Raw genomic sequence first — 144,179 nt, 5'->3', positions numbered from 1 at the left:
GCAACCTACTAAATGGAAGAAGATATTCACCAATAATACATCCCATAAGGGGTTAATATCCAAACTATATAAGGAATGCATACAACTTAACACCAAAAAAAAAATCTACTAAAAAATGGGCCAAGGACCTGAATAGACATCTCTCCAAAGAGGACATACAGATGGCCAATAGATATATGAAAAGATGCTGAACATCACTAAGCATTAGGGAAATGCAAGTTAAAACCACAATAAGATATCACCTCACACCTGTCAGAGAGGCTATCATCAATAAATTCACAAACAAGTGTTGGCAAAGATGGGGAGAAAAGGGAACTCTCTCGCATTGATGGTGAGATTGTAAGTTGGTGCAGGTACTGTAGAAACCAGTATGAAGGTTCCTCAAATAATTAAAAAATAAAACTAGCATATGATCCAGCAATTCCACTTCTGGGTATTTATCCTAATAAATCTAAAATACTAATTTGAAAAGATATATGCACCTCTATGTTCATCGCAGCATTATTTAGCCAAGATATGAAAGCAACCTGAGTGCCCATCGTTATATGAATGGACAAAGATGTGGTACATATATACAATGAAATATTATTCACCCATTAAAAAAAATAAATCTTGTTACATGCAATAAAATAGATGAACTTAGAGGATATTATGCTAAATGAAAGACAAAACACCATATGATTGCACGAATATGTGGAACAAAGTTGGATGTATCACACAACCTGATATCAAACTATGCTACAAGGCTGTAGTAATCAAAATGGCATGGTACTGGCATAAAACCAGACGTGTAGCTGAATGGAGCAGAACAGAGAGCCCAGAAATAAACCCATGCGTACGTGGTCAATTAACCTATGACAAAAGAGGCAAGAATATACAGAGAAAGACAAACACCATATGATTTCACTTATATGTGGAACCTAAAAAACAAAATAAATGAACAAGCAAAACAGAAACTCATAGATACAGAGTACAAACTGATGGTCACCAGATGGGAAGGGGGTCTTGGGGTTGGGTAAAAAAGGTGAAGGGATTAAGAAGTACAAATTGCCAGTTATAAAAACAATCACAGGCCTGACTGGGTGGGTCAGTTGGTTGACCATTGTCCCATACAGCAAAAAGGTTTGGTGTTCAATTTTCTGTGTTAGGGCACATACCTAGGTTGCAGGTTCAATCCCTGGTCGGGACTCATGAAGGATGCAACCAATCGATGTTTCCTTTTCTCCCTGTCTCCCTCTCTCTCCCCTCTCTCTTTTCTCTCTAAAATAAATTTAAAAAATAAAAAAACATATCCTTTAGGTGAAGATTTTTAAAAAGTATGGGGATATAAAGTACAGCATAAGGAATATAGACAATAATATTGTAATAACTATGTATGGTGTTTGATGGGTACTAGACTAACTGGGGTGATCACTTCATAAGTAATATAAATGTCTAACACTATGTTGTACACCTGAAATTAATATAATACTGCACATCAATTATAACTGGAAAAAATTATTTATTTTCTTCTTACAAACTGCAGTTTAAGGCTCCAGAGTGAGAATTGGCACTTGGTTCTGATAGAGGCAGGGGTGTCAGTGGAACCCAAAGAAACTGGGCCCAAACAAGTTGGAGGACCTCCCCCAGACCTCCTAACAACTAGTCTCAGTTCCATTTCAGGGCGCTGGTGCAGGGCAGGAAGCCCTCCCTGCGGAGAACCCAGGACAGCTGCCTCCTTCCTGTTTCTCCCCGCACTGGACCTGGCCCAGGTCAGTGCCCACAGGCCCTCTGCGCTCTGACGGGACCCGAGAGACATGTGACCTGCCCTTACTGGGTAGAAAGAAAAAAAAATTTTTAAGAAAAAAAACAGTAATACTTGTTCATTGTAAAAAAATTAATATTACAAAGTCTATATGATAAAAGGGCCAAAGTCCCACAAATTCCTAATCCATGTAGAAAACTACTGTCAGTGGTTTGAGCTATGTCCTTCCAGTTGTTTTCAAAAATGCAAATATGACTTTTAAAAAACATAATGGAATCATATTATACTGCTTTGCATTCTGCCCTTTTGCACTTATTATATCATCCTTCTGGTTTCAAGTGTTCTCTCCTTGCCTTGGGACTCCAGCCCTTGGTCCTAGCTGGGGAGAAAGCAGTCGTACCCAAGGTGCTGTGAATGACTTAATAAAGAGTACCTTGATGAACTGCTTTATGCAATGCGCATACTTTTCAATAAGCTAAGAAGAGAAAGCTCTTAGGCATTGGAGTAATTGTCCCCATTCTAAAGGCTGCTTCTGTCAAAGATACTAACTACATACAAAGTAATTTCACCCAGAGGCTAACTGCATTAAAGAGAGCACTCAATGCCCTGACTGGTGTGACTCAGTAGTTGAGCATCGACCCATGCACCAAGAGGATGCTGGTTTGATTCCCGGTCAGGGCACATGCCCAGGTTGTGGGCCAAATCCCCAGTGGGGGGCATGCAGGAGGCGGCTAATCCATGTTCTGTCTCATTGATGTTTCCATCTCTCTCTCCCTCTCCCTTCCTCTTGCTCTAAAGTCAATGAAGAAGAAAAAAAATTTTTTTTAATCTTTAAAAAAAAAGAGAGAGCATGTAATAACCAATGGACATAGATAACAATATTGATGGGGGGGCATCAGGAGGAGGGTGTCAATGGGGGAAAAGGGAGAAACATCTGTAACAAAATTAATTAATTAATTAAAAACAGAGCATGCAGCCCTGGCCGGTTTGGCTCAGCGGTTAGAGCGTCAGCCTGCGGTCCGGAGAGACCCGGGTTCGGTTCCCGCTAAGGGCATGTACCTCGGTTGCAGTTTGTCCCCGGCCCTGGTTGGTTGTGCGGGTGGCGACCACTCGATGTGTCCCTTTCACATTGATGTTTCTCTCTCTCTCTGTTCCTCTCTCTCCCTTCCACTCTACCTGAACAAAGAATGGAAAAATGTCCTCGGGTGAGGATGATAAAACAAAAAACAAAAAAAACAGAGCATGCAAAATAAAACTTGAATAACAAGAGGGTACCATTTTTCACTTACCAACTTAACCAAAACCTTTTGTTTTAATTATATACCTGGTAGTGGCCAGGATTGCAGAAGGCTCTCCTGCATACTCCTGATGGGTGTATTAACTGGAATACACTTTCTAGAAAGTAACTTGGCAGTTTCTATTAAACACCTGATAAATGTTCATATCCTTTAATCCACTGTTAGGAATCTACCCCAAAAAGAGTGATTCAAGATGCTGGCAAAGAGCTAGGCACAAAGATGTTCATTATAAATATTTCACAATAAGGGGAAAATGTGAACAGCCTAAATATCCAGCATTAGGAGAATAATCAAATACATTAAGATCCAGCCCTGGCCGGTGTGACTCAGTGGTTGGGCGTCGACCCATGCACCAACAGGTCGTTGGCTTGATTCCCGGTCAGGGCACATGCCCAGGTTGTGGGCCTGATCCCCAGTGGGGTGCATGCAGGAGGTGGCCAGTCGATGTTCTCTCTCATTGATGTTTCTACCTCTCTCTCCCTAAAATCAATAAACCATATTTAACTAAAATAAAACATTGTTCTACAAATCAGTATGTAGAAATTTGGGGAAGTACAGGGAGAAAAGGCAGAAAAATGTCACAAAGCCCACAGGGCTACATCGTCTGGTTAAGGGTGGACCAGCAGCAAAGCAGCTCTTCCAAAAAACTACCACCTGCTCCGAGGTATTTGAGGAGCCCAGAAATCTCAAGTCCCAAACTTGAGATCAAGGTTATCTCAGATTCTAGAGCCCTGGAGTCCCTCCACAAGAAATCGAAATCCTCATAAGAGGAAGACAGCATCATCCCAGGCCTCAAATTATTTCTACAAATAATTTTTCAAACACAGTATCCTACACTCACAGGTAACCAAGTACACAGGAGCCAAGACACCACGAGTGACAACTGGTAGAAAAAAATAAACAAGAGATCCAATCAACAGGGACTCCGGATCCTGGCAGTATCAGGCAGGACCGTAAACAACCATACGTACTGCGTTCAGAGAGGTCAAGGCTGAACTTGAAACACTTGGCAAAAAGCTAAACAGTGACATAGCCACTGTGGAAAAGAGCCACATAGAATAACAAAAGTTACTAGAATGTAATAACCAAAATGACTAAAGAAGCTGCCAGTCCCACAGATCGTCCCTCTCTGGTCCAAGTAGGAATGCTGAGACCCAGCAGAGCTGAAATGTATCTCTATCCCTGGGGATGCACATGAGGCAGCCCCGCCCGCCCCGCCTGCAGGGAGGTCGGGAGAATCTGCTTGCTCCTCGGCCCTCAGCCCTGGCTCCAGAAGCAGCTTTGACATCCAAGACACCAGCAACCACAGCCCCATAGGACAGTAACTGAGGGCTCTCACACTGATCCTGATGGGTGAGCAAGGGTCTCATCAGTACACTCTGCTTGCTAAGGCAGGGAAGCGTGGGATATCTTTTAGGAAGACTTCTTTTCCAAACGTTTTCAAATTTGCTTCAAATTGCTCAACTTTTATTCTCAGGCAACTTCATCTGTAGAGCAAGGACAGCCTCTCTCTCCGCTAACTTCCCTGCGGGGTTACTTGGGCCTGTTGCTGTGTGCATCACAACATTATTTATAGTGGAAGCCACCTGGGTGTCCAGCCACAGTGAAATGGCTGCATTAACAAGAACGTGCACTGATGGATCATTGGCTTCGCTGACCTGCCAATGCTGGCAGGGTAAGAGGAGAGGACAGAGCTTCAACCCCTGGCCCTCCAAACAGCCTGCAGACCATCCACGGCTCCCAGTTGCAAGCTTGAGAGGAAATGAAGATAAAGAGCTCAAAGATAACCCTGGCCGGTTGCTCAGTGGTTAGAGCATTGGCCTGCTGTCCAGAGAGACCCGGGTTCTGTTCCCTCCAAGAGCATGTACGTACCTCGGTTGCAGTTTGTCCCTGGCCCTGGCTGGGTTGTGCGGGTGGCAACCACTAGATGTGTCCCTTTCGCATTGATGTTTCTCTCTCTCTCTCTAGCTCTCCCTCCCACTCTCTCTGAACCAAAAAAAAAAAGAAAAAATATCCTCAGATGAGAATTTAAAAAAAATTAAAAAACAATAAAAAAAGAAAAGAGCTCAAAGATAGGATACAAGCCCAGGACAAACCCACCAGGGAGGTCAGCCAGGCAGCTGACTTTGATCTTTAGGGCTTCTGACCTTTTTTCTACTGATTGAGAAAGGTCAAAACTTGAGCCCAGCTGCCAACAGAAGGGAAACAGAAGGGAACGTGGTTGTTCTGACTCTGCAGCCAAAGGTTTGGACTTTACTTCCAGAAGCCCAAAGGAAAATCACCTGTTCTCTACCAAGGGGGCTGGCTTCCCATCCTGGCCAGCACACATGCTTTAAACCCATTTTAACCCAGCCTCCAAGAGCACAGGGAAGACCTCAAGACCCTCCAAAGGACTCAGACAGAAGCCCAAACAGGCAAAGCTAAAATAGCCATTGAGCTCCCAGGAGATTCCAGTATCAACTCTCACCGAGGCCACATGAAACCCTTGCCAAGTATAGCCGGTCATTCACCTGTTACTGGTGACGATGACTGTGGCAGCCAGAACATGGCAGAGCTGGGATTTAAAACTAGGTCACATGCCATTGACCCTGCTCTGTTCACTGTAGCAGCTTCGCCACTTAGTGTTGGACTCCACCTCTCCCTCCCACACCCCAGAGCTGATCTATGAAAACTTCCTAAAAGTTTTAAGTGAGAAAGAAGTGACAATAGTCCAGCCAGCGTGGTTCAGTGGCTGAGCATCGACTTGTGCACCAAGAGGTCACCAGTTGGATTCCCCGGTCAGGACACATGCCCAGGTTGTAGGCCAAATCCCCAGTGGGGGGCATGCAGGAGGCGGCCCATTGATGTTCTCTCTCATTGATACTTCTATCTCTCTCCCCCTCTCCCTTCCTCTCTCTCTAAAATCAATGAAGGGAAAAAAATAAGTGATAATATGGTTGCTTTGCCCAAGAATTCAATAAGAGTTGTGGTAATCCACTCAAACATAACCAGTCCCCAAGGAAAAAAACTGCATGATTTTATAAAACCCATCCTCAAATACACCATTTGTACTTCTTCCACACGCTTGAAATTTTAAAAAGGAAAAACATTTCTTACACCCAGAAAAAGAGATAAATATGTGAGGTGATGGGTGTGTTAATTACTGGTGGGAATACTTTTACAATGTATATCAAATCACCAAAATGTACACTTTAAATATCTTACAATGTTGTCAATTATACCTCAATAAAGCTGAAAAAATGATAACCAAGGAGAAAAAAAAACTGAGATTTTTTTTCTCATGGAAGTAGGAAACTACATTCCCGGGTGATTACTCTGTGCCAGTTATTAAAGTGCTTTACATACACCCCCTCCCCCCCAATCCTCACATCCTCACCCATGGGTACGTTTTTATTGATTTTTCATTTTTTTTTGAGAAAGCAAAATGGGAGGAGAAAGAGAGAAACATCAATGTCAGTTGACTCCCATAGGCACCTGAACTGGGATCGAACTCACAATCTAGGTATGTGTGCTGACCAGCAATCAAACCCACAGCCTTTTGGTGTATGAAATGACACTCCAACCAACTGAACCAACCAGCCAGCGCTAAGTAGGCCTTTAGAATTACCTCATTTAAACCCAATTCCCAGATGAGCACACCGAGGCTTGGAGGGCTTGGCCCTCTCAAAGCTTCATGACATAAGTGGAAGAGCCCGTCCTCGAACCAGCCAAAGCCCCTGTACTCGAAAGCCTTTCTCTGGTTCACTAGCCAGACAGCAGGTTGACCAATTCACCCTGATCTGCCTGGGACTGACCAAGTTTTAGTATTGGAAGTCCCACATCTCAGAAACCCGTCAGTCCCGGACAAACGAGAACGGTTGGTCACACTATAGGCAGTTATCAGAGATGGGGGAAATGTCCTGAGGTCTGCTAGTTTTTTGTTTGTTTGTTTGTTTTTATTTTTTTCTTTATTGATGTTAGAGAGAGAGGAAGGGAGAGGGAGAGAGAAATAGAAACATCAATGAGAGAGAACATCGATTGGCCGCCTCCTGCATGCCCCCCACTGGGGATTGGGCCCACAACCCAGGCATGTGCCCAGACCGGGAAGTGAACCGGTGACCTCTTGGTGCATGGTTTAACGCTCAACCACTGAGACACACTGGCCAGGCCTGCTAGTTTTCACATGGTTTTGGCTTAAATAAAATGTTCTAATCTAATAATGAAGCAAGAATAGTGTCAACACATCCCAGTTTCCCCATTTCTGGATTTCCTTTCTTCTTTTTTAATATCCCTGAAAACATAAACCTCATCCTGAAGTCTACTGAACTCTACCCATGAAGGAAGAGGGCTTGAAAATTCGGCAGAATTTGTTGATGGCCCCATATTTGTTTCTCAGAGAAAACGGGGTTTCTAGGGAAATGGGGGGCTCTCCTAGAAATCAGGACCCCTGAGTTAGTTCTGCCCATTAAATGGCTGTGTGCCCTTTGGTAAGTCTCTTTCCCTCTCTGAGCCTTCATTTGAAATGTGAGAGTTTTAAATTGTCACTTTACCTCAGGAGTTTATCTAGATATTGATGGGCAGCCTCCTCATTCGACATGAAGGCAGGAAGGCCAGAGAAGTAAGGAGGCTTGGCCAAGGTCACTCAGCAACCTAAAGTAGGACAAGACATGTATCAACCTCTAGAAGTTTGTGCCCTCCTCCTTGTACCCCAGAGGGAAAACACAGTGTGCTAAGAAACAGGATCTCTCCAATGTTGCTTTCTAAGCCTATAAGGACAATGAGCCAAATGCTAGAAGATGAAAAATTCTGATCTTTAAAACAAATCAGGGTTTAATTTGGGTTTTCTTAAAGCCTCATAAAACGGGGGAGCTGAATCCTTGACCAAACATTCAGCATTCCAAACCGAGATGAGACAGATTTTAATCCCCTGCGTGAGGAGCGGGCGGGCTGGAGGGTGCGTGCTGCCATTGGCTGCATATTTCCCAGATGTGTAAATGGCAGGCAGCCTGGAGGCCAGGCCCCAGAGGGTCCTGCAGGGAAGGTGCGGGCTCAGAGAACAGCTGCCTTGGAGCAAAGCCATAATGAGGGCTAATTGGGTGGCATGCTGGTGGCTCAGTGAGATCAAAGCTAGTAGGTGGCAGTCAGGAACTGAACCCAGATCTAAATTCTTGCCCTAGTGCTCACTGGCTATGCTATATAACCTCAGGAGCCAGAATTTGAATGAAGAAATCAGGGTGCCCTTTGATTATCCAGGAGTCTGCTATGGAGTCTCCGGGCTCCCTTCTGTGTCTTTCTCCTGCTACAGTCTTCCAGGCTGTTTCTTTAGCCTCCCTGCATTGGATCAAAAGTTATTCCCTGGCCCTGGCTGGTTTGGCTCAGCGGTTAGAGTGTCAGCCCGCAGACCACAGAGTCCCGGGTTTGGTTCCCACTAAGGGCACGTACCTTGGTTGCAGTTTGTCCTCGGCCCCAGTTAGGGTCATATGGGTGGCAACCATTCAATGTGTCTCTCTCACATAGAAGTTTCTCTCTCTCTCTCTCCCTCCTGCTCTATCTGAAGATACATACAAAAATGTCCTCAGGTGAGGATAAAAAAAAAAAAGGCACTCCCTGCCTGTTTTGGCTCAGCGGTTAGAGCATCAGCCTGCAGACCAAAGAGTCGCAGGTTCGATTCTGGTCTAGGGCACGTACCTCGGTTGTAGTTCTGTCCCCGGCTCTGGTCGGGGTCATGCGGGAGGCAACCAGTTGATGTGTCTCTCACATTGATGTTTCTCTCTCTCTCCCTCCCATCTATCTGAAGATAAATGGGAAAATATCCTTGGGTAAGGATTTTTTTAAAAGTTACTCTTTCAGTCATTCAGTCATTCAACATATATTTAATAAGAACCTACTGTGTGCTGACCTCAACACACAAAAGTGTGGTGGCTGATACTCCCCATTGAGGGACTAGGCCAAACATGTGAACATAGACATGTGTCCAAGTGCTGTGGGGTTAAGGGAGGCTTCCTGGAGGAGGCAATGTTTACAGTGGAACTTGAATTGGATTTGGACCCGTCAACTGTCACGTCAAGATAAAGCTCAGCTAAACTATTTAGTCATTCAGTAGCAGTTTGGGTCCCCTTTGGTGGGGAGGAGTCTGGGTCAGTACCACTGACGGAAACAAACTTGGGGATTGTCTAGGAATGTCAGTTATCCCCAACTATTCCAACACCCAATGTATCAGTCTCTTGATTATCTCTGTATCTCACGTGTGTGGCACCTGCCTCCACCAGCACAGGGAAAGCAGCTGAAGGGAACCCCCACATCCCTAGCAGCTCTGCACCCGTCACTGCAGTTAGTACACAGGCCTGCGTGGGAAGCAATGCGGCCTCATGCTACAGCTGGAGAAGCAGAGGCGGAGAACCCAGGCAACTTGCCCAAGGTCACAGTATATCCAGGGCAGCGCTAGGATTGCAATCTAAAGCCCATACTATTTGGACGGCCCTACCTGCTTCTGTGTGTTCAATGCTTCAAAAACCAAAAACTCTGCCCCCAAGAAAAGTCCCATTAAGACAAAAAACAGGAAATGATTCTGCACCTCCGGGTGCTTAGCCCCACGCTCAACACCAGTTTCACAGAGGCCGAACCTCGAGGAAACCCTCACCCTGCTCGGAAACACCTCAAGTCTACTTGCAACCACCAGGGACCCTATGGAACAGAAGTGGAGTTGTGCAGCATCCCTGGCATTCTGGGTGGTGGGTGCCAATGAGGGCTGGAGAGACCAGTGATCAGTGTCCCGGAGGAGGTGATTTAAGGCTGCCTAACAGGTCAGGACGGGTAAGGGCAAGGATATGGGGAAATTGGAACCCTTCTGTATTGACAGTGGGAATGTATGGAAATAGGACAGTTCTTCCTATGCTCCAGCAATTCCACTTCTGGGTGGACATCCAAGAGAATTCAAAGCGGGGCCTCAAAGGGGTATTGGCACAGCCGTATGTGTAGTGGCTTATTATTCACAGGAGCTAAAAGGTGGAAACAACCCAAATGTCCATTGATGGATGAGTGGATAAACAAAATGTGGTCTATACATGCAATAGAATATTAGTCAGCCTTAAAAAGGGGAATTCTGACACAACATGGACGAACCTTAAAGACATTATACTAAATGAAATAAGCCAGACACAAAAGGACAAATATAGTGTGATTCCACTTTTATGAGGTAGTATATACTAGAGTAGCCAAGCTCACAGAGATAGAAAGTAGAAAGGTGGTTGCCAGGGGCTGGGGACTGGGGAAATGGGGAGCTCTTTAATGAGTATAGAGTTTCAGATTTGCAATCAAGTTTTGGAGGTCGGCTGTACAACAGTGTAAGTGCGTTTAACACTTCTGAACTGTATCTTTAAAATGGTTAAGATGGGTCCGGCCGATATGGCTCAGTGGTTGAGCATCGACCCATGCACCAAGAGGTCGCCAGTTTGATTCCCAGTCAGGACACATGCCCAGGTTGTGGGCCTGATCCCCAGTGGAGGGCATGCAGGAGGCAGCCAATTGATGTTTCTTTCTCCCTCTCCCTTCCTCTCTCTGAAAAGAAAAAAAAAAAAATTCAATAAAGAAAAAAAATTTTTTTAATAGTTAAGATGGAATGTTTTATGTTATAATGTATTTTAGCACTTTCTTTTTTTAATAGAAAGAGAGGGAGGAAAAGACCAGGCAGGATTTGGACAAAGCGAAGGGAGAAGGAAGCCAACCAGTGGTCATTCCAGGTAGGGGAACCGATCCTCCACCACTGACTGGGATCAAGTTCCTTTCTCCAAACTCAGCTCTAGTCCCTTGAACTGGTTCATTTTCAGGCCTGATCCTCATGCTCAGACTTCTGCAATCACATCCTTCCAGATTCAAACTCAGCTGAAAAGAGCAAGTGTCTGAGTTCCAACATTCCTAGAAAAAGTCCTGAGATTCACTCTGGTTGAACCAGCTTAGCCCCGCCCCCTTCCCCAGGAACCATCAAGGGGCATGAGGGCTTGGGGCGCACTGATTAACTGCATTCCAGGTTCTACTCCTAAAGCAAGGAGCAGAACTAACTCCACCCAGAGGTCCGTGGAGCAAAAGTGGAGCAGGAATGTTCCCAGGAGAAAACTGGGGTATGGCTACCAAAGGGGCCGTGTGGGAGACACGGATGCAGAGCTTCAGGAGCTCAGTGTCTCCCAGTTCCCTTTGTCTAAAGAGAACCCGAGGTTCAGAGATGCTGTAGGACTTGCCCAAAGGCATGCAGCGTAGGCAGCAGACCGAGGACTTCAGTTCAGACCTTCTGTTTACATCCAGTCAAGTAAACTGTGTGTCTGGGAGGGGGAAAGGAGACCGAAAGCTGAGTGGTGCTGGGTGGTGATGGTGATGCAGGTATTCTCGGTAGGACGCACCTAGACGATGGAGAGTTTCACAAGTCAGGAATAGGAGGTTGAGCTTAACGAAGGAGGAAATAGGAAACTTCTGTGGATCTGAGTAGAGAAAGTGATGGATGGAAGCTAAGACCCAGTCAAGGCTGCAGTCAGGGGGCCTGGACTCCTATCAGTTCAGATGGCCACTCCCGTGGACGCCTTGAGGATACTGTCATGGGGTGGGCTCTGCAGGGCATGCCCACTCCCCACCCCCCGGCCTGGCTCCAGCCTGTCCTTGGAGATTCTGAGTGCCCCTCCTCCCCCACAATGCTGTGGCTTTGGCAGCCACTTTGGAAACTGCAAGTTTTAAATGAATTTCCACCCCAGAGGAAGTTGAGAAGCAGGCATGTTCCACCAGCCACTTCTGAGCTCCCAACATTTATCTTACCCCTTCCGAAAAAGGATGAAACGCTCTTTCACAATGGAAGGAGAAGAGGGAGGGCGGGAGGCGGGAAGAAGACAGAACGGGGAGCAAAGAGAAAAAAGAATAAATAAGAGAACCTCATTTGATCTTAATCAGACAAAGTTTATGCCTGAATTACACATTTTTCTCTTCCACACTGAGAAAGCCAATACATAAGGGAAAACAAATCACATGTTATTTATTTACTTCCCCTTGAATTTTCTCTGATTGATTCCAAAAAGACTTAGGAGGCTTTCAAGACTAAACACAATGGTGACTGGGATCATTAGAGACCAAAAGGAAAGGAAGGCCCTAAAGGTAGTGGAGAGCAGATACAGGCAGGCCCCTGAGGGACGACCATGTACAACCTGGGTACTCAGCCCCGTGTGGGGAAAAAAAACACTAGCTTTATATTAGTGTTGTCTTCTGATTCAAATGTGTCTATGGCCACAGATTTTTTTTCTGGGACTAAACTCAAGCTGAAATATGTCACATGAGCACACAAGTTTTATTTGAGTTACAGAGAATAACAAGGGCAGGAAGCCCAAAGGAGCTTTGAAGGAGGCATTGTCCTGACTGGCAATGAATGTTCTACACAGCATTTTCATTGCCAAAGGAACAAGCACACGGGTTGACTGGATCATGTGTTCTTTGAGTAGGAAGATGCCAACCCCAGCACAGGCCTGTAAGAGTTAATCGCAACAGGATGGCAGCCGGGGAGGCACACAGCCATGGAACTGGCCACCCTAAAACTAAGCCGGAGCAGACACAGGAGAGGACCACAGCCAAGTGGTCCTGTTCCCAGCCCTTTCAGCCAGCCTGACCCAGTCACACATCACATCCCTGGAGGGCAAACACCCCCTTCTTGTCCATCCTGATTCTTGGATGTTTTCTCCCAATTTGAAGATCCTGGCATCACCTGAAGTCTCCAGCTATAACCTCCAATTTAACTTCCAATGAAAGTGAACATCTGTGGGTTGCCTTCCACTCCTACTCCCCTTTCCTCCCACCAGCGGTGCCCCTAAATGCCCTCTGAGAGCACTCCTGCCCATTTTCAGCCATGTGGTTTAGATGGAATTGACTCTACCACAAATTCTAGGGTTGAGTCCTGTGACCCAACCCTTAACCAATCAGCACATCACACTTCCCTGACTCTGGTGGTTGGTCTTGGGGAAGTACAATGACCCAAATTGCTGTTGGTCGAAATTAGGCTTTTCCACGGGATCACGAGAAAAGCATCTCAAGGATCCACGCACTGGAGATGGTGGTATGGCTGGGTTTATTCGTGATGCAAAACCAAAGGAGATCCCTCCTGGGTTTTCAGTTTCCCATCTCCCCGATCCTGCCATGGAAGAAGTCCAGCCATGTCTTCAACAGGCCAATACAAAGGCCAGTGTCCAGAGGTTCTGCTTCATATTAAAGCTCAGTCCTGTGGAGTCCCTGCAGTCTGCCATGGCCACAGTAGATGCTACCTATATGGTCGGGTGCTCCAGGGTGAGAGAGTATCAAGGAGCAAATGCCGGTGCGTTACAGGGTGGGATAGGGACTGGGGAAGAAAACACATGGGGGCTTTTTATTCCCCTGGGATTTTAACCAGGAGCTTTTTCAAAATAACCAATCAACTTCCCAAGTTTTCCTGGGCTTGCACCAGCTCCACCCCCTAGCCAATGATCTTTTTCCCATGTTAGATTGACAGGCCTTTATGGTCAAGCACCTCCCCCTGTGCCATCTTGACTTCTGTTGCACATGTGCTGACCTCCCCCTGCTTCCCACCCCCCACAGTCCAGTACCAGAGGTGGGTGATGTTAATCCTTGGAGAGGCAAGAAAACAGGTTCATGCTCCTAGCCCATCAGGCTCAAGAGTATCTGACTTCCTTTGCATTTCTTTTATTAATATTTATCTAACAAGCCCTGCCATTTTGGCTCAGAGGATAGAGTGTTGGCCTGCGGTCCAGAGAGACACGGGTTCAGTTCCCACTAAGGGCACGTACCTCGGTTGCAGTTTGTCCCCGGCCCTGGATGGGTCATGCAGGTGGCAGCCATTCAATGTGTCCCTTTCACATCAATGTTTCTCTCTCTCTCTTTCTTCTTCTCTCACCCTCCCACTCTATCTGAACAAAAAATGGGGAAAAAAATGTCCTCCAGTGAGGATAAAAAATAAATAAATAAAAATATTTATCTAACAAGATCAGGCCAGTCAGGGCTTACAAAGCTCAGTTCTGGGATATGTGTCTGTACTCTCAGGGAAGTGGGTTTTCTCTTTCTCCTCTGGAAAGAAAGTGGGAAGGATATAACCCCCCAAGCTGCTGGCAGCCATCCTGTGACCACGAGGGCAGAGCCAGCCGGAGAAAGAAGTGAACCCAGAGGAAGCAGAACTGTAGGACGGGAACGACTGGATTTAAGCAATAACATTTGAACCCATGGAATGAGCCATGCCCGGAGCCAGCCTTACCCTGGACATCCCGATTAGCTTTCTCGTTTAAGCCAGTTTGGGTCCTAACAGATAAGCCACGTTTGATCCCTTTGGATTAGGGTCCACTATGACCTTGGCACTTTTTTACAGACACTGCCTTAGCCCACCCCCCTGAGCCTTTGGTATTTATTCCCTATTGTCTGAGGTCCAAAGTGCCTCCTCTCAGTTCCCACTTCAGATGGTGCTGGTTGAGCCACCCTGTTCCTCCGAGGCAACTGGAAATAATTCAAATACCAGCTATAGACGATAAGAGAAAATTGGATGAACAGGTAAAATGCAGCAGCTAATGGATCCAAGCAAGCCTTCGGAGCTTGGGTCCACTGATCTCAGGGCCTTGGACAGCCAGGCTGAGGGGTGTCTCTGCGAATCCAGGCAGGTGCCACTGGGGACGCCTGTCAATAAGCAGCGAGGCTTCATGGCACCAGGCTGGAATTTGGGGAGGATTCCTGACTAGAAGAACTGGCAGGAGCAAGCAAGGTTCCCCGCTTTGAGAGATGCAGGCTAGTTATTTAGCAAGGAATTCAAGCAAGAAATCATCCAAGTGTCACAACAGGGGACCAGTCCAGCCTTTGTATCAGAAACAGGCAGAAGTCCAACTACTTCAGTGAAGCCAAGAGCAGAACAAGCCTGGAGGCCAAGGTGACCTGACTCTTGGTCCTCCTAGGCATCCTGACAGAGCACAGGTCCCTGGGCCTGCAGTTGAGGGATAAGGGCCTGAACTATTCCCCTTTCTACTCCATGCAGGAAAGCTCCTAAAACAGAGACGATCTCCTACCCCACCCCACCCTCTCTTCTTTCTGGATGTTGGCTTACGAGCTTTGGTCAAAGAGGCAATGTGCCCGGCACTTAAAAGGGAAGCTTTTTTCCATCGTCCCCTTTCTTCCTGCTTGGAATGCTGGTGTAAGTATAAATGCCTGGAGCAATGGCAGCCATCTTGCAATCCTGAGAAAAAGGCCAATAGAAAGTAAAGATATGGCACAGAACCTGATACCTTTGAGCTGTTGAACGAACCCTGGTACCACCCTCTTCTGGACTTTTTGTTCTATAAGATAATTAAAGTCTCCATTGTTTAAGTGGCTCTGCTCAGGGGTTCTTCAAGCAAGAATCAGATTTTGTACTTTAAAGGAGCGTGTTCAGGTTGGAGAAGCACTGGCTAGTCTATGGTAATCCTCCTGCAGCCACACACCCCCCACTTTCAATCTTTTTCAGTCATATTTGCTACATTTAAAATGCTTTCCAAGAGAGAGCGGTGTCTCCCTCGCAGAGGAAAAGGGAAGCTTAAAAGGAGAAACAGAGAAATGGGCAAGCCACTGCTTCTGCACACACCCGCCTGGGCATCGGACCTGGTGAACCCCTGAAGGGCAGCAGCGGGGCCCGGGAGAGGCCTGTGCGGCTGCCACACAGAAGCTGTTCCACTGCGTCCACTCTGAGAGCCTGTGCTGCAATGCAGAATGTGCTCCAAGGGCAATGCATCTGCCAATTTCCCAGAAGAGACTTTATTCCCAGAAGAGCCACTTCAGAGCTTGAAAGATCAGATACAGGATGAGAAGGGCAGAGAGACAGAGCCGTGAACAGAACTTGGCCAGGGGTCATTGGCCTGAATCAGTCCTTGCCAGCCTTTGAGCTTGTCACCAAGGAGGGCAACCTTGGTGCGGGGCCAAGCGTGGTATGTGCATCATAGTTCTGTATGTGCACGACAACCCACTGAGGCGGGACCTGCTGCTAGTTCCTTTCCATAGGTATGGAAACTGAGGCTCAGAGAGGTTGAACAGTTTGCTGAGAGAGGGCACAAGGAAGAGGCAGAACACAGATCCAACGTGAGGTATCTGGCTGCCAAGGCCAAATTTCTTCCTAGACATCAGGCTGTCTCATGGAAGAATCAGCTTTGAGTCTAACTGGTGGGTGGAGGCGGCGGCTGCTGAGTGAACGTGTCAGTGTGAGCGGCTCTGCTCAGAGATGCTTGCTGTCTCCAGCTGGCCCTGAGTCACAGTGAGCACACTTAGTCATGGAGAAGTCCTACTTCCTCCACCCTCAGCACAAAGCCTCTCTGGTGCCCACGGAGCTGCTCTGACAGCCACTGGCTCACTAGTCCCAAACAGGTGGGCTCCAGGTCCTACAGTAGCTGACCAGCTCTGGCCCAAGGACAGGCCTGGCAAGAGCGAGGCAGGTCTTGGCTGCTAGCTTCCCAAGTTGCCACCTACCAAAGCCAACCAGGTCAAGAAGAAATAACACACCTAAGGTCAAAGCTAAGAGTTCGGCGGGCTTGGGTATGGGTGGGTGGGTGAGGTGTGTGTGTGTGTGTGTGTATGTGTGTGTTTGTTTAAGAAAGGAGAGGCATCAAAAAAAATTTGAGGTACCATTTGATCCAGCATTTCCTCTTCTAGGTATATATGTGAAGAATTGAGCCCGGCTGGTGTGGCTCAGTGGTTGAGCATTGACCCATGCACCAAGAGGTCGCGGTTTGAATCCCAGTTAGGGCACATGCCCAGGTTGTGGGCCAAATTCCCAGTGGGGGGCATGCAGGAGGTGGTCAATCGATGTTTCTATCTCTCTCTCCCTCTCCCTTCCCGTTTCTCTAAAAATCAATAAAGAAAAAAATTTTTTTTTTTTAAAAAAGAATTGAAAGCAGGGACTAGAACTGGTGTGTGCACACCCATGTTCATTGCAGCATTACTCACAATAGCCAAGAGGTAGAAGCAACCCATGTGCCCCCCAATGAACAAATAGATAAGCAAAATGTGGTATATACATACAATGGAATATTATTCAGCCTTTAAAAGGGAGGAAAGTCTGATACATGCTACAATGTAGATAAAATTGGAAGACATGCTAAGGGATAAGCCAGATACCAAAGGATAAATATTGTATAATTCCAATTACGTGAGGTACCTAATATCACAAATTCATCGAGAGAAAGTAGAACTGTGGTGACCAAGGGCTGGGGGATTGGGGGACGGGGAGTTACTGTTAAAAGGTACGTTTTCCATTTCAGATGGATGGGTTGTGGTGGTTGTACCCATTCCATTCTGTGGATGGGTAGTTGTGGTTATACTCCATGTACTTAATGTCAATGACCTAAATGTTTTAAAATTCTTAAAATGGTATGTGCATATTACCATGTTTTTTCCCTGGCTTGTTTGGCTCAGCAGTTAGAGTGTCAACCTGCGAACCAAAGAGTCATAGGTTTGATTCCGATCAGAGGCACATACCTGGATTTCAGTCCATCCCAGGCCAGGTCAGGTTCTTGCGGGAGGCAACCAATCGATATGTTCCTCTCACATCGACGTTTCTCTCTCTCCCCACCCCCAACTCCCACTCTATCTGAAGATAAATGAAAAAATATCCTCGGGTGAGGATTTTTTAAAGAGAAGAAGAGGACTTCCGGTCAAGATGGCGGGTAGGTAAACGCGGTATCGCGTCCTCCCACAACCACATCAAAGTTACAACTAAACTACAGAACAACCATCATTCAAAACCGCCTGACATCGAGCTGAATGGAAGTCCTACAACTACGAAATTAAAGCAGCAGCTGCATCCAGACTGGTAGGAGGGGCGGAGGCAGATGGGCTGGGCCCACACCCACGTGTGGTGGATAAAAATCAGGAGGACACCTCGGCTGGGAAGGTCCTTCCTGAGGACTGAGGGGTCCCCATTCCCACACCAGGCACCCAACTCAGGGTTCCAGTGCCAGGAAGAGAGTCCCCATAACTTCTGGCTGGAAAAACCAGCGGGAACTGAGGCTCAGGGAAGCTGAAGCGGCTGGAGCCCCAGGCAGCTCCTTAAAGGGCCCGCACACAGACTTATCAGACTCTCTCCCTCTAAGCTTGAAGGGAAGGCAGCTCGAGGGGCGCCAGAGACATACAGGGAAGAGCTGAGTTTTTTAGCACTGGAGCGAGGGCTGGAGAGGAGGCTTTCTCCGGGACAAACGTGCTGTCAGAGGCCTTTGTTCCCTTGCTGAACCCTGCCCTGGGGTAGCAGACAGAAGCCATATCTGGGATTCCAGCAACCTGGCTCACACTGGTGGCCCCCCCCCCACCCAACTTTCAGGCCCACCCAAGCTGTTGCCAGTTGCTTTACCATAGGATTGGCCTGTCTTGGATCCTGCTTCAGGTTTTCCTAAATTCTTTCAAACAAGCAGCATCGGGTCTCAGCTAGCCCCATACCTCTCGTTAAGTAATACACAGAAACAAACATAAGGAGGCAACCAAAATGAGGAGACAAAGAAACAGGTCCCAAATGAAAGAACAGAACAAAACCCCAGGAAAAGAACTAAGCGAAATGGAGATAAGCAACCTAACAGATGCTGAGTTCAAAATACTGCTTATAAGGATGCTCAATGAACTTAGTGAGAACCTCAGTGAACTTAGTGAGGGCCTCGAGACCATAAAAAAGGACCAGTCAGAAATGAAGGAGGCACTAACTGAAATAAAGAGTAATTTACACAGATTCAATAGTAGAACAGGTAAAACCAAGAAGCAAATCATTGATTTGGAATATAAGGAAGCAAAAAACACCCAATCAAAACAGCCAAAAAAAAAAAAAGAATCCAAAAAAATGAGGATAGTGTAAGGAGCCTCTGGGACAATTTCAAGTGTGCCAACATTCGCATCTTGGGGGTGCCAGAAGGAGAAGAGACAGAACAAGAAATTGAAAACCTCTTTGAAACAATAATGGCAGAAAACTTCCCTTACTTGGGGAAGGAAACAGATATACAAGTCCAGGAAGCACAGAGAGTCCCAAACAAGATAAACCCCAAGAGGCCCACACAAGACACATCATCATCAAAATGCAATAGGTGCAAGACAAAGAGAGAATCTTAAAAGCAGCAAGAGAAAAGCAGTTAGTTACCTACAAGGGAGTTCCCATAAGGCTGTCAGCTGATTTCTCAAAAGAAACTTGGCAGGCCAGAAGGGAGTGGCAAGAAATATTCAGAGTGATGAAAAGCAAAAACCTACAACCAAGATTACTCAATCCTGCAAAGCTGTCATTTAGAATCGATGGCCATCTTAAGAGTTTCGCAGACAAGAAAAAGTTAAAGGAGTTCATCACTACCAAACTGTTATTTTATGAAATGTAGAAGGGTCTTTTTGAAGAAAGAGATAAAATATATGAACAAACAAAATGGCAATGAATACATATCTATCGACAGTTGAATCTACAAACAAAAGGAACAGTCAGAACAGAAACATTCTCATAAATACAGAGAATATTTTGTTGGTTGCCAGGTGGGAGGGGGGTTGGGGGAATGGGTGAAAAAGGTGAAGGGATTAAGAAGAACAAATTGGTTGCTAGATTGACAAACCTCAAAGGGAAGAGGGGTTGGGGGGGTGGAAAGAAATAAACCAAAGAACTTATATGCATAACCAATGGACACAGACAACAGTGTGGGAAAAGGCAGGAGTGGGGCGGGAGTGGGGAGGAGGGGGTCAATAGGGGAAAATGAGGAACATCTGTAATACATTCAACAATAAAGATAAGTTAAAAAAATAAAAATAAAAAGAAGAAGAAAAAAGGGAAAGATAGAGGGAAGGAAAGGTGAGCCCCCTGGGCCTGGAAAGAGAAGAGGGGATGTACATTAAGTACCTACGAGATGCTAAGCCCTGTATGAGGCTCTTCACATGTGTCGTTTCATTTAATCCTCAAAACAACCATTTCACGTGGGAACTGTTATCAAACTGGAGTCCAGAGAATTCCTTGTGCAGTGCCACCAATAGATAGGGACTCGTACCCAGCTCTGCAGACTCCAGGCACCAGCCATTCAAACACCTTCACAGAGAGGACGCCTGGGAAAGGCCTGGGCCCCATCACTTGCTCACTAGCATCACCAAGCACCTTCCAGACTGGACAGAGGAGATGGCAGCAGAGGGGACACAGCCTCTGACAGACAGGACAGCTAGAGGCTGTGGGACCTCAGCAGCCATTCCCCATCTTATTTCTCACCCTCAGAATTTTTTATTTTTTTTTGCAATTTTTATTAATTTATTTTTGTTACAGATGTTTCTCCTTTTTACCCAGTCGACACTTTTTTCCCCAACTGCCACCGCCCCCCAGCATTGTTGTCTTTGGCCATTGGTTACACATACATGCATATAAATTCTTTGGTTTATCTTATTCCCACCTCCCTCCTCTGAGGTTTGTCAGTCTGAATCGTACTCCTTTCTATGCCTCTGGGTCTGTTTTGTTCATCAGCTTATTTTGTTCATTATATTCCACAAATAAGTGAGATCATGTGGTATTTTTCTTTCTCTTATTGGCTTATCTCATTGGCTTATCTCCAGGTCCCTCTATGTTGTCTCAGAGGATAAGAGATCTTTCTTTCTTACAGCTGCATAGTATTCCATTGTGTATATGCACCACAGCTTTTCTATCCACTCATCTATTGATGAACACTTGGGCTGTTTCCAGATCTTAGCAACTGTAAATAGTGCTGCTATGAACATAGGATCATATATATTCTTTCTGATTGGTGTTCCAGCCTTCTTAGGATATATTCCTAGAAGTGTCACCCTCAGAATCTTAACACTGACATGGCCCGAGGGACATTTTGTCGCTGACATAACCTGGCCTCCTTTCTACTAAGTCGGGAGCAGCAGCAAGCTAGGGTGAAGGTAGTTAAGACTAAGGTCGAGGTGAGACTAGAATTTAACTTTGAGCCTCTCAGGAAATGGCTCCCAGACATCCCATGAGAGCAGAGGGACACAGGCCCCAACCCTGCCCTGGGAGGCCGCTTGGTGGAATAGGAAACACCTGAGCTTTGGGGTCAGCTGGCCCTGGGTTTGGATTCAGACCCTGATACTTACTGTGTGATCTAAGCTTGGCCTTAGCCAAGCCTCGCGCCTGCTTTACAAGGGTCAGCCATAAATCCCCATCATTTACTAGGTGCATAAACTTGAATAAATTAATCTCTCTGTGACTCAGTTTTCCTCATCTATAAATAGTGACAGTTCTTAGCACATTGCGCTGTTGTAAGGATTAAATGAGTTAATACAGATAACATGCTGAGCACGGTGCCCGGCCCATACACACAACTATTTTATACGTATAATGTTTTTTATAACAATTCTTACGAGACGAGGCAGGGGTCTCACAAATGAGAGCTCACCCTCCCGTCCCCCTCCAGTTCTTTTCTGTATGAGATTCAAAGAAGCTGTGAATGGTATCTGTCCTGGGCTTCTCTCCAAATGGCTAAGTTGAACACAGCCAGCATTTCCTATGTTTCTCTTCTCCTTTCAACCAACAGGGGCTTGTAGGAGCCGGGGGGAGCAAGCCCATTGGGTCACACCCTCCAGAAAGGGGACAAAAGCAGAGGCATTCCAAAAAGGTGCCGCTTTTCAACTGCCTGTGTCAGTCCCACCCCATCTGTGCTCAGCGTGGGTTCCCAGGTCCTGAAGCGGCCGAGAGAGACGCCTTCCCTCGGTGGGGCCGATGACTGCGAGCAAGGAGAGAGCCTTACCCAAATGCGCTCCAACTGATCAGCTGCAGCCTCCCAACAGGGAGGGCATTGCCTTCTCCATTTTACTGATGAGGACACAAAGGCACAGAGAGGTTAAGACACTTGGCCTAAGTTACCCAGCAAGTAAACGCAAGCATGAAATTTAAACCCAGGACTTTTCTTAATGCAAAGCACAGGGGCTTTCCACTGCCACCTTCTCTCCCTATTGAACCACATCACCGTCAGCTCTGCTACTTGCTGGTTGTATACACTTGGGTAAGTCCCTTCTCTCCTCTGAACGTCAATAACCACAGTTGTAAATGGGGAAAATACCTCGCAAGGTCGCTTGCTCACTCAACTAAGCCGAGAGCCGTATTTACAGGGGAGCCACGGAAGCTTGTTTCTCTGCCCGTGTCCTGCACAGGCTCCTAAGACCTGGGAAGGACCTAGGAATGTTCCCTGCTTTACTCAGAGTCCCCCGCCCCACAGAACCTGGACCCAGCCTGCTAACCACACCAGCGTGACACGCCAAGCCCTAGATGTCAGATAGGACAGACGTGGAAGGGACACTAGAGGAACCCTCCCCAGCACAGGGCCTGACCCACAGGTGGTACTGAGCAAATGGTAGCTGCACATTACTACTTACTTATCATCTGTCTCTGCCCTATTACAATGTTAGCTCTTGGGAGAACTCGGTCAGTTTTGTCCATCGATATAGCCCAAGAGCCCTGGACGATTTGCTCAGCAGTCAAGCATCAGCCAGTGGACCAACGAGTCACGGGTTCAATTCCGGTCAAGGGCAAGTACCTCGATTGCAGTTTGTTCCCAGCCCTGGTTGGGGTCGTGCAGGAAGCAACCAGTCTATGTGTCCCTCTTCATGTCGATATTTCTCTCTCTCTCTCCCTCTCTCTCTGAACAAAGATGGAAAAATATCCTCGGTGAGGATTTAAAAATATTTATATATATAGCCCAAGAGCCCAGGACAGTGCCTGGCACTTGGTCAGAGCACAGTTCATATTCTCTGACCTTTGAGATGGTTTAGTTCAACTCCAATTCACAGATGACAAGCTGTGACCCAGCTGTCTCTCTCCCATGATCAGGGCCAGGCCCCAGGGCCTCACGACCCTCATGAGGCTCTGTCACTTCTTGCTGCCTCCCCTGGTGACTCACACTGGGGCCCAAGAGACATTTTTTAGAATAAAAATCTATGGATCAATGTTCTGAGTAAGAAAAGCAAGAGAACTAGCAGAGCAGAGGGAGGTAAAGAGTATAGATGTTGGAGTAAGCTTGATAGACTTAGCAGTAATAATAATAATACAAAACGACCAGTTAATTTTGAAACTTAGATAAACAACAAACCTATTTTAGTATAAATATGTCCCATGCAACATTTGGGGCACACTTATACGATTGCATTAAGATGTACTGCTTATCTGAAATTCAAATTTACCTGGGCACCTCGTATTTTATCTGGCCACTCTGCCTCGTTTTTCCATAGAAGTTAGTTCAAAGGGATTCTCTGCTGTTTACTCTGTCATCATGGGCAAGTATCCTAAGCACTCTAAGCCTCAGTTCCCTCCCAGAGTTGCTGTGAGGATTAGAGAAAACGATGTCTCTTCCATCTGAGTGCATGGCAGCTAGACGCTCCCAATGTTGGTTTTGCTCCCGTTTTTACACCAAGTTAAAGAACTCAGTGGGGACATGGACTTGCCAATAGTAAAATAACATGGTGACTACAGTATCAAAGTTCTTGGCACTCTTATATAGAATAGGGTGGTATGGTCCTGCCCTAAGAAGGCAAAGCATTGAACCTGGTATCTCTCAGCCCTATCAGACCCAACACTCACTCCCTTTACGCAAACTTTTTTTTTAATTTTTTTTTCTTTATTGATTTTGAGAGAGAGAGAGAGAGAAACATCAATGAATGAGAACATCAATTGGCCGCCTCCTGCATGCCCCCCTGGGGATCAGGCCCACAACCTGGGCATGTGCCCTAACCGGGGATCGAACTGGCGACCTCTTGGTGCATGGGTGGACACTCAACCGCTGAGCCACACCGGCCAAGCTCACAAACCTTTTTTTGTTTGTTTTAAATATGTTTTCAGTGACTTTTTTTTTTTAGAGAAAAAGGAAGGGAGAGAGAGAAAAATCAATGTGAGAGAGAAACATCTATCGGCTGCCTCCTGCACACCCCCTACTCAGGATCAAGCCCACAACCCAGGCATGTGCCATGACCAGGAATCAAACCAGGACCTCTCTGTCCATGGGCCGGCGATCAATCACTGAGCCACACCAGCCGGGCTCACAAACCTTTTTAATGCTTCCTTGACCCTTCTTAAATAAAACTCGGTGATAAAATGGTCCCTTTACATGCAAATTCAAAAACACATAATGTTCTACCTGTAATTTAAATGAAAATAAAAGGAATGTGATAAAAAAAAAATACTTCAACATGTGAATGCTTGGCCCTGCAGTTGTGAGAGGCTTGCATAGATTAAGCAGGAATAAATTTGGAAGTTAGACATTTTTCAGTATTAAGTGGCATTAAATGAAACCGCTGATACAAACTGTTTTTGATAGATGAAAATAGGAATTTCATGTGATTCAACTTAATAGTTGACATTCAAAATACAAGCAAACTAAATCTACCTACAGAGAGAGAGAGAGAGAGAGAGAGAGAGAGAGCACACGCATGAAAACAGCTACGAATGCAGGCAGATGCAGATCAGATGTGTTGGCGACTCAGAAACCACAAGCATCATCATTATTCAGGTTATTTTCCAAAATAATGGCCCATTTCTGTTAAATCTGCAAAGAATAATCTTTGTTTGGCCCAGCTGTTGCACTTCTAAAAAAATTAAATTTGTGTATTACCAGAGGGGAAGGAGATTGGGGGGAGGTAGAAGGGGGATCAATGGTGATGGAAGGAGACTTGACTTGGGTGGAGAACACACAATACAGTATACAGATGATGTATTATAGAATTATACACTGCAAACCTATATAATTTTATTAACCATTGTCACCCCAATAAATCCAATTTAAAAAATGAAAGTGCAAAACCAAACATCGTACTTGTATGTAAAATAGCACTGGGTTCTAGGCTCAGAAAATTATAAGCAAGGTGTGTTCTTCTCTGTCCATGAATTTCGTGTAGGACATTGGAAAGTTGGAAAGAAGCAAGAAAGTTTCTTTTTGCAGAAACAACTTCATCCACTGTAAGACCCACCTTCTAAATGGAAGTAGTTCAGCCCCCAAATCAATACGACAACCCAAAATTATCCCCAACATTGCCCAAATGACCAGTCAAGGGATAGTGGTGCCCTCACGGAGGACCGTCAGTCTCACCATGTGCGTGAACACTTTCGATGGAAAGAAACTTACTCCATCCACGGGATACATTCACAGGACCTGGGGTCACCATCTCATTGACCCATCTGTCGGGGACTCTGCTTCCATTTGGTCCAGGGCTTCAAGAACCTTGGCCCTGCCCTGGCCGGTTTGGCTCAGCGGTTGGAGCGTCTGCCTGCGGTCCGGAGAGACCCGGGTTCGGATCCCGCTAAGGGCATGTACCTCGGTTGCAGTTTGTCCCTGGCCCTGGTTGGTCATGCGGGTGTCAGCTACTCGATGTGTCCCTTTCACATTGATGTTTCCCTCTCTCTCTCTCTTCCTCTCTCTCCCTCCCACTCTATCTGTGCAAAAAATGGAAAAATGTCCTCGGGTGAGGATTAAAAAAAAAAAAGAAGAACCTTGGCCCTACTTATAAGAAGAATCTTCTAAGAATTCCACTTCTGCCCAGCCGGTGTGGCTCAGTGGACTGAGCGTCCTCCCACGGTCTGAGAGGTCTCGGTTTGATTCCCAGTCAGGGCACATACCGGGGTTGTGGGCTCGATCCCCAATAGGGGGCGTGCAGGAGGTGGCCTCTCTCATCTATGTTTCTATCTCTCACACCCTTTCTCTCTCTAAGAAAAATCAATAAAAACACTTTTAAAAAAGAATTCCACTTCTAAGAATATGTAAAGGAAACAATCCATTAAAATCCCCGTGCACAGAAAGCCTCGGATCTAGCGGAGGAACTCACCAATCCGACGGCAACGGTAGGGGACCGGTGCGGTGACTATGGGACAACCGCTCTGCAGACCCGGCAACCGTCAAACAAAATGCTGGCCGCTGCTGTGGGGCATGGGCGCTTCGGGCTTTTCCCTTTGCTTTTCTCATTTTCTATAATAATTTTCATTCCTGTGATAATTGAAGGAAAATAAACTCCATGGAAAGGAAAACAAAGAAACCCTGAAGCCCTTCCTGCGGAAATGAAGATGCAGAGGAGAAGGAGACTCTGGTCAAAAGCCCTGGGGAGGGCGGTTCACTCTGCCACCGCTGGAACCTTAATCACTGGGTCCCCAGTGCCACTCCAGGGGCTCCAGCAGCAAAATCTGGGGGCACACACAGGCCAGCCTGTGGCTTGCAGAGTCCCCACGAAGCCCATCTGAGGAAGTTGCTCTCGAGACTTTCCCACTGTGACTCATGTTCTAGGCTCTGCTGGGGGAAAGAGGCCTGGGAGGCTCTGCCCCATGGGGTTGGGTCGGGAGACCACCTGTTTTCCTCTTCTTGCCCCTTCTTAAAGTGAGTTAATGGGAAAAAAGCAGATTACAAACCAACATATATATGATATTAATTCTAGTATGATTTTTAAAATACATATGGTCCAGCTGGTATAGCTCAGTGGTTGAGTGTCGACCCATGCACCAAGAGGTCACTGGTTTGATTCCCGGTCAGGGCACATGCCCAGGTTGTGGGCCAAATCCCCAGTGGGGGACATGCAGGAGGCGGCCAGTCGATGTTCTCTCTCATCGATGTTTCTATCTCTCCCTTTCCCTTCCTCTCTCTCTAAAATCAATAAAGGAAAAAAAATTTTAATAGATTTTTAATAAATAAATAAAAATTAAAAATGCACATGACGGGGGTTGGGGGCACGTATGGGGGTGGTGACGGCATAGGGGCCAACTGAAAAGACACACGCCGAAATGCTGCCATTGGACAGCTGCAGGGAGAAGGGCCACCTCCTAGCTCAGGGGTTAGCAGTGCAGATACAAGTCCCAGCTCTGCCACTTATTAAAGCATCACATTGGGGAAATCAACCACCCAGAGACTCAGTTTCCCTGTCTAGAATATGGGAATAATAATAGCATCTACCTCATGGGAATAATTGAATCATGCCTCTGAGCACTTAGAAGAATGCTTGGCACTCAAAAAATATTGGTTTGTGTTACGTTTCACTACTAGTGGATAGAAAAATACGTTTTTCTGAGCCAAAACCCACACATACAAAATGAGCTCAGGGATCCCACTGGCCCCACCGGGATGGCTGAGCCCAAGTCCCTGCAGTGACTTTGGGCAGTGGCAGTCAGACTGACCCCTTCGATCTGGAGGCAACCACGCTGAGGAGGTCTGCGGAGGAAGACCCTGCAGGCAGAGCACAGCCCAGGCTCAGCCCACACGCGTGCAGAAGACCCAGAGCTGATTCGCAGGTGTCGTAGTGGAAGCAAGTGAGATGCGAGGAGTCAGAAGGCAGGTTCCTGGAGGCGATGAAACAAAACACAACAGGAAGGCAACAGTCCACAGAAACCCTTCCCAGCCGCCGTCGCGCATTGAGAGCATGCAGAGCCCATAGTGGGAGCCCCGTAAATAGTATGCGTTGGAATTATGACATTAGAGAGGATTCCTCCCTGCATGGAGCTTACAGCTTAGTGGGGAAAGACAGACACTGAATATATAATGAGATATGTCATGAGTGATTAAAAAAAAAAAAAAAAAGACTAGAATTCAATGAACCAAAGGGTAAGATTGATCAGATGCCCCATTCTTCAGATGAAGAAACTGGAGCCCCAAAATATTAAGTGCCCTTTTCTAGGCGACAGTCTTAGCTAAGTGGTGGAGTTGGGGTAAGTCTGATCTGTGTCACTCCAGGCCCTGGTGCTCAGGGCCACGTGCTGATATTGCTAGGGAGATGACAGTCAAGACAGAAACACTGGCCCAGCCGATGTGGCTCAGTGATTGAGGGTTGACCCATGCACCAAGAGGTCACTGGTTCGATTCCCAGTCAGGACACATGCCTAGGCTGTGGGCCAAATCCCCAGTGGGGGGGCATGCAGAAGGAGGCTGATCCATGTTCTCTCTCATCGATGTTTCAATCTCTCTCTCCCTCTCCCTTCCTCTCTCTCTAAGTCAATAAAAAGAGGGAAAAAAAAAAACACTGGAAAATGCAGGGGACAGAAAATCAAATGAAGCAGGGACTTTATCAAATGGACTTGAGCAGGTCTGAAACGCAGCTATAAAAGATGCCTGCTCCCCCTTCACTGTACCAGGCGCCAGGAGCAAACCGGCCCCCAGAGGGTAGCTTCACTGAAGTACACCTGGGAAAGGTTATTAATTATCTTCACACAAGGGATGACACAAAAAACCTTCTAGCAATGTTTCGTGGAATAGTTCAGCATTGCACTAGCATTCATTGATCTTTAACTTTTGATAAATATATCCATTATACCCTATTTCAAGATCTAATAAATATTTTGGCATTAATTTTAATCAATACTACATATCTACTTTCTCAAGTTATTTTATGTTTTTTTTTCATTCTCCAGTTTCTTCTACGCTTTCATGCCTCTGTTTCTGTTTTATTCATCAGTTTATTTTTCATAAGAGCAGGTTAAAATTATTACCTGAATTTCTCTAAAACCCCAAGCTTCCATGTGTGCTCAAAATGACTGCATTTCTTTAAGGTAATATTCATTTGGATTTCAGTTCTTGTGTTTGGAAGACCCAGCCATCCAAAGCCTGAACACACAGAACACGTACCCTCGTCGATGTCTTTTCTAGGCAGCATTACAAGTTATGGACAGGACTCCCAGTCTCGGTCAAAAGTCACATCCTTGGTACTGGACATTAGGCTAACTTCCTAAAGGGCTGAGGCTGCTCCACTTTCTTTTTCCATCTGACTGACTTTAACTCCACTCTGAGAAAACATTCTTACCAGTTACAATTTGTAGTACTTCAAATAATCACCCACTTACTTAAGTACAGATCTCAGCCTGTACTGAGAGGAAGAGTCTCATTGTCCTTGGTCAACAGTTGATTCATTGCTACAGTTTCCTGTCACAGACTGACTTTAAGAGACAGCATGTGGCCCTGGCTGCTTTGCTCAGCAGTGAGAGCTTCAGCCCAGGGACCAAAATGTCCCAGGTTTGATTCCCAGCCAAGGGCATGTACCTGGGTTGCAGATTCGATCCCCAGCCCTGGTCAGTGTTGTGTGGGAGGCAACCAACTGATGCTTCTCTGTCTCTCACATGGATGCTTCTCTCTCTCTCTCCCCTCCCTATCTAAAAAAATCAATGAGAAAATATCCTCAGGTGAGGATTAACAAAAAAAAGAGAAAGAGAGAGAGATTGTGTGACCTGTGGATCCATTTGTCAGCTGAAATGCTGCTTCTTTTCAACTCAAATTCATAATCTCGAGCAAATTGAAAAGCCTATCCATCGCGATTGAACATGATGCCATGTTAAAATTAATCAAAACTTACAATTACAGTAAAAATAATAATTTACACCCCTGGTTGGTGTGGCTTAGCAGTTAAAACATCAGCCTGCGGTCCAGAGAGACCCAGGTTCGGTTCCCGCTAACGGCACGTACCTCGGTTGCAGTTTGTCCCCAGCCCAGGTTGGGGTAGTGTGGGTGGCAGCCAGTCAATGTGTCTCTCTCACATCAATGTTTTTCTCTCTCTCTCTCTTTCTCCCTCTCTCCCTCTCTATCTGAAGAAGGATGCAAAAATGTCCTTGGGTGAGGATAATAATAATAATAATAATTTGCAAATGGAAAGGATAATTCAAGCCATACGCAAATGCTTCATTAAGTGAATAGACTGGTAATCAACCAGGCCTGGTGGTGACTGGAGGTGGATCCTTCAAGGTTTTAAGGACTAGATAGAAACAGAAGTTTTTGCCCTGGCCGGTTTGGCTCAGCGGTTAGAGCGTCGGCCTGCGGTCCTGAGAGACCCGGGTTCGGTTCCCGCTAAGGGCGCACACCTCGGTTGCAGTTTGTCCCCGGCCCTGGTTGGTTGTGCGGGTGGCAGCCACTCGATGTGTCCCTTTCACATCGATGTTTCTCTCTCTCTCTCCCTCCCACTCTATCTGAACAAAAAATGGGAAAATGTCCTCGGGTGAGGAAAAAAAAAAAAGAAACAGAAGTTTTCTTTTTTTTTTTTTTTTGGTACGTGCCCTTAGCAGGAACAGAACCTGGGACTCTCTGGTAAGCAGGCCGACGCTCCAACCGCTGAGCCAAACCGGCCAGGGCAGAAACAGTTTACCCTACAACTTTCTTACCTTTCAGACCACATCTATTGTCTGTTAAGCAATGCTTTCTTAAACGTGCACTCGCGTTTCTACAATGGTTCAGAAATGCTGTGCATTAAGAATAGAAATTTGTTTTTAACACGAAGTGAAATGAGATTGACACCTGGCCATGTTAATGGTTGTTACCCCAAAAAGTACTAAAAGCAAACTATATATGTAAATCTGAGATCCACTGCCAACTTTTTTCTTCCATCTTTATTGTAACGAGTTTTACAGATGTTCCCCACTTTTTCCCCTTTGCCCCCTTCCTCTAGGCTCCTGTCCCGCCCCAGGCCTTCACCACCCTGCAGTCTGTGTCCACGGCAAAGCATATATGCATGTAGGTTCTTTGGTTAATGTCGTCCTCCCCCCTCCCCCTTCCCTCTGAGGTTCATCAGTCTGTGGCATGCTTCCATGCTTCTTGTTTATTTTATTCATCAGTTTACTTTGTTCATTTGATTCCACATATAAGTGAGATCATGTGGTATTTGTCTTTCTCTAACTGGCTTACTTCACTCAACATAATGCTCTCCAGGTCCCTCCATGTCGTCTCAAAGGGTAAGAGATCTTTCTTTCTTACAGCTGCACAGTGTTCCATTGTGTATATGTACCACAGCTTTTTTATCCACTCATCTACTGATGGACACCTGGGTTATTTCCAGATCTTAGCTATTGTGAATAGCGCTACTGGGAACATAGACGTGCATATATTCTGATTGGTGATTCAGGATCCTTAGGACATACGCCTAGAGGTGAGATCACTGGGTCAAACAGCAGGTGCCAACTTTTAAAAATGAAAATTTAAGATTTTTAATCAAATGTTTACAAGTGAACCCTTTGTGTAAAAACGTATACCTATATACAAAGAAAAATCTGGAAGACTCCAAATACTCCCAGATAGTTGTATTATATGACTGGACAATGTTGTCTTTTTTCATATCTTTCTGTAATATCTGAATTTTTATAGTGATTATATATTGCTTTTAAAATCAGGGGTAGGGTCAATAATCCTTTTATTTATTTATTTCAATGATAAAGGAGGGGAAAAGTCTAATAAAATGAAGTGGGTGAGAGTTGCTCCCAGTCAAGGGGTCTGGGACAAACCAGAAGGACCAGCTGGGAAATGGCCCAGGCCAGGGCAGACGCTCCAACAGTCCCTGATGAGAAGTCAGTGGGCACATGAGCAACTTCGGGGTCACATGGTTCCAGAAAGAGCTAGATACGGGCACCAGGGGCTGGTGGTCCCAGGAGGAGGGCTTTCCACTAGACACAGAGGTCACCTGGCCCCGGTCCTTGGAGAAGCATCCAGTCCAGATGAGCCACAGAAAAACATGATGACAGCAGTGAAGAACCACTACTCATTTAACAAACCACTTGTAACATTTTCGACCTCTCTAGAAACCACAGGACTACACAATGAAACAATAAGTCATCGCTCTTCACCTAGCAAGAGGGGAGCTTTCCAAGGCTGGGGCGGTGTGCGGAGACTAGCGCTCCCTCACCGCTGCGGGAAACTCTTTTATTACTAAACTGCTTTGGAAAGGCGATACGGCAGTAGGTACCGATTATTTTACAAGGTTCATATCCTTTCATAATTCCATTTCTAGAAATCTACCCTAAGACAAATAAACATGAAATTCTTTATTATCAAAAATATTCATTGCAATGTGATGTATAATTTTTTTAAAGGAAAAATCTGAATGCTAACAATAGTTAGAATGGTAAGTTTTGCTCAGTGGGGCATTATGTGGCCATTAAAAACAATGTTTATGGAATGTTTATAATAACACATGGAGAAATGTTTATGTTACCATGTTAAATGATACAGTGGGATATAAAGTTGTATATAGAACACCATTTTAACTACATGAAAATTCACATAAAAAACTGGAAAGATGCTCTAACATGTTATACAGTTCTCTGCAGATTAGTCAAGCTGAGTGGGTTTCTGTATCTTTTAAAAAATAATTCTGAAATAATTTCAGATTTATAGAAAAGTTGTAAGAAAACTATTACCAGGGTTCCCTGGCTGTTAATACTTTTCCACAATTGCTTCATTGTATGCACGCACACTTTCTTTACAAACACCTGGTATATATATCCTCAGTCTTTTCCTGAACCATTGGAGATGCAAGCAGCAGATATGATATCCCATTACCCCTGAATACTCCAGAGTATATTCCCTAAACACATGGACACTCTCCAACTTAACCTTCCAAGATCAGGAGGCCAACATGGCACAGCATCACCATCCAATCCACACCCTTCGAATTTCATCAACTACCCCAACAATATCTCTTCTTCCTCTCTGGTCCAGAATCCAGTCTGGGAATACACCTTGATTTAGTTGTCATGTCTCTCCAATCTCCCTCAAACTACAACATCCCCCCTCTTTTATGTCTTTCCTCAACAGTAGGGTAACCCTCAACATGAGGCTGTTTCCTTACGAGGAGAACCGGGCCAAACACTCTTGGGCAGAAATAGCATAGAAATTAAGCTTCATTCCCCTCCGGAGGCCCGTGACGTTAACCTGCCGTAGCTGAAGAGGTTAATTTTGATCACCTGCTCAAGTCAGTGTCTGCCAGGTTTTTCCTACCAGAAAGTCACCATTTTTCCCTTTGTAATTGAAAAATATTTTCTGGAGATACATCCCAGTATTCCACCAGTATCCCACTCTTCATATATTCACCTGCCAGTTTAAGCATCATTGACAACTCCAGCCTGAATCAACCATCACTAGGATGGTTGCCTAATGTTGATTTTTCTTATATTTCCATCATTCCTTCTACATTTAATTGTCAACCTCTTGCAAGAAAGAGCTGCCCCATCTCTCCTATTAATGTGTTCATTCACTTAATTATGTCTATATGGACTCATGGACTCCAATTTTATTCAGTGCATTTTATCCAGTATGATCGTTATTTATGTAGATGCTCAAATTGCCCAGATTCGGTCAATAAGGGCCCCTTCTAGCTGATCCCCTATCTTTCTTATGTGTCTTCATCCTTCTTTGAGCATTTTCTTACTTTCTGACACAAGAGGGTCCCGACTCACCGTGTCCTCGCCCTGCTCCCTCTCTGGAAGCAGCCACTTCTCCAAGGAGCCCCGGTTCACTTTAGTGGAGAATGGTGTTTAGAAACCAAGATCTGGGAGCTTGGTGTGCTCATCACTACTAGAATTATATTGCTTCGAGGCCCTCTAGAAACTAAGAAATGTGTGTGTGTGTATAAGTATATGTACACACACCCTCAGCTGTACATGTTTACATATATCTTCACATATGTACTTAAATTCATGGTTTTGATGTGTGTGTAAATATATATATCAATGAGGTCATACTATCTAGCACCTCCGGGTTCTTGCTTGCTTTCCATGTTTGCAAATTACTTCTCTAGCAGTAGGAAACTGGCTCCCATTAGCCTCCATTTATTAATTTATTAGCTCATTGGAGTTCATCTCCCAACCACAGCAGCCTTCTCTGCCCACCGTGCCTGGACATGTTCCACCCAGCTCAGTGCCTCTGCAAAGCCCCCAGCACCCCACTGCCTCAGACGCCAGGCACGCCAATCCCTCTGCAAAGTGCTGTCTTTCTGTATTATCACTTCCCATATTTTTCCTTCCTTTTAATTGTTTAAAAACTGTTTAAGGCATAACACCTATTCTCCTGAGAAGGCTACACACCAATGTCTCACATGGCTATCGCACGACTCCCCAACGGGTATGGGAATGCTACCAAGTGTAGGGGTTAGAACGACCCCTCCCTGTGGGGCTCCTTGTCTAACCCCTTCTTCCCTCTGCACCTACCCCCACCCCAGGCTGCAGCTTCCAGGGACATGGCTTTTGCAAGGGCCATTCTGCCTCTTTCGAGGGTCTCTCTAGAAGCCAGCCAGCCCCCTCCCAGGGACCCCGAGGCTCTCATAGCTCACCCCCTTGGGGCCTAATCCTCAGCCACAGGAGCACCTCCTATCTGAAGGGGGAGCCCCACAGCCCAATCCTCCTCCTCATCCTCACAGACCCAGCACTAAACTTTGTCAAAGCCAGAGAGAGGCAGGATGGGAGCAAACACGAGAGACACACAGGACCACTTTGACAAAAGGGACTTTTTCTTAGGAAGCTTGGATGTCAAAGCAGCGCTAACAAATGAACTGAAAAGCCACAGAAAGACGGTAGAGGCAAGAATGGCAGGTTCTAGAGTCAGAACTAAGGACCCTACACAGAAGGGTGGTCCTTAGTGCCCACCCCAGACAGCAGAGGTCACCCAGCACTGGGCCTAGTCCACAGCTGAAGCTCAGGGGATTCTCTCCCCTGCTATTTTTTTTAAAACCCTCACCTGAAGATACTTTTCTATTTATCTTCAGATAGAGTGGGAGGGAGGGAGAGAGAGAGAAACATCAGTGTGAGAAAGACCCATCGACTGGTTGCCTCCCACACGACCCCAACCAGGGCCAGGGACAAACTGCAACCAAGGTGCCTGCCCACGAGCCAACACTCTAACCACTGGGCCAACCTGGCCAGGGCTCTCTCCCTTCCTCTTAACTTCTCTGCCTCCAGTGGAAAACTGGTCCGGGGAGCTGCGCCCCACTCAGCCACAGGTCTCGGGAACATCCATCCACCCCGCCTTCCTTCTTCTCGAAAGCACCCGAAGAACTAGCAGGGCTTGTCTGGTCCCCTCCTCGGTGCCCACTGGCCTACGGCCCAGCCTGGCCCATCTCAGAAGGCACCAAGGCCGGTGCCCCTTCCCCTCTCCTCAAACCACTCCAGCTCCTCGCATTTTACCAAAATTAAAATGTTTGCGGGCCACAGACTCACCAAGAGTCCCAGAGCTTAAGAAGCACTTCAGAGAAAATGTTGTCCAAGGTGTAGAGAAGGATGTGACCAGTCCAGGGTTGGATCAGATGACGGCTGAGCTGGAACCAGAAGCTGGCTCCACAAGTCCAAGATCCGAAGCTGGGAGACCCAAAACCAGGACTCCCTCGAACTAGCCTGGACGGTGACTTGGGCCAAGCCGGTGCTTCTCTGCAGTGCGCAGGGGCACCAGCGGCGGAAGCAGATGAGTGCTTTTAGAAATGCAAATTCTGCCCTGGCCAGTTTGGCTCAGTGGTTAGAGCGTCGGCCTGCGGTCCAAAGAGACCCGGGTTCGGTTCCCGCTAAGGGCACGTACCTTGGTTGCAGTTTGTCCCCAGCCCTGGTTGGGTCGTGTGGGTGGCAACCACTCGATGTGTCGCTTTCACGTCGATGTTTCTCTCTCTCTCTCTCTCCCACTCACTCTATCTGAACAAAAAATGAAAAAATTGTCCTTGGGTGAGGATAAAAAAAAAAAAAGAAATACAAATTCTCAGACCCATGGAATCCAAGTGTGGGCCGATCAAAGTGCAGTTTATGAAGCCCACGAGGCAACTGAAACCCGCTGCCCCGGGCCAATGGCTCCTAACCCTGATGTCCATTAACACCACCTAAACAGGTTTTGAAACATACCAGTGTTAAGGCCCATAACACCAATGTAATTGGTCTGTCCTGGCCCAGGCACCTGTCATTTCAAAAGCATCCCAGGTGATTCTAAGATGCAGCCAGATGGAGAACCCTGGAACAGACTGCTCCAGGCTGGTCCCTCCTCAGCTGGTCTCTAAAGCTGGGGAGTAGCTGCCTCCCATCAGAAGCAAAGCAGAACTCATTTCCCAGTGAAGTTCCCTAGTGCTCGGAAAGCAGCCATTCCCCGGAGCCTTCTCATCTTAATAATAATAACTAGGATTCATCAGCACATCCTCTGTGCCAGCGATTGTGTGGAGAGCACGTTACAAGCATCATCTCATGTAATCCTCACAGCAGTCCTATGAAGTTGGGGTTATTATTACCCCCATTTTCTTTCAGAAAGGCGAAGAAAATTGCCCAACATCACCCAGCTGCTAAATTTGAAGACCTTGAGATCTTAACCATTAAATTAAACTGTCTCTCTCTTTAAATACAACCTACTTCCCCTTCCAGCCAGCCTCCTGACTCCCCACCAGGCAGAGAAAAGCCTGATGTTCCATTACTAGGCACTAGGGTTAGTCAGGGGTGAGGGGTGTGGAGCACAATTGAAAAGGCTGGGTTCTGACCTTCCTGAGGAGGTCTGTCTTTCTGTGGGAAAGTTTGGGGATGAATTAGGGTGATTAAAAGAATATTAAGCAAACTGGAGAACAATAAAGCATTGCTGAAAGCATTAGATATTAATGGTAGCTGCCACAACAAACACATCTTGAAATCTCAGTGGCTTAGCACAGAAAGGTTTGTAGCTCATCCGCATCCAAGGCTTGGCTCTCCTCCAAGCGGTGACTCAGGAACCCAGGCTGCTCCCATTGTGCAACTCCATCATCTCGAGTCCCTCGCTCCACCTGCCCGGAGAGGAGAGCTAGAGTGTGGAGCAGGCCTCCCACAGCCTTGGCCTGGAAGGTCTGAAAGGGCCATCACTTTGACTTTCATTTCCATTGGCCAGAATGTAGTCACGTGGTCCTGGTGGAACTGCAAAGGAGGCTGGGAAGTGTCATCTCCTATGTTCCCAGGAATAGACAATTGGGGAATGAACACATAGCATTTTTTTCTACCATATTGTATAAGAAGTAAAATGTGCCCTGGCCGGTTTGGCTCAGCAGTTGGAGCGTCGGCCTGCGGTCTGGAGAGACCTGGGTTCGGTTCCCGCTGAGGGCGTGTACCTCGGTTGCAGTTTGTCCCCGGCCCTGGTTGGTCGTGCGGGTGGCAGCCACTCGATGTGTTCCTTTCACATCGATGTTTCTCTCTCTCTCTGTTCCTCTCTCACCCTCCCACTCTACCTGAACAGAAGGTGGAAAAATGTCCTCGGGTGAGGATAAAAAAAAAAAAAGTAAAATGTAATCATTGTACCTCATGTGATTCAGCCTAGGACAAGACTTACCTACTCATAACAAGGCAAACACTGGATATTGGTTCAACCAAAAGTCACAATGTAACTGTATTAGGAGGATGAAGAGAGCAGAAGTAAATGCAGGCATTGCCAATGTTGAGTAAAAAAACCTAATTTTCTTTTTGCTAGCAGGAGGTCAGTAGATAATTTTTTATTCAAGAATATATTTCATATACATAGATTTCACAATGTATGTAAGTCAAACCACTATGCTGTACACCTTAAATTTATAGTGATGTATGTCAATTATATCTCAATAAAACTGGGTAGGGGATTGGTGGGGAATAGCATTATAGACTATTAAGAAATATGGTAGAAAATGCCAAAAGGAAGTCATACAGAGTTTAACTCTAGGGAGTTGGAATCAGAGATAGGGTAGAATACTGTGCTATTGTAATTTTATAACCAGTATTCATTTTAATTTGATAAAAATTAACAATTTATCTTTAAAAGGGAAAAACAAAGAAAGATAACCTTATTGTGTCCCTAGTGAGCAAAGGGCAGGGACAAACACCAAACCTGACACGTGGTAGAGGCACAAAGCAGAAGCCCAGAGGCACGGGGCCTAGCAAAATGCACGCCATCTCCAGACTCCTGGCACCCTTGGAGAGGAGGGCTCGGGCGGGCACAGCTGGACACGCCTCAGGTCGGCTCCAGGGGAGGGGCCCTAGAGTGGTTAGGTTGGCTGGGCTCTGCTGTGGGAACAACCCCAAAATCTCGGTGGCTGTACACACCCACATTTCCCTCTCACGCGGGCTCCTGTCCCACGAGGGCTGGGGGAGTGGCAAGGCTCAGTCCCACCAGGGCACACGGGGACCAGGCTGAGGGAGGTGGCTCTGTCCTGGAGCTGCTCCAGGGACACACAGACAGCTCAGCTGCTGCAGCTGGAACAGAGGCGGCTGGAGGGCAGTGAGCTGCTCCTGTCCCTTCCACTCACAGCTCATTGGCCAGAACCGCACAGCTTGTCCTGCTGGGCGCCCAGAGGGAGGACGACTGGACACTGGTGCACACTTGCAGTGTCTACGCAGGTCCTGATTTCCCGTCACCAGGGACATTCTGGAAGACTTCTCTTCAGCTAGTCTTCAGTTGGTTATTTAGGACACCTGTTCTATAATTTACTTGTAAATCCAATTTGGTCCTGGGAGAAGGTGAGTGTAACTTCCACCTACTCCACCACCTCGAATTCTCTCACCAGGAACATTTTAGAGGCGCTGGAGGCAGCAAGGACCCCCTGCCTGGGTTGGAAGACTCCGAACTTGGCGTCAAGGTTACAGCCTCCCACCGCAGTCAAACCATGGAAACACTGATTGGTCCCTCCAAACACCTGGGCTGTGACCTGCCCTCTGAACCCACTAGAACAGGAAACGGGTGATTATTTCAAAACACTGGGGAAAAGGAGAAAGGTCGCCAGGCACAAACATCCAATCCATTCCCACGCCTCTAAGTAGGACTTCATCAAACCAACCAGAGAGACCACAAGCCAGAGGATAAATGAACATTGAACACAATTATTAAACCTCAAGCCCCATTCTCTCTCAAGACCCACCAAGTCCTTTCGAGTCCGGCTTCCCATTTATCTCTCTCAGCGATGACATGAGACCTCTGTGACCCAGTCAGCTCGTCAGCGAGCACCCTCGGCTCACCTCTGCTCTGCTCCAGAAGTCACCACCAGCCTGGGTGAACAGAGTCCCCGCTGTCCTGTGTGGGGCTGCAGCGGAGATATTTCTCCACGTTGAAAATAAGCAAAGGCTGTTGTCACCAAAGTGGCCCAAGGCTTCTCAACGAGCAAGCGTTCACTCCTGGTCGGTCTCCATCACTATGAAGACATCCCAGAGCCCTGTGTGTTAGTGGTAACAGTGATGAGAGTAACAACAGCCAGCACTTTCTGAGGGTGCCAAGCACCTAGTGTTTTACTCGTTTTAACTCCTTTGGTCCTCCCAACAGCCCAGAGAGGCAGGAATTATTATCACCCCCGTTTTACTGAGGATGAAAGAGATTTAGCGATTTCCCCAGGTTCATACAACCAGGAAGCAGAGGAGCCAGGGTATGAACCCATGCAGTCTGGCACCGGAGCCCAGGACTCCCGAGTTTCACAAAACTGACATTCAAATCCTGCCTCTGCCACTTCATACATGATCCTTAAGAATATCATTTTTAGCCCTGGCAAGTGTGGCTCAGTTGGTTGGAGTGTCATCCCGTGCACCTAAAGGTTTGATTCCTGGTCGGGCACACACCTAGGTTGCAGGTTGGGTCCCCCGGCTGGGGCACATACAAGAAGCAACCAATCGATGTTTCTCTCTCAAATCAGTGTCTCTCTCTCTCTCTCTCTTTCTCTCTCTCAAGTCAATAAACATACCCTCCAGTGAGGATTAAAAATAATAATTATTATTACATATATATACATATATGTATGTATAAAACTTCTATAACAGAATTAACACACACAAAGAAAATCATTTCTTATCTTTGAGCCTCACTTTCCCCTTAAAAAATAAGCTTTGAGCCCTGGCCGGTTTGGTTTAGTGGTTGGAGCATCAGCCTGCGGACCAGAGAGTCCCAGGTTCAGTTCCCACTAAGGGCATGTACCAAAAAAATAAATAAATAAATAAGCTTTGGTTATTTTCTCCTAAAATGTTTAGTTAAAAGTTTAGTTCCTCCTAAAATGAGGGCATTAATATCTACTACTCTAGGGTTGTTATCGATCAATGGAACCGTCCCTGTAAGGGTCTCGGCGCAGGCCTGGCACAGAAAAGCAGCAGAGCGAGCCCCTCTCGGTGTGTTGTTCCGGCCAAAGCTGCCCTGGGCAGGAGTTCTTGATCTCCCTGTGCAGAGCTCCCTGCCACCCACCCCCAACTATGTTTTCCATCCATAAACGAGAGGTCAAGGCCATTGTGATCACACACGACGAAGCACAGAGGAGGTGCTAAAACGCTTGCATCCTCCCTCTCCCCTCTGAACCCTGGGCATTTGGGTCATTTCCAGTTTCTCACTGTTAGAAACTCCTGGCCGCACACATTTTGCCTGGGCCTGTGCCTGGCTCTGCTTTTGGCTTTTCTTCCCACTTTCTGAGTCGGACAGGGGTGGGGAAAGGTTCCTCAGCCTGAGGGGGGCTGGTCAAGAAGCACCTCCTGGCACAGCCCTCACCCTGGGACTGGAAAGAGCAGAGAAGACAGAGCTGGCTGCCACCACCCAGCCCCGGCTGGGGCCCAGTCGGCCTGCATCTGTGGAACATCACCTGGCACGGAAAACCACCTGATAAAAATGGGCCCAAGCAAAATTCATTTTTACTTACCCACATCCACTTCACTATTAGTCATCACTCAGCTTTTATAACCCACAGCTATCACCCATCCCCACGGTCACCAGCCATCACCCTCCCGGAGGCCGGGGCCAGAGGAAAGGTTCACTCCCGCCAGCCACCCAAGTACGCCGCATGGAGGGGTACGCCTAGAGGCTCCTAGGGCCGGGGATTCAGGCTAAATTTGGAACCCCAAATGAGAGAGAACCAAGTTGATTCTCTGGACCCTGAAATGAAAACCCAAAGACAATATTTTCCTCCATCCATGAATTGGAGCCAAGTTTTCCCAAGAAACGTCTAATGAGCTAGATTGACCTAGATCATGGATTTTGGAGCCAGTAAAACTTAGCTTCAGTTTCCCTATCTGTAGAATAAGGATAAAAATCACTGTCTTAGTCTGTTTGAGCTGCTATAGCAAGAATACCATACACTGGGTGACCTTAGACAACAGAAGTTTATTTATTTTTATTCTCACCTGAGGACATCCTTGCACCTATCTTCAGATAGAGCAGGAAGAGAGAGAGAGAGAAACATCGATGTGAGAGAGACACATCGAGTGGTTGCCACCCACACGACCCCAACCAGGGCCAGGGACAAACCGCAACCGAGGTACGTGCCCTTAGTGGGAACCGAACCCGGGGCTCTCTGGTCTGCGGGCCAACACTCTAACCCCTGAGCCAAACCGGCCAGGGCAGAAGTTTATTTTTTACAGTCCAGGAGGCTCACCAGCGAGGGTCTGGTAGATCGCTGTCTGATGATCTTCCCGGCTCAGAGCGGTCACCTTCTCAGTGTCCTCATTAGGTGGAGGGGTCTCTTTTATAAGGGCACTAATTCCATTCAAGAGGGCTCCACCCTCGTGACCTAATCACCTTCCAAAGGTTCCACCTCCTAATACCATCACATTGCAGTTAGGATAGCAACATATGAATTGGGATGGGACACAAACACTCAGTCCAAAGCAGCACTTTACAGGGTGGTTGTGACCGTCAAGATGAGTGACACCTGCACAGTCCCCAGCAGGTCCCTGGTGCAGATTCAACCTTCCGCCCCCAGTGCGTCCCCCTCTGTGTGGGAGGCAGTGTCAGAGAGAGGAAGGCAGCTTTGCACGAAAGAAGCCTCATTCCCTGACTCTTCCCTGTGTTTGAACTCCGTTCTCTGGCGCGGAAGGTGGGTAATAATAACTCACTCACAGGGTGCGTGTGAGCATTAAGCAAATTAGGTTCTGTACTCCTCTGTCCTCATCAAGCAGCTTGCCATTCCCAGGGGCTGTCTCGGATGTGAGGGGTCAGGGTATGAGTGGTGTTTGAGGACGTCTCCCCTCCTTAGGCTCTGGGGATCCCTGGTGACAACACTGCACATTGCAGAAACCTTGCAGAAAGTCGTCCCCTCCCCTGTCCTGCTCACCCAGCCTCTGGCCGAGATGCAGGCAGGAAACACTACACCACTCACCACTCCAGGTTATACTCCGTTAAGGGCATGCCAACTCTAGTCAGCCTGTGCCCCCACTGTTTGGGGGGAATCTGCCCTCCCAGTTATCACTGAAAAAAGCCAGGAGATGACAGTAGTCACCCAGGGCTCAAAATCGCTCCTCACTCCACTGCTAAGAGGCATCATGGCCCCATCCAGCTGTCCAGGCTGGTCCCTGATGCTTCCCTCCACTGGGTTCTCTACCGGACACCTCTCCTCCAGCTCACCAGACACATCTGAACCCAACCTCCCTGCAACATGGGACCGACCAGCACTACAAGTGGTTCCCTTCACTGTCACCGTGAAACTTCCACACAAAGTGAACCGAAGCGCAACTGGAACATTCAGATGTTCTCTAAGCTGACAGCCTGGCCCCTAGATGGAAGGAGAAATTCTTTAAATGTTTTAAAACAAATGTTTTATTAAAAAATCATTAAAGGTATGAGACTGTTAGAAATATGAATAGCCAATAGAGATGCGATGATACAAAAGAATTATGTTCATTTCATCTAGGGGCAATAATGGTATTGTGATTATGTTTTGTTTTGTTTTTTTAAACCCATCCTCTTGCCCTGGCTGGTTTGGCTCAGCGGTCAGAGCATCAGCCGCTGCTTGATCCCAGTCCAGGGCACATACCTTGGTTGCGGTTCGGTCCCCAGCCCCTGTTGGCGTCATGTGGGAGGCAGCCAAATGATGTCTTTCTCACGTCAATGTTTCTCTCTCCCCCGCCCCCCATCCCCCATCTGAAGATAAATGGAAAAATGTCCTCTGGTGAGGATTTTTTTTTTTTTAAATCACATACTCTTTTGGAGAAATATACTGAAATATTTACAGATAACGTGGTAGGAGTCTCATATTTATGTCAAAGTAAAACAGGATGGGCAGTAAGTGGGTGGGAGTTTAGATGTAACAAGACTGGCCATGAAGAGGAGGTAAGTATTGAAACAGGGAGATGGATACATGGAAATTCACTATACAAGTCTAATTTTGTATATGCTAGAAATTTTCTATAATAAAACAATTTGATGCCAGTTGTTTTAAGGTATCTACTATCTCTCAATGGCTTAAGCCAGGCTTAAAACTGGACCTTTGAGGTATACAAGACTGGCTCTGACTTCTCTCAAACTCTCTGTCTGACAGGCAAAATAGTAGGTCATTCTCCTGCTCAAGAACCTTCCATGGCTCCCCATTGCCTCTGCTCACCCAGCCTCTGGCTGAGATACAGGCAGAAGGCAGTCTCCTTTACCTCTCCTTCAAAACCTCCCATGGTCTATCACAGTTCAGCTTTCCACCTTCCTCTGTATGGCCCCACCAAGAATGCCAACCTCAGCAATACTAGGCTTCCCTGAAAAAATCCCATCTCTGTTTTTTCCATCTCTCAACCTTTGCATACTCTCCTCCTACCACCCAGAACGTCTTTCTCCTCGTTTCTGCTAGTCAAACATCCCACCTGCTATTCAAAGCCCAGTTCAAATGATACTTACTCCATGAAATCTTCCATATTTATTAGTGTAAATGTAACTCTTCTCGATCCTGAACTGTCTGGCTTATCATACTAGTTTATTTTTCCCTCACATAACAGACCGACGGAGGTGTTCCTGGTTGGGGTGATTTCAGCAACCCAGGCTCCTGCTGCTGGTGGCTCTGCCTCAGGACCCTCTGCGTCCAGCCAACAACGGACAAAAGGAAGAAGCCACACTCACTTGTTAAAAGCTCCAGCCCAGCCCTGGCCAGTTTGGCTCAGCGGTTAGAGCATCGGCCTGCGGACCCATGAGTCGCAGGTTCGATTCCGGCCAAGGGCACGTATCTTGGCTGCAGTTTGTCCCTGGCCCCGGTTGGGGTCCTGCAGGTGGCAACCACTGGATGTGTCTCTCTGACGTCAATGTTTCTCTCTTTCTCTCTGCCTTCCGCTCTGTCTGAAGATAAATGTAAGAATATCCTCAGGTGAGGATTAAAAGACAAAAAGCTCCAGCCTGAAAGTACTTCCCATTTCACTGGCCAAAGCCATCATGTGGCCATTTCTGGATGCAGAGGGGAAAAGCCATCCCTGGCTCTGCCCTATGGAATGCGGAGAACTCATTGCTCATGGACAGTTAGCCATCTCTGCCAACCCTAACTTGAAACACCCTGCCCAACCCCACCCTCCATCCACTCATCCCTCCCTTTTCTGGGTCCGTTTCATTTGCTCCTAGGCAGTGACGCACACCGGAACATGTATGATGGCCGGTTCTATATGTGCACATCTCCTTGCCCTGAGGACGCTGTGCCTTTCATTGTCACAGCCTCACAACATGCAGGACGGTGCCTGGCCCACAGCAGGCACGTGGCTGGCACTTGTTACAGTGACTCACTCTGTCTTCCTTCTGCATCCCAGGGTCAGTCCTACCGAGATGACCACTACTAACCATCGGTATCTAATTTCCCTCTGCCTTGCACAGGGCTGAAAGCACCAATTTGCTTTGATCTATGTCTATGATAGGAAGTGGGGTGGGACTTTCCTGTTGTCTCAGATGTTCAGTTAAAGACTCAAAGCTGAAAGTGACAGTTAACATACACCCCCCACATTCTAAACAACAATTCTAAATATATCTGTGCAGAACTTGCTAAAAGATACCAACACCAACGCAGCAACCATCACCCCCATGATGCTCTATCCACTGAAGACTAGAGATGTTAGGGTGTTCACTGCAGTAAGGGAAAATGTAGGGGAGAAGTGCAAAAGGGAAGGGTGGCTACCACCCACCAAGTGTGAAGTTAGGGCGAGCTTTTGTTGTTGGCAATCCTCTCCTGAGGATATTTTCACATTGTTTGGTTTGTTTTTTTTTTTGTTTGTTTGTTTGTTTTTTAGATAGAATGGAAGAGAGAGAGAGAAAAACATTGATGTGAGAGAGCTACATCAATTGGTTGCCTCCCACACGGCCCTGCTCAAGGATCAAACCTGCAACCAAGGTATGTGCCTTTGACCAGGAATCAAACCTGAGACCCTTTGGTCCACAGGTCGACGCTCTAACTGCAGAGCCAAACTGGCCAGGGCTAGGTTGAGCTTTTTAATATCTGAAAGAGAATCACAAGGATCAAAATTCAAGACTATGGTTAAACTGAAAGTAACGAGAAAGTAAAGATTACTAGGCATATGCAAAGGAGAAAGTAGGAATCAAGATCCTAACATCAAACAAGTTGGATTTAGGGTAAAGCAAAGAAATGGATGAAATAAGGAAGGCTATCTTATCACGTTAAAGGGTACAGTCACAAAAAAAGATATTTATGCATCAAATAAAGTATCATAAACATAAATCAAAAAAACACAAGGAGAAATATAGGAATATTTGCAGTGAAATTTAAATGACCTCTCTCGGTCCTTGACAGATCAAGTGTAGAAAAGGTAAGGACTGAGAAGACCCAAATCACAAAAGTACCAAAGCACACCTACGATATCTCAAACCCCCACCCCCTAAAAATAAAGCATGTCTTTTCAAAATTCAAATCGCAAAAATTGACCACATAGTAGACTTGAGTCTTTCTTTTCAAAGCTCAAAAAGTAGAAATAGAATAGAAGACATTCTCTAGTTACAGAAATGCTAATATAGAAACAATTAAATAAAAATTAGCAAGAGAAAACAAAATGACCTGGTCAAAAATAAATTTTAAAACTCTCTTAAATAAGTCTTGGACTAAAAAATGAAACAGGACTTTCGCTTCCCGTCCAGACACCTTTACAGAGACCAGATTTACCTCCTGCCTAAAGCAACCAAATAAACAAGAGCTTTCAAGACACTGGACAGTGACCCCTGAGTAGTAGTTTTCAGGCTGCAGTGCAGGGGGCCGGATTCAGGCAGAACCAGGTGGACTCCCTCAATGAGGAAACCAAGGCAGCTAGATTTCACAGGACAGAGTACCAGAGAGGAGAGAGCTATACACAGAAAGAACTTGACTTCATCTACTTCTCTCCATCCTCACTGCCATCCTGAGCTCAGACCACTGTCATCTCTCACCAATATTTCTCCAACACTCCTGCGATCTCATCACACTGCACAAACAAACACACGTCTGATAGGCAAACACTTCCATAGCTCCCCTCCAAACCTCTGCTGACACAGCCTTTTATCATCTGATCCTGACTAGTCTGTCAGCTTCTCTTTATTGTTCTCCCAGATCACATTGCAGACCCCAGCCAGAATGAACACTCCCTAAACGCACCATACTCTCTTGCCTCTGGCCTTTTGCCCACGCTGCTTCCTCTACCTATGTTTTCATCTCTTCCCTACTCCCCTTTGCCTGGCCAATTCATTCAGCTATCTCCTTGAGACCACTTCCTCAGGGAAAATCTCCCTAACCTCACAAGACGACACTAGGCACCCCTCCTGCAGGTTCTCCCAGCCCCACGCCCCTTCCTAACACCGTATTAGGCATGTGTCTGTCTGTCTGCTAGGCAGTGAGCTCCCGGAGAGCAAGGACTTGAGCTTCTTCACTGCTGGCTTCCAGCACCTAGCACAGAGTAGGCACTCAGTAGATGCTTGTTGAATATTAACCACCTTAATATATGAACAACAATCACACAGCTAACACAACAGTCATCTGTCTGTCTCCAAAGTCCCCATCCTTTCATTTCTCTGGGACACTTGAGAAGGACTAGAGAGAAGTTTATGGACTGACAATGTGTGGAAGGTTGCCTTTGAGGCTTTGTTTTTTGGGGGCGTTGGTTTTTTTTTAAATATTTAGATGACTTCCACTTTCATTCTCCTAATTCATGGTTTCTAACCTTGGCTGCATTTTGGAATCACCTTGGGAGCTTGAAAAATGACGGATGCCCAGGTCTCACCCCAGGGAGGTTGTATTTGAGGGTCTGGAGTCTAGCCTGGCTCCCCTGGTGATTCTATTCACCTGGCAAGGTTGGTGGCTGCCCGAGGCGACTGCTCCCTATTCAGTGTAGCTCCTTTTTTTTAAATCCTCACCTGAGGACATTTTCACATTCATCTTCAGGTAGAGCAGGAGGGAGAGAGGGAGGAAGAGAGAGACATCGATGTGAGACAAATCAACTGGTTGCCACCCACACGACCCCAACCGGGCTGGGGACAAACTGCAACCGAGGTACCTGCCCTTAACGGGAACCGAACACAGGACTCTCTGGTCCACGGGCCGACACTCTAGCCACTGAGCCACACCGGCCAGGGTTCAGTGTAGCTCCTATTTACTCTTCAAAACCCAAGGCAGCTGTCATCTCCTTGGAGAAGACTTCCCAACTCACCACACACACACACACACACACACACACACACACACACCCAGAACTAACTGCTCACTTCTCAGTTCTTTAGTGTTGTATACATATCTCCAAAGTGGCACCTGTCAGACTTTATCTCCAACCGCAGCACAGGGGTGCTCCACAGAGGTTCGTTGAACACACGAATGCACGGATGAGCAAATTCCTAAACTGGACATCCTACCTGAGGTCCCAAATCCCAGGCAGATGCTGGACATTAGCATGCAGTGGGCCACGATGCTGGAGAATGATGGTCCCTCTAAACCAGCCGGCAGGGCGCTGCACTCAGAGGAAACACGGCGGGATGCAAAAATTATGTTTCAAAAGCCAAAGGGATGCATGATCATTAAACCAAGTTTTCTCTTTGGCACTTTTATAGCCGGTCTGATCAATCAGTTATGAAAAATACCGAGTAACTAATGAAAGGACAGCCTCGGGAGGCCTCTGACAAGGGCTCACGCAGCCGTTTCTAACGCAGAAGCGCAGGCTGACGGATCTGGCAGGTGTGCCGAGTCCTGACTCTCAGCGCTGCGGCTGTGAAGCAGCCTGTGCTTCCGCGAGTGTGGAGGCTCAGGAACGCTCCCGCCACGGCCGCTTGGGCGCTGCTCAGCCTCCCAGCCCGCATGCAGCGTGTGCCAGGGCCTCCCCCCTGGCTGCCTACTAGAAACACCTAGGAAGACTTTTGAAAATGACCAGCCCATCCTCTCCGCTCCATGCGGGTTCTGATTAATTGATCTCAGTGGTGGTTTGGGTACTGGGAGTTTAAAAGCCCCCAACCCCACCCAGGTGACTTTTTTTTTCTTTATTGATTTTAGAGAGAGGGGAAGGGGGAAGGAGAGAGATAGAAACATGGATGAGAGAGAACATCGATTGGCCGCCTCCTGCATGCCCCCTACTGGGGATGGGGCACACAACCTGGGCATGTGTCCTGACCGGGAATCGAACTGGCGACCCCTTGGTGCGTGGGTCTACGCTCAGCCACTGAGCCGCGCCGGCTGGGCCCACCCAGGTGACTTTAATGGACAGCTAGACGTGAGAAACACCGATGTACAGGTTGTGACTTGAGGGATGCTAAAATCCCACCTGGCCTAACACAGCCATTGGGGCCAGGGGGGCCCTAATCGGATCTCACAGCAGTTCTCAACCAGAAGGCCACACCGGAACCATCTGGGGAGCTTTTAAGAAAAACGGATGATGCAGCCCAACACCAGACTAGTTTGAAGCCCCGAGTGATTCTAATGAGCAGCCAGGGTTGAGACCCACTGGGCTAAAGCAGCGTGTCTCCCAGCTTGCGTGAGAGCAGGACTCAACTGGGGGCTTGTTACACATACAAACTCTGCCCTGAAGATTGCACAAGAGGTCCGGGTGGGTTCAAAGAAGATATTTTTCAAATAAGCACCTTTTGGCCCTGGCCGGTTTGGCTCAGCAGTTAGAGCATCAGCCCGCGGACCAAAAAGTCACAGGTTTGATTCCAGTCAAGGGCACGTACCTGGGTTGTGGTTTGTCCTGTGCTCGGGAGGCAACCAGTCAATGTGTCTCTCTCACATCAATGTTTCTCTCTCTCTCTCCCCTCCTCTTTCCACTCTATCTGAAGATAAATGGAAAAAATATCCTCAGGTGAGGAATAAATAATAATAATAAATTAATAAGTAACAAGCACCTTTCGGTTCTTCCTGTGCTGCTCCCCACCTTGCCTGATCATAAGGGTTTCCTAGGACGTTTATAAAACAGAGATTCCGCAACCCGTACCAGACCAATTGAATATGACTCTAGGAGAGGGACCCAAGAACCTGGAGTACAACAAGAACCCCGGGTGACTCCGGGACCAGGCATATGTGGGAAAATCAAGCTCAGGCATTGTAAACTGTCGGGGGTCATCTGCAATTAGTGAAGAAAGAAATGAGTCACTTTGTTTCCTCGCCCTCAAAGAACTCAGAGTTCATTCAGCAAGTCAGTGAGACAGTCAACAAACCTCGTCCCCGTCTGCTCCGCAGCAGGGAGTGCTGCAGTTAGGAAACAGGTCAGTGAGATACAAGCCCCACCTTTTCTCCAACGACACGGCTGGTCTGCCTCACCTGGCAGTTCCTCCCCAAGAATCCAACCCGCCCATGACTCTCACCCTTCGGGACCTGCTCTGAGCTAATTCTGCTGAGGAGCAGAACTGCCCTCTGCCCTCTGTTGTACCCCCATCCCTGGACACACATCTGCCAGCCCTTTGACAACAGTAATGCCAGTTATTAGCCTGTGCCTCTAGTCTGAGCTCTCCACAGGGACTGTGTGGCTGGTTATCTTTGTGACCCCAGTAGCTTGCACCTGGGAGGCACACAATGGAGGCTGACAGTTTATCAGGGCAGAGAGACACGCAGGCAGATACAGAGCAAGACGTGCTATGAGAGAGGTAAATATTTACAGCGAAAACATCGGCACCAGGGCCAGACACGGTGCTTGTCTCCTGTGGGCGACAGAGAGAGGAATTAAGCACAGTCCCCGACGAGCCCCCTCGGCCAGGAGAAGAAGTCGGAAGGGACACTAGGTGAGTAGAAACAAGGTGTCCCCAAAAGGGATACATCATTCCTGGTTATTAATCAGGGGATGCTTCGAGGAGAACTAGTTGTTGTTGTTGTTTATTTTTCAATTACAGTTGACATTCAATATTATTTTGTATTTGTTTCAGGTACACAGCATAACGGTTAGACAAGCATGTACTTTACAAAGTGTTACCCCCAGAATTTCCACCTGGCACCGTACATGAGAAGCAGTATTTGACCTTGGACTGAAGGGGGCGGATTGTGTGTTTGAAAGAGCAGACGGGGGAGGGCAAGGCACCCAGGAAGAAGGAACAGTGTGAGCAAAGGGACAGCGGCAGGGACCGGAAGGCATGTCTAGGAGGGTCTTGAGAGAGATACCACCCAGAGCCCAAGAGCGGAGGGTCTGGGAACTGGAAAGTCATAGGCAGGAGTCTGAAGGGACCCACGCCTCTCTTGTCTTCATGGCTCCCCCTTTGTTGTTTCCACATTTGCTAGATTTATACTTCTTAATTAAGTCTATTCCCTCAATTCCCACTTTCTCAGTATTTGCAGCATTTCCCCTGGGCCTCAGAAGGGCACCCCGCGGAGCTGACTCGCCCGTGTCGAACGGCAGCACCACAGGGCTGCCTGTGCAGGTCGGGGCCAACGAGAGGCTAGTGGAGGAGGCTGGACCGTGCATTGGTTTTGTTCACAGGATAAGTTTAAAATAGAGCACAGTTTCCTCGAAGGAAGGGCCTGCTTCTTTTCCTGGCCTTCTCTCCTGATCCCAAGGGCTGAGGCCAACGCAGGGTCCCCGGGATCAGAGCTCTGTGAGCACCAGGAGACTGGGGCCCAGACCCCCGGGTCCTGAGTGACTCTAGTGGAGAGCCATGAGCGTGTTGGAGCCCTGGGCCCAGGAGAGGCTGGGGAGAAGGAACCAGAAGTCTGTTCTTGAAATCCCTGCCCTGAGAGAGAAAGAGGCAAAAGCACTAATCAGGATGGAGCAGGGGTCAGAGGTCTGAGTAGCTAATGATCGCAGCCACACAAGAGGACAAAAGTACGAAGGGCAGAGGTCTGAGGTCGTCATTAAGTGAGGATAAGATATAAACCGTGTTGCCCGGCCAGTGTGGCTCAGCAGCTGAGCATCCGCCCATGCACCAAGAGGCTGCCAGTTCAATTCCCCATCAGGGCACATGCCCAGGTTGTGGGCCAAATCCCCAGTGGGGGGCATGCAGGAGGCGGCCAATCGATGTTCTCTCTCATCAATGTTTCTATCTCTATCTCCTTCTCTCTTTCTCTCTAAAAATCAATTTAAAAAATAAAGATATAAGCTGTATCTTCAGAAGGATATCCCCCCTCATCTTTAGCCTGTGCCCTGAGTATGTGTGGCTGCCTATGTCACATGGAAGAACTGGCCAGTAGCTGGGTGGCTGGGCCTGTGCCCTCTTTACAGCAGTACTGGCCGCTAGAGATACAATGCAAGCCACCTATGCAATTTTCAATTGTCTAGTAGTCACAGTAAAAAGGAAAAAGAGCTGACCGGTGTTGCTCAGTGGTTAGAGCTCCGGCCCTTGGACCGAAGAGTCTTGGGTTCAATTCCCAGTCAAGGGCATGTACCTGAGTTGCAGTTTTGAAACCCTGTTGGGGTTCGTGCGAAAGGCAACCAATTGATGTCTCTCTCTCTCTCCCTTTCTCTCTCTCTGTTCCCCTTCCCTCCCTTCCACTCGCTCTAAAGATATCAATGGAAAAAAAGATCCTTGGGTGAGGATTAACAACAACAAAAAGAAAAAAAAAACATAAAAAGAAGTGGAATTAATTTTACAGATATATTTTATTTAACCCAATCTATCCAAAAAATGTCAATATGCAATCTATATTAAAATGTATTGCCCTGGCCAGTTTGGCTCAGCGGTTAGAGCGTCGGCCTGCTGTCCAGAGAGACCCGGGTTCGGTTCCCGCTAAGGGCACATACCTCGGTTGCAGTTTGTCCCTGGCCCTGATTGGGTCATGAGGGTGGCAACCACTTAATGTATCCCTTTCACATCGATGTTTCTCTCTCTCTCTCTCTCTCTCTCTCTCTCTCTCTCTCTCTATCTGAACAGAATATCGGGGGGAAAAAATGTCCTCAGGTGAGGATTAAAAAAAAATGTATTAACAAGATTTTTGCTCTTTTAACCAATAAAGTCTGTGTGTATTTTACACTTCCAGCACATCTCGGTTCAGACAAGCCGCACTTCAAGTGCCCGAGGGCACCATGTGGCTGGTGGCTCCCACGGTGGACAGGGCAGCTTTAGCGTGTCGACTCGGCAGTGGGTCTTGCAGATGTGAAAGAGACAAATATCCTCGCTCGTCCAGGACCAAGTAGAAGCTGTTTCTATGGCTGGCTACAATGGTGTCCCCTTCTGTCCTCACTGACCCTTCATGTCCCTCCTGGAAAGGGTGTAGTTGGCTCCGTGGATTTCCTTATCAAAGTCCCACAGTCTGGGGGCTTAAACAACAGAAATGTGTTTTCTCTGAGCCGTGGGCCGACGCTATAACCGCTGAGCCCAACTGGCCAGGGCGAAATGTGTTTTCTCACAATTCTGGAGGCTGGAGGTCCAAGCTCCAGGTGTTGGCAGGGTTGGTTCCTCCTGAGGCCTTTCTCCTTGACTTGGAGATGCCGTCTTCTCCCTGCGTCTCCACATGCTCTTCCCTGGGTTGTGTCTGCGTGCGACCTTCTCTTCTCATGAGGACAACCATCTAATGGGGCAGGGGCCACCCTAATGACCTCATTCTAACTTCGTCACTTCTTTTTTTTTTTTTTTAATCCTCACCAGAGGATATTTTTCTATTTATCTTCAGACAGAGTGGGAGGGAGGGGGGAGAGAGAGAGAGAAAGAGAGAAACATCGACGTGAGAGAGACACATCAACTGGTCGCCTCCCGCATGACCCCGACCAGAGCCAGGGACAAACCGCAACTGAGGTACGTGCCCTTGGCTGGAACTGAACTCTATACTCATTGGTCCACGGGCTGACGCTCTAACCGCTGAGTCAAACCGGCCAGGGCTTTAATCACCTCTTTAAAGACCCTATCGCCAAATACTACTACTGTCATATTCTGAGGTGTTAGGAGTGGGAAGTTCAACATATAAATTTGGGGGGACATTTCAACCCATAACAAAGGGGAAGCACAGGACACTCTGAGATTAAATGCTGACCAAACTTCCCAAGGTCCCTGACATCTCTACGGGAGAGGCAGAAGCTGGAGGGGTGGAGGAGAATCTATATTTTAAAAGCTTCAAGCAGGTCTCTACTTCGCTACCTCTGGCAAAGATAGCCTTTTACTTGACAAATCCACTCCACGTGTTTTGCAGTTGTTAAGAGGTAAAGCAAATGCTCCCGTCGCTATGGTGACAGTGAGACAGCTGTGGCTCCGGGGAACCAAAGGAGTCCCTGAGGTGCTGGGGAAGGTTATTTGCGGAGCAGAGCAGTACCCTGCAGACTGCGTGTCCGGTAGAGAAATGCTTCTTGCACTAGGCATGCCTTTGGCCTGGCCTGGCCCATAGAAACACTCCTTACGCCAAGGAAGCTGTGTAGTCATACGCAGGCAACGCTCAGAGGAGATGAGAAACTGCGGTAGGTCTGGTCTTCACTGGAACTGGAGAAGAGACTGTAGAGAGAACCTGGGCCAGGCTGCTCATGTCTCCCTCCTGGTGCCACTCATGGCTGAGGCTGGGCTGGGTCACTGGGTTTTCAGGTGTAAGACATGTTGTGCTCCCAACGCAGAAGCACGCCCAGAAGGGAGTGGAGTGATTCCCCTACCAGGAGTAGACATCCCCCCCGTCAGTCATCCTGGGAAGAGGTCATCCTGCAATATAAAGACTGTGGCTGGCTGGTGTGGCTCAGTGGTTGAGCATCGACCCATGCACCAAGAGGTCGCCGGTTCGATTCTGGTCAGGGCACATGCCCAGGTTGTGGGCCAGATCCCCAGTGGGGGGCATGCAGGAGGCGGCCAGCCGATGTTCTCTCTCATTGATGTTTCTATCTCTCTCTCCCTTTCCCTTCCTTTTTCTTTAAAAATCAATGAAAGAAAAAAAATTTTTTTTAAAAAGACTGCAGCTGAAAGGGAAACTCATATTTTCTGTGAATCCGCAAGAGTATAGGACAAAAGCCCTGGCCGGTTTGGCTCAGTGATTAGAGCGTCGGCCTGCAGACTGAAGAGTCATGGGTTCAATTCTGGTCAAGGGCTCTTACCTTGGTTGCGGTTCGGTCCCCGGCCCTGGTCAGGGTCGTGCAGGAGGCAACAAGTGGATATGTCTCTCTCACATCAGTGTTTCTCTCTCCTCCTCCTCCCACTCTGTCTGAAGATAAATGGAAAAATATCCTCGAGTGAGGATTTAAAAAAAAAAAGTATAGGACAAAAGCTGGGCAGAAGACTGCCAGTCTCTGTGACATGCCCACTGACCATGTCCTGTCCAGGATGGCTGAGGTGGTAAATGACAATGAAGATAGAACAGTTGAACACAAAAGCATTCCCTGGAGAGTCACACACACACACACACACACACACACACACTCAGAGAGACGATAACCAAGACCAGGCTGAGGTGACCATATGGATATTAAGTGATCTTTTCTGTACCTACTTTAACTGATAAAGTGATATTTTCTGTACCTACTTTAACTGATAAAGTGATCTTTTCTGGAACCTGTTTGCTCACTTCCGCTGGGCTGCAAGTTCCCGAAGGCCACACCTCCTACTCATCTTTGTGACTCCAGAATGATCCTGGCACAGAGAAGGGCCTCGGTGATAACATGCTGCAGACATCGGAAGCCAAGCCCAGTCTGCAGCGGGGAAAGCTGAGGCTCGAGGGTGTCAGGCCATCAGGGGTCAGAGGGGAGCCCTGGGGAGTGGTGGATGATGGTTTGTCTCCATGCTTCCCAACAGAAACAGGAGCCTGCCTCCCATCCCCGAACATGCCTTTCGACACAAGGCGCCTCCCAGAGAAACCATGTGAAAAGCCGGCAGAAAATTTTAACAGAGAAGAAAGGGGAATGGTTAGCAGTAAGCCTGAGTACAGGCAGACATTCTTTGGATAGAGAAGAAAATAATCAGGAACAAACCCCTGGACAGGACCAGACCACCAGGGCCTCCCTTTCCTGGCAGAGACCAATTTCTGAAGATAGTTTCTCTCCCAGGCACCCCAACAAAAAGGAGGAGCTATTGCCTCCCAAGCCCATCCTGCCTGGACTAAAGTCAAGAAGAGACAATGAAAGAGCTGAGGCCTGACCAGTTCATTGGAAAAGGAATTCAGGAGTGAGGCTTTGCCAACAGTGTCCAAAAACAAGATGGTAAGGCGACCTTGGTCTCACCTTCTCTGCGGCCCTTCCAGTGAAAATGACTGGCATAGTTCTAACACCCAAGTAGCTAAACAAAACACAAGAAATTTATTCAAGAGTAGACTTGAGACAAAAATCCAGAAGTGCCCTGGCTGGTGTGGCTAAGTGGTTAGCACATCAGCCAGAGGATCAAAGGGTCACAGGTTGGATTCCCGGTCAAGGGTACATATCTGGGTTGCAGATCTGACCCGGCCTGGTTGGGGCACATGCAGGAAGCAACCGATCAATGTGTCTCTCTCACACCAATGTTTCTCTTGCTCTCCCCCTCCATTCCACCCTCTCTAAAATAACCAGTATAAAATATCCTCAGGTCAGGAGTAACAAAAAAATAATAATAATAATAAAATCCAGAAGTAACGCCCAATGGCCTGATAGGAATCGATCGCCAATGCCAAGTTCTAAGGCCAAAAACCCGTCCTTTGTTCAAAAACCAGAGCAGCCAGCACTGTGTGCACTTCTGCATCAGAAACCTGACCTTGCTGCCTCTGGAACCAGGAGCTGGACACCTCGGCTGCCGTCCACGCCAGCAAACACGGCGGCTTCCCCCACAGCCCGTGGCTCCCGTTCGGACCAAGGTCTGCACGGTCCTACCTGATTGCTGATGGGTGGAGGGAGAGGGAGAGCGAGAGAAACATTAATGTGAGAGAAACACACTGATTGGTTGCTTCCTGCATGTGTCCCAGGGCAGGGAGGAATGTGAATTCTGACTTACTCATTAGGAAGGCAGATGAGGAATTTCCCCAGAAACAGGACAATAAAAATTTAAAGAAACATGAGCACTGCAAGATGAGAAGGATTCCGGAGATGGATGGTGATGACGGCAGCACAGCAACGTGAATGTACTTAACGCCCCTGCACTGACCACTTAAAAATGATTAAGGTGCTAAATACTATGTTATGCGTATTTTACCATAATTTTTTTTTTAATGTTTCAAGTTAACAACTGAAAAAAAAGGAAACACAGGGCAGCTGTGACTATGACAAGTGGCCACCGCTAATCTCAATAATATTTGATGAACAGTAAATAAAGGGATCAGGTAGGGCTCCCGGCACCACGTGGCGTGCGGCCCATCGTGCTGAACAGTTCTCAGTTCACTGAGCATTTTTAGTGTACTTTGTACTTCCTGCGAAGCACAGCTCATGCCACCAGGATGACTGTTGTTTATACAATTATAGCTCATTTGTGTAAGCATTCACAATGTGCCGGTGCTTGCACACGTTATCTCAATTACTCCCACCATAACCTGGGAGGGAGGTATTGGATGACTATTGCTCAGAGGTGATAATTTATTATACTGGAGGGGGGGCAGTATGAGAATAAGTAAACAGAAATAAAAGTCAATGAATTCAGAAGAAGGTAAAGATTCAGAAGAACCGGGAGAAAAATCCGAGGAAAAAAAAGAAGAGAGAAACTCCAACATGTTTATGTTTTTGTGACCACGTATGTGAGGAGCCTAGAAGAGTCTGGAACCCGGGGGCAGTGTGACCCCATGGAGCCAGGACTCAGCAAAGGCTAACCAGTGGGCATGCCCTACATCCGGTAACCTTGGCAACAGGCCCCTCACCTTATGGCATGATGTTTTAATGAGAAAAAGCCACATGCAAATAAACCGTCACTCCAGACGGGTTGCACAGAGTCCAGCTGGCTCCACCTCGGGGGAAGTTCTGGGGAGGAGTTTGAGAGCAGTCTGTGCCACATTAGAAATTGAGGCTGTGGGCGATACCATCTGAATTAGGCATAACAAAGGAATAGCTTGAACCTGCGCACCCCAAGTAACAGGTGCATTCAGCCCATACCTGCTGCCTCTCCCACCGAGGTTGGTCTAAGTCAGCTGTGTGCTCCTTTATCCAGGTGGTCTCACGTGGTCTTCTCCCCGGCCCCTCTGCCTGGAGGAAGCCCAGACTAGAGAAGGGGAGGAGTTCATTCCCCCAGTTTGGGTTGGGCAGCTGTAGCAACCTGCCGTCTACACTGCTCTCTTGACCCCTACTACTGCCCAGCCAGAGCCTGCCCCAGAGAGATTTGGGAGTAGAACAGATCATTCTTAGGGTTCCCACTGGAATGGAAGATTAGATTGGTCAATTACCATGCCCAAGATTCCCCAGCTAGCGAGAGGTGAGGCAGGGATTTGAGCCTAGTTGGTCTAATTCCAAAGCCCACCCCCTTAGTCCCAGGAGCTGTGGCAGAACTCAGCTCAGGCGGTAACTAGCTGTGTGACCCTCACAGGTTCTCTGAGCTGAGTCTACTTTCCATCCGTAAGAAGGTAACAGAGATTAACCTAACGGGGTGTTGAGAGGCTTGGAAACGATGTATGTCAAGCCTTAGCTCTTTGCCAGGCTTCCAGTAAAGGGGCGCCAGTGAGCAAAAGTACCATTCTCATTTCCGGATGTAAAAAGCTCAGCCGCATAAGGGTCAAAGAACATGACCAGGGCTACATGTCCATTTGCCGTCAAAGACAGAGCTTGACCTTGGGTTTTTACCCCCAATTCCACACCCATCTGGCTCATGTGAGGCTTGGGGTGGGAGTGTGGGGAGGGCTAAATCGAAGGGCCCTCCGTCAGAAATCCAGTGTTGTTTCCTCGAGGACAAGGCTGTGTGTATCTCCCGCTGCAGAATGGGACACGGTGCGGGTGACCCGGCTCTGTCCTCAAGGGCAGTGGTGTGGCCAGTGAAACGGGCCTGGTACAAAAGCTGTAACGGAGTTGCCTTTCCCTTCTCCTTCCATGGGGGAAGCGGGTGTAGCTCAGCCAGTTACTCTTAGCTACACATTGTTATCACCTGGGACGCTTTAACTGCTGCTGCCTGGTCCCAGAGGTTCCGAGTGAAGCAGTTGGGAGCGCAGCCCGGGCATCGAGAACGGGCAGCCTGGCTGGGAACCCTCAAGCTAGGCAAAGATGAAGTCTAGAGGCCAGCTGGGACATGGGGGGAGGAGGGGGCGTGAGGGCCTGGGTTTTGTGTCAGGGAAATAACTGGAGCAAAGAGGAAAATGCACAGGGTTGTGACCTCTAAGGCTCAGACCCAAGGCCCAGGCACTCCAAGCAGGAGCAGGATGGACCCACTGCCTCCCAGTGGTCAGCTGTGGAAATCACAGGCAAAACCTTAGACCTGCAGTCAGGATGAAAATCCTGAGACTCTGCCTTCGTACAGGAGCTGCTCACTAGGCACACAGAAAGGAAAGGTGTGACCACAGGGAGGGGCACAGGCTGGCGTTCCGGACTGTGGGAGAGGAGATGCATGGCCGCCTGGAAACGGTCTGTCACATCCCCAAACACAAAGTCAGATAAATAAAATGCATTACTATTTTATTAGCAACTCGTAATAGCTCTTGCAGTGGTGTGAGTTACAGCAGATACAACTCGTTTTATGTATTTATTTTATGTGTTTAACACTTAATTCCACTAGCTTGCATTACGAGACACTCGGCTGTAACACATTTTTACTACAGTACGTTCTTCCACATTCATCAGACTTTATTGATTAGTCACAACCGGGACTAGTAGAGAGCCGTTGTCCTGTTTCCCACAATTCCCCTCATTTTTCAGTGTTATCTGTCCGTCTTGTGAGGTTTGGTTTCCACGTTACATTCTCTTTCATTTCCAGTCATTCATTCGTGTTTCTTCTACAGTTTCTCGGAGTTCTTACATATTATTCTACTGTTAAGTCAAGGTTTATGTGCCTGATGCTTAAAAAAAAAAAAAAAGGCCAATATCCAAAATGTCATAGTTTGGAGTAAGGAAAGGTTTATTGATCAAGAAGGTGCCAGCTCGAGAAAATGGGGGGGCAGGGGGGTGCATAAATCCTCAGTAAATTCGTCTTAATAGAGGCCAGAATTCAGGCGTCTCTAGTGTTAAGGGCAGGGAGGACACAGGCCAAAAATATGTGACATCCAGGCACCAAGAGGGATCCAAGGAAGCGTGGGGAATCTCTAAAATCTCTTTGTCCCTAGTTTGCTGACCCCTGCCGATTTGATCTGGTCTGGATGCTCCAGCAAGAATTTTTACGCAAGCTCCAGCCTCAAGCAGAATTCCTCTGGTAATTATCATATCTGTCGCAGGAGCTATCCGCCTGAAGGCCCCAGAGAAACAGGCTAGAATTTAGATGGAGACAGAGAGGGAGCAATTCACCCAGTGACTCCGCCATGCTATACTTCTTCAAATATTAGAACCTAAGGTTGAGTCAGGGAAATAGAAAACACAATATTTATAAATACATACTTGTATGCTCTGAATTAAGTCCCAAATTGGCGGTATGTTGCACATTACTTGATGTAGAAATCCTAAGCTTAGCTTTTCAAAGACTAAACCAAAACTCAGAAACATGCTCAGATCTTCTCATTAATAGGCGCCATCCAAGTGGATCTGGGCGCTGCAGGTAGATTCAGAGCTGGAGGCAGGAGTGAGACGTTTACTGGGGGACAGTAACTATGAAAAATAAAGGGGGAGGAGGCAGGACTGGGCAGGGAGAGGCCTCAGAGTGCAGCGCAGATCCAATCCTGTGAAGAGAAAGAGAGGAGGAAGAAATATAGCGCTGGGAACTCTCAGACCACAGTGCAAAGTATGCGAAGTCTGGGGCAACCCCATGGGGAGTGCAGCAAAGTGGGCTCTTCAAGAAGTGCCCCACTGTGCCCGGCCAGTGGCTCAGTGGATTGATCGTCATCCCATGGACTGAGAGGTCCGGGTTTGATTCCGGGCCAGGGCACATGCCCAGGTTGTGGGCTCCATCCCCAGTAGGGGGCGTGCAGGAGGCGGCCCATCGATGTTTCTCTCACATCAATACTTCTGTCACTCTCTCCCTTCCGACCTCTCTCTAAAATACAATAAAAACATATTAAACATAAAAAAAAAAAAAAGAAGTCCCCGATCGGGCAGAAATGGTGGGTGCTGGTGCCTCCACCACCTGCAGTCGCGGGCTAGGCAGCTGCCCAGGGAAAAGCGTGAAGTCGGCACACATGGGGCAGCTGGAGGCTCTCAACCAGGAGCATGGTCTCCGCGGAAAGCACAGGTTCTTTCTTGCTGTCTGCAGCAGCTGCACCCTGACATCTCCTGACAACGTAAACCTCCATAAAAGAAAAGGCACCGCTTCATTAAGGTGACTAAACGCTTCTCTCCTTGGCCTGGGGTGACCAGAGGATCGCCGTGCCCGGCTGAACAGGGGAGGAAACGCAATTAAACTTTGACACGAGGATACAAATGGTGGACAGAGGTAGAAGCACGGGTAACTTTTTTCTTTCTGCTTTTCTCTATATTCCAAATTTTAGATAAATCATAATTTATTTTCCTTGTGATTGGAAAAGAAAATGTAAATGGTATTCCCCAATCTGATAGCTCAACAATTGCTTCAAAGTAGGAGAACATGGTAACAGACCAAGCATAGGCTTTGAGCTCAAACAGATCTGAGCTGGAACCCTGGCCCTGTAACTCTGTACACTGGGCAGGCTCTTACCACAGCCTCAGATCCCTCATCTGGGAAGGAAGATACCTGTCCTTACTTCTCAGCATTGCTTTATGAGAAGATGTGTGTGGACGAACAGGGGCCACACGCTGATCTGACAAGCTCAGGGAAGGCCTGCATGGTGACCTTGCAAACTCAAAGACTTAAAATAAATACAAAAGATCAGAAATGAAAACTTTTTCAACCAAAAGCAGTTTATGGTGGGTAGTCCTGTCCAAGGCAAAGATCAACTTTCACCTTAATTGAGCCTATTGTCTTTTTGCATCTATGATAACATATCTTTGGCTTATCAGGGTAACCTGCCCTTTTTCCAAACCCTTCAGGGCACAACCTATGCTCCAGGGCTGAGACCACAAATCCCCTCATTGTTACTGTTACCGTGTTCATTGTTGGCTGTACTGTCCTGTACCCACCTATGTGAGAGAAGCATGTGTCTATCATTTTATTTTTTATCCAATCCCAGAGGTTCCTCACCCCCACTGACTCCCCCTGTTTTGCTTTCTCCTGCCTCCCTAATCTATCACCAGTGGATTTCATGTAACCCACTTATGCCTCCTCTGTGGATTGTAATGTACAATATAAGATGCAAAACTGCCCATCTCAGTCGGTTGAGATTTTGCTTTCCGGCAGTTGTCGTCAGTTTGGCTGAAGTAAACTCACAAAAAGTCTTCACGGGTTTGAATGTTCGCACGATGACGTGCATATCTAAGCCTTCTAGCACCAGACCAACACATAGTAAGAAATCAACTTTGATGCCCCTCCAACACTGCTGGAAGTTTCTGAAAACCAAATCCGCACTCAAAGGACAAAGAGCGGCCTTAGTTGAGGAACTTCCAAACAAGGTCCTAGGAAAGTCCCAAAAACAAATGCTAAAAATCTCCTTGGCAGTAATTCCACGTCTAGGTATATACCCACAAGAACTGAAAGCAGATAAATTAATTAATAAATAAAAAAGCCCTGGCCTGTTTGGCTCAGCAGTTAGAATGTCGGCCTGCAGACCAGAGAGACCCAGTTCGGTTCCCGCTAAAGGCACGTACCTCGGTTGCAGTTTGTCCCCAGCCCCGGTTGGGGTCGTGTGGGTGGCAACCAGTTGGTGTGTCTCTCTCACATCGATGTTTCTCTCTCTCTCTTTCTCCCTCTTTCCCTCCTGCTCTATCTGAAGATAAATGCAAAAATGTCCTTGGGTGAGGATTAAGAAAAAAGGATTAATATATAAAAGTGTATTCATATATTAGCAAGAAAAAAAAGAGGGAAAAAAACAGAAAGTGGGGTCTTGAAGAGATATTTGTACACCCATGTCCATAGGCAGCGTTATCACAATAGCCAAAAGGTAGAAACACCCAACTGTCTATCCATGGATGAGTGGGTAAGCAAAATGTGGTGTATACATACTGTGGAATATTATTCAGTCTTAAAAAGGAAGGAAATTCTGACATATGCTACAACATGGAAGAACCTTGAAGACATTATGCTCAGTGAATCAGGCAGACACAAAAGGACAAATATTGCATGATTCCACTTACACGAAGCACTTAGAATAGTCAAATTCATGGAGACAGAAAGTAGAATAAAGGTTACCTCAGGCTGAGGGGAGGGGGATGGGGAGTTGTTATTTAATGGGGACAGAGTTTCAGTTGGGGAAGATAAAAAAGTCCTGGAGATGGATGGTGGTGATGGTTGCACAACAGTGAATATGCCTAATGCCACTGAACCGCACACTTAACAATGTTAAAATGGGCTTTGACTCAGCGGTTAGAGGATTGGCCCATGGACCAAAGAGTCACGGGTTTGATTCCGGACAAGGGCATTAGGTTATGTATATTGATTGACCACAATAAAAAATTAAAACAATTGTTGAAAACCTCTTTGGTGATGTGGTATTGCCACTTTGCAGAAAGCTCCCGGCAGGTGCTTTGCACAGAGCAAAGCAACATAGAGTTTGTGTGATTCATTGCATTTTTCATAACTTTTCATTATAAAAATAATCCCATTGCAGAAAATTTTGAAAATAAAGAAAACCTTATAACCCCATTTCTCTTTTCATTACATGCATTTATTTATTTATTTATTTATTTATTTTATCCTCACCCGAGGACATTTTTGCATTTACCTTCAGATAGAGCGGGAGGGAGATAGGAAGGAAGAGAGAGAGAGAAACATCAATGTGAGAGACATATCAAGTGGCTGCCACCCACACAACGCCAACCAGGGCCGGGGACAAACTGCAACTGAGGTACGTGCCCTTAGCGGGAACCGAACCTGCGACTTCTGGTCTGCAGGCCAACACTCTAACCGCTGAGCCAAACCAGCCAGGGCTCATTACATGCTTTTTTTAAAGCCTACTTGTAACCATCGTGTTTGGACACTATGGGCTCTGAAAACAAATATCAAAAATGGCTTCCAGAAGCCCCGCTGGCAACTCCCAGAGCAAAATGGGTACTGTGATTTCTCTTGGATACTCAGACTCTTCCCCAGGGTGGGATGCATCCATACCTCTGGTACAGGTAAAGTAGAAATGTGGGCCAGGGAGGGTGGGGGTAAAGGTCAGAAGAATGAAGGCTAACGACTACGTTTCCTTATAGGACACCAGATCATAGGTGCACACGCACACATGCGCGCGCACACACACACACACTTAACTCCGCATGCTCAGGTTCTGTCTTGGGTTGAAGCCCAAAAGGAAAAAGGAACTGTTTCTTGAGGCAACCCCAGGCCCTGGACATGAGAACAATCTAGCTGATGGCTGAGACTTTCTGCAGGGAGCCCAGGACAAAGAGTTCTGGGGGAAATGGGTAGAACTCTGGCCTCCTACTCGGTTTGACTCCCACCAGGACAGCGGAGTGCAAGTCTGGGGCTTAGTGCAACCTTAAGCAAGGGATTTCCCTTCTCTGAGCCTCAATTTCCTTAGCTTTGGAATGCTTTAGCATTTCCTGCCTCTTGATGGTGTTATGAGGCCTGAGGGAGAATCCATGTAAAGTGCTTGGCACAGTGTAAGTGCTCACTAAATGGATACCATAGCAGACAACCCTCCTAAGACCCAGAAGTAACTGCATTGATTCAACCAATGAACAAATACTGAATACCCTTCTGTTGTGAACTTGGTTGTGAAGAGCTCACTGAAGTTATTTTAACATTATGAAAAAATACTTAAAAGGCTTAATAGAAGGTTTACCTAAGTATTTTCCCAAACCAGATTACTAGTCAATCCTTAACAAGTAAATTGACCTGGTCAGGAGAACAGATTCTGAAAACAGCTTCAGATGACCTCTTCTTGACATAAAAAAGTGTTGAACAGTCACATATATCATTCCAATTAGAAGTTTATTTTTAGTAGCCTATCCTATCAAAGAAAACAAGTATATTAGTTAGGGGTACACTACTTGCTGTAACATATAAACCCCAGAATGTCAGTGGCTTAACATGATAGGAATTCACTTCTCAGTACAGTTCATTTCTGTGTTCTTGGTGGACAGGTAGCTTTTCTCTACACGGTGACTCAGGAATGGACGCTCCTTCCACCTCGATGCTCCACCATCCCGTCTCCTGGGTCCTCTTTGCAGCCGGTGGAAAAAGACCAGGAGGAGAAGCCTCATTGCTTCTTAAAAGTCGATCAAGGATCGACACACATCACTTTCACTCATATGTCATTAATGGCCACAGTGAAGGCAAGACTGGGAGAAAAATATTTGCAAAAAATATATATTTGAGCCCTGGCCGGTTTGGATCAGTGGTTAGAGCATCGGCCTGCGGTCTGGAGAGACCCGGGTTCAGTTCCCGCTAAGGGCATGTACCTCGGTTGCAGTTTGTCCCCAGCCCTGGTTGGTCGTGCGGGTGGCAGCCACTCGATATGTCCCTTTCACATCGATGTTTCTCTCTCTCTCTCTGTTCCTCTCTCTCCCTCCCACTCTACCTGAACAAAAAAGTGGGAAAATGTCCTCAGGTGAGGATAAAAAAAAAAAAAAGAATATATATACAAAGACTATATTATATATGAATATATCCAAAATATATATATAGAATATATAGAACATCCCAAAAAAGTGTATACACAACTTTGAATAATTATAAAGCCAGTATTTATTAAAATACATTTTATTTTAAAAATGTAATAGAATCTACAGACACCCTGTATACCTTTTTGGGGACACTCTATATATAGCTAGAATTCAAACCCAGAATGTGTAAAGACTATATAAAGAACTCTTAAATTTAATAATAAGACAAACAATTGAGTTAGAAAATGGGCAAAAGCTTTGAACATCTCACCAAAGAAGATTTACAGATGGCAAATAAGCACATAAAAAGATGCTCGAGCCCGGCCGGTGTAGCTCAGTGGTTGAGGGTCAACCCATGCACCAGGAGGTCGCCGGTTCGATTCCTGGTCAGGGTACATGTCCAAGTTGTGGGTGCAATTTTCAGTGGAGGGCGTGCAGGAGGCGGCCAACTGATGTTCTCTCTCATTGATGTTTCCATCTCTTGCTCCTTTCCTCTCCCTCTAAAATCAATAAAGAAAAAAACATTTATAAAAAATAAAAATAAATTAAATAAATAAATAAAAGACTGCCCTGGGTCTGAGAGAAAGCTGCCCTTCTAGCCCTCATCCGGAGGCCAAACAACTCAATTCTTCCCTGTATGTCTCTGGTGCCTGTCAAGCTGCCTCCCCTCTGAGCTTAGAGGGAGCAAGTCCGAGTAAGTTCATGCGCGGGCCCTTTAAGAGGAGTCGCCTGGGGCTCCAGCAGCCTCAGCCTCCCTGAGTCTCAGTTCCCACTGGTTTTTCCAGCCAGAAGTGATGGGGGTTCTCTTCCTGGCACTGGAACCCTGAGCTGGACGCCTGGTGTGGGACAGGGACCCCTCACTCCTCAGGAAGGACCTTCCCAGCCGAGGTGTCCTCCTGATTTTTATCCACCACGCGTGGGTGTGGGACCAGCCTGTCTGCGCCTCCGCCCCTCCTACCAGTCTGGATGTGGCGGCTGCTTTAATTTTGTACAGTTAGGACTTCTATGCAGCTCGGTGTCAGGCGGTTCTGAAGGATGGTCGTGCTGTAGTTTAGTTGTAACTTTGATGTGGTTTTGGGAGGGGGTGAGTACATACTGAGTTTACCTACCGCCATCTTGACTGGAAGTCTGACTCAATAGTCTTAAAAGAAAAAAAAAACTGCCAAATAAAACTTTATAGTTGAGCCCTGGCCAGGTGGTTCAGTTGGACCTCCCATACACCAAAAGGTTGCGGGTTTGATTCCCAGGCAGGGCACAGACCTAGGTTTTGGGTTTGATCCCTGGTCAGGGTATGTATGGGAGGCAAAAAATAAAAAAAATAAAATCAATTTTTATCAGCGGTTAGAGTGTCGGCCCATGGACCAGAGAGACCTGGGTTCAGTTTCCACTAAGGGCACATACCTCGGTTGCAGTTTGTCCCGGACTGGTTGGGGTCGTGTGGGTGGCAACCAGTCGATGTGTTTTTCTCACATTGATGTTTCTCTCTCTCTCTCTCACCCCCTCGCTCCCTCCCGCTCTATCTGAAGATAAATGCAAAAATGTCCTCCGGTAAGGATTAAATAAATAAATAAATAAATAAATAAATAAATAAATAAATAACTGAGCTTCCAAGTGTTGGCAAGGATGTAGAGCAACTAGAAGTTATGCTACTGGTGAGCATGTAAAATGATTGCCTGTTTAACATATAAAATGTTAAACATTTTATTTATTTTTTAAAGGTTTTTGTTTGTTTATTTGTTTAAATTTTTTTTTCTTGCCCTGGCCGGTTTGGCTCAGTGGTTAGAGCGTCAGCCTGCGGTCCTGAGAGACCCGGGTTCGGTTCCCGCTAAGGGCGCGTACCTCGGTTGCAGTTTGTCCCCGGCCCTGGTTGGTCGTGCGGGTGGCAGCCACTCGATGTGTCCCTTTCACGTCGATGTTTCTCTCTCTCTCTCTGTTCCTCTCTCTCCCTTCCACTCTACCTAAAACAAAAACTGGAAAAATGTCCTCGGGTGAGGATTAAAAAATAAATAAATAAATAAATAATAAATATTTTTTTTTTCTTTATTGATTTTAGGGAAAGAGAGAGATAGAAACATCTATGAGAGTGCACATCAAGTGGCCGCCTCCTGCATCCCTCACACTGGGGATCAGGCCCACAACCTGGGCATGTGTCCTGACTGGGAATCGAACCAGCGACCTCTTGGTGCATGGGTCAGTCCTCAACCACTGAACCACACCAGCTGGGCAAGATGCTAAGCATTTTAAAGTTATATCTACCAACTGGTCCCAACTATTCTAGAATATACATTTTTTTGAAATGCATGGAACATTTAAGAAATTGAATTAGCCCTGGCTGGTTTGGTTCAGCGGTTAGAGCGTCGGCCCACGGACCAGAGTCCCTGGTTCGGTTCCCACTAAGAGAACGTACCTTGTTGCAGTTTGTCCCTGGCCCCGGTTGGGGTAGTGTGGGTGACAACCACTCTATGTGTCTCTCTCACATCGATGTTTCTCTCTCTTCCTCCCTCTCTCCCTCCCCCTCTATCTGAAGATAAATGCAAAAATATCCTCGGGTGAGGATTAAAAAAAAAATTTTTGAATTATATTCATGTCTCAAATTTCAAAAGATTGGCATCCCAGAGAACACTTTTTCTGACCACAATATAATTAATATTGAAGTCAATTACAAACAGAAAACTAGAAAAAAATAATCCCATGTAGTTATAAATTAAGAAGCACATTTTTATTTTTTATTTTTTTATCCTCACCTGAGGACATTTTTCCATTTTTTGTTCATATAGAGTGGGAGGGAGAGAGAGGAACAGAGAGAGAGAGAGAAACATCGACGTGAAAGGGACACATCAAGTGGCTGCCACCCGCACGACCAACCAGGGCCGGGGACAAACTGTAACCAAGGTACGTGCCCTTAGTGGAAACCGAACTCGGGTCTCTCTGGACCGCAGGCCGATGCTCTAACCGCTGAGCCAAACCGGCCAGGGCAAGAAGCACACTTTTAAAAGTAATGGGTTAAATAATATATCAGCAGAAATTTAAAAATATTTAGAATAACAACAGGACTATATGCTAAAATTTATAGAGTTCACCTAAAGCATTACTGTGCAAGTGAGAAATGTATACTTTTATGTGTTCCTGTTATATAAGTTTTTAAAAAATAGAAAAACCAAAATAAAATAGAAAACCAATAGTAGAACCCAAAGAAAGTTAAAAGGAAGGAAATAATATAAATAAAAACACAGAATAATGAAATAGAAAAGAAAAATCCATAAAAGGATCAACAGAACCAAAATTTGGTTCTTTTAAAAGATTAATATTACTAACAAACCTTTGGCAAGATTGAGCAAGAAAAAATAACAGAAGGCATAATATTAGGAATGAAAAATAGTATAAAACGGCAGATGGCACATAGATTGGAAAGATAGAAAGTCGTTTAAACAACTTCATGCTAATGAATTTGAAAACAGAAAAACAGACAAGTTCCTAGAAAAATAAGCTGACAAGTAGAATTTCTTTCACCTAATGTGTATCTACAGAAAATTGACAGCAAAAACTTAATGTTAAAACACTGTTTTTAATATTTTAAAAAAATGTTTTTTCTTTTTTCTTTTTTTTTTTGGTACGTGCCCCTAGCCGCTAGGGTCTAGCAGGAACTGAACCTGGGACTCTCTGGTCTGCAGGCTGATGCTCCAACCACTGAGCCAAACTGGCCAGGGCTAAATGTTTTTTCTTTGAGACCAAAAGAAAAAAAAAAAAAGAGTGCCTGCTTATAGCATTTTCATTCAATATTGTATTGAAGAAAGAGAAGAGAAATAAAGATATAAAAATGGGAAAGAAGAAATAAAACATTCATTTTTCATATATGTTATCAGCTACATGGAAAACACAAAATCTATAGAGAAATTATTAGTTTTAGTAAGAGATCTTAGCAAGGTTGCTCAATAAGAGAATTCAATATATGAAAGCCAATGAATTTCTACAATCAGCAACAAATTAAAAAGTAATTTTAAAAAGATAATCATGCTGCCCTAGCCAGGTGGCTCAGTTGGTTGGAGTGTCATCCAATACCAAAGGTTGCTGGCTTGATTCCCGGTCAGGACACATGCCTAGGTTTCAGGTTCCACCCCTGGTCAGGGCGCATTCAGGAGGCAACCAATTGATGTTTCTCTCTATATAAAAATCAATAAAACATGCCTTGGGTGGTATTGTTCAGTAGTTAGAGCATCAGCCCATTCACCAAAGGCCTGTGGGTTCAGTTTCCAGTCAAGGGCACATACCTGGGTTGCAGATTCAATTCCCAGCCCTGGTCAGGGTACTTGCACAAATGTTTCTCTCACATCGAAGTTTCTCTTTCTCTCTCTCTCTCTCTCTCCCTCCCCCACCCCCCACCCCTTTCTCTCTCCCTCTCTCTTCCTCCTGACCACTCTCTCTAAAAAATTAATGGAAAAAATATCCTCAGGTGAGGATTAACAAAAAATAAAATAAAAACATATCCTCAAGTGAGGATTAAAAATAAAAAAGATAATCACGCCAAAAATATAAACTGAAATGAATAAGTCTAACAAAAGCTAGGTGCTTTTGGAGAAAATTGTAAAACTCTTGAAAAACATTAAAGGGGATCTAAATAAATGGGAAGATTCATGGTACCTTTTAATTTCAATATACTTTTCTTCTAAAATATTCAAAAGTAACTCTTTGGAAACATATATAAAACAATTTTAATTTTTCATGCTTTTATAACATTCATTTAAACATGGCTGTCCCATGTACCAGAGCCTCTAGACAGAAACAATTACGATTAAATTCAGCCATATTTGCTATCTTGTCCATTTCAGCAATAGGAATTACATAGCTTTACACATATATTTACACGTACTTTTTAATCTTGTCATTACAATGGTGTGTTTGTCAGGTAGGGGGAGAGAACACATTTAACACTTTGATAGCTTGATTTATAACATTTAAATATGTGGACACATGGCATACGGGCCTCCTCTTGTGTTTTTGTCATGAGCCCCTCCAGCCTGAGGACAGCCGTCCCTGTGGTCCTGGCTGTGGGCAGGGCACCTACATCTGGCTCCAGGAGGCTCCCACAGACAGGGAGCACCAGCCAGGTGAGTCAGGATGTCCTATTTGGAACCATCCATCCAACCCCATAAAGCTGGTTCCTGGGAAGACGGCGCTGGGCCTTAAGAGCAAACCTACCAGAGCTGCTCAGAAGGACACTTCGGCAACAGAGGCCTTTCCCTTGTGGCTGTTCGTGTCGTCAGAGCTGGAAGGTGGGTATGTGTGACAGGAGGTTCCAGGGAGGAGGCTGGGGGTCACAGAGAAAGAGAAGCCATTTCTCCTTGCTCTCTGTGCATGATCAAAGTCTGAGATTCATTCAACAAACCTTTCCAGAGTGCTAATCGTCATCACCATCAAAACCAGTAAGCACTGACGTCCCAGGTCCTGGTAAGGTGACTTTTACACAAAACCACACACAATACGTGTTCTACACAATCGCCATATGATTTGAGGTACTATTATTCTCCCCATTTTACAGATGAGGAAACTGAGGCTTGATGTTAGGCAACTTGTTCAGGCTCATCTAGTTTGTACATGACAGAGCCAGGATTTGAATTTGGATAAACCTGGATTTATCTGGGTCTACACATTGGACCATGTGCCGGTGTCCAGGTTATAGAAGTGAGTCAGTCATAGTCTTGACCTACAAGGATATCACAGTCTAGCAGGAAAGTCAAAAATGCACGTAGGTGTGTTTGGATAACACAGCCTGGATAAAACTAGATCATCAAGAAGAACATCTAGATAAAGCAAAGTAAATGGGCTGGGAACGACAGGTGTGTTATTGGAGGACAGTGAGAGGCCTATGAGACCCTGAAAAACATTCATGTAGAAACAGAGCAGGTAAGTGGTTACCAAGTTAGGATTGTACAAGACTTCTAATGCCTAGCTTAAGGGTCTGGACTTTATCATCCAGGTAATGGTAAGGTAGAGAAGTTATGTGAAAAACACAGCCTTAAAGTACATGTGTCTCCTCTTGCTGGGTGCTGGGTGGACGGAATGGCAGGGTGACCTGTGGGCCAGTGAGGAGGGCCCTGGCATGTGATGATCTGGCCTTAAGGCAGGGTGTTAGCAGTCATATAAGGAGAAAGGAATGGTCACAATGAGCTTGGCAAAGGAAAAATGAATAGGGCTTGCAGCTAGTTGGCTATCTGAGGGAAAGTAATTAAGATAAAGACTGGGAATAATGCTAGGGTACCTACAGCTAGGAATGCAATTAGCCTTTTTAAATGATAGTTATGAACACCACATCGCAATACCGAGAAATACGATGATATGATGATAAGTGAAAAGAATGTTTTGAGGTCACATGTACCTATGACTACAAATATCTTTTTAAAGCACAAGAAAAAACAAACCCAAACAAGTTAAAATAACCATCCTACCCCCAAAGACTATTTCTAATTGGTTAGTGTTATGGGCTAAACTGTGCCCCCCTAAAATTCATATATTGAAGCCCCAACTCCCAATATAACTATATTTAGAGATAGGACCTTTAAGGAGATCATTAAAGTTAAATCAAGTCATAAGGGTAGGACTGGTGTCCCTATAAAAAGAAGAGGCCCTGGCCGGTTTGGCTCAGCAGTTGGAGCATCGGCCCGTGGACCAGAGGGTCATGGGCTCAATTCCCTGTCAAGGGCACGTATGTGGGTTGCAGGTTTGATCCCCAGCCCTGGTTGGGATCGCAACCAGTTGGTGTGTCTCTCTCACATAATTTTTTTTTTCTCTTTCTCCCTCCCTCCTTATCACTCCATCTAAAAATTAATGGAAAAATATCCTCAGGTGAGGACTGAAAAAAAAAGAAAGAAAAAGCCATGTGAGCCCACAGCGAAAAGACCCCATTTCCAGGCTAACGGGTGAGGCCTCACCAGGAACCGATGTTGCTGGCACCTTGATCCTGGGCTTCCAGCCTCTAGAACTGTGAGAACATCCATTTCTAAACCGCCCCATCTGTGGTATTCTGTAACAGCAGCCTGTAGCCAGCCACCAAGGCCTGTGCCTTCTTCCTTCACAGTCCTTGCGACCACTGCCCCTTCCTTGCCATTCCCACTGCCAACATGGCCCCAGGCCCCTGGTGCCCAGACCAGTGCAAACGCCTCCCTCATCTCCGGCTTTGTACTTCCTGCCCAGCTTCCCACATTCCCAGCCAGCAACCCGGACCTCGCTCCGTCCTGACATCGCAGACATCTGGGGTGTTTGAATCTGACGGCTAATATTTTCCCCTTGTACCAGCCCTCAGCTCCCTCTTTCTAGAACTCACCGGGCCCCCCTCTTAGGAGCAAGTTCTCTGGCTTCCCCAGGTGAACCACAGGTTTTCTGTTTTAACTGGAAAAAGGAATCCAGTTCAGATGGCTCTTGCCCCCTCAGGCCTCTTCTCTCCGTGTCTTTCCTTAGGGCCCTATTCCCAGGCTCCGGTTGCAGACAGCATTTTCCACATGCAGGGAAAGAGAACCACCAGCAGCCTTACGCCTAAATCATCCCTGTTTACCGGGTTTCATGGGAAAACAAAGTTTCTTCCTCCCAGCGTCAAATGCCAGGGAGGACTGTGACTGGTCCTTCTAGGGCAAGTGCCGGCTCACGAGTCAGTCACTCTGGCCAAGAGGAAAGGGGATTCTAGTAAGCCAGGGCTAGGTCACGATGCAAGAGTTTGCAAGAGCAAAGGAAGGCCCTGTTTTACCAGAAGAGGAAAGAGCTGTTGAGCAGATAAAAACAAAAGTCTCCTCTCCCAGTGACACCTGCTCTGAGGCAGCCCCACTCACAGGACACCTCCCCCAGGGTCACCTCACTGACTTGCCACCTCCCGAGGCGGAGCCCGCATGCTGCACCGCGCCTCCAGGGCCGTGGGTAATCCATGCCAGTTGGTAATCCAGCAGAAAAGCATCGGAGCGCTTCTTGGAACAACACAGGGTTTTTCTTCTGTAATGATTCATACGAACTTGGTCGTGGGGTTTTACAAAGAAAGGAAAACAGACATTGACATCTCTGATGCAGAACTCTTAAGTCCTTCCAGAACAAAGCCTAGCCTCAGTTTGACAGGAAGGATTTGGTTTGTCATATAAATAGGGAAAGTCTCCTGGCTTTTCACGTTAGGCTAACACTGCATCGGAAATCAACCTGCAGGCTGAAGGCTGGGGATGCTTTAAAAGCAGTAAGCCAATACTGGCAACAGGACTGTGAGCCGGGCACAGGGGTGCGTTGTAGCGGCGTTGTAAACTAGTATAAACCTTTTCAAGAGAACTTTGGCGAGCGTGTCTTTAAAATGTCAATGCCTGCCCTGGCCAGTTTGGCTCAGCGGTTGGAGCGTTGGCCTGCAGTCCAGAGAGACCTGGGGTCGGTTCCCGCTAAGGGCACGTATCTCGGTTGCAATTTGTCCCCAGCCCTGGATGGGTCGTGTGGGTGGCAGCCATTCGATGTGTACCTTTCACGTCAATGTTTCGCTCTCTCTCTTCCTCTCTCTCCCTCCCACTCTATCTGAACAAAAAAAAGAAAAAGAAAAATGTCCTCAGTGAGGATGGATGGATAAATAAATAAATAAATAAATAAATAAATAAATAAAATGTCAATACCCTCGCCCTCGCCGGTTTGACTCAGCAGTTAGAGCATTGGCCTACGGACTGAAGGGTCACAGGTTCGATTCCCAGTCAAGGGCACATGCCTGAGTTGCAGGTTTAATTCCTGGTCTCCGTGAGGTTTGTGCAGGAGGCAATCAATTGATGTTTCTCTCTCACATCAATGTTTCTCTCTCTCTCTCTCTCTTCTTCTATCCCTTCCACTCTGTCTAAAAAGCAATGTAAAAATATCCTTGGGTGAGAAATAAAAAATAAAATAAAATGCCAATACCCTTTGACCCACAAATTTCATTTCCAAGAATTTACTCCAAGAAAACAAAACAAAATTCAGAAGATGCTTTTTTTTTTTAATCCTCACCCAAGGATATTTTTTTATTTTTTTACATTTATCTTCAGACAGAGTAGGAGGGAGAGAGAGCAAGAGATATAGAGAGAGAAACATCGATGTGAGAGAGACACAACAATTGGTTGCCTCCCGCTCAACCCCAACTGCGGCCGGGGACGAACCGCAACCGAGGCACGTGCCCTTGGCCAGAATCGAACCCGGGACTCCTTGGTCCGCAGGCCAATGCTCTAACCACTGAGAAAAACCAGCCAGGGCCCAGAAGATGCTTTATGTAAAAAAAGATGTTCACTGTGGTATTATTTATAACAGGGTAAATTTAGAAACAACACAGAAACGGTTAGGTTACATTATGGCAAATCCTCTTCATGAGATAGTTTTCAGCAATTAAAAATAATGTCTACTCGTTTCGCAGAAAACAAAATATAAGCGGCTTTGAAAGTTTGTTCAGCCTTTCTTATAAGAAAAAATGTATATTAAAACAAAACTGGCCCTGGTCGGTTTGGCTCAGCAGTTAGAGTGTCGACCTGCGGACCAGAGAGACCTGGGTTCGGTTCCCAAAGAAAGGAATAGTCTTTCATAGGAGACTGGAAAATACATTAGGGTACATGCATGCAATATATACTACTCGCTGCTCAAAGAAAGACCATGTCAAAACCATATGTGCTTTTGTGGGATGATTTCCAAGATATAGTAAGTGAAAAAGACAAGAAGGCAAGGTGCAGAGCAATATGGCTGGCATTCTTCTATTGGTGTGGAAAAGCTTATTTATGTTAAACATGCACAGAACTTCTCTGAATACATGAGAGAATAATGACAGTGGTTCCTCTGGGGAGGATGACTGAAGTCAAGGGTTGAAACATCACCCTTCACTGTACGCACTACACTATTTGAATTTGTTTTAAATCATGAGCATGTATTTTTTTTTTAATGCCAAGAAAAATAAAATACATGAGCAATAAAAAGGATGTCTGTATATATTTAGTTATATAAATACCTATATTATACTCGTAAGTGAAAAAATATAACTTAAAAATTGCTCATATAGTATTTTCACAATTATGTAAAAGGGGAAAAATGTTTAGAGAAAAAAAATTTTGAAATCTACTAAAATGTTAACCTTGGAACTAAGGGTGATTTATCTTTCAACTTCTTCTGTTGTTTCCAAAGTGTGTTTAATGATCACATTTGACTCTTATGATAGATAAAAATAAACTTTTGTGTTAAAATTAAAATTAAAAATTATGTTACATTAAAGTATGTGCAGAAGGGGAGATAAGAAGTTAATACACCACTCAAGTTTTTTTCAGCTCTGTGATTCTGCATTAATGACGTTTGTTACGGTTTCTTAATTCCTTTTTACTTTTTCCGGCTTGACAACGGCTGCCGATCAAGACAAGACCCAGATCATAAATCAGTCAAAAGAAAACCATATTTATCATACCCAATACCAATAAATATGCTGTTGGATGAGCTTTATCAGACGTTACTGCACTGCAAATTCATACCACCTTTTTGGAAAGCAATTTGGCTATATGAATCCAAAGCTATAAAAAAGTGTTTATGCCCTATGACCCAGTTATTTGCCTTCTGGAATCCTAAGGGGAAAACCTGAAATACTGGAGAACTTTGTGCATAAAGGTCTTAATTAAGAGTGGTATGCGGCCATAAAAAAAATTACAATTTCGAATAGCATGTAGCAACATGGGAAAATGTTTACGATACAGCGTTAAGTAAAGGTAGAAGAATACAGAGATGTGTGTATCCTACAATTATAACCACTTAATAAAATGCTGTGAAAAAACCCTGGAAGGAAGCAGACACCGGCATGTTCACAGTGCTTGAGAGGGGGAACTCCTCCTTTTCTCTTTTCCAAAGTATGTCTAATGTATTCGTTTTAAAAAATAATACATTTAGAAATACTTGAAAGTTTGAAGTCTGGGCTGTTCTGCAGGAAGTGATTACTCTCTCTCTGTTACTCTGTCAATATTTCCCTTTCGTGAAAATAAATCCCCTTCATCTCATGTCATCATAACCGTCACTAGTATGTATTGAGCAACCACTTTATACTAAGCTCTTTACTTCTTTTATTTTAATGAGTCCAGGGAAGTGGAAATTCCTATTACCATTTTGCAGATGGGGAAAACTGAGGCTCAGACAGGCTAAATGCCACAACTCAGAGGTGACAACATCAGGATTCAAATCCACATCCTTCTAGCTTCAAACCCAGTTCTTCCCACCGTATCACAATGACTTCCCGTGACAAGGAAAATCCAAATACTCTGAGCCGGGGACGCCAGGCAACATGTCTGGCACTGCCACTGTGGGAAAAAAGAAGCGTCTGGCAGGAAGGTGACTGCAATAGGAAGTGGGCTCCCAGAACTGTCCTGGCTGGCGGGATCAGCGCCGTGCACTCTCACACACCTGGGCCCCGGGCTGGATGAGTTAGCTGGCTCCCTGCACAGAGACTCCACGTGGCCTGGCCCGTGGCCAGCACAGATGTCACGTCCTCCTGCCAGCGCTCACAGTGCTGGTGTTAACCTGCCAAAAGGCCTTTTTAAAAAGCCCTTAAAGCTCTCTTTAAGGATTCCTGGTTCTGGGCATGCGAGGAGACGAAGCTGCCTCCCCTGTGGTAGAAATTCCAATGCCACCTGGCTTGGCAAGAGAAAATGATCTCTAACCACACTGACTCCCAGAGCCTGCTGGGACCCAACCCCGGAGCTAAGGCTGAAGCGCTGCGCAGAGAGCTCCCAGGGGCTGAGCCAACCACGCGAGCAAGGGCTCAGACTCTCGGGAAAGCGGGAAGCCCAGGTCAGCCTGGCGGTGACCAGGCCAGAGATGCTCAGGCCAGAGGCCTCTGAGATGCGGACACAGCTCAGTGGAAGACAAACCAGCACCAAAGAGAGCTTAGGACCTGAAGTGTCGGGGACCTTCATACACTGTTGATAGGAGGATCAATCGACCCTAGCCTTCAGAAAACACTTTGGCACAATCCGGTCCAGCAATTCTACTTGTCATCACTGTAGCCAGCAAACCCTCCCACCGTGTGGGCCCAGAACATTCACGGCAGCGTTGTGCATAAAAACAAAAACTGCAAATAGCCCAAACACCCGTGCACGTGATGAATGAAGCAATAATATATACGGTGTGATTTCATTTCATAGAAGTCCAAAAACTCTCCAGACTAAACAGCGTGGTGACTAGGAACATGTGCCTATGTGGTAAACCTGTACACCCACAGCAATGAAAAACACAAAAATCAGGATGATGATGATTGGAAAGGGCGAGGGGAAAGGGTGGGCTTTGAAAGGAGCACTCGGGGGTTAGAACGTATTGGAAACATTGCCTTTGTTAAGTTAGGAGCTGGGTGCCAGGGTTTTATTTTTACTAGGACTCTAAACTGACTCCATGCATTATATATGCTTATGTATATATATAAATTATGCCCTGGCCGGTTTGGCTCAGCGGTTAGAGCGTCGGCCTGCGGTCCTGAGAGACCCGGGTTCGGTTCCCGCTAAGGGCATGTACCTCGGTTGCAGTTTGTCCCCGGCCCTGGTTGGGTCGTGTGGGTGGCAGCCACTCGATATGTCCCTTTCACGTCGATGTTTCTCTCTCTCTTTCTCCCTCCCACACTCTATCTGAACAAAAAAATGAATAAAAAATGTCCTTGGGTGAGGATAAAAAAAAAATTATATATAAATTATTTCCAATTTAAAAAGAAAACAAGAAAAATCTGAGTGGGAAGCTGCTACTTGTTCAGTGGAGGTGGCCCAGGACTTGGCAGCCTGCCCAGCTCTGCCCAGGCCCCACTGATTTCAAGGGCCCGGAGAAGACAGGGCACAGTCTGTGGCCGGCCTAGAGAAAGGGGGTGTGGAGGAGAAAGCGCAGGTCTGAAGTCAGTCAGAAGGACGAGTTCAGATCCCATCTTTGCCTTTGACCGACTGCATGACCCTGATCACGTAATTAAAATTCTCTGAGATCAAATGTCATCTGTAACATGAGTATAAACTAAGCCTCTAGGCTCTTATCGCTGAAGCCTCCGCACCTGGTATCTTGTTTGGCATAAAGGGATAAATATACATCAAAGACCAAATCTTGTCACAAGAAAAACATCAGATAAATTCCAATAATGAACCATCCTATAAAATACCTGACTAGTAAGTAACTCCTTAAAACTACCAAGGTCAGCCCTGGCTGGTTTGGCTCAGCGGTTGGAGCGTCGGCCTGCGGTACAGAGAAAACGACCAAGGTCAACAACAAGAAAAAAAGAAAAGTCACAAAAGGACAAATAATGTATAATTCCACTTATATGAGATACCTAGAATAGTCAAATTCACAGGGAGAGTAGAATAGAGGTTACCAAGGGCTGGGAAGAGCGGGGGAATGGGGAATTGTTCTCTAATTGGACAAAGTTTCAGATTGAGAAAATAAAAAGTTCGGAAGATAAACAATGGTGATGGTCATACAACAGCGTAAGTGCACTTAATGCCACTGAACTGTACACTTAAAAGAAATGGTTGAGCCCTGGCCAGTTTGGCTCAGTGGTTGGAGCATCAGCCTGCGGTCCAGAGAGACCTGGGTTCGGTTCCTACTAAGGGCACGTACCACGGTTGCAGTTTGTCCCCGGCCCTGGTTGGGTTGTGTGGGTGGCAGCCACTCGATGTGTCCCTTTCACGTCGATGTTTCTCTCTCTCTCTCTCTCTCTCTCTCTCTCTCTCTCTCTCTCTCTCTCCCTCTCTCTCCCTCCTACTCTATCTGAACAAAAAATGGAAAAAAATATCTTTCAGTGAGGATAAAAAAAAAAATGGTTGAGCCTGGCCGGTGTGGCTCAGTGGTTGAGCGTCGACCCATGCACAAGGAGGTCGCCAGTTCAATTCCCAGTCAGGGCACATGCCCAGGTTGTGGGCCCAATCCCCAGTGGGGACATGCAGGAGGCAGCCAGTCGATGTTCTCTCTCATCGATGTTTCTATCTTTCTCCCTCTCCCTTCCTCTCTCTTTAAAATCAATTTTAAAAAGAAAAAAAGTAAAATGAAGGCTGAGCAGGACCAAGGGGCTGAGGGAATGTCCAAAGCCTCTGTCTTCAGGGCCTTCTTTTGAGAGGGCCCAAGTCGTCAGCATGATCCCCACACGATGGCAGACCTTCACCCAAAGACTGAGCGTCTCCATACTCCTGTCCTGCCTGCCTACCCGGCAACAGTGGCCCTTAGCCCCGGGGAAGATCAGCCTCCCCTACTCCACTGCCACACACTCCCCCAGACCTCTGAGGATTTGGTTAGCTTCTCTTTATTTCACATTTCTTAGTACTGACATTCTATATTTGTCTTCTCTTCTCACGAACCAGACCCAGGGCCTGGCAGATACTGAGAAAATACACACAGGCCACCTGAACTGGGAGCTTTTGCCCCTCACAGCCATAAGCTCCATCAAAACAGAGACAGTCTTGCCCTGGCCGGTTTGGCTCAGCGGTTAGAGCGTCGGCCTGCGGTCCTGAGAGACCCGGGTTCGGTTCCCGCTAAGGGCGTGTACCTCGGTTGCAGTTTGTCCCCGGCCCTGGTCGGTTGTGCGGGTGGCAGCCACTCGATGTGTTCCTTTCGCATCGATGTTTCTCTCTCTCTCTGTTCCTCTCTCTCCCTCCCACTCTACCTGAACAAAAAATGGAAAAATGTCCTCGGGTGAGGATAAAAAAAAAAAAAAAAAACAGAGACAGTCTTGCCCTGGCTGGTGTGGCTCAGTTGGTTGGGCTCAGAGGTTGCCGGTTAGATTCCCAGTCAGGGTACATGCCAGGGGATCCTGCAGGAGGCAACAGACAAATGTTTCTCTCTCTCTCTTCCTTTCTCTCTGAGATCAATACAAAATCTTTAAAAAAAAAAAACAATCTCTCAGTATCACGGAATCACAGACTCTCCGAGGCCACCCACCCTAAGCCCTTATTTTACCAGGTAAGAAGCCGAGGCCCAGAGGGTCCCTGTGACTTGTCTAAAATCGCAGCTAGTTGAAAACAGGGCTGGGATTGGGACCAAGAATCCCCGAACCCTCGTCTTTTCTCCTGTAATGTGCTGCTTTCCTCAAGCTGATATTTAATGGACTTCGGTTTCTGGCGATAAAGACTAGACACTCTGAACTACTTCCTGCTGAAATATTTAAAACGCTGAATAAAATGTTTTCAATCCTTTAAAGGCAACCAAGTGAGCTAGCAAAAAGGGGTTAAAAAGGCCAGGAAAGAAGGGAAAGCAGGAACCCGGGGAGGATGTGGAAGCTGCCTTTCTCCCTGCAGAAACATGCCAAGGCCAAGCAACCAGGGCTTCAGCTGTCAAGGCCTGGTGGAGTGCAGGGAAGAGCAAGCAGACCCTGGCCCATTCACCTAGAGAACCAAGTGGAGAACTCTGCAGCGCTGGCCCACAGCTCCAGGACAAGAGTGGGCTAGAAATGAACTCAGGCTCCCCACAGAGGAGCGAGGAAAATTGCCCATGTTCAACACTGAAAGTGGATGGAAAGCCCAGCTGGTGAGGTTCGGTGGATTGAGCAGCTTCTTATGGACCGATAGATCCCAGTTCGATTCCCGGTCAGGGCACATGCCTGGGTTGCAGGCTTGATCCCCCACCCCACCCCACCCCACCCCGTGCAGGAGGCAGCCAATCGGTATTTCTGTCTCACATCAATGTTTCTCTCTCCCTTCCTCTCTCTAAAAAAAAATCAATAAAAATTAAAAGTAGATGGAAAGAAAAAACACTTTTACCCTGAGAATTCTTTGACCACAAGCCAGCTCTTATATTTAAATTCATCGACAGTGGTCAAAAATCCTCAAGCCACCCTGGCCAGTTTGGTTCAGCGGTTAGAGCATCAGCCTACGGACCAAAGAGTCACAGGTTCGATTCCGGTCAAGGGCACGTACCTCTCCAGGTCGTGCAGTGGTTCTCAACCTTCCTAATGCCGCTACCCTTTAATACAGTTCTTCAGGTTGTGGTGACCCCCTACCATAAAATTATTTTTGTTGCTACTTCATAACTGTAATTTTGTTACTGTTATGTCTGAGGCGACCCCTGTGAAAGGGTCGTTTGACCCCCAAAGGGGTTGCAACCCACAGGTTGAGAACTGCTGATGAGGGAGGCAATTGATGTGTCTCTCTCACATCAATGTTTCTTTTTCTCTCCCTCCCTCCCTACCTCCTTCCCACTCTATCTGAAGATAAATGGAAAAATATCTTCGGGGTGAAGATTTGGAGAAAAAAACAAAAAAAAACTCCTCAAGGCCCATTGAGCAAGGCTTCCATAAGAATACCTGGGGCAGGCAGAGGCCATAGCCAACACAAAGGCCCTGAGGCAGGGTCATGCCTGGCTTGTTCCAGGAACACAGAAGACCTAAGGGGATAGATGGCGTGGAGAGTGCCAAGGAGAAGTAGGAGACAAAGTCACAGAAGTTACAGGAGACCAGGTTGGGCAAGGCCTGGTATGTTGTTGTAAGACCTTGGAGTCTTCTGAAATGCAGAGCCATGGAGGAATGAGGGTTGCTCAACAATGTGCATGTTTTTTGTTGTTGGGTTTTTTTTTTTGCATTTTTAATATTCATTTCTTTTTGTGCCTTTTTTAAGATTTATTTTTGCATTTTATTTTTTTATTTTTCTCACCCGAGGATATTTTTCCATTTTTTGTACAGATAGAGAGGGAGGGAGAGAGAGAGCGAAACATCGACGTGAAGGGACACATCGAGTGGCTGCCACCCACACGACCAACCAGGGCCGGGGACAAACTGCAACCGAGGTACGTGCCCTTAGCGGGAACCGAACCCGGGTCTCTCCGGACCGCAGGCCGACGCTCTAACCGCTGAGCCAAACCGGCCAGGGCAAGATTTATTTTTGTTACAGATGTTTCTCCCCCTCCCCCACAGACACCTTCCTTCCCATTCCGCCCCCCCCCCCCCCACCAAACACTGTTGTCTATGTGCACTGGTTACGCATACATGCATATGAATTCTTTGATTTATCTCATCCCCCCCCTTACCCCCTCACCCCTCTCCTCTGAGGTTTGTCATTCTGAACCAAACTCTTTTCTCTCTCTCCAGGTCTGTTTTATTCATCAGCTTTTTTGTTCATTATATGCCACAAACAAGTGAGATCATGTGGTATTTGTCTTTCTCTGATTGGCTTATTTCGCTTAGCATAATACTCTCCGGGTCCCTCCATCTCGTCTCAAAGGATATGAGATCTTTCTTTCTTACAGCTGCATAATGTTCAACAATGTGAATATTCTTAATGCCACCCAACTACACACATTAAAATGGTAAACTTCAGCCCTGGCTGGCTCAGTTGATTGAGCGTCTTCCCAAGCACCAAAGGATCGCCAGTTCAATTCCTAGTCAGGGCACATGCCCAGGTTGTGGGTTCAGTCCCTGGTCGGGGTGCATATAGGATCTGTTTCTCTCCCACACCGATGTTTCTTTCTCTCTCCCTCTTCCTTCCTCTCTCTCTCAAATCAATAAAAATACATTTAAAAAAATAAATAGTAATAAAATGATAAATTTTGTTATGTATATTTTACCACAATTTTTTTTTTAAATGATCACTCCAGCTGCTGTGCCAAGAATATATGAAATTCCCTGGGCAGATGACTCAGTTCCTTGGAGGGTCGTCCCATATGCCAAAATGTTGTGGCTTCGATTCTCAGTCAGGGCACATACCTAGGTTGCAGGTTCAATCCCCAGTCGGGGCACATACAGAAGGCAAGCGATCAATGTTTCTCTCCCACATCGATGTTTCCCTCTCTCTCTCCCCCCTTTCCTCTTCCTCTATAATCAACAAACATATCTTTGGGTGAGTATAAAAATAGAATATGTGGAATAAAAGCTGGGAGACTAACTAGGAAGGTGTTACAGCAAACTGGCTGGAACGACGGTGCCCCAGGAGGATGGCAGCAGGATAAGGGGTGAGGCCATATTGTGGACGTGTTGGAAGGAAGAGCCACATAGGTTCCTGACATTGGCTGTAAGGGATCAAAAACAAGCAGCAGCTCGCGGTGACGCCGCGGTTTCTGGCCTGAGCAAGTCGGGAGGACAGAGTTGCCATCGATGAACCAGAAGACAGTTTGCAGAACATACGGAGTTAAGCTTGGGACCTGCTGAGTGAGCGATGTCTCTTAAACATTCAAGTGGAAATGTCATATGTTGGTGAAGATAGGGAGCAAGTGGCACTTTCACACACTCCTAAGGAAGTGAAAATGGGGACCACCCAGAAAACCTTGGACAGTATCTATCAAGCTGAACATGTGCATCATCTCTGACCCGACATTGTTTCCAGGTTTGTGTCTAATGGCAGTCGGTGCGTGTGTTCACCTAAAGACACGAACAAGAAAGTTCATTCTTCAAAATGACCTTGAACTGGACATCACCCATCAACAATAGATTAGATAGAGGGTGATAGAGTCACACAACGACATACTAGTCAGCCATGTCAATGAGCAAGTTACTGCTATGCAGTAAGGTGGATGGATCTTACGTTATAGAATATAACCTTCCTGGAGGATCAAGTCAGATAGAACAACAATATCAATCACGTGGCCAAATTTGAAGTTCAAAAACAGGTAAAACTGGTGTTCAAGCAAAACCTGCATGTGCTTGTTCGTAGCAGCAGTATCTGTGATAGCCTAAAGGCAGAGACCGCCCAAACGTCCGTCCACTGATGAACGGATGAAGGAAGGCGGTATAGCAATACCATGGAATGTTATTCAGCCATAAAAAGGGATGAAGTTCTGATACATGCTACAACATGAACGAACCTTGAAAACATTATGCTGAGTACAAAACACCAGACACAAAAGGCCATATATTGCAGGATTCCATTTGTCTGAACTATCCAGAACAGGTAAGTCCACAGGAACAGAGAGAAGATGAATGGTTGCCAGGGACTGAGGAGACTAGGAAACGGGGTGACTGCTAGTGGGTGTCGGCTTTCTTCGGAAGTGATGAAAATGTTCTGGAGGCAGGTAATGCTTATGGTTACACAACACTGAGTGTACCAAATGCCACTGAATCGTATGCTGTCAAGTGGTTAAAATGATACATTGTATATGTATCTTACCATGATGAAATTAAAAATATAAAACTAATCGATGCTGTTGTCAGGATAGTGGTTACCTTGGAGTGTAGAGGGATGAGTGATTGGGAGGAGCACAGGGCTTTTTTTAACCTGGATGGTAGTTTCATGAGTGTGTTCATTTTGTAAAGATTCACTGAGCTAGAAAAGACAAAGATAGACGATTCTTTCCAAGTAGTTTTGCTGCAAAGTGGAGCTGAGAAAATGGACGGGAGCTGGAGGAGGAAGTGAAGTCAGGGGAGGGTTATTTTCAGATGGGAGAAATGACAGAAGTTTTGGGCATGTGACAGTGATTGGGTCGAGAGGGGGGAGAGACCGTCCAGGAAAAGTGGAAGGAATGGCTTACGTGGTCCTTGAGTAAGGGAGAAGAGGTGAGACCAAAGGCCTGGGCGGGGATCTGCAGTGAGTCCACCGATCAGGTCACCTCTCAGGAAGCTGATCACCTGGGTGGGTGGGTAGGCGGATAGTGGTTAGTCTGTGGACGGTCACTCCTGGGTTAGCCTCGGGTTTACTGTCCCCAATTTCCCAATGAACAACCTGAAATTCAGGGAGAAAAGAGAAGTGGACCCCAGGTCTCCCTGATTCTGGGTGCACAACCCCAAGCTGCCCGAGTGCCTCATGCTCACCTGTGCCCCACGTAAAGGAGCCCTGTCTACTGTTCACCCTGAAACAACCTTGCAGACTTGCAGGGGTAGCAAGCATCCTGGGTTTCTATGGATTCTGGGATTTGATGAACAAGTCTGCTCGCCTTATAGATACGCCTTTCACATACAGGACTTTAAGTACATCCCTCCTCAGCCTCCATCTTTCTAGGCTGAAGAATCCTAACTGGGGAGCCTGCCCTGCTGGTAAAAGCCCTTCCCCGCCCCATTGTCTGGCTCTTTTCCAGTTCGATTACGTCTTTCTTGGAATGCAGAGGCCATAACAACACAAATCACAGTGGCTTCCATTTTGAAAAGCTTTTTGCAGGGACAAGGGCCCCATTTATGTATTCAAACTGATGGTCAGCAAGGCTGCGGCCCAAGGTCACGCAGAGGGCCAACAGAGCCCAGCAGGGGAGAACCCCAGTTGCTGTGGTCTCTGCCCCACGCCCAGCTCACTGCCTGCAGGGCCCAGGTGGGCACACAGACCAGGCAGGTGCCTTAGCAGCAGGGGCTGAGTCACGTCAGACTGGTTTAAACCGACAAGGAGGATTTATTGAATTACAGAACTGGAAGTCCTGACGCAGGAAGGCTTCCAGGTTGGCAGATAGTTCAACGATGTCCTCGTGGTCCCAATTTCATTCTGTCTTGCTGTCCACAGAAGCTGCAGTGGGTTGAATGGCAGCCTCAGGCAAAAAAAAAAAAATGTTTCTTCCAGAACCTGTGAATGTGACCTTATTTGGAAAAAGAGTCCTTGTCAGTGCAATTAAGTTAAGGATCTTGAGATGAGATCATCCTGAGTTACCTGGGTGGGCCCTAAATCCAATGACAAGTATTCCTACAAGAGACAGAAGACAGACATGGAGAGGAGAGCCTCGTGAAGACAGGCAGCGATTAGGGGGAGCAGCCACAAGCCAAGGGCTGCGGTAGTCCCCGAAGCTGGAAGTCAAGGAACAGACTCTCCCCGGGAGCCTCTAGGGCAGTGGTTCTCAACCTTCCTACTGCCGTGACCCTTTACTACAGTTCCTCATGTTGTGGTGACCCCCAACCATAAAATTATTTTTGTTGCTACTTCATAACTGTAATTTTGCTACTGTTATGAATCGCCATCGGAAATATGTTTTCCGATGGTCTAAGGCGACCCTGTGAAAGGGTTGCTCGACCCCCAAAGGGGTCGCGACCCACAGGTTGAGAACCGCTGCTCTAGGGGAAGCACAGTCCTGTCAACTTGATTCTGAACTTGTGGACTCCAGGACTGTGAGAAAATAACTCTGTTGTCTTAAGCCACCAAGTTCAATGGTAATTTGTTAGGCAGACCCAGGAGCCTAACACAGAGGACAAGAAATACAATTATTCAGGTCAACTTGGGCCTGAACTTCATGCCCTGTCCAGGGTGAGGTTAGCTTTCCCCAAGGTCCATGAGCTGCACAAGAAGAAAGGTGTCACCAAAAGGAGGGTCACCGCCCTGGCTGGTTTGGCTCAGCGGTTAGAGCGTCAGCCTGCGGTCCAGAGAGAGCCGGGTTCAGTTCCCGCTAAGGGCATGTACCTCGGTTGCAGTTTGTCCCCGGCCCTGGTTGGTCGTGTGGGTGACAGCCACTCGATGTGTCCCTTTCACGTCGATGTTTCTCTCTCTCCTCCTCTCTCTCCCTCCCACTCTAACTGAGCAAAAAACGAAAAAGTGTCCTCGGGTGAGAACAAAAGGAGGGTCACCGAGTGTGCACCACAGACACCCTGTTCAGAAAGGTGTAAGAGAGGGTACTCTAAAGGTGTGGCCTGCACATGTTCAAGGGGCAGGGCTAACAGTCCAGGGGCATCCTCTAAACCCAGGAAACAATCTCCAACATCTGGAACATGGAGCATCTTCTTCGTGAAATAGCAGGTGTGAAAGTGCTTATGAATCGCAAAGCTCATTCTCACCTAAGGGACCATTCCATCCACCTGGCTGCCCAAGCCAGGATGGACCTCAGGTTCACCCCAGACTCTTTCCTCCCCACACTCTTCCCTTACAGGCAATCTGTCCCCACTCCTGTCGGCTCTGCCTTGTGTAAATAGTTCCCACCTGTCAGCTCCGACCTCCATAGCCACCGCACTAGTTAGGTCGCCACCCTCTCTTATTAGATTACAGCCCTTGACTGGCCTCCTGGCTCCAGGCTCAGAGTCCTCCTACCACTCTCCACCAGGAACTGGAAGGATCTTCTAAAAATGTCACATTCCTGCTAAAAACTCAAGCCCCTTCATAGCTTCCAAGCCCCCTTGCTTACCTGACTTTCTCCCTCGCCTTGAACCTCACCAGCTCCCCAAATATACGAGTCCTGTCACATCGGGGGGTAGGGGGGCCTTTGCACCCACAGCTCCCTCTGCCTGCCCATGTCCTCCAGGACTCAGCTTCCTTGACCTCCCACCCCTTTTTCGGGGCTCCCGCTGCACCCTGGGCTTGTGTAGTTTTCCTGTGGTGCTTCTTTTGTGTGCCATTACCTTCCCACTAGACTCAGAGCCCCCCAAAAGCACGAACCAGGTCCTCCACCTCTCCATCCTGAGTACACAGTATATGGCAGATGTTCAGAAAGAAACTGATGAGCCCTGGCCGGTTTTGCTCAGTGGTTAGATCTTCAGCCCGAGGAATGAAGGGTCTTCAGTTTGATTCCCAGCCAAGGGCACGTTCCTGGATTGCAGGTTCCATCCCCAATGTGTCTCTCTCACACTAATGTCTCTCTCTCTCTCTCCCTCCCTCCCTCCCTTCCCCTCTCTTTATTATCTTAAGATAGGTGGAGAAAATGTCCTCGAGTGAGGATTAACAACAACAAAAATTGATTAATAAAGATCAAAGCTACTCAGGATCCCCTTGCTTTTTCTGAAACGAAATTCACCCTAGACTTTTGCTAAATCTAGATATATCTCCCACCCCAGCGGAGGAGGCATACAGGACAAAAGCTTGCAGTCAGATGACCTGGGTCACATTTTTGTGAACTTTGGCCAATTACCTTACCTCCCTGGGCCTCAATTTCTCTCTCATTCTGTAAAATGAGAATTATAATCATTACTTCATAAAAGAAACCACCTAACATGTCTTCTGGCAGAGAGGTGCAACGCAACGTACTTTTCTTTGTACACTTTGGTTGAAGTCAGCCAAGCACCTATTAAGAACCTACTGTGTCAGACCCTAGGGTAGGTATTGAGTGGTAACAATGACAACCCTCACCCTAGATTTCAGAGTAAGCTTTTCTGAGACAATTCATCTATAAAACCAGAAGTAAACTCCACTCACAAATTCACAGGTGAGTGTGCCAACCAGCAGGAAGTCTGAGCCAGCTCTGCTGCTCCTCCAGGGCCCCTCACGCTCCCTGGAGCTCACCAGGAGACAGCAGAGTCAATAGGTCTTTACTGCCACCTGCTGGAAGAACGAGCAAGGCCACAGGCCGCAGCCAGAAATTCAGATGCCTGCCTGGAGTTGCCAAACACATGGCTCTACCTTATATCTGCCACATTTGTTCAACAGCTAATGAGAAGTTGTCAGAGGAAATTGCTTTTGAAATCAAAATCACCTCACCAGAAAACAATAAAAAATAAATACAAACCAACTGCACCTTGTCATGGTCAGAAAGTGGAAGCAGGCCTCCTGGGGAAATTAACTCCGAGGGGAGGGAGGACCAGACAACCCCGTGAGGTGGAAAGAAATATCATCTTCTGAAACCATGGCTTTGTTTCACGTCCCTGGACATCATCAAGTACAAATCCTGGTGGAATTCTCCAAGCCTTGGTGCCCTAGAACCCAACTGAACTGTCCTCCTGCCCACAAACACCTGCAAAATCTCGCTCAATCCCGCAACAGCTCAGTAGAAACTGCTGGAAGCCGGGAGGCCATTCTTTCCAAAGGACTCGGCTTTGCAGCCAGACGCACTAAGTCAACAAAGCAGGAGCCAGCCCTGCCGCTTGCCTTCCTGCTACACCCTCCAACTTCTCCCTGGCCTGCCACACTCACACATACACGTGCTCATGCTCTCTCTCTCTCTCTCTCTCTCTCACACACACACACACACACACACACACACACACACACACACGCGCGCGCGCGCGCAGTCCTCCAGCTCCAGCATCCTCACTTATTTGGGTGGAAGTCTGCTCTGGGAGAACTGGGAGGCAGAATCCAGGTGGGCTACAGGCAGGGTTTTGGCTTATATTGTTTTGTTTTGTTTTCCTCTTTTCTCCATATTCCAGTCACTCTGTGTAAAGTTGGGCCCCAGAAAGCAGACTCTGGAACACCAAGGGCAGCGGTGCCAAGACACTTCCTTAGCCAGCGAGCGTGCTTCCGCCTCCCTGAAGACAGGCTCCGATTTCCCCCGCACAGCGGGGCTCTGCCCAGTCCGGCCAACTGCTTCTGGACACGGAGACAGTGGTCTCCGCAGCCTCGACCGCCCACCTCCCAGTCACGCACGCGCCGGAGAGCAAAGCTCCACGAAGTACTGCCCACCATACCCTCCTGAGGCCTCACGATGAGCACACACTGCCCCCACCATAAACAGAGCACCAAACTAATTTAGGAGTGGGGCGAAAGGGTTTGCTGCCCCACAAATTCCCAAAGGGAGGAAAGTCCTAACAGACAGAAACACACTAGAGCCATCACACAAAATTACCTGGACAAATTGTGAACGGCAATTCTGCTTGTTGTGCCTCAACACAAAAACTGCAAGTTTTTCATCCAGATAGAAAAGAAAAATCAAAACTCAGCACTATGGTATTAATCAACCCATGATGGTACTTAAAATATGCTATCTTGCCCTGGCTGGTTTGGCTCAGCGGTTAGAGCGTCGGCCTGTGGTACAGAGAGACCCGGGTTAGGTTCCCGCTAAGGGCACGTACCTCGGTTGCAGTTTGTCCCCGGCCCTGGTTGGTCGTGTGGGTAGCAACCACTCGATGTGTCCCTTCACATCGATGTTTCTCTCTCTCTCTCTTCCTCTCTCTCCCTCCCACTCTATCTGTACAAAAAATGGAAAAATGTCCTGGGGTGAGGATAAAAAAAAAAATGCTATCTTTACCTAGCTGATCTGTCCCCCAGCCCCCAGCAGTAACTTGTGCTTGTCCAGGTTTGTTAACTTTGCATCTTTTTTATCTTGGGGGGATGGTCAAGAAGAAGAAGTGTGGTTCTCTCTGCCCATCCTAATTTCTGACCCCAAGCTTCCATCCTGGCCTTCTGGGGGGTGCAGTGCCGAGGCAAATGGGGGTGGGTATCAGGTCATCCAATGTCCATCTTCAGAGGTCCTCCCGGTCCCACGGTCCCTCCAGATCCACCAGGTTCTCTGCAGGCTCAAGGCACAGGCAGCTTTTCCGAGATGCCCCTGACTGCCTCGAAGCACCAGCTCCCATCGCTCTCTGAGGACTTAACTCCCGGGGACACTCCAGGGAGCAGGGCTCGGGTTGGTTCTGCTCTGAGCAGCCCCGGATGTTTTCTTCCTCAGCTCTTTCTTCTCGCACGGGGGTTTGTTTGCTCGTTTGTTTGGGGGTGAGGGAGTTGACCTGAGGAAAATTCTTTTTGTAAAACAAAAGCTAGAGAGACTTCTTGGCTGCTGTCAGCCCTGTCACATGCCTCCACTAAGGCAGGGGCAGAGGGCCCGGCCGCTGGCGTGGGGCAGGCCGAGGGCAGCGCTCAAGGGTCGGCGGGCCGCATTTGATAACACGTCTGCAATCTTCTTCACTCACCCAAGATTTCCGCTGTCGTCGGCTGTGATTTCTCTCTTGGTGAATGATACTGTTCGGAGAAATGTCAGAGTGAGTTTCTCTTTCGTTCCTCCCTTAGCACCTGCTTCTCCTGCAGTCTCCGTCCACTTCCGTCCTTCCTTGCCTCGCCCCTCACTGCCACTCCCCAGCCTGGCTCACACTCCAGAGACGCTGGCCAGAAGTCACCACGGCCCCCCAGTAAGAGAAACAACAGAACCCAGGGCAACAGCTCAGGGGGACCGCGTGCAACCCCCAAACGTTGTAGCCTGCAAAGCCCATATGCCTGCACCTGGCCCAAGTCGGTACATTGTATGAGCACTTTCTAATTCTCACATCCCCAAAGACCTCTTTTAGCTTTCATCTTACTTGGCCTCACTCTATAAAAGATGTCCATTTCTCCTTCTTTAAAACTCTCTTCTCAGATTTGGCTTTAAGGGTGCTCACCTGGTTTTCTTCCACCTCCCATGACACCGCCTGCCCTTGGAATCCGATCCTCCCCTCTATGCTTGGATTGCTAATGCTCCCAAGGTCCTGTCCTCAGCCCTCCGCACTCTGCAGGCTCTATGTGAACAATCTCAGCCTCTCTCAATGCCATAACGCCTACTTAAACCGCTCCCTCCCTCCTCCTCTCTTCATGTCCCCTTCTGATTCCAGGCACATATATGCCTGTTCACTGTTTAGCCTAGAAAATAAAAAACCAGAGACAGGATTCGATTGCTAATTTCCTATATCTGAAAGAGTGTCAGGGCGACAGAGCACACCAGGACCAAATGGGTAGAGTTCAACTCAATCCAAGGGAGCATGCTCTAACCAACAGCACTAGCCGGCAACGGATGGGCTCCTCCTGAGGTAGTGAGCTCCCCATGACTGCAAGTGGGCAGAGAGGACTCCTGCACATAACACAAAGCCCAGCTAAGCAACGTCCAAGTTTTCTCCCTCTTCTGAGATTGATACTTCTCAGGTCAGCATTCAGAGATTTGGAAATATAAAAGGGTTTTGCTTTTTTCTTGTTGTTAAGTACCTAAAATTACAATTCTTCATTACAGAACACTAGTTACAAATTGCTGTGATAGTTTTTTGTTTTGTTTTTTAATCCTCACCCGAGGACATTTTTGCATTTATCTTCAGATAAAGCAGGAGGGAGAGAGGGAGAAAGAGAGAGAGAGAGAGAAACACATCGACTGGTTGCCACCCACACAGCCCCGGCATTATTTTTATTTATTTTTTTGTTACTACTCATTTGAGGATATTTTTTACATTGATTATTTAGAGAGAATGGAAGGGAGAGAGGCAGTAGAAAAGAGAGAGACACGTCGATTGGTTGCCTCCTGCATGGGCCCTGACCGGGGCCAGGGATCAAACCTGCAACTCAAGTACATGCCCTTGACCAAGAATCAAACCCTTGACCCTCCAGTTCACAGCTGACGTTCTAACCACTGAACCACACTGGCCAGGGTGCAATTATTTAAATAACCATGATTTGTTATTTATCAAAGAATTTGTATTACAAATTCATTTGTCATGCACACACTTTAGTTTTTCTTTTGTTCTTGGTTAATCCTCACCCGAGGATATTTTTCCATTGATTTTTTAGAGAGAGTGGGAAGGAGGGAGGGAAAGAGAGAGAAACATCAACGTGAGAGAAACACATCAATTGGCTGCCTCCCGCACAACCTCGACTGGGGCTGGAAATCAAACCTGCAACCAAGGTCCGTGCCCTTAGCGGGAACCCAACCCAGGACTCTTTGGTCCGTGGGCCAATGCTCTAACTGCTGAGCCAAACTGGCCAGGGCTTAAATATTTTTCTTTCTTGATTTGAGAGAGAGAGGGAGGGGGAGAAAGAGACAGAAACATCAATGAGAAAGAACAATTGATCACCTCCTGCATGCCCCCCCTCCTGGGGATTGGGCCCACAACCTGGGCATGTGCCCTGACCAGGAAGCGAACCTGCAACCTCTTGGGCATGGGTTGATGTTCAACCAGTGAGCCACACCAGCCAGGCCATCTTGTCTGCATTTTATTTATTTATTTTTTATCCTCACCCAAGGACATTTTTCCATTTTTTGTTCAGATAGGGTGGGAGGGAGAGAGAGAGAGAGGGAAACATTGACATGAAAGGGACACGAGTGTTGCCACCCACACGACGCAACCAGGGCCGGGGACAAACTGCAACCGAGGTACGTGCCCTTAGCGGAAAGTGAACCCGGGTCTCTCTGGACCGCAGGCCGACGTTCCAACTGCTGAGCAAAAATGTCTGCATTTTAAATACCTCATTGCAAAATCTATACTAAAATAACAAAAATATAAAAGCAATTTGCATACACCTCTACCATTTAATCAAGTTGTTTCCATTTGTCCATATTTGCAACATTATCGGAATAGTTCTACAGTCTATATCTTCACTTATTATGTCATTAATATTTTTCCACTTCACTACCTTTTTTCTTTATTCCCACCTCATCCCCTTGAAATAACCAATGTTCACAGCCCAGGGAGTTATTTTTCTGTATCTTTCTCTATGCATGATTCATCGTACAGGGGGCACTAGAAAAATACCTAAATCAGAACAACTGACTACCCCCAACACACTGTTTCTTATTCTCCTAACATACCCAATGTTCAACCACAAAAGTCCTTCTGGTTTTACTTTTTTATTTTTTTAAAACCCTCACTCGAGTATACATTCCCACTGATTCTTAGAGAGAGAGGAAGGAAGGGAGGGAGAGGAAGAAGAGAGAGAGAAACATCAATTGGGTGTCTCCCACATGAGCCCTAACAGGAGATTAAACTCGAAACCTAGGAATGTGCCCTGACTGGGAATCGAACCCACTACCTTTTGGTGTATGGGATGACGCTCCAATCAACTGAGCAACCCAGCCAGGGCTGTTTTTATTTTTAACTCTAAGAGAATAGTTTTCTAGGTCCTTGCTCCAGGAGACACCATTTCCCTCCCTCCTGCTTCGCTGAAAATAACCAGGAGCCACAAAGATTACTTTCTAAAAAGCCAGGGAAAGCCCGGCTGGTTTGGCTCAGCAGTTAGAGCATCAGCCTGCAGACCAGAGTCCCGGGTTTGGTTCCCACTAAAGGCACGAACCTCGAACCTCGGTTGCAGTTTGTCCCCGGCCCGATTGGGGTCATGTGGGTGGTGACCAGTCGATGTGTCTCTCTCACATTGATGTTTCTCTCTGTTCTCTCCCCCCGCTCTATCTGAAGATAAATGCAAAAATGTCCTTGGGTGAGGATAAAAAATAAAATAAAATTTTTAAACAGCCAGGGAAAGCCTGGCCAGTGTGACTCAGTGGACTGAGCATCCTCCCATAAACTGAGAGGTCCCGGTTCAATTGCAGATCAGGGCACATACCCAGGTTGTGGGCTTGATCCCCAGTCTCTCTCTCATATCAATGTTTTTCTCTCTCATATTGATGTTTCTCTCTCTCTCCCTTCCTCTCTTTAAAAAAATCAATAAAAACATATTTTAAAAATAAAATAAAAATAAAAAGCCAGGGCAAGTCCCAGGTCCACACTGCTCCATGGATCCGGCAGCAGCTGTGATTCTCTGCTGTCACTTATGCAGGGGCGCTTTTCATTCTGTTTTCTTCCCTCCCCACTCATGACTCCTGCTTTGGTACTGTTTCAGCTTACACGTGGGCAAAAGTGACCCCCTGGTGGCACAACCTTTTCATTTGGCACTTCACACCCTCCTCAAGCCCCAGCATTTCTTGGTTCCGTTCCTCAAGTTCTCCTCATCAGCTATGGCACCGGAAGGAGGACAGGGTCTACAACTGTCCCTTGCTGAAGGACAGCTTTAGGACAGCCTTAGGACAGCCTTGGCCATGAGGCCTGTCAAAACCACTGCCTTCCCTCATAAGGCTCTGCCTTGTTCACACTTCATGTGCCTCTGAAAAAACAGCCGAATGGGTCGGGGTGGGAACGTCCGGCCCGCGGGCCATGTAAGGCCCGAGAAAGCAATACCAGCTAACGTCACACGCCTCGTCACATTAGCCTGATCAAATATAGCAGGCTCATTTTTAAGCCGATAATTCTGTATGGCCCTTGAATGATGTTATAAATATCCAGATGGCCCTTGGCAGAAAAAAGGTTCCCCAGCCCTGGTAAATGTTCATTTAACTGCTGTGGAGTTGGCTCCAACTTCAGGTCTGAAACTTTTTCTTGATTCCGCTTCAGTAAGAAGGCAGGGAGGTGAGAAGCAATCCCTCAGCCTGGCAAAAAGGCAAAGGTGTGCCCTGGCTGGTATGGCTCAGCGTTTAGTGTCAGCCCAAGGTCTGGGTTCAATTCCCGGTCAAGGGCATATACCTGGGTTGCAGGTTCAATCCCCCCACATCGGGGTCATGTGAGAGGCAACCACTGGAGGTGTCTCTCTCACATAGATGTTTCTCTCTTTCTCCCCACCTCCCACCTTTCTACTTTATCTAAAAATCAATGGAAAAATATCCTTGGGTGCGGATTAACAAAAAAATTAAAATTAAGAAATAAGCATCATTTAAAAAAGGCAAAAGGTTGCCTCCTGCACAACCCGACCAGGGCCCGGAACTGAACTGCAACCGAGGAGGAGCTTCAAGCTGTGACCAGACGTCCAACGGACTCGCCAAAGCAGCTTAGCCCACCTCGACCCCGGAGTCCGCTCGGATGCCTGGTGAGGGGAGTCAGCTGGCGTTCAGGCGATCTCAGAAGCACTAGCAAAGGACCTTAGTAACTTGACTCTCAAACCTAGTACCACATTCCCTTCCCTTCCACCAAAACGTTCACCCCAACAGCAGGACAGAGAACAAAACTTACAAGGACTTGGACTTGGGCTGGCCCAAAGCCTGGACTTGGAGTGAGGACGGTGGCAATGAGACGAAGGATGGAAAGGGCGTTGCTGCGGACTCGATACCGCACCCTGTCTCTGCTTCAAAAAGACCCGCGGGAGAGGAAACTTGAGACCGAATCAAGATTCAGAAGATTCAGATGTAGCTGTCATTATTGCCTATATCATGGAGATCCTTCTGATAATATTAACATGGAGAATAATAATGACATGGAGTTGATTTAGCTATAAATCTTATTCTCATACTTTTTTTCTTGCTGCCAATTTTAAGGTCGTTATACAGCAGCTTAAGTAAGCAACTCTAGGCCAGGATAGAGTGTATACCAATATTTAGATAACCTATGACGGAAGTTCTGTGATGTCTTTTTCTGCCTACCTTGGTGCCAGTAAATTATAAGGAATTGCGGTTTGCATTTAAATGACTTCAATATATTTCAGATCCTTTTTAATTTGACCCAAAGAAGCACTAATAGGTCTTGAGTGTTGTCATTGTGTTTTAGAAGCCTGAAGTCAGTGAGATAAAACCCAACATCAAGAATTAAAAGCAAGTAACTTGGGTGGAAGAAATGTAAAAAAGAAAACCCTGGGTGGGTTGGCCAGGCTAGAGCATGGTTAGTGCAGGGTGCATTAACTAGATTCTCTGGTTTTCAAAAATTTGAGTTGTAACATTTTTTTAATGTGTTATTTCAATTTTTAGTAGCGAATTTGTGTATAGGGAGGGTATCTTATTGATATTTGAGACATTTTAAAAAAAATTAAAAAGGCAAAGGTGACTTAGTCTGCTGCACGTCAGACATGCCAAGGCATGGCCCCCAGATCCCGCCTCAGGGCTCTCTCACACACAGGGCCAAACAAGAACAGACTTCACGTGACCTGTGGGTTCAGCTCCCGGCTCTGCCATTTCCCACTTGTGTGACCTCGAAGAGGTCAACATTTTGAGTCTGATTTTCCTCGTCTCTAAAATGAGGTAATTTTTTTTTTTTTAAACAGTAACTTCATATAAGTAATTATAAGGATTAAAACAGAAATGGAAAATAAGTTTAAAATCCTTTCATGCCAATTGAGGGTTATACAATTGTGGGTTTAATTAATTTGCCCTTTAGTTTTCCAGCCTGCAGAAAGTCCTTGTTAACTAAGTAAATGGTCAATTTTCCATCAAGAGGAAAAGCAGCAGCCACAAAGTCACCACCGTTTCTTAGATTCCAATCCCTGGCCAATGGTGTCAGATCTACAGAAGCAAAACGCAAGAATATCTTCTTCTCAGAGTAGTTTCAAGTCTCCAAGTACTCCGATTCTTACAATGTAAGCCAGGGGCTTTAAATGAAGGAATAAGGCTTTGCTCAGAAGCGTCTAATTAAACAGGGTGGGGGGTGGGGGGTGGGGGGAGGTGTAGACAAAAGCATATTGATTGTTCTTTTTTTACCTTTATTTATAAAGAACACAACTCTTCCTCCTAACACAGAAACAAACACACATCCAAGGAGGAGCCATTAAAAAAAACAGAACTAAGGAACAATGGGACTTTATCTAACACCAGTCTGTCTGCCTAGCTCAGGAGTCACTTGAATGTTTCCTCAGATATGAGATCTCACATCAAAGAAAAAAAAGAGAGACCTCGATCCTGAGGACCCATCTACCCACCAGGCAAAAAGCTGCACCCTCAGTCTTCAGCATCATCAAACTGTCCAGTTTCAAAGACCATCTTGGAATAATGGGGTATCAGTGGAGGTGGATGGTGCCAACTGGGATCATAGATCATGTCTCCTTGCGGGGCACAGCACACCCAAGGTTTCACCTCTTGAGAAATGCAACCCTGGATGTCATCAGCATCTGCAGGCAGTTTTAAAAGACAGATTAAAGATTAAAAGGATAGAGGGTGAAAACAAATAGACAAAAAATGTCTAGGAGAAAGATACTTGCACTCTTTTGAAACACACACACGCACACACACACGCACGCACACACGCCCCCTTTCCCGAAGAATTGCAAGCATGTTCTCTGAGGCAATCTATAGTTGTGCCTCTCAGCCAAGGGCTCTTGGCAGTGCAGAGGAAGCAAATGGGTAACAAGGCACTTCTGTCTGCAGCTATCAGTTCACACACAGATATCTGGAGAGTGTAACATTGTTTCAATGTTAAAACTAACTGACATTATGGAATCAAATGTAAAATTTGCATGTTTGCTTTTTTTCAGTATGAAAAAGAAGTCACAAAAATTGCGGATCTGTAACAGATATCAGGCTAAGCTCCCAGATGTGGGTCCCTTTTCCAAACTCTGTCTGCCTTTAGGGGTAATCTAACAGGAGGGTCTCGAACCCTGGCCTAGGACCCCAGAAACTCCACACCTACCATACGGATTCCCTTGATCTGCTTTCAACTCCAAGTCCCAGTCCTCATTAAAAAGATCAGCAGCCTGTTCCTTGGGCAGACAGCTAGACACCCCTTCTGACAGCCCCCATGTATTCAGTTCCCCATCAGAATCTTCATCATCCACGGCAAAGCCTTCCTCTTCAGAATGGGTGTCCTCACCACCAGCAGGACCATCATTAGGGATGCTCTGTGCTCCACTGGCTAAGAAATCAATAAAAGGAAGAAAGTCTTAAAACAACTGGCAAACCAGGGGGCCTACTCATGTGCTTGGAAATTTTTTGGCAGACTTACTAAGAGGGCAGCAGTAAAACAAGTGTACAGAGTTCTTTAGCCACCTGAGCACTTCCAAAACAAAAAAAAAGTTCTGTTGCCCTGGCCAGTTTGGCTCAGCGGTTGGAGCGTCGGCCTGTGGACCAGAGAGTCCCGGGTTCGGTTCCCACTAGGGGCACGTACCAAAAATAAATAAATAAAATAAAAATAAAAATCAATAAAAAAAATTTTTTTTAAGTTCTGTTGACATTTTTAGAAGTAGAGTTGATCAATTTTTTTTATTTAAATATGTCTTTATTGATTTTTTAGAAAGAACATGGAAAGGGGAGAGATAAAAACATCAATGTGAGAAATACTGATCAGCTGCCTCCTGCCCGCCCCCTAGTGGGGATCGAGACCAAAACCCAGGCATGTGCCCTGACTGGGAATCGAACCAGGACTTCTCAGTCCATGGGACAATGCTCAATCCACTGAGCCACACCAGCCAGGCTGACCACTTATCCTCAATAGGACGTTTGGCCTTAAACAAGTCAGTAATTGCCTGGTCTGGCAATTCACACAGGGAGTCAAGCCCAGTTTACATTTTTAGGTAATTTACATGTCATTAAAGCAAATGATAAACTTTCACAATACAGGTGTGAATTGAATTTTTGCTCTTCTATTGCTGCTACCTTCATCCTCAAAGAACGCGTTAGAGGTGGGCACAGGAAAAGGGGGATCAGAACAAAAGCAGGCAGAAGAGCAGAACCCACTAGTCACAGTGGACGCCACCGTACTTCCTCCTCCCAGCACTGGGAGGGCTGGAAGGTACATTTTCAAAATGTCTCAAAATAATGAGAGAAAGCTTGGGAAGGTTAATAACCTCCAAGAACACAGTGCTATGGTGATGCCAGGCCAGAGCTGGCAAATGAATCAGCCTATTAACACTGTATAATAATGACAGCTATAAGCAATAAAGTAATCCTTCAGGGTCTGGGTTATGAAGCTAAACTGCCTGGGTCCAAACTGCAGTTCTGCCAATTACTAAATGTGTTACTGAGCCGAAATGTACTCAACTGATTCCCTCAATAGCTTAAACATAGAATTAACATACAACCCACTCCTAAATACCCAAAAGAATTAAAAACAGGTATTCAAACAAAACTTGTACAAAATGTTCATTCATAGCAGGACTACTCACAATCACCAAAAGGTGGAAACAACCCAAATGCCTACCCACTGGTGAATGGGTAAGCAAAATTAGGTTTATACATATGATGGAATTACTCAGTCATGAAGAGGAATAAGTATAGACATATTTTGTTTTATGGCATTTTGCTTTATTGCACTTAACAAATGATGTGGGTTTTGTTTTTGTTTTGTTTTTTTACAAGTTGAAGGCAAAACCCTCTACCAGCAAAAAGATTACAACTAGCTTTATTGCAATAGTAGCTTTATTGTAGTGGTCTGGAACCAAACCCATATCTCCAAGGTGTGCCTGTATGAGGTATAGAAGCCACATGAATTAATCTTGAAAATATTATGCTGAAAGAAGCCGGACATAAAAGGCCCCAGAGTGTATGATTACACTTACAGGCAACTCACATTTTCCAGTTCAGCATAGGTAAATCCATAAAGACAGAAAGCAGATTAGTAGTGGTCACCAGGGGCACAAGGAAGCGGGGAATGGGGTGTCCACTTACTGAGTATAAGGTTTCCTTTTGGGGTGATGAAAATGTTCTGGAGCTAAATAGTGATGGTGGTTACATAACACTGTGGCTCTGCTAAATGCCATTGAACTGTACGCTTCAAAATTGTTCAATGGATGTGGCCAGAGTGGCTCAGTGGTTGAGCATCAACCCATGCACCAAGAGGTCACCAGTTCAATTCCCGGTCAGGGCACATGCCCAGGTTGTGGGCCCGATCCCCAGTGGGGGGCATGCAGGAGGCAGCTAATCAATGTTCTCTCTCATCGATGTTTCTTTCTCTCTCTCCCTCTCCCTTCCTCTCTCTCTAACAAATCAATACAGAAAAAAATTATTTTTAATTGTTCAATGGTAAATTTTATGTTATGAATCTTTTACCACAATTTAAAAAATTTTTTACTCTGTGCCTCAGTTTCCTCATCTATAAAATGGAGATACGATTGTTGTGAGAGTTTTTAAAAACAAAAAAAGGAAGCCCAGCTGGTGTGGCTCAGTGGACTGAGCGTTGGCCCATGGATTGAGAGGATCCGGTTCGCTTCCCAGTAGGGGGACATGCCCAGATTGCAGGCTCGATCCCCAGTAGGGGGCATGCAGGAGGCAGCCAATCAATGTTTCTATCTCTCCTTCCCACGCTCTCCCTAAAAAAATCAATAAAAACATACTTAAATACATAAATAAGGAGAAGAAAATAGAAACACTTAGAATTGTGCCTGGCACACTGTGAGTACTCAGTGTCACTTATTGACCACACTTATGTGCTTGGTGCTTTATCTACACCAGCGCCACCCACCAGAACGTCCTGTGACCATGGCAATGTTCTCTAACGTGTGCTGTCCAGCGGGCGAGCACCAGCCACGTGACTACTGAGTGCTTCAAGTGTGGTCAGTGCAACAAAAACACAAAATTTTTCATTTTTATTATAAGCAGCTTAAATTTAAACAGCACCAGAGGCGATTATAGTTCTAGATCTTCTCACCTAACCCTCAGAACAGCCCTCTGAGGTAAGTATTATTATCCCCATTTTAAAGATAAAGAAATGATAAGTGACGTATCTAAGGCCACAGAACTCTGATGCCAGGGCTGACTCGGGGCTGTAAGTGGAAACCATTTTGCCTAGCTCCAGAGCCCATATTCTGCCTGCTTTCCTAAGCTGTCTCTCTCAGTACAAGAGATGGGTTTGGACACAAATTCAGGACTTCCCTTAAGGAACCTCCAGTGCGACTTCCAAACAAGGGCACTACTGAAACACTAGGCAGAACAGGCAACTTGGCAGCTAAGAGGAGGACCTGCTAGGAAGAGAAGGCAAACAAAACAAAGGGACTGTCCCTCTTGTCATTCCCTCAGGCTCTCCGAACATTCACCCCCATCTCTGCCATCTACTTGCCTAGTCGATCCGTGGCCTTCTCAGTCTCTCTCTCCTGACCAGAATGGTCATCTGGGTCAAAGCCAGCCTGCTGAAAGAAGAAACAATTACCCAGGACTTTGACATCTGGCGTATTCTCCAGTGGTTAGTAAGCTCTTGTCTCTCAGTGCAAACCCACCCATTCATACTTCCCTTTGTTTAGGGGGCTGAGACTCTGCAACCCACACTTCTGCTCTGCCCTATTAGACTCGGCAAGGATGGAGGGAGAAGGGCTTTGCTCCTTCCTATTCCCGGAGGCATCACCCCAGCGACACTTCAGACTGGACAGCAGGAGCATCTTCAGCCGCTGAACCCAGCTTACAGTTTGCCAACACTTGCAAAGCCAGTGTCATCACCCAGCCCTATCTTCTGAGGTCTGACTCCCAGGCCCTCAAGACAGCTTCTCCAAGCTCAAAGACCCCAGCACTAAGGGGTGCAGCAACCCCTCCTCTGAAGCTGGAATTTCAGCTCTGCAAAGCCTTTCCCTGAACGTGTGTGTGTGTGTGTGTATAGAAATATAAAATATATATATATATATATTTTTTTTTTTTTAATTCCTCACCTGAGGCTATTTTTCTACTTATTATCAGATAGAGTGGGAGGGAGGGAGGGAGGGAGGGACAAAGAGAAACATCGATATGCTAGAGCCACATCGACTGGTTGCCTCCCGCACGACCCGACCAGAGCCAGGGACAAACCGCAACCAAGGTACATGCCCTTGACTGGAATCGAACCCACAACTCATTGGTCTGCAGGCTCTAACCGCTAAGCCAAACCAGCCAGGGCTGAACATGTAATTTTAACCATTCCAACTTCATCCCTTTAGACCCTCAGCCCAAGGGGCTGGTAGCTGTTTCCTGCAGTTGCTACGTCCATGTTCATTTTTAACTTTTCAGTTTAACTTCTTATCTAATTAATAACTCTTTCTAGCAAATTCTCTGTCTCCTGACTGATACACAGTATTTAGTTCTTCTGCAATACTGAAGGGAATCTTCTCCCCCTGCAGCCAACCACATGCCTCTCTGCTGTCACCACTCCAAAGTCCCTGACGTCCTGCCCTGACCAGAGGGCTCAGTTGGTTGGACCGTCTTCGCATACATCAAAAGGTTGTGGGTTTGCCCGGCTGGTGTGGCTCAGTGGTAGAGCATCAACCTATGCACTAAGAGGTCACTGGTTCAATTCCTGGTCAGAGCACGTGCCCAAGTTGTGGGCCAAATCCCCAGTGGGGGGCATGAGATGCAGGAGGCGGCCAATTGATCTTCTCACTCATCGATGTTTCTCTCTCTCTCCCTAAAATCAATAAAGAAAAAAATATATATTAAAAAAAAGGTTGGGGGTTCAATTCTTAGTCAGGGCACATACCTAGGTTGCAGGTCCAATCCCCAGACCACATACGGGAGGCAACTGACCAATGTTTCTCACACTGACATTTCTCTCTCAATCTCTCTCACACTCTTCCCTTTCCTCTCTCTCTAAAATCAATAAAAACATATCTCCTCTGGTGAGGATTTTAAAAAAAAGGCCCAGTCAGAGTGGTACAGTGGTTGAGCATTAACCCATACACCAAGAGGTTGCTGGTTCGATTCCAGGTCAGGGCACATGCCCAGGTTGTGGGCCAAATCCCCAGTGGGGGGCATGCAGGAGGCGGCCAATAGATGTTCTCTCTCACTGATGTTTCTATCTCTCTCTCCCTCTCTCTAAAATCAATAAAGAAAAAATATTTTTTTCTAAAGTTCCTGAGTCTTACCACCTCTAAGACCTCTTTCTAAATGGAACAAGAAATGTTCACAGTCTCCATGAGAAGACCTGATTTCAATCCCAGCTCTGCCATTCATTCAGTGTGTGACCTTGAACACATCACTTCAACCACTCTCCCTGGGTTTCCTTCCCTAGAAATTGTGGATGATTGTCCTGACCTTGCAGGGGGCTTATGATGACCTAACATTCATGAAAACACCTAGCCCGAAGCAGGAATGTAACATTTGTTCAATCTAAACCCACCTTCTTTGCCCCTACTTCTACACTGCACTTGGCACCTGCCCCAGGTAGCTCATGATCTAGTTTTACCTGGATTTAAAGCATCAATGCCACCTCCTGTCATAACTGTGGGCCAACTAGAGGGACCTCTGACTTCCACCAATGCCCTAACTCCTTAGCTGCCCTGCCACTCATCCATCCTGCCAGGTCTTACAGTGTTAATCACTGCTCTCTTCAAAAAACTCCACTATGGGAGCACATTATCCATGGCATCCATACCTCCCCCTCGGCCCCATCAACTTGTTGAGCATAGTTCTATCCCAGCTGAGACCCCATTCCCAGGCATGTGCCCTGCACTTCCGCATCTCCACACCTCTGCAGGCACATCACCTTCTCACCTTAGAGAGGAAGTGCACATCCCTTCCAGATATGCCCTGACCAAATCAGCCTCGTCCCATCTGCACTCCAAAATAATTTTCTTTATAAGTCTATTACTACATTTTTCTTATTTTGGTTGTGTACTATCTTTGATGCTTCAACAAGCACGCCATTCCTCCAACCAATTAATGAACGTGTCTACCGTGCCAGGCACTATGCTAGGCGCCAGGTTAACAGCAGTAAACAGAGGGTTTCTACCCTCACGGAGTTCACCATCTAGCAGAGATTACTGACTGCAAACAAGGGCAGGTTATGACTGTAACACGGTCTTTGAAAAACCAGGAGCTGTCTGGCGCGCCAATGAAAACAAGTTTCTGGAAACCCTGCATCAAACCGGGCCTTTGAATTTCGTTGACTAGAAAAAGGAGACAGCGCACGAGACATCATCTGGTGCTCAGGTTAGCTGAGCATCCCCACCAATGGACTCGGGTCCTTCAGGAAAAGTCTCTCTCCTCGCCACCCTCACCTGGCCCCTGTCCAGGCCCTCTGCAATGGCCCCCAGCTCTCGGCCATCAGCATCACCTCCCATTTAGCAAGTACGCAGGGGCGCCCCGGGGACCGAAGCCTTCATTCCAGCCCAGCGCGCCCACCCACGCATTCAGGGTACCCCGCCCCGCAGCCCTGCTCCCCGCGACCCCTCGGCCACCAGGCCGTTTCCAGCTCGAGCGCACACCCAAACGGCGCTCAACGTTCGCAGGGCAGCCCGAGGCGGGCCCGAGGCGCTTCCCCGGCTCCACGGCCCCCGCAACTTCCCGCCTCCTGCGCAGGTGGCGGCCGCGCCCGGCCCCAGCGCAGCGCTCACCTCCCGGCCGGGGGGCGACTCCCGCGCGCTCGCCAGCGGCGGGCCTCGCGGCGGCTCCGCTGCCCCCAAAGCTAGGGCCCGGGCGGTCTGAGGATCCATGCCCGGCAGCCCGCGGCTCCGCGCCCTGGACGCTGCTCCCACGTGACGCGCCCGCCTGGCTGCAAGCCCGAGGATACGCCGCGCAGGGGCCAATCAGCCAGGGTGCTCCCGGTAGAGGGGGACGGGACTCGGGGATCACGAGGGAGGCGGGGGCGGGGCGACGGAGGAGGGGCGTGGCGCGTCCGACAGCATAGCCCACCTACCAATCTCAACTCTGTGGTCCAGGGCTGGATGACTGAGTCTGGAGTGCTAAATGTCATCCCCACCCAGCTTCAAAACCTCGAATTCCTGTTACCCGAGTCCATTTGATAATGTATAAAGCTCAGCTATGAAAACTTTAATGCACCCTGGTTGGTTTGGCTCAGCAGTTGGAAGAGTATGCCCTCCCACCAGAGTCACAAGTTCAATTTTATGCTAAGGCATTTAGCTCCCTTGCTCGTAGTTCTGTCTGGGGTCCTGCCGGAGGCAACCTATTGATATGTCTTTCACATCCATTTTTCTCCCTCTCTCTCTCCCTTTCTGTCTCTCTCCCTTCTTCTCTATCTGAAGATAAATGAAAAAGTATCCTTCAGGTGAGGATTAAAAAAAGGAAAAGAAAAACCTTTAATGCAATTATAGCTCCAACCACATTTCACTTTTGATCTTAGAGATTTCTCTAGAACTCAGGGTGGAATTGGACTGTAACTCACGCACAGTTGGATGCGACAACTCAGCAGCCCAGTGATTCTCCACTTTGAGTTAAAGATAGCTCTTTAACTTAGTCCATTAGAAACCAGGACAAATGATAAAAACAAACTCTGACAATGTGCTGGACACAACGTACAGGTTGTGAGTCACAGTAACCCTAACATTCTATGCTAACCCTAGTCTGACCTAGGAAAAGCTCATTTTTTAATGATTAGGTCTGGCCCTCTACAACCTAAGAAAGGCAAGGGCAGCCTTCAGGCTGTCTTTCCCCACCCACACAGCGGAAACTGAACGGTGTGATAAACATGTTAACATTTAAGTGGCATAAAAGCTATAAACTGCAATTCCTTGCTTACCATGCCACTTTAATGCAATCCTTGGGAGATTAGAGAGCCTATTCCCTCATCTCCTTCAAAGTATGTGTTGTTTATAAACTATATAAGACATTTGAAAAAGTTAGTGTAACAGCTAATGCATAATCTTTTTTCTCTTTCTCTATGTAGACTTTCCTACAAGGAAGATGCGACAGATTAACGTGCTCTGTTCTGACCCATGAGTCCCTTTCCCCAAATCTAATTGGATTTATCTAGCTCAACTCTGTCCAACAGAACCTTCTGCAATGGTGAGAGTAAAAAGTTCTATCATCTGTGCTATCCAATGTGGTAGACAATAGGCTATTACGCTCTTGAAATATTGCCAGTGTAAATGAGAAATTGAATTCATTCTCATAAATTTAAATTGCCATGTAACTAGTAACTACCATATCCAACAGTGCAGCTCCAGGTGAACTGGCTAGATGCATTTTCATAACCTGCAATAGTGAGAACCATACAGTGTTGTGATAACCCCCAGGGACCCACCTTCATAGCTTTATTGTAAGAAGCCAACTGTCATCCTCTTTGCTCTCATCTCTTACATGTAACATATATCTTTCCTAAAATAAAAATGCCACGTAAGGATTTAGAATGATAAACATCCCCGAACTTAATGAGAGGGAAAAAGAAAATTTTTCTTGTTTGAAAACAAAACAACAAGCAAACATTTAGAGTACAAAAGCTCACAATAAAAATGCCCTAAAACAGATGCTAATATTCATAGGAATTTAATTAAATAAAATAAAGGGGTTATCACACATCAGCAGAGAGAAAAATGGCCACAAATGGTGTTGTGGAAAATTAATTGCTTGGAGAAAAAAAATTTGAACTGTCCTTAGCAAAAAAAAAAAAAAAAAAAATTATCAGCAATAGAAATCATGTAGACAAAACCCCAAAAACCTCTGGATATCAAAAAACCAAACACACACACAGCATCTGTGACAAATTAGGTGCAATAAAGTAGAGGTAAAGTAAAGGTTAATATTATTAATATATAAAAAACTCATAAATTAGGTTTTTTCTTAAGTTCAAAAAATTGTCAAAGAACATGAAAAGAGAACAGGAAAAACACATTAACTTCGTTAATATCACAGAAATGCACATTAAAACAGTATGTAATTTTTCACCTATTAAAATGATAAAAATAAAAAATATAACATCCACTGCAGCTAAAGGTGCTGGTATTCAGACACTGCTTGAAAGTATTTTCATATATTGTAAATTGGCAATATATATCAATATTCTTTTAAAAAGTTATATCCTTTAATCCAATAATTCTGTCAAATATCAATCTCTAAAGAAATAACCGGGGATATTAACAAAGATTTACAAAAATTTTCATCAATAGCATTTATAATAAGAAAAAAAATTACAAATGACAAGGTCCAACCATAGAGAATTAGTAAAATAAGTCATGGCTCATGTATTCAATGCAATGTATAAATTAAATGTTTTTAAGGCTATTTTAAATGACATTAGTGACACATAAGTAAACTATACTAAATGCTCTCCCCAGTTATATCATAATGTTAAGTTAAAGAATATAAAATCAGCCCTGGCTGGTTTAGCTCAGCGGTTAGAGTGTTGGCCTGTGATCCAGAGAGACCCGGGTTCGGTTCCCACTAAGGACAGGTACTTCGGCCCCCAGCCCTGGTTGGGTCATGTGGGTGGCAGCCATTTGATGTGTCCCTTTCACATCAATGTTTCTCTCTCTCTCTTCCTTTCTCTCCCTCCCACTCTGTCTGAATAAAAAATGGAAAAATGTCCTTGGGTGAGGATAAAAATATATATATATAAAATCAAATAACTGCCTCCCCTGCTCCCAGAATGCCCTTTTCTGCTCCAAGCCATCCTCTATCATCACTTCTGAAGCCCTTCTCTGCAGCTCTAATTTACTCCCTATCCTTGCCCTTCTTTGGTTGCCAGGCTTTTCCAATGGAAACATTTCTCTGCAGATCAGCCCCAGAGACAGAAGACACTTTTATACTGTCTTAATCTTCTTAAAGGACTTTCCCTCTATACCCAGCATCCTTCTCTGCTGCTTCAGCCAGCTCGTAGGACATCCAGCCCCGTTCCTCCAACTGCTATCTTCATCCCAAAGAGCTTCCTTTCTTTCCTGCTCATGATGGGTACTCAATAAATGAATGAATAAGTGGTCTAAGAGAATAAATCCAATTCTAATCAAGGAAATCAAATTACTGCGTTTAACTCCAAAAGATATGACAGGATGCTTTTATTTTATTTTCATTATTCTATTCTCACCATATTTTCTATAACAGCTGCATACCATTTATACTTTTATAATAATGAGTAAATAAACAGAACTATACTTTCCCCTCTATTTCAACTAGCCCCTGCGTCTAGATTAGAGACATTCATCCCTGACCAGTGTAATGAAAGAAACTGTTTATGACTTCTAAATATTTTGGAAAACATTATGGATCTATAGTAGATCCAGCCTCAACAGGTGTTCTCTGGCCACTAAACAGCAGTTCTCTTTTCTAGATTTTTGATTAACACAGGAGCAACATTAAAACATGTCACAAAATCTTGTCTGCAAATTGCAGGTGAATTTGTAACACAAACCTGCCCAGAGGGCTTACAATACTACTTCACAAGGTCGACTATAATCTTCCTCTTTTCACAAATGGCCAGCTTGATGCATAGCATGTTTAGTTACAAACTCCTCTGCTGACTCTCCCTGCAACATTTTCATGGCTCGCCAATATATCTGTCCACAGTTCTCAGGTCTACCAAGGGGGTGGTTCAATTCTTCTTTGATGTAATCCATCCAAAGATCTTTAAAGGAAATAAAAAAATTATTATAAACATACAATTAGATAATTGATGAGGCTTTATTAGGTAAACTTAAATATTTAATATCAATTCAATGCAAGATTTCTGAGAAATTTAACTTGTTATTTCCATAGAACTGTATGTTAAACCATGCCTCTTCTCATCATCTTTACACTAAGGTATATCAAAACTATGTTTTTAAAGTAGAATACTTCACTTTAATCATGATAGTCTATGTATTTTACAAATTCAAATATACTAAATATTTTAAAGGCAGCATTTTGTTGAGTCTCTTTCAAGGTGAAATTTTCCTCGATGAGGTCACTATAACCTCATTACCATGCTTAACAAAACTTATTCGGGTTAGTAAAGACACTGTTTTCAGGCATTCCATCAGAAGGTCTGTTGAAATCTCTTAAGAACTAATGTATTTTTCAAAATGAGTTTAACAACTCTACAGGTCAGTTTTTGAGTGCTAAGTAAACAAATTTTACATGACATACCAACACCCAGGATTATGTTTTGCAAGGCCTATAAATGAGGACAATGTGGCAACAGCCAGTGACAACTAATGTCAATACCCCTTCATCCCTCCCTCTCCTTTTTGCTCTGACCTACATTATTAACCTTTCCCTTACAAATACCACATTTTTAAAAAGAGAACCAAACCAAGTAAATCTTTCTCTAATCCAGAGTTAACAGAAGACCCATAGACTCTTAAGCTTGTGAACTTGAAGTTATAAGTGAAATTATATCTGCAAGTATTTATGCACAAAGTGAGGGAATAGGCAGGGGAAGAATGCAAGTTTTGTTCTCAAAGAGGGCCATGACCCAAAAAAGCTAAGAAAAACTGTTCTAACCATACCAACAGGATACAGACTACACATGCAAACAGACCTGTGTATCTGTAACTAAAGTTTACTTACCAGAATCTCCAGATCCAAACTCTCTCAAAGCCCTCTCATAATATTCTCTTAAGTTCGCCATCTTGCAGGATTCCTAACAAAAATAATCAGACAATCTTGCCTCAAAACCCTTACTTTATAATGTCACAAATTCACCTCAACTACACTGTTAAGCAGCTACCATCTATTAGGTATTTGAAGGAGAGGAGGGTTGTGGCTTACAAGGAGCACAGCCTGGCTTTCAACTTACCCAGAGAAAAAGCATATGCATTTACATCATTTACATCCAGAGTGAAGTAAATGTCAGTGATAAAAAGCATTTTGCTATGGTAGTACGGAAAAGTTTAATTAATTCTCAGTTGGAGGAACATGAACAGCTCGGGAAAGTATATCTGAAAGCCCTAAGATAGGAGTAGGATTGAAATAAACAAATGGATAAGGTTCTACTCCCTATACCTACCAATTTCTTCCTTCTGAATACCTGGCCTCCAGCACATAATAACTATTAGCTATGTCTACCTTAAAACTATTTATATCAAGGCAAAGTATATATAAATAGATAACTACTATTGACCTTCAGCAAATGTATTTTTTTTCATCCTCACCCGAGGATACGTTTTTCATTGATTCTAGAGAGAGAAGAAGGGACAGAGAGAACGAAAGAGAGAGAAACATCAATATGAGACAGAAACATCAGTCCAGTTGCCTCTCGTACATGCCCCAACTGGGGATCAAAGCCTTCAGTGCCCAGGACAACACTCACCAACTGAGCCACACCTGCCAGGGAGACCTTCAAAAAAGTTTTTAACCCTCTGACCTTAAAAGTGTCCTCACCAATAAAACAAGGATAAATAAGTCTGGCCAGTGAGCCTCAGTGGTTGAGTGTCGACCCATGCACCAAAATCTCATCGATGTTTCTATCTCTCTCTCCCTCTCCCTTCAACTCTCTCTAAAATCAATAATGGAAAAAAAAATTTTTTTAAACAAGGATAATAATATCTTAGAGTAACTACAAGGATTAAATTAAAATGCTGATTAATTATACACCTAGCACCCAGCCGGTGTGGCTCACTGGTTGAGTGTCAACCAATGCACCAAGAGGTTGCTGGTTCAATTCTTGGTCAGGGCACATGCCCAGGTTGTGGGCCTGATCCCCAGTGTGGGGCATGCAGGAGGCAGCCAATCGATGTTCTCTCTCATCGATGTTTCTAACTCTCTCCCCCCTCCCTTCCTCTCTCTCTCAAATCAATAAAGAAAAAAGATTTTAGATTTTTTTTTTATCTTCACCCGAGGACATTTTTCCATTTATCTTCAGATAAAGTGGGAGGGAGAAAATGAAGAAGAGAGAGAGAGAGAGAGAGAAATATCGATGAGAGAGAGACACATCGAGTAGTTGCCACCCACACAAGCCCAACCAGGGCCAGGGACAAACTGCAACCAAGGTATGTGCCCTTAGTGGGAACCAAACCCGGGATTCTCTAGTCTACAGGCCGATGCTCTAACCACTGAGCAAAACCGGCCAGGGCAAGAAAAAAGATTTTTTTTATCTTCATCCAAGGACATTTTTCCATTTTTTTGTTCAGACAGAGTGGAAGGGGGAGAGAGGAAGAGAGAGAGAGAGAGAAACATCGACGTGAAAGGGACACATGGAGTGGCTGCCACCCGCACGACTAACCAGGGCTGGGGACAAACTGCAACCGAGGTATGCGCCCTTAGCAAGAACTGAACCCAGGTCTCTCTGGACCGCAGGCCAACACTCCAACCGCTGAGCCAAACCAGCCAGGGCAAGAAAAAAAGATTTTAAACAAAAAAGTATGCACCTAGCCAAATAGATGGTACTAACTTCACAATGAATAAATGTTAATAGTTAATGTCTCTCTCTCCCCCCCCCACACCCTTCTCTTAAATCAATAAGTAAAATAAATTTTAGAAAAAAATTAAAGAAAACAATAAAAGTAACAACAAACATGGCTGGCTGTGTTTCTGTGTATTCATTTATTACCTGAGACTTTCCTGTATTTTTCCTCACTCACATTTTGTTAACAATACCAGCAACAGTTACTGAGTGCCTACCCTCTACCTTACAATCCAATACAGAGACAAACAGGAGGCCACCGAGGCAGAGAAGCCGTGCCTCGCCCAGCCTCGCCCAAAGGCGACATCTAAGTTTTCTATTTTCCAGACAGGTATTTTCTCTTCTTTGCCTGATTACCATTCCTAAACCACCTCTCTGAAAAAAAAGAAATTAGACCAAGGAACCAGAAATTTATATTGTATTATAATGAGAGCTTTTTTTCTAATCCTCACTCGAGGACAGTTTTCCATTTATCTTCAGACAGACTGGAGGGAGGGAAAGACAGAGAGAGAGAGAGAGAGAAACATCAACATGAGAGAGACACATCAATTGTTTGCTTCCCGCATGACCTGACCAGGGCCAGGGACCAACCACAACCAAGGTACGTGCCCTTAACAGGAATCAAACCTGCCACTCTTTGTTCCTCGGGCCAACACTTTTAACTGCTGAGGCAAACCGGCCAGGGCTGAGAGCTTTGAAAATATCAAAATGCTGCCATCAATTAGTAACCACTAACCCATTTTCCCAGAGAAGAAATGAATAGGCAGAACACTTACTTGCTCCTTCTCAAATTCAATTATTTTCCTAAAAAAATTGACTGAAAATGGACGGCTTTCCTGTAAACTAAAGAGAAGGGAACTGTTATCTTCCATAGTGACAGAAAGCCTCTTACATCCCAAGACTATAAATACCTATACCAGTGCCTCCACAAAATGTGGTTCAATTAAGACCGCCTGAAATTCAATGCAAGGACTGTACCTGACCACCAGTCACACTCAATGCTTTCAATCTCCAATGACATTCTTCACCACCATCAAATTCTTTCCTATCCAGTTTTCTTCCTGTTCTTTCTCAGAGTCTTAAGTTCCCTCAACTACTACATCTCAAGGTCTTTCGAAGGAGACCAATAATTCCACTTCTAAGAATATATGCTAGAGAAATGATTTCCAACATAGATAAGTCTTTGTGCAGAAATATTCATCAGAGCAGTATTACTGTGCCAATAATTTATGGCACATCTACAGAGTGCTATATCATACAGCTATTTTTAATAAATGATGCTTATGAAGAATTATTACTGATAAGGAAAAGGCCAGGCTTAACGTTTACCAATAAAAGTGATAAACAGAATGTGATTACAGTATAATCTCAAATATATGAAAGACAAATCTTTCAATGATATATCAACATGGGTTTTTCTCTTGATGATGGGATGACAATGAATTTTTTAGTTACCTCTTTTTAAAAATTTTTCCACAATAGGTATGACCTGCTTTTACTGTTACAAAAAAGGAAAAGAAAACTTCTTGAAAAAGTCTCTTGCATTACTTCCTCAGATATTATTTGTGATACATATATAATCTGGGTACGAGCAGCTGAGTGTGGAGTGGAGAAACTAGTAACAGCTACGAACATTTGTGAGTACCTTTTAAACACAGTTCTGGCCTTTTTGTAGCCACCACTTCGATAAGCCCAATCCAGGTACTTTTCCTTCAGAGTGACTGAGTCAGCACCCGTGACAGCTAAGATAGCTTTCTACAATCAAAAAAAAAAAAAAAAAAGGCACAAGCTATATGAGGAAATTTATAAGTATCAAAACAAATTTTCCCAGAACCATCCCAGGCTCCTAGTTAATAGTGCTTTAGGAGGAGCTGCTACAGAAATAAGCCTATTGCTAGCCAACTGGCAAACCTACCTGCTCATTCCTAACAAACTACAAGACTTAGAACATCAGCCTATACCTTATAGATGGCTTCAGTGTCTTCCTGGCTGTTGGCTCCTTCACTCCACTCTGCCCAAGAAATCCATAATGGCAGACAAACCTGTTCACACAAAAAAAAAGTTAGAAAATGACAGCTTAGCACAACGCTCTGAAAACTAGTCACTATAAAGACAGGTTCTTCCTGAAATAATCAATATGTAAAATATGGATTCATTCCCAGTCTGTCCTCACTGGGGCAGGATCCTCAGTGCCCAGCAGGAATGACATGCCAGAGCACACACAGCCTACTGACCAAGTCTCCCAAAGCAATACTTTCCTGTTAATTCTACTTCTCTTATGTTGGGGAATGCTGCCTCTAGTTATCATCATTAATTATCTGTTAGTTAATTAAGCAATTAACAGCCCATAGCTAGTCAGACCTATAGATACCCAGGTGATGTCTCTGCTGTTCAGAACCCACAACAAAAGTACTAACTATCTAGGCTGAACTATTTGATCTTTACTCATGTCTCAGAGGCACACACAAATGAGCAGTAAAATAATTAAGATTTTTCCACCCACTTTAACTTCTGGGATACTTTTTTCCTACTACTATAAAAGGTTCACTGCAAAGCTTTAAGGTTTAGTCTTTTAAACTTTAAGGTTTAGAAATACATGTGTTTTAAAAATCAGGCTTAAACTCAGCTTTGGAAGCAAGTGACAATATTCCATTAATATTTCCCACTCATGCCCTGGCCAGTTTGGCTCAGCGGTTGAGCATCAGCCTGCAGACCAGAGAGTCTTTGGTTCAGTACCCGCTAGGGGCACGTACCACCACCAAAAAAAAAAAAATTTCTCACTTGTAAGATATCTAGATGGAATATAAAATTTTATATAATTAAGTCAATTTTCAAATAAAGAATTAGAAATAGGCCATTAAATGGAAGTAAATTCTTCTACTCTTGACCCTTAAATCATCAGCACAAATGTACTCTAGGGCCAGCATTCATGAGACAAGTATACTCCAATTAAGCTTTGGTTGACATCTTAAAAGGTTTCCCAAATAGAATGAAATACAAAAGACCCAACTCACAGACCTGGGGCTTCAGGGACACAAAGGCTTCTTCAAAAAGCTTGGCTATGTCAGGGCTCTTCGACTTGATGAGCACCTGCAGCTTCATCTGCCACATCATCACAGAGTCTCTAAACAGTTCGATCCCAGCTACCACCACCTGCAGAGCTTCCTTAAGGAAGTCATGATGCAGCAACAATTCAATCTGAATAAGACAAGAGATCATTAAAAAATTAATACTAAAAGCTATATTATCTGTGTAATGGGGAATAAATGAGGCAATAATTTCAACAGCCTTTCCACTAAGCCTTTTCTCATGGCTGCCTAACAGGCACAAAGTGAACAATTTGGAATTCCTCCTGCCCTGGCCGGTTTGGCTCAGCGGTTAGAGCGTCAGCCTGCGGTCCTGAGAGACCCGGGTTCGGTTCCCGCTAAGGGCATGTACCTCGGTTGCAGTTTGTCCCCGGCCCTGGTCGGTTGTGTGGGTGGCAGCCACTCGATGTGTTCCTTTCACATCGATGTTTCTCTCTCTCTCTCTGTTCCTCTCTCTCCCTCCCACTCTCCCTGAACAAAAAATGGAAAAATGTCCTCGGGTGAGGATAAAAAAAAAACAAAACAAAAAAAAAAAGAATTCCTCCTCCATTCCCTGCTCCTACTCCCAAGCAGTATCAAAAAACAGAGAAGAGCCCAGCTGGTGTGGCTCACTAGTTGAGCGTGGACCCGTGCACCAAGAGGTCGCAGGTTCAATTCCCAGTCAGGGCACATGCCCAGGTTGTGGGCCCAATCACCAGGGGGGGGCATATAGGAGGCAGCAAATAGATGTTCTCTCTCATTGATGTTTCTATCTCTTTCTCCCTCTCCCTTCCTCTCTCTCTAAAAAAAATAAAAATTAAAAAAAAAAATCAATAAAGAAAATATTATTTTTAGGTAAAATGAGCCCCAGCTGGCTTGGCTCAGCAGTTAGAGCATCGGCCCGCGGACCAGAGAGGCCCAGGTTCAGTTCCCGATAAGGGCGCATACCTTGGTTGCAGTTTGTCCCCAGCCTCAATTGTGGTCGTGTGAGTGGCAACCACTCAATGTGTCTCTCTCACGTCAATGTTTCTCTCTCTCTCTTCCACCCTCTCTCCCTCCCGCTCTATCTGAAGATAAATGCAAAAAATGTCCTTGAATGAGGATAAAAAATAAAATAAAATAAATGAATAAAATGAAAACAGAGTTAAGCACATTATAATCTGGTACAATTTTTCTGAAATATAATTTGACATTATATAACATGAATCATAAAAGTGTTCGTAACTTGCCCTGACTAGTTTGGCTCAGCGGTTAGAGCATCGGCCTGTGGTCCAGAGACCCAGGTTCAGTTCCCACTAAGGGAACATACCTCGGTTGCAGTTTGCCCCTGTCCCTGGCTGGGTCATGCGGGTGGCAACCACCTGATGTGTCCCTTTCACATCGATGTTTCTCTCTCTCTCCCTCCCACTCTATCTGAACAAAAAGTGGAAAAATGTCCTCGGGTGAGGATAAAAAAAGAAAAAAAAGTGTTCGTAACTTAAACTTGGGAATTGTAGTTCAATAAATATTACCCAACAAATATATGAACAAAAGGGAATCTTATTTGTTCAAAATGCTTGTGTCCTCACTATTGTAATAGGAGAGAAAAACCTAAAACCAATTCAATTTTATAAAACTGTTAAACAGCAAATAAATGGCAGTATATAATCCATTCATTCAGCATGTCTATTGTACATTAAGTTCAATAATGAGAATACCAGGTGCATTCTCTACCACCTACAGAGCCAGTCTAGCAGTCTGATATGTGCCAGGACAGAAAAAGTATCTTATGCTATAGAGTACAAAGCAGGAGCACCCAACAGGGTCTATGGCAGTGATGAGAAAGGACTCCAAAAAGGAAATACCCCTTAGATTTAAGAAAGAGCAGGCATCAGTCAGGTGAAAACAGATATCCCAACCACCAGGTGCAAGAGGCTGAAGGTGAGAGACAGCTTGGATACAAAAGGAAATCCAAGTTCAGAATGGCTGGAAGGTTAGGATGTAAACTGGAAAATTGGCAGATAAGGCTGGAAATACAGACAGGGACAAATTAATAAGATTGACAAGCTTTATCCAAAGGAAAGTGGGAAAACCACAGATTAACCTAATAATCCATTTAAATGCTCATTCTATGACGATTAATCTGGGAAAAGGATGGATATAGAAATCAGCAAAGCATTTTAAGTTCAGCAGCAAAGTGTTGAGGGATTCTCATTAAAGGCAAGGTCACCAAATGAGTGCTGAGGTGGTAGAGTAAGGAAGGGCAATATGAGAGATTTGGAGAGCAGAGGATATGTGAAATAGCCAGAGTGGTGAATGGCAAACCAAGCAATAATAGAAAGAGAGAGGACTGCCCTGGCCGGTTTGGCTCAGCGGTTAGAGCGTCGGCCTGCGGTCCAGAGAGACCCGGGTTCGGTCCCCGCTAAGGGCACGTACCTCGGTTGCAGTTTGTCCCCGGCCCTGGTTGGTTGTGCGGGTGGCAGCCACTCGATGTGTTCCTTCACATTGATGTTTCTCTCTCTCTCTCTTCCTCTCTCTCCCTCCCGCTCTATCTGAACAAAAAATGGAAAAATGTCCTCGGGTGAGGATAAAAAAAAATACTATTAAAAAAAGCCGCTAAGGGTATGTACCTCAGTTACAGTTTGTCCCTGGCCCTGGTTGGGTCGTGTCAGTGGCAACCACTCGATGTGTCCCTTTCACGTCGATATTTCTTTCTCTCTCTCTCTCTCTCTCTCCCTCCCTCCCTCCCTCCCTCCGACTCTATCTGAACAAAATATGGAAAAATGTCCCCGGGTGAGGATTCAAATAAATAAATAAATAAAAAAGAAAGAGAGAGGACTGCCAAGACAGTACTCAAAGCGAAGCCCATCTGGATATAGAGGGTGGGACTGTCTTGCCAGCATTTAACTCAGAGGCAGCTGAACTCATCCAGGTTTAGGATTTTTGCAAGACAGATGCCATAGTGGGAGAAGGGTACCTCAGTAGTGGTATAACATAATAGGCTAGTATACAGCATAAGCATTATATAAGTATATGTAAAAAGTTTTTTGGTTTTGTTTTTTTCAAAATGTTTTTATTGGTTTTTTAGAGACAGAGGAAGGGAGAAAGATAGATCCATGTGAGAGAGAAGTATCGTTCAGCTGCCTCCCGCACGCCCCCCACTGGGGATCAAGCCCGCAACCCAGGCATGTGCCCTGACTGGAAATCGAACCTGGATCTCTCAGTCCATGGGACGATGCTCAATCCACTGAACTATACCAACTGGGCTGTAAAACCATATTTTTAAATGTTAATGTAAAAATAATAGAACAGCTCTGGCTGGTTTTCTCAGTGGTTAGAGCATGGGCCTACAGACCAGAGTTGTGGGTTCGATTCCAGACAAGCACACATACCTCGGTTGCAGTTTGTCCCCAACCCTGCTTAGGGTCGTGTGGATGGCAACCAGTTGATGTGTCTCTCTCACACCAATGTTTCTCCCCCCGCCCCAATCTGAAGATAAATGCAATAATGTCCTCGGGTAAGGATTAAAACAAAGAATAAAAAGTAGCAAAACATCCCTGGCCGGTTTTGCTCAGCGGTTAGAGCGTCAGCCTTCGGTCCAGAGAGACCCGGGTTCGGTCCCCGCTAAGGGCACGTATCTCGGTTGCAGTGTGTCCCCAGCCCTAGTTGGTCGTGCGAGTGGCAGCCTCTCGATGTGTCCCTTTCACATCAATGTTTCTCTCTCTCTCTCTCCCTCCCTTCCTCTCCCTCCCACTCTATCTGAACCAAAAAAAAAAAAATGGAAAAATGTCCTCGGGTGAGGATAAAAAAAAAAAACCAAAACAGTAAATGTAATTATACAAAAATTGCATAATGATATGAATTAGAAGTTATACAAATTAAAGGCACTAGACAAATATAAAGATTTGTGAACCAGCCAGTGTGGCTCAGTGGTTGAAAGTCAACCCATGCACCAAGAGTCCCCATCTGGATTCCCGGTCAGGGCACATGCCCGGGATTGTGGGCCCAAACCCCAGTGGGGGCCTGCAGGAGGCAGCCAATCGATGTTCTCTCTCATCAATGTTTCTATCTCTCCCTCTCCCTTCCTCTCAATATCTAACATCAATAAAGAAAATAAAAATTTAAAAATTTGTGTCCTTTTTTGCCCTACAAAGGTATTTAAATACACCAACACATTCATTATCTCATGTTATGCTCTCAACTCTCTGACATGGCAAAAATAAAGATTGCTGTCACTATTTTATTTATCACTTGTTCATCTATTTACTTATATTTATTTTACTTTAACCCTCACCTGAGGATATTTTTCCATTTATCTTCACATAGAGGGGGAGGGAGGGAAGGCGAGGGAGAGAGCGAGCGACAGAAAGAGAAACATCGATGTGAGAGAGACACATTGATTGGTTGCCTCCTACATGACCTAGACCAGAGCCAGGGATCGAACCCACAACCAAGATACGTGCCCTTGACCAGGAATCAAACCCCTGACTCTTTGGTCCATGGGCCAATCTTCTAACTGCTGAGCCAACCCAGCCAGGGAGCTATCACTATTTTAAAATCAAGTAAACAAACTCAGAAAGGTGAAGTGATTTGCCTAAGTCACCTAGCTATTTGCCTGAACAAAAAAATGGAAAAATGTCCTCGGATGAGGATAAAAAAAACCTGAGTGGCAAAACCTGATCTAGAACTATGTACTCCCACAGCACATTCCTCTGGTCTCTACAACAATCCTTGCCCACCTCTTACTAGAATGTCAGCTTCTGAAACAGAGGGCACATGTCTAATTTGGTTTTACTGTACCAATGGTTAACCTGGGCCGGGCATTTAGACTGAAAGCTAGGAAAGGGATTTCAATAAAAGATGGAAGGGTGGACCAAAAAAAATAAACCCATTGTGACTCCTTGTTCTGAGTGTTTTCTGCTATATAATATTCTTCCCTTTACTGGTATAGATTTCATTTTTGACATACACCAAATACTGACAGCTAAATGTAAATACTCTCTACATCTACCATACCAAACTTTCAAATGGTCTTAGTCACATAAGTATATTAAAACACATGACAACAGCATGAACCAACTGGAATTAAGTACATGCCATTGGCAGTGAATGTGTTCATGTCCTTACCCACTGCTTGTATAGGAATTCTGGTAGAAGTCTGAGTTCATGTGCCTTCCTGAATGCAGTCATGGTTCTCTCCAGCCTCTGAAATCAAAAAATTGCCTCAGCTCGTTATAAAGACCCCAGCAGAGGTTTCTGGCCTCTGATAGGAATAGATGCAGTTTTGTACATTTCTGAGAACTGAGAGAAGGGACTGAGGTGATTTCACTTAGATTAGATGAGTCGGACAGCTGTACCAAGTACAGCCCAGTAAGAAGACAGCACCGCCTGACCCAGGGCCAGGATAAGGGCAAAGCAGACTCAGACCTTCAGAATGACAGGCCACTCAAGGAGAAAGAGCAATTAAGCATCAAGTTCTTGGAAGCTGTCCCAGGCCCCAAAAGAGTCTGCCCTTCTTTCAAAAGACAGTCACTTTCTAGTCAGCCAGCCACTCTACCCATGTCCTTACCTTCCCTCTGAGGGACTGACTACTCGTCTTCTTAGCAGACCTTTCCAAGCAAAAGTTGATGTAACATTTCCACATGGCCTCTGAAAAAGTCAGAAAGATTACACTGATCAATCACTGATTCTTAGTTTGACAATAATCATACATCTTATCTTTGAAGGGAAAACTCCTCTGAAGAAGTTTAAACTAATCTGGTAATGAAAAAAAAAGAAAAGAAAGAAACAGTTACTCTGATTACAGCTAACAAACCACTTCAAACACTGGGAGAAAAACAACTAATGACATAAATATAAAAATTAAAAGCCTATGGTCCTGGCCAGTTTGGCTCAGGGGTTGGAGCATCTGCCTGTGGACCAGAGTCCCAGGTTCAGTTCCCACTAGGCCCTAGCGGCTAGGGGCACGTACCAAAAAAAAAAAAAAATTAAAAGCCTACGCATATTATATATCCCCTCTACCTTAACAGCCCAATATTAGAGTTAGGAAGTAATCTATATCAAAAGATAATAACAGCCCTGGCCAGTTTGGCTCAGCGGTTAGAGCGTCGGCTGCGGTCCGGAGAGACCCGGGTTCGGTTCCCGCTAAGGGCACGTACTTCGGTTGCAGTTTGTCCCCGGCCCTGGTTGGTCGTGCGGGTGGCAGCCACTCGATGTGTCCCTTCACGTTGATGTTTCTCTCTCTCTCTCTCTTCCTCTCTCTCCCTCCCACTCTATCTGTACAAAAAATGGAAAAAAATATCCTCGGTTGAGGATAAAAAAAAAAAAAAAAAGATAATAACAGATTATAATTAAACAATATCATTTCCTGCAAATAAATGAACATAGATATACACCACTACTGTCAAAGAAGGTCATGAATGCTCTTTCACCACCAGAGAAAGAACAGGTTTGAAAGCCAGGCACGCTGTAAACCACCAGAGATTCCTGAAAGCAATCTTGGTCATGAGAATGGGAGTTTCAGCTTCACGAACACCATTATTTCTCCACCACACTGTGGTCTGGTGCAGTTCACCTGTAGGGAGCGTCTTCACTGCCTCCTCATACACAGCGCAGCACCGCTCCTCCTTCCGGTCCACCTCCATGGCTCTGGCTTGTTTTGTTGCAGGCTGCTCTTCTCCTGGCTGCGACTGGATCTCTAATTCTCGCCGTGCCACGTAATCCCACGTGAGAGGGTCATCTGTGTGCAAGGCCTGAAGGCTGAAAAACAGTTTCCTGGCATGAGTCCTACGACACAAGACTAACTGAGAATATCAGAGACAGTTCCCTATGCTCTAAAAATGCACACGGGACACTCCTTTAACAATTCCATTACCATAAATAGGCTTTTCAGATACCTTCACACTCACCATATAAACTTTGTCTATGGTTCAGGCATGTACTATGTTTCAGACATCATTCACAAATGTTAACTTTCAAGTTAGCTCTCAAGGTCAAACCTGCAAGGAGTCCTCCTTGAGCCCTGGACAACCTCATTATATCCAGGCTCTGGCATTTCTATAAAAAGGCAGAGAAAAAGCAACACCTAATCCTCTACCAAAACCCTGAAGATGGCCAAAGAGAAAACCGATTCAAGTTCTCTTTTATCTCCTGTGAAAGTAAAGGGTGCTACCTAAGAATGAAGTGCCCACAAGTAGGCTACAATTAATTCTCAAACCATAGAACCAGAAGTTAAAGAATAAAATCACCTGTAGCACTCAGTTATAAACATTCATGAGTACAATTCTCATTTTACTAACAAAAGACATGTCAGGAAAGCAGAAATATGGATTTTTATAAAAGCTGTAGGATTTACTTGTTATTGAATAAATGCAAACTATTTTCCAAGGAAGGCCAGGCATATAATTTTTTAATATGACTTCCTATGATACAATGATCCTAAAACTTAGTTTTCCACCAAGGATTTAGTGTGGTATCTTCTTTCCCACTTTCTAAATATCCAACCTCAAACCCTTACCACAAAATAAGAAACAGACATATTCATCTTTCCACTACTTCACTTACTCATCATAAATCTCTCTTTGCAGATCTTTGGCAAAGTCGAACAGCTGTGCAACAGAAAGCAGCGACACATGAAATTCTGCACCTAAAATTTAAAAAGTGGGAGCAGGGAGTAAGATGCTAAACTATCACTTTACTCCAGAAGTGCAACCTTCTTGATGTACTGAAGTTAGTTTTTTTGTATTCTTAAATTGAGAAATAGGACAAAGCAGAAAAAAAATATCAACCACAGTCCCATTACACAAACAAAGCCATTATTAATATTTTTGAGTATTTCTAAGTACTTGTACCTCTTATTCTGAACTTTAGGGCATAAAGGACCGTATTAAATCATCTATTTCTTTTCAATTCCCCACATGAATTAAGCACTAAATAAAAATATACTGAAATGTTCAAGTATAATCTAAGAAGCAATAAGCCTTCTGCAAGAAACAGAACACTATTCCTATAATCCGAGTTTTATACACATTCTAACAGAATTTTTCAAAATTAGCTCAAGTTTTATAAATAGACTGTTTCATTTTCCCACCATAAATAAATGTTCTAAAGATACCTACTTTTAATTATGTTCACAGAATTTTTATAGATGATCCGTGCCAACTCGCCCATAAGGATTTCTTCAGGATATTCAAGAGTTCCCTAAAAAGTGTTATATTGAACATAACTTAACAAGTAGTGCCAGCAAGTAGAAACCGCATTAGGATAAAAATGAACAGTCTTAGACTACCTGTGCCATCTGACCGCTGGCAAATCAAGTCTCTCTCTGGGCCAGTTCCTTCATTTGTAACGTGTAGTTAAACAAGATCATTGATCTTCTAACTGTTTTCTCAGGCTCCTGGAGTGGTGCAGGGTCACTCAGCTTCAGGCCTCACTCTCCATTTAGAATAGGTCAGCTCTTCCATGCCCTATTGATCCTTCTTTGTATGACTTTATATGGATAACAAATTTCACCCTGGCCATGGCTGGTGTGGTTTAGTGGTTAGAGCGTTGGCCCGAGCACCACAGGGTCTCAGATTCAATTCCCAGTCAAGGGTACATAATCGGGATGCAGGTTCATTCCCCTGTCCCAGTTGGGGAACATGCAGGAGGCAACCAATCAATGTGTCTCTCTCACATCAATGTTTCTCTCTCTCTCCTCCCCACTTCCACGCTCTTCAAAATTCAGTGGGAAAAATATCCTCAGGTAAGGATTAACAACAACAAAAAACTTTGCCCTGGCCAAGCAGCTAGGTTGGTTAGAGTGTCACCCTAATGATATGCCAAGGTTGCAGGGTAGATCCTCAGTCAGGACACATACAAGAATCAATCACTGAATGAATAAATAAGTGGAACAAATTGATGTTTTTCTATATATATAAAAATATATTTAAAAAAATTTTTTTTTTTAATTTCAGAGCTAGAAACTACAATAAGAGATGATAGCAAAGTTCAGTTTTCAGTTCTAACATACTAAAACTTCTTTCTTTAAAATTGTTCTGTCAGCCGGCCAGTGTTGCTCAGTGAATTGAGCGTCGTCCCGTGGACTGAGAGTTGTGGGCTCAATCCCCAGTAGGGGGCATGCAGGAGGCAACCATGATGTGTCTCTCTCACATCAATGATTCTATCTCTCTCTCTAAATAATCAATTTTTAAAAAAGAAAATACATTTCATATATATATATGTTTTAGCCCTGGCCAATCTGGCTCAGCAGTTAGAGCGCTGGCCCACAGACCAGATAGTCCTGGGTTCGGTTCCTGATAAGGGCATGTACCTTGGTTGCAGTTTGTCCCCGGCCCTGTTGGGGTTGTGTGGGTGGCAACCACTCAGTGTGTCTCTCTCACATCAATGTTTCTCTCTCTCTAGCTCCCTCTCTGCCTCCTGCTCTATCTGAAGATAAATGCAAAAGTGTCCTCGGGTGAGGATAAAAAAAATATATATTCTGTCATGTAAATAACTAAAAAACGAAAGGAGGCTGGAAACCACACATTCCACAACCTTTTTGAGCTCCTTCAACCCATTAATATGTCATTTCATAAAATCATGAAGTATTAATGATAAGCATTTGGCCATTCCATCAGTAATAATTTTGAGGACCACTCCTATTTGTCCAAATGTCTCTTTTTAAAGCACAAAATTCAATTTTTATTAGTAAGCCCATTTTTTAAAATCAACTCTAGGCTCATCTTAAAGTTTTAAAATATACCATTAAATTAGAAAAATTTGTTTCAAAGATTTTCTCTTACTCCTAAGCAGGCTCAAAATACTAGATATTTTAACAAGTGACAACACATTAGGATCTTACCACATCCATTTTGGCCTTTTCAAATTCTTGCTTTTCCTTCCTCAACTTCTCTGCATGCATCAACTCCATCCTGAAGTACTGCAGAAGAGAAATAATAAACTGAAGAGCTTTGGAGATATTTTCTTTTCATTAGAAACACATAAGATGCCTTTTTTTACACATAATTACTGGATCTGGGAAAGTTTGGGGGACTGATGTATTTGTTATGAAACTAGCCAATATTGACAGGGAGGGAGATCTCTGGGATGGAAGAATAGTTCTGTACCTTGATTGCAGTGGCTACACAAATCTACATACAAGGAAAAAAAAAAAGACATGTATACACATTATACCAATAATAATTTCCTGGCTTTGATGTTACACCATAGCTTTATAAAATGTAACTATCAGGAAAAACTGAGTATATGGTACACAGGACCTCACTGTATGGTCTTTGCAACTTCCTGGGAATCTACCATTATTTTGAAGTAAAAATCAATGGTAAATATGGAATATCAAGTACATAAACTAATACATGATTAACATGTACCATAAAGTTGGGTTATCCAGAATTTTTAATATTTTCAATTCTATGTTACAAGATATATTAAAATGACAAGTTTTTAAAAAAATGTTTATACCCTTTAAACCAGGAATTCTGCTTATAGGAATCGATCAGAAGAGAATAATACCTAAAAGTTTCATACATAAAGGTGTGACAGCAAATAAAGGAAACTAAATATCCAACAATTGGGAAAGTGAAATATGTTATAAAATAAGCAGACTGCTGGTGTGGCATTAGAACAGTTAATGATGATTTACTAATGGTGTACTACAATCTTAATGTCATTCTACCTTGTCCGTATTTTTTTTACTTTATTTTTTATGTTTTCTTTACTGATTTTAGAGAGAGAAGAAGGGAGAGGTAGAGATAGAAACATCAATGAGAGAGAACATCGACTGGCTGCCTCCTACATGCCCCTCACTGGGGATCGGGCCTACAACCTGGGCATGTGCCCTGACTGGGAATCAAACTGGCAACCTCTCGGTGCATGGGTCGACGCTCAACCCCTGAGCCACACTGGCTGGGCTACCTTATTTTCAAAGTGGCTACAAAATGTTACATACAACACAATTACCACTGTGTGAAAAATTAGCACAGACAAAAAATGCATCATATTATGAATAACATTTGTCCTCAATGAAACATTTTTCTTCTCAGTGCTTTTGCTTTTCTGATTTTTTTTCTCCAAGACTTTCTACAAGCATGTTACTCTTCTAGTGTAAAGTAAAAAACATTATTTAGTTTTATAAAAATCCAAATATTAGAACAGATTATGTACATCAGAGATTCTCAAAATGTAACTTTGGGCTATCCAGGAGTTCTTGACACCCTTTTAGGAGGTCTGCAAGGTGAAGATTATTTTCATAATAATACTAAGATGTTACTTGCCTTTTACTCTTATACATTAACAGTTTCAAGTTTTTCAGAGACTATATGATGGGTCCTATCACCCAGACTGAATGCTAAAGATCTGAAAAGCTGTTCTCTATTAAGTCAGATATTCAAGGGATTAACAAAAATGTGTAATAATGCCATTCTTCTTTTTAAATTTTATTTTAAAAGAGCTATTTTCATCTAAAAATAAGTAATCTAACCCAACCAGTATAGCTCAGTGGCTGGGCATCAACCCATGGACCAAGAGATTGCTGGTGTGATGCCCAGGTTGTGGGCTTGGTCCCTAGCGGAGGACATGCAGAAGGCAGCTGAAAGACATTGACATTACCCTCTCTCTAAAATCAATAAAAACATATTTAAAAAGTAGTAGTAAGACGTGATCTATATTAACATATCATGAATTTGTTTTTAAATAAATATTTTTAATTTCTAGGTTTTAATTTTCAATAAAGTAAAAACTGATAGATATAATCCAATAAACAAAAGACTTCTGAGGTCCTCAGTAATTTAAGATTGAAAGAGGACCAAAAAGTTTGACCACCACCAATTATAGATCAATACATACTAACATGGAACTAGATTCACGATACAGTAGATAAAAAGTCAGAACACAAGAATATGTAGTAGAATTCTACTTTCCAGAAATAAAACCTATTTTAAATACCTATAATAGGCATAAAGTATAGGTGATAAGATAGGAGTACTATTCCTGTTATATATTTTTTTGAATCCTCACCCAAAGATATTTTTCCATTTATCTTCAGATAGAGTAGGAGGGAGGGAGTGGGAGAAAGGGGGAGAGAGAGAAACATCGATGTGAAAGAGACATAGACTGGTTGCCTCTTGCATGACCCCAACCAGGGCAGAGATGAACCGCAACAGAGGTATGTGCCCTTGACCAGAATCAAACCTGCAACTCATTGGTCCATGGGCCAACGCTCTAACTGCTGAGCCAAACCGGCCACAGCCTGTTACTTTTTCATAGAACTGTTTTCTCTGAACTATTTATAATACACAAATTCTATTTACTTTTGTTAAGAGTAAACAATAATGTTTCCATTTTGGAAAATACAAGTATGAGCATTTATGAAAGTCTCCAAAAAACGTGTAAAATAATAACACCAGTGGGATGGGTGGAGGTAGAAGAGAAGGTATAGGGATAAATGGTGATGGAAAATTATAAAATAAGAAATAGATAAAAATAACACCATACAATAACCCCCTAACAGCAGGGAAGACTATTTCTTATTCTTACAATAATTTTTCAATAAAAATAATAAAGGCAACAAAGAAAAGTCTAACAGAATGAGAAAAAAAACAAAGGGATACAAGACTACAATATAAAACATCAATAAATCACTACAAGACCAAAAATATGGTTGGGACAGCTACACCACCAATTAGCATGACAACCCCTATGTTATTCCAAACATTAGGCTTAATTTTCATTTGATGCCTAAACAGCAATTTCTCCCTTTTCCTCACAAATATCTCAGGAAAGTGTGCAATTTCCAATAACACACCATTTTCAGCATTTGTTTGGTCTTCTTTCATCAAAAGTATGGCATCACACCCAGTCAGTGTGGCTCAATGGTTGAGCATCAACCCATGCACATAAAGGTCACTAGTTCAATTCCCAGTCAGGGCACATGCCCAGGTTGTAGGTCAAATCCCCAGTGAGGGGCATGCAGAAGACAGTCAATCAACATACTCTCTCATCAATCTCTTTCTGTCTCTCCCTTTCCCTTCTTCTCTTTCTAAAATTAATAAAGAAAAATAAGAAAATTAAAAAAAAATAAGTATGGCCCGGCCGGTATGGCTCAGTGATTGAGCATCGACCCATGCACCAAGAGGTCACCGGTTTGATTCCCAGTCAGAGCACATGCCCAGGTTGTAGGCCTGATTCCCAGTGGGCGGCATGCAAAAGGCGGCCAATTGATGTTCTCTGTCATCAATGTTTCTATCTCTCTCTCCCTCTCCCTTACTCTCTCTCTAAAATCAATAAAGAAAAAAAAGTATGACCATCATAGTTCTATTGTACCCCTCCAAGAGGGAAATAAATCTACCAAGACGAAAAGAAAGTTATCTGAAGAAAATGGAAGAAAAAGATGAAGAGAAGCCAAAATGGACCCAGGGGAAGGGGGGTGAGGAAAGAAAGGAGATAGGGAGGGAGGAGTAAGAAAAAAATAAGAATAGCCCTGGCTAGTTTGGCTCAGTAGTTAAAGCATCGGCCCACAGACCAGAGAGTCCCAGGTTCGGTTCCTGCTAAGGGCACATACCTCAGTTGCACTTTGTCCATGGCCCTGGCTGGGGTCATATGGGTGGCGACCACTCAATGTGTCTCTCTCACATCGATGTTTCTCTCTCTCTCTTCCTTCCTCTCCCCCTCCCATTCTTTTTGAAGATAACTGCAAAAATGTCCTCAAGTGAGGATAAAAAAAAAAAAGAAGAAAAGTATAAAGATGGCTGAACCCTGGCCCCCCAATTTGAAAAGAGTAATTTCAGCCCTGGCCAGTTTGGCTCAGTGGATGGAGCGTCAGCCCGCAGACCAAAGAGTCACAGGTTCAATTCCTGTCAAGGGCATGTACCTCAGTTTCAGTTCAGTCCCTGGACCTGGTTGGGATCATTTGAGAGGCAACCAATTAATGTGTCTCTCACATCGATGTTTCTCTCTCTCTCCCCCTTTCCCAATGTATCTGAAGATAAATGGGAAAAAAATAAAAAATAAAAAAAGTAAGTTCCAGTACCCAATCTCCCCCAACCATAATGGGCAGGTAGGAGTTTTAATCTCTCACTAGGAACCTGGAAGATGCACATGGTCAAAGCCTACTACTACTGGCCAAAAAGTAACTTTCTGGTCCCCTGTCTCCAGGAGATCCCTATATAATTCAAAGTCTTTTGTAACTTAAAGAATGTGTGTCTCCAGAGGACCAAAGTGAGACATCACTCTCCCGTGTTACGTCCACACACACTCACTTCTTGATAAAGTTTTGGGCACTGGGGATGAAAGCGCAGAGCTCGCAGAAAGAGTTGTCTTGCACTTTCTGAAGACAAGCGATCTTCCATTTCCCATTTGGCCGCCATAATCCACAAAGCTATAAATGAAAAACATCAGACTTCATTTTAATAAAGTAATCAACTCAGGCAAAAAAAAAAGACTAATGCTCCAATTTTAATACTCAAAGAATTTTTTTACCTACCAAAAGACAAGGAAATGGAGAGAGGGAGTTTGTAATGGTTATATGTCAAGTATTATATTGTTGCTTTATCTAAAATTACAAAGAGTTAGTTGACCAGCCAGTGTGGCTCAGTGGTTGGGTGTCAACCCATGCACCAAGAGGTCACTGGTTCTATTCCTGATCAGGGGACATGCCCAAATTGTGGGCTCAATCCCCAGTGGGGGACATGCGGGAGGCAGCCAATAAATATTTCTATCTCTCTCCCTCTCCCTCTAAAATTCAATAAAACACACTTAAAAAAATTAAAATTGTTCTTATAAAAAATGAAATAAAAAGATAAATAAAATCACAAGGAGTATCCTAAAGTAAACAAGTAAATGTTAACACCTGAGAGTATTTATTATGTGCATACTACTGTTTCGTCAGATCTATGGTCAATATTACTTTAAGTCACATAAAAATGTTAAAAGTAATAAAATGCTGGAAAAAATTGTGCATTTTAGACTCAATGAAATAAAGCTGTTTTGCTCTTTTCTCTATATTTAAAATAGTTCATATTTTTTAATGGCTCATAATTTTAAAAATAACTTTTATCATACCTGCTGGGAACAAAGACTTTAAAAAAGAAAAACTTCGCCCTGGCTGGTTTGGCTTAGCGATAGAGGGTTCGGTTCCCGCTAAGGGCATGTACCTCAGTTGCAGTTTGTCCCTGGCCCTGGTTGGGTTGTGCAGGTGGCAACTACTCAATGTGTCCCTTTGACGTAGATGTTTCTCTCTCTCTCTCTCCCTCCCCACTCTATCTGAACAAAAAATGGAAAAATGTCCTCGGGTGAGGATAAAAAAAAGGAAAGAAAGAAAGAAAAACTTCTATCCTTCTACATGGGAAATTAACCTTGAGTTAGCATTTTAACCATTTCCCTAGAAACTTAATAAAGGGCAGCTAATACCAGATAAGATTGCTTTCAGTAAAAATGACCTACGGTTGGTAACCACACATCTGGACTAGGAGGCTAGGATATCTGGAAGCTATGCCCATCATGGGTCTTCTAAGCCAGAGTGGCTCCTCTACCCACTCATCCCCTCACACCTGAACTGTTACTAGCCTCCAAATTGCTAAGAGTACTCTACTGAAGAAATGCACTTAATGCTGTCCTGCTGTATTCTTCTGAATAAATTGGTTCCAAATATAGCCTATTTGAGCCTTATGTACTGTAAAATGTCTGGTTGGGCCCTAGCCAGTTTGGCTCAGTGGTCAGAGCATCAGCCTGTGGACCAAGGGGGCATGGATTCAATTCCCAGTCAAGGGCACGAAACTGGGTTGCAGGTTTGATCCCCGGTCAGGGTTGTGCAGGAGGCAACCAATTAATTTACATCGATGTTTTTTTCTCTTTCTCTCCCTCCCTCCCTCCCTCCCTTCCACTCTATCTAAAAAAATCAATGGAGCCCTGGCTGGTTTGGCTCAGCAGCTAAAGTATCGGCCTGTGGTCTAGAGAGACCCGGGTTCGGTGTCCGCTAAGGGCGTGTACCTCAGTTGCAGTGTGTCCCCGGCCCTGGTTGGTCGTGCGGGTGGCAGCCACTCGATGTGTCCCTTTCACATCAATGTTTCTCTCTCTCTCTCTTCCTCTCTCTCCCTCCCACTCTATCTGAACAAAAAATGGAAAAATATTCTTGGGTGAGGATTAACAAAACAAAACAAAAAATGTTTGGTTGGGCCTAATACTTGAGAATAGGTGCTGGAGCACCTCCACTGTAAAAATATGTACCATTCATAGAGTATACACAGGAGATGTCTTTCTCTTACAGAACATGAGTACCTACTCTGTGGCCAGTCACTCTTATAAAATCTGTATCAGCCCTGGCCAGTTTGGCTCAGCGGTTAGAGTGTCGGCGTGCGGTCCTGAGAGACCCGGGTTCAGTTCCCGCTAAGGGCGCGTACCTCGGTTGCAGTTTGTCCCCGGCCCTGGTCGGTTGTGCGGGTGGCAGCCACTCGATGTGTTCCTTTCGCATCGATGTTTCTCTCTCTCTGTTCCTCTCTCTCCCTCCCACTCTACCTGAACAAAAAATGGAAAAATGTCCTCGGGTGAGGATAAAAAAATAAAATCTGTATCAATCTTTTTCCCTGTAAGGTTCAGAAATCCATTAAATATGACTGCCTTCAATGTCCCTCAAGGGACCAAAAAGTTTCTTTTACCATTAACTAGAAAAGAAACACAGTCCTACTTGCCCACAGATATAATACCTGACATAGAAACTAGTACATGGTAGGCAGGGTTGAACTAAAAAGCAGTTATTCAGGAACCAAATCTGCTGAGGCCAAGTGCCTAAGCTCAAGTTCTCAAAATTAAGTTCTCTTACGGTTATCAGGAAAAATAAATTCCAAAATAGTGTGAATCTACATAAAAGGCAGAAAAAGAACTGACAAAGATTTTACAATACCTGGCTTGTTTGAATGAATGGCCAACATGGCAGAGAATACCTTGCTGAGTTGAGCTTTGGTAGCCTGAAGAGAGGAAGAAAAATTATATTTCCTACACAGCGAAATCACTGTTACTACTCTCTAAGTGATCTGTCCCATACACTTACTAACTATAAAATGCAATGGGGAACCTGGCTGGTCTGGCTCAGTGGAATGAGCATGTTCCATGGACTGAGAGGTCCCAATACAATTCCCAGTCAGGGCACATGCCTGGGTTACGGCCTCGATCCCCAATAGGGGGCATGCAGGAGGCAGCCAATCAATGTTTCTCTCTCACATCAATGTTTCTATCTCCCTTTCTCTCTAAAAAATTTTTAAAAATCAATAAAAACATGTAACTAAATAAATAAAATCCAACGGGGCAAGATCTGCTACTGCCATATAAACAGAGAGATGCTCATAGTTTTCTTCTACCTAAGCCACTCTACATAAACATTAACATCAAAAAATTTTTTTAGCCCTGGCCGGTTTGGCTCAGCAGTTAGAGCATCAGCCCATGAACCAGAGTCCAGGGTTCAGTTCCCACTCAGGGCATGTACCTCGGTTGCAGTCTGTCCCTGGCCCTGGTGCGGGTCATGTGGGTGGCAGCCACTCGATGTGTCTCTCTCACATCGATGTTTCTCTCTCTCTCTTCCTCCCTCTCTCTCTCCCGCTCTATCTGAAGATACATGCAAAAATGTCCTCGGGTGAGGATTAAAAAAAAAAAAATTTTTTTTAGGCCCTGGCCAGATAGCTCAGTTGGTTGGAGCGTTGTCCCAATGCACCTGGGTTGTGGGTTCAATCTCCAGTCAGGGCACATACCAGGGGCAACCAATGAATGCATTAATGGATGGAACAACAAATAATGTCTCTCTCTCTCTCTCAAATCAATAAATAAAAATTTTAAGTTTTCTTCAACTTTAATGAACAAATACACACAAAGATCATTTTCTCTTCAACTGAACTGAAAGTCATTGAGTCATTCAGATATGCAAATGTTCTTACACTGAAATTCACCCTTCTTGGGCTTTTTACCCATTTGCTAACCCTACAACTTTGGAGAAAACAGAATTCAGTGGTCAAGGATGGGGCCTAAAAGGCCTACCAACAAAAAGAAGGAAACAGGGAGTAAGACGTGGCTGCCCAAATACTCACCCATTTCTTACAGAAGACTACATAGGATAGCCAAAGTTGAACATCATCCTGCAAGAAAAGCAATGTAATTAATAAGCTGCCTGAATTTGAACTTTATATCTAAATCACATTTGAAACAGATGGAGATTTCAGAAAATCTAATGTTACAAGACCCCCTCAGCCTATTAGGCTCTTCTTCATCAAGGCCTTAGATCTCTTAACCAAAATAACACTTTCTATTCCCTACTCCCTCCTACTATGCTCCAAAACAAAATGTGTTGTCTACCCAATTTGTTCAATGCAGTTTTTTAATGGTCTCAATCAAGAATAGCAACCTAAAATTTGTCATTCCCAGAAATCCAAAGTGCTTCCCACATACTATGTCCCAGTCCCAAGGCCAAACTTAAAGAAAATAAAGTTACTGAGGTACTGCCCCTACTTTAACCGTTTATCTTCCACATCCAAGTCTTTGGTATATTTTATTTAGAGATATATTCAAAGAAATCCCAATTTTCTGATCCTTAATTATGTGTCAAATCCACTGCTTTGAGCACCATCCTAACAGAATAACTATCAGGTAATGAGATACATTTTCTTAATGGTTTGATAAGTGATTTCAAGTGATGATACCATCATTAGAATAAGTATTGAGACACCTAAGTTAAGAATACACAATAGTCCTGGCTGGTGTGGCTCAGCGGTTACAGCACCAGCCCATGGACCAAAGGGTGTTGAGTTCAATTCCCAGTCAAGGGCACATGGTGGGTTGTGGGTTTGATCACCAGCCCTAGTCAGGGTTGTTTGTGAGGCAACCAATCAATGTGTTGCACTACAATGTTTCTGTTTCCCTCTCTCTCTCTCTCTCTCTCTCTTTCTCTCTCTCTCTCTCCAACTCCTGCCTCCCTTTCACTCTATCTGAAAATCAATGGAGCCCAGCAGGTGTGGCTCAGTGGATTGAGTGTCGTCCCATGGACTGAGAGGTCCCGGTTCGATTCCCAGTCAGGGCACATGCCCAGGTTGTGGGCTCAATTCCTGGTTGGAGGTGTGCAGAAGGCAGCCAATCGCTTTTCTCTCTTACATCAATGTTTCTATCTCTCTCTCCCTTCCTCTCTCTCTAAAATATCAATAAAAACACATTTAAAAAAAATGAAAATCAGCCCAGCCGGTATGGCTCACTGGCTGAGCTTCAACCCATGCACCAGGAGGTCGCCAGTCCGATTCCCGGCCAGGGCACATGCCCAGGTTGTGAGCCAAATCCCCAGCTGGGGGCATGTAGGAAGCAGCCAATCAATGTTCTCTCTCATTGATGTTTCTCTCTCTTTCTCTCTGTCTCTCCCCCACCCCTTCCTCTATAAAATCAATAAAGAAAATATATTTTTTTTTAATCAAAATCAATGGAAAAATATCTTCAAGTGAGGATTAACAGAAAAAAAAAAAGAGAACAATACACATGAATATACAAGTCATAATATGTGTAATACACATCTTCACATCTCTTACAGTTAAGGAGTCTCTGATTACTTACTTTCCACTTTGCTGAAGCACGTCGGAACACACCTTGTACCCGGTGTACAATAGACTCCTCAATCTCATCCTTCTTAAATGAATACCCAATGCGCTAAAAAGGAACATTTTAAAAATGTTTAATCACATTTATCCAAAGCAGCATTCCTACTTGATCATTAAACAGTACTGACAGAGAAAGCAAATAATTACCAATTATAAGTACATTGTAAGTATATCACCGTGCAATTTACTAATGCCAACTGCTTCTCAAACCCAAGTTCTAGCTATAGAGCCACCCTAGTTCATTCTGTATTTTCCCACGTCCAGAAAATCATCTACTTACAATTCTTCTTCTCTGGATCAGCTCCAAAAGATTAATTTCATACTACAGAAGAAAAACATACCCAAAAAAAGAGAAAAACAAGAAAAATTATAACCTTTTAAATGTAAAAAAAAATACATCTAGTTAAAATCATAAAGTAAATAAAATCAAAAATATAAAACAAGATAATTTGCTATCAAGATGCATAATCTACAGTAAATGCCTAGCATTCACTGAAAATTCACCTTATATCCGCGAAACCCAAAAATACACAAATTAGCAAGTATACTAACATCTTAACTACAAAGAAAGCACATTACTAAAATCCTAAGACATAAGGTTTATAAATATCAATCTAATTTTCTTGTCTATAACAGTATGTGTAAACTTTTAATAATTAATATTTTAAAATTTTTAGCTGATGCACAAGCAAATAAAGCTGATAATAGGTTTGTACTAGCTCAAACAGGATGCCTAATTGGCTCTCTTTACTTCCCTCTAAAGAACTACTTAGAACCTTTAAGGCTCTCTAAAAACTACTACCATACAATTCCTCTCTAAGCCTTGGCTTGAAGATTATTAAAGACTGATAGCTCAGAACCTCACAAGATTGCATGCTTCATTTTAAAACTGTTTTATGGAATATTTTGAGCACATAGAACACCCCTGCAGCTCGTTACCACACAGCTACATCAAAGTCTACATTTACTATATTTGCTTCAAACCTTATTTACAAAGAAAACATATCAAATAAGAGTGAAGCACCCCCTGCCCAGCCAGTATGGCTCAGTGGTTGAGCACTGACCCACACACCAAGAGGTCACCAGTTCGATTCCTGGTCAGGACACATGTCCAGGTTGTGGGCCCATCCCCAGCAGGGGCATGCAGGAGGTGGCCAACAGATGTTCTCTCTCATTGATGTTTCTATCTCTCTTTCCCTCTCCCTTCCTCTCTTTCTAAAATCAATAAAGAAAAAAAAAACGTGAAGCCCTACTATGAACCATATTTGATTCCACTCTTCTCCCTCCCCAGAGAAAATGACTACAGTCGTCCCTCGCCACTTTGCGCTTCGACTTTCCCAGCTTCACACTATCGCCGTTTTAATTTTTTTTTTTTGCTCAGATAGAGTGGGAGGGAGAGAGAGGAGGAGAGAGAGAGAGAAACATCGACGTGAAAGAGACACATCGAGTGGCTGCCACCCGCACGACCAACCAGGGCCGGGGACAAACTGCAACCAAGGTACATGACCTTAGCGGGAACCGAACCCGGGTCTCTCTGGACCGCAGGCCGACGCTCTAACCGCTGAGCCAAACGGGCCAGGGCACTATCGCCGTTTTTTCTTTTCTCAAATACTATACTATATTTGAAAAAAACCACCACTGAGTAAAGCTGGGAAAGTCAAAGCGTGAAGTGGCGAGGGACAACTGTGTATAAATAAAGAATCCTACTTCGCAGAAATTCATTTATCATGGTAGAATCTAGAACTGATTAACTGAGATAAACGAAGGTCGACTGTATCTTGATTTGACTTTATCACTCCCAAGCATGACTTTGAACTTTGTTATAATGCTGTCTTGAGTACATTTTTTTTTATTGTTTTATTTTTTTTTAGAGGAATGGAGAGATAGAAACATCGATGTGAGAAACATTGGCTGGCTGCCTCTTGCACACCCCCTCTACTGGGGATTGAGCCCACAACCTGGGCATGTACCCTGACTGTGAATTGAACCGGGACTTCTCAGTCCATGGGACAACACTCAATCCACTGAGCCACACCTACCTGGCCTGTCTTGAGTGTTTTTTTTTTTTTTTAATCCTTACCCGAGGACACTTTTTTGATATTTTGTTCAGATAGAGTGGGAGGGAGAGAGAGAAAGAGAGAGAGAGAGAGAAACATTGGCATGAAAGGGACACATGGAGTGGTTGCCACCTGCACAACCGACCAGGGCCGGGGACAAACTGCAACGGAGGTACATGCCCTTAGCGGGAACCGAACCCGGGTCTCTCTGGACCGCAGGCTGGCGCTCTAACCGCTGAGCCAAACCAGCCAGGGCGAGTGCTTTTCAACCTTACATAAATGGTATCATATTGTACTCATCACTCCATATTTTTACTCATCATTAACTTTTTTTTATCATTCTTTTTTTCTTTTCTTTATTGATTTTAGAGAGAGGAAAGGAGAGAGATAGAAACAATGATGAGAGGAAACATCGATTGGCCACCTCCTGCATGCCCCCACTGGGGACTGGGCCCACTTCCTTAAGTCTTACAACATTTCATCTTGTAATTGGGTTCTTTCTGAATCCTGATTTTTGTCATCCACTATTAATTATTCTCTCCTATCTGAAAATTTTTTTTTTTTTTTATCCTCACCCGAGGACATTTTTGCATTTATCTTCAGATAGAAAAGGAGAAAGAGAGAGAAACATTAATGTGAGACACAACAACTGGTTGCCACCCAAACAAGGGGCCAGGGACAAAACCGCAACCAAGGTACGTGCCCTTAGGGGGAACTGAACCCTGGACTCTCTGGTCCGCGGGCCGATGCTCTAACCGCTGAACCAAACCGGCCAGGGCCTAGCATGTACATTTTATCTTCACTCAAATCTTGCATTTATTTACAGGACAGAAGAATCTTGTTAGCATACATCTTTCTAAACTGACAGACTTACAGACATGTAAGTATTAACCTTCTTTCTAACCAGCTACTATCATCAAACTCATTCTCCTCTACTTTTCCCACAAGAGCTAGTCTGTCAAATTTCTTGCTGAAATCCTGATAGAATGTGTCTTTGGCAGTCTCTGATCCACTAACCCCACAAAAGAAAAAAAAAGTTAAGTTTTCCAAGAACTAAAGCCTTAGTGGAGCAATGTTATTCCCAAACCACCTTTGTTTTTATTCCGAAGGTACCTGTCTAATCATCAGTTCTAAAATTTTATTGAAAATGACATCAAGCTGGCCATTCTATTATTAACTTAAAATCTGTGAGATTAAAAGGTAATAAAATTACTCACTTACTTGAACATAATTAATAAAGTCTTCCTTAGAAAGAGCTCTTCGCTGTATTCTGTATTCTAGATCTGAAGCCTTCTTAATGATAGCCCTGAGGAGAAAGCCATTTAAAATGTAATACTTGAAAAGGGAAAAACTAAAATAACTCTGCGGGCTTTATTAAGTTTCTTAATTTTTAATATATTTAAAACATATTTACCAAAACATGTAATTCCCAAATAATTATTCTTCATAAGCAAGTATTCTCTTACATGATTACTTCTGTGTTCTTAAGGGCATCAGGATATATTTTTACACCTGATCTTAGCCAAAAGGCCAAGAAGCAATATATCAGGATATATTTTAAAACTTTCATGAAAATCATCTTAATTGACTGCCAGGACCATTAACATTCCCACCAGCAAAGCAAATAATTTTAAGTACTTCACATAACTTATATGCGGCATGAATAAAAATTTCTTTTCCTCCAAATTCAGGTCACTTACATTTTAATCATAATCAACCTCTTTTCTAAATTCCTCTTACTTCTGAGTCTCCAACATGCAGACTAAAAAAAAATTAGCCCTGGCCTCTGTGGCTCCTGGTTAGAGTGTAGGCCCTGGAACTGAAGGGCACCTGGGTTGCAGGTTTAATCCCTAACTCCAGTTGGGTGTATGAGGGAGGCGACCAATCAATGTGTCTTCCTCTCTCTCCCTTCCACTCTCTCTAAAAATCAATGGAAAAAAATATCCTCCGGTGAGGATTAAAGCAAAAAAAAAAAGACCCTAGATTGTCTCTATGTGTAAAGGTTTATTATCTCTACAATGAACTTATGGGAGAAAACTCACTGTACTTGGCTAAGGAATGCACACACATTCCTTAGGAGAATTTAATGCAAGATGGGCAAGGCCAATAATTGTCTCTAGTTAATAACAACATTTACTGAGCCCTTATTAAGAGTTCACACTCATATGTTGCGTTTCATTACCAATGTTTACTTTAAAGATCCCATAGTTCTTTTACTTTAAAGAACCCACAGTACATTCACAGTCATTGTCAAATGAAGAAATGGTCACACACAAAAAAAAAAACATTTAAAACCATTAAACTTAATTTTAACAAATTACTGAATGCCCACTTTGTGCCAGACATTGTTGGCTGGGCCCTGGGCTAGAACAGGAAATTACATTCAGTGGTCCCTGCTTCACGCCTTGCAAAGATGTATCTACTGCGCCGGGCTCCCTCGCCCTCCCTCCCCGAGTCTAGAGCAGAACACTCTCTATGAGCAAGCGACGGCAGCCACCCTGTAACCACAAGGTCCACTCGTGCCTCCCCGCAGCACACAGAGCAGTCAGCTCCGGAGGAGCAGAGATCGCGGTGTTATCACTTTCATGGTCCCAAGACCTGGCTCCGTGAAGAGCTGTCAGTACGTTTGTGGGACGGATCCCCTTGCAATAAGCGAGAAGTTAACGGTGGGCATCATCAAAGTCCGGGGACGGGCTTCCGCCACGCCAGGAAAGACACACCACAGAGCGCCATCCCTGTCCCCGCCACTCAGACACCACGCCGGAACCGCCCCCGCCGCCCAGCTCTCCCTCCTCCGCAGCTCACTTAATCTCCGCGTGACTGAACAGTCCAATGCGCTCCAGCTGTTCCAATTCGGGGAGTCGATCTTCTATGCGTTCCTGAATAATCTCCGCCATGAGGTCCAAACTCGCGAACCCAACCGAGAGCTTCCCAACCTCCGGCACGCGCTGGAAGAGCCCACCTTCCAGTCGGGAGACCCAGCCCTAACGCTCGCACGTACTGACGTAACGTGCGCGCTAGATCCCGCCTTATCCGCTTCCTCCCCCTCCGCCGTTGGAGAAGGCCCTCTGGCACTTGCGGCCTCTGCCTCCTCCCAGTGGCTGACTGTGGTATTGCAGCGAAGGCCCCTCCCTCCCAGGAGGGCTCCTGTGGACAGGAGCGGAGGGGCGGGGCTAAGTCCGTGCGAGGCTAGACGTGGGCGGGGTTGAGAAAAAGCGCCTTCTGGTCCGTAAGAGTTACCTGGAAGACACGCGAGGTGCATTTTATACAGAGTATTGTTTCCTTTTATTCTGCTCCCATCTCACATCGTTGCTTTCCAACACCAAGAACCAAAAACAAAGCAAAGGAGAAGGATAGAGGGTGGGGCAAAAACAATACAATAATAAATAATACAAAAATAAACTCACAACTGTAAGCCTACTTTTGCCCACCCCTGTATAACTATAGTAAACATTTCAAAAGTCAGTAATAAAAATCGTAGGGATTGCCCTGGCCGGTTTGGCTCAGCGGTTAGACCATTGGCCTGCGGTCCAGAGAGACCCGGGTTCGGTTCCCGCTAAGGGAACGTACCTCGGTTGCAGTTTGTCCCCAGCCCTGGTTGGTCGTGCAGGTGGCAGCCACTCAATGTATCCCTTTCACATCAATGTTTCTCTCTCTCTCTCTCTGTTCCTCTCTCTCCCTCCCACTCTATCTGAACAAAAAATGGGAAAATGTCCTCGGGTGAGGATAAAAAATAAAAATAAAAAATAATAATAATAATTATCTTGGCTGTGTAGGACAAAATCTTTCAAAACTCATGGCCCTGGGTGGATTTCAGAACCTTTTTTTTTTTTTAGAAGAGGATACCTTGGTATTGAAAAGATTGTGAGTTACCAAAATAAAGCAATAAGAGATAGACGCTCCTAAACCATTGCCCAAGCAACTTAGTAGTTCTAAGAGAATCATCAGGCAACCTAGCTTGGAAGCAATATGATTGGTATAACTACTAAACTCAAAATTACTACATGGCTCAGTTCTTTTTTAAGATGATAAAGAACCAGGGCAGGAGTTCTTGCTAGACCTGTTTATTTCGACATTCACATTACCACCTTGATCCTCTGTGTGATTTATGAAAGGGGAATAGGCTTAGCATTAACCATGTTCCACTCCTGTGCCTTTCTTTCTTCTCTCTTTCACCTTTACTCCACTGGTATCAGAATGAGGCAAAGATTGACTTGAACTTCGTTATTTTTAATTCCCTCAACTTTAAGACACTAGGGAAGTGGAAGGGAATCATGGAGGTAAAATAAAGGTGAAATGTCTTTGTAATGGGAAAATCTCTGTGACTGTGTTAACAATAAGAGTGGGGACGCCACTAGATAGTAAGCTCCATATGGGCAGGGAGTTTTTATTCTGTTCACTAGATACCTGAGAGCTTAGAACAATGCCTAGAATACAATAAACATTTGGTAAATGCCTACAGAATACGAAAAGGCACTTCATACATTTCTTTAGGTGTAAGGGAGTTGACAACCTCTGAAAGATTGTAATCTTTCATTTAAAGGCAAATTTGATAGATAACTAAGATTTTTAAACTAACACAACTATAAGCACTATATTCCCTTATTTTCAAATTTATCTTCTAAGTTTATCTTGCTCTAAGAATTATTATAATGATAATGATAAAACCTTCTTTTGTCTCTTCTGCATCTCATAATAAGCTATTACTTATCTAGGATTTGTGAAGTGTCCAGCTACTACAGGCATTGTTCTAGTTCTTTATATGTTAACTAACCTACTCCTATCACGAATATTCTTATTTTTTAATATGTTTTTATTGATTTTTTGGAGAGAAAGAAAGGGAGAGAGAGAGAAAAACATTGATTGGCTGCCCCCTGCACACCCCCCACTGGGGACTGAGTTTGCAACCCAGGCATGTGCCCTGACCAGGAATTGAACAGGGACCTCTCAGTCCATAGGATGATGCTCAATCCACTGAGCCACACCAAAATATTTATTTTTTCTTTATTGATTTTAGAGAAAGAGGAAGGGAGAGAGAGAGAGAGAGAGAGAGAGAGAGAGAGAGAGAAACATCAATGAGAGAACATCAATTGGCTGCCTCCTGCATGCCCCCCACTGGGGATCTGGCCCACAACCTGGGCATGTGCCCTGACCAGAAATCAAACCAGCAACCTCTTGGTGCATGGGTCAACGCTCAACCACTAAGCCACACCCGCTGGGTGTATCACAAATATTTTTAAACATCAACCCAAGAAGAAGCTCTTCAAGAGGTAAAACCACCTGCAAGAGAAAGCTTAATACAGCAAAAGAAACTGTCTTTGAATAATGCCCACTGGGTCTCAGAATCCTTGGCAGAGCTCCTTCTACTTAGGAACCTTAGGGCCAGAGAAAAGGTTCTCTTGTGTCTGGAGCTCTAAGGTACACCTTGTAAAGCTTGACATTCCTTTTAGTGTTTTATTTGATCTTTAAAGCTCACCATAGATGACAGATTAATTAGCAGGTACTGACAGGGGGCACAAGGAGGCATTCTGGGTGCTGGAAATGTTCTATACTTGATCTGGGTGCTCATTAAATAGGTGTACACATATGCAAAAATCCATCCACGGAGGTACACACTTAAGATTTATGTACTTTATGGAAGTTATGCTTTAATTTAAAAGAAAAAAAAATAATGACCAGATCCTCTCTTTGAGGATATTGTTCCTTTCAAGAGCTTTATTTGACCCTGGCCAGTTTGGCTCAGTGGTTAGAGCGTCGGCCTGTGGTCCGGAGAGACCCGGGTTCGGTTCCCGCTAAGGGCACGTACCTCGGTTGCAGTTTGTCCCCGGCCCTGGTTGGTCGTGCGGGTGGCAGCCGCTCGATGTGTCCCTTCACGTCGATGTTTCTCTCTCTCTCTCCCTTCCTCTCTCTCCCTCCCACTCTATCTGTACAAAAAATGGAAAAATATCCTTGGGTGAGGATAAAAAAAAAAAAAAAAAGAGCTTTATTTGTATAGTAGGGTCAATATATTGAAACACAAATGACCATAGCCTCCTCCCTCTCTGAAAGAGTTCATGCAAATTTTACATCCTAGCCCACAGTGCATTATTTGTTTTAATATAAATTATTGTTATTTTCCCAGATCATCAAGTAAGATTAATCCCAGAAAGATATATCCTGCTCACCTCATGTTGGAGAAACCCATTGTGGTGCTCATGAACCAGTTTGGAAATAGTGAAGAGGGGTCTCAGGGTCCTGAGACAATCTCTTAGAGAGTCTGACAGATGAACAGTAGCCAGATGTTTGCAAATCAAGTCAAAATTTCTACTTGCCTTCAAAGTACTTAAACGTAAACTTCAGAATAACTTGAACCTGGCCAGTGTGGCTCAGTGGTTGAGTGTCAACTTGTGCACCAAGTGATTCCCGGTCAGGGCACATGCCCAGGTTGTAGGCCAGATCCCCAATGGGGAACATGCAGGAGGCGGCCAGTCGATGTTCTCTCCCATCGATGTTTCCATCTCTCTCCCCCTTCCCCTTCCTCTCTGTCTAAAAATCAATAAAAAAAAAAAATTTTTTTTTAAATAACTTGAACTTTTCTTTAAATATTCATTGTCACATCTAAAGATTAAGTTCTCTGCCCTGACCCGTTTGGCTCAGCGATTAGAGCGTCAGACCACAGACCAGAGAGGCTCAGGTTTGATTCCTGGTCAAGGGCATGTACCTGGATTGAGGTTCCATCTCCAGCCCGGTCGGGATAGTGTGGGAGACAATCAGTCGATGTGTCTCTCTCACATTGATGTTTCTCTCTCTTTCTCCCTCTCTTCCATTCTATCTGAAAATCAATGAAAAGATATCCCCAAGTGAGGATTAACAACAAGCAAACAAAAAACACATAAAGATTAAGTTCTCAGACAGCTCAGTGGTTAAAAACAGCAGACAAAGAAATGCTTATCTTTTATTTATTATTATTATTATTATTATTATTATTATTAGGTAAAGGGAAGTACCTAATTTCAATGCTAATTCACTTGGAATCCCATCCCCCTACCTTGCCAAAGTGCCCTGCGTCTTCTCCCACACAGAGTGCTCTGGTACACTTCAAAGTCAGAGCAGAAGTGATGGACACCGACTGGTCTTTGATGCCTAAGAACTTCGGGCCCGCTGTTTGATGCAAATGCAAAGCATCTGAACTTTTCAAACCTTTCATGTTATCTCACACTAACAACAAAAGCTGAAAAGTTTGAGGTGACACACATTAAAATATTTGGAACCAGGAACTTTTCATTTCTTTTTCTATTATATATAGCTTCTTTTACTTTGCAAACCACACGGGATAGTAAATTACTTCTGGCACCCAGCCTTTGTTACCTTGCCAAATTTCAACTGGAGCAAGTTTTTACAGCGGGCTAATAAGCCCTGAAAATTAGGAGGTAAGTATAATGGAAATAATGGCATGGTCTTTAACTGCAGGAGCATACAATGACAATGTGAGACTCTCATAGATTCTACTTTTTAAAGTTTTTTTATTCTAATGAAATCTTTGAAAACTCTTTTAGGTTATTCCAGTTCAAACACATGTAAAATGGAAAGAGTTTCCTTTAATTGGCGAAAGCACTTTTGTGGGGTTTTTTCCTATGGCTTAAAATATTGCTTTTTGCAAACTAAATAAAAAAAAGAAAGAAAAAAACAGAAGAATATGGTAGTTTGGGGATAACAACCTACAGTTAAAACAAACTGACATCTTGAAAAAAACACGTTCTGAGATGATTGGTGATTGGCCTGCCGATTGTTTGTGTATGAATACATTTCATCAAAGCCATAGCTGATTAGCTACATCGACTTTTTTTTTCAGTTTGCCCCTAATCCAGAGAGAAATCCAATCCTGCTTAAGTATCTTTCAGGTCTTTATTGGACAAAGCTTCAAAAAACTGAAAATAAACATCGCATTTGATTTTCACCACTGAAAGAATCAGGTAATAATATCTGTTGTGACGTCATACCCATTTCTCTATATTTAATTCACACATCCATTTCCATTCACAAATGACAAGGAAAAAATCTTTTTCTTCTTCTCATTCCACCCTCCAATTAGACCTGGACTGATTAGTCTCAGCATCACATGCTCAGTCCCAAACTGTTTGAGCAAAGAAGAGGTTTGGTGTTGTGGTGTGTGTGTGTGTGTGTGTGTGTGTGTGTGTGTGTAACTATACGAAAACAATATGGCCTTACTCCAAAAATGCCAGCTTTCTTATAGTTTCCCAACCATTCCATGTTATTTTATACACACTATTCCCTGTGCCTGGAATGTTTTTTGTCCCCTTATTCGTATGGCATGTTTAGTTCATGGGGTGGGGGGAGGAAGCCTGCCCTTAACACGTCACCATCCCACCATCACCACCAATTTGTGTACTTATATACAGTTATATAAAGGGCTCAGTCTTTAAATCTCTTTTTTCCTTCTCACTAATTTTCTAGGTGATCTTATCTAGGCCCATAACATCAGATGACATCTATCAGTGCTGTCCAATAGAACTTTCTGTGATGTCAGAAATGTGTCATGTCTGCACTTTCTGACAAAGCAGCCACGAGCCCTAGGTGGCTAATAGGGTACTTGAAATGTGACTACAGCATGTGAAAAACTGAATTTTTATTTCATTTCATTGGTTTCCATTTAAATGGCCTCAAGTAGCTAGTGGCTGCCACATCGACAGTACAGATCTTTATGGTTTCCTCTAGTCCGTAACTGTCCGCCAAACACCAGACTCACCCCAGTACATTCACCTGCCTACTCAACATCTCCACTGGAGCTTACAGGCATTTCAAAACGAGTGTGTGCGGCCCTGGCCAGTTTGGCTTAGCAGCTGGAGCATCAACCTGTGGACCAGAGAGTCCCGGCTTTGGTTCCTGCTAGAGGCACGTACTAAAAGAAAGAAAGGAAAAAAAATGAGTGTGTGCAAAATCAAGCTGCTGACCTTCTCCCTCAATATCTGCTCTTGCTCTAATCTTCTCCATCTTGGTTCATGGCAACTGTATTTTCTCAGTTTCTCAGGCCAAAAACCTGGGAGTTGTCCCTACTCCACATATATAATCTGTCAGCAATCTTTTACAAAGTGTAGCCAAAATGAACCTTCTCCCCATCATTGCTACTGCTATTGTCCTCGTGCAAGCCACCATTACCCCTCACCTGGATTA

General features: G+C 45.0%; 2 protein-coding genes across 4 annotated transcripts; both read right to left on the bottom strand.

Annotated features, from left to right (window-relative positions):
• Positions 1–89,785: 89,785 nt before the first annotated feature.
• COPRS (coordinator of PRMT5 and differentiation stimulator) lies at positions 89,786–105,263 on the bottom strand. 3 transcript variants are annotated; one of them, XM_036269161.1, is made up of 5 exons: positions 105,222–105,263; positions 100,341–100,407; positions 96,981–97,202; positions 96,274–96,462; positions 89,786–89,835 (listed from the first exon to the last, which is right to left on the bottom strand). In XM_036269161.1, exons 1-4 carry the CDS (start codon positions 105,225–105,227, stop codon positions 96,293–96,295), a joined length of 465 nt encoding a protein of 154 aa, XP_036125054.1. In that variant the 5' UTR covers positions 105,228–105,263; the 3' UTR covers positions 89,786–89,835; positions 96,274–96,292. The 3 variants fall into 3 exon arrangements, with proteins under 3 accessions (XP_036125054.1, XP_036125052.1, XP_036125053.1); XM_036269159.1 differs by lacking the exon at positions 89,786–89,835 and adding an exon at positions 94,602–94,710 and having other exon boundaries at positions 105,222–105,262; XM_036269160.1 differs by lacking the exon at positions 89,786–89,835 and adding an exon at positions 94,608–94,713 and having other exon boundaries at positions 105,222–105,262.
• A 1,254-nt stretch (positions 105,264–106,517) lies between these two features.
• On the bottom strand, positions 106,518–138,020 carry UTP6 (UTP6 small subunit processome component). Its single transcript, XM_036269375.1, has 19 exons — positions 137,814–138,020; positions 136,230–136,314; positions 133,232–133,273; positions 132,908–133,000; positions 131,404–131,451; positions 130,230–130,293; positions 127,591–127,709; positions 123,177–123,254; positions 121,453–121,534; positions 120,899–120,980; positions 119,910–120,094; positions 118,905–118,984; positions 118,463–118,540; positions 113,310–113,489; positions 112,253–112,333; positions 111,937–112,046; positions 111,068–111,134; positions 108,458–108,530; positions 106,518–107,534 (listed from the first exon to the last, which is right to left on the bottom strand). The coding sequence occupies exons 1-19, from the start codon at positions 137,903–137,905 to the stop codon at positions 107,377–107,379; spliced, it is 1,797 nt and encodes a 598-aa protein (XP_036125268.1). The 5' UTR covers positions 137,906–138,020; the 3' UTR covers positions 106,518–107,376.
• Positions 138,021–144,179: the final 6,159 nt, after the last annotated feature.

Source organism: Molossus molossus, unplaced genomic scaffold (genome assembly GCF_014108415.1).
Source record: "Molossus molossus isolate mMolMol1 unplaced genomic scaffold, mMolMol1.p scaffold_m16_p_19, whole genome shotgun sequence".
NCBI classification, from domain to species: Eukaryota; Metazoa; Chordata; class Mammalia; order Chiroptera; family Molossidae; genus Molossus; species Molossus molossus.
This window is presented reverse-complemented; position numbering and strand designations above follow the sequence as displayed.

What these genes read in the sequence shown, in the direction of transcription:
- COPRS (XM_036269161.1), bottom strand. An exon ending in GAAGGCCACGGATCGACTAG is followed by an intron (nt 97,203 to 100,340) that starts GCAAGTAGATGG and finishes TTGATTTCTTAG; the next exon opens with CCAGTGGAGCACAGAGCATC. An exon ending in AGATCAAGGGAATCCGTATG is followed by an intron (nt 96,463 to 96,980) that starts GTAGGTGTGGAG and finishes AACTGCCTGCAG; the next exon opens with ATGCTGATGACATCCAGGGT.
- UTP6 (XM_036269375.1), bottom strand. Translation starts at nt 137,905, where the DNA reads ATGGCGGAGATTATTCAGGAACGCATAGAAGATCGACTCCCCGAATTG. An exon ending in AGTGAAGACGCTCCCTACAG is followed by an intron (nt 118,985 to 119,909) that starts GTGAACTGCACC and finishes TGACTTTTTCAG; the next exon opens with AGGCCATGTGGAAATGTTAC. An exon ending in ACACTGAAGCCATCTATAAG is followed by an intron (nt 112,047 to 112,252) that starts GTATAGGCTGAT and finishes TTTTGATTGTAG; the next exon opens with AAAGCTATCTTAGCTGTCAC.